The sequence below is a fragment of the Nelumbo lutea genome, chromosome 7 (genome assembly GCF_056320005.1).
Source record: "Nelumbo lutea isolate HS-2025 chromosome 7, American lotus-T2T, whole genome shotgun sequence".
In the NCBI taxonomy this organism is placed as follows: Eukaryota; Viridiplantae; Streptophyta; class Magnoliopsida; order Proteales; family Nelumbonaceae; genus Nelumbo; species Nelumbo lutea.
In genome coordinates, this window is record NC_142690.1 from 2,737,939 (window position 1) to 2,874,504 (window position 136,566).

At 38.2% G+C, this 136,566-nt stretch overlaps 8 protein-coding genes, 2 long non-coding RNA genes, 1 other non-coding gene and 2 pseudogenes across 22 annotated transcripts in view; 7 read left to right on the forward strand and 6 right to left on the reverse strand.

The window, feature by feature from the left end:
• Positions 1-3,450, reverse strand: part of LOC148844627 (E3 ubiquitin-protein ligase SINAT2-like) — a 6,908-nt gene extending 3,458 nt beyond the window's left edge. The window contains exons 1-2 of one of the 2 annotated variants that reach the window (XM_088956129.1): positions 3,134-3,450; positions 2,718-2,991 (exon numbers count right to left, since the gene is read on the reverse strand). The gene's annotated coding sequence lies outside the window, so the exon portion shown is untranslated. Of the gene's footprint in view, positions 1-1,192; positions 2,209-2,717; positions 2,992-3,133 lie in introns of those variants that run through there. The other variant, XM_088956127.1, reaches the window with a different exon arrangement.
• Positions 3,451-16,020: 12,570 nt separating this feature from the next.
• Positions 16,021-17,289, reverse strand: LOC148844628 (WD repeat-containing protein LWD1 pseudogene; annotated as a pseudogene).
• Positions 17,290-17,718: 429 nt separating this feature from the next.
• SPC98 (spindle pole body component 98) lies at positions 17,719-21,315 on the forward strand. Its single transcript, XM_088953276.1, has 3 exons — positions 17,719-20,134; positions 20,252-20,708; positions 20,961-21,315. Exons 1-2 carry the CDS (start codon positions 17,853-17,855, stop codon positions 20,544-20,546), a joined length of 2,577 nt encoding a protein of 858 aa, XP_088809402.1. The 5' UTR covers positions 17,719-17,852; the 3' UTR covers positions 20,547-20,708; positions 20,961-21,315.
• Positions 21,316-45,222: 23,907 nt separating this feature from the next.
• LOC148844630 (uncharacterized) lies at positions 45,223-47,612 on the forward strand. 2 transcript variants are annotated; one of them, XM_088955199.1, is made up of 3 exons: positions 45,223-47,020; positions 47,111-47,190; positions 47,284-47,612. In XM_088955199.1, exons 1-3 carry the CDS (start codon positions 46,142-46,144, stop codon positions 47,405-47,407), a joined length of 1,083 nt encoding a protein of 360 aa, XP_088811325.1. In that variant the 5' UTR covers positions 45,223-46,141; the 3' UTR covers positions 47,408-47,612. The 2 variants fall into 2 exon arrangements, with proteins under 2 accessions (XP_088811325.1, XP_088811326.1); XM_088955200.1 differs by having other exon boundaries at positions 47,295-47,612.
• A 1,921-nt stretch (positions 47,613-49,533) lies between these two features.
• On the reverse strand, positions 49,534-50,782 carry LOC148844631 (uncharacterized). Its single transcript, XR_016102311.1, has 2 exons — positions 50,640-50,782; positions 49,534-50,512 (listed from the first exon to the last, which is right to left on the reverse strand). It is a non-coding gene; the product is annotated as an uncharacterized LOC148844631 (long non-coding RNA).
• Positions 50,783-52,750: 1,968 nt separating this feature from the next.
• TRNAN-GUU (transfer RNA asparagine (anticodon GUU)) lies at positions 52,751-52,854 on the reverse strand. Its single transcript has 2 exons — positions 52,818-52,854; positions 52,751-52,795 (listed from the first exon to the last, which is right to left on the reverse strand). It is a non-coding gene; the product is annotated as a tRNA-Asn (tRNA).
• A 129-nt stretch (positions 52,855-52,983) lies between these two features.
• LOC148844633 (E3 ubiquitin-protein ligase RING1-like) lies at positions 52,984-58,482 on the forward strand. Of its 4 annotated transcripts, none has more exons than XM_088955201.1 (2): positions 52,984-54,270; positions 57,784-58,017. In XM_088955201.1, exon 1 carries the CDS (start codon positions 53,194-53,196, stop codon positions 54,229-54,231), a length of 1,038 nt encoding a protein of 345 aa, XP_088811327.1. In that variant the 5' UTR covers positions 52,984-53,193; the 3' UTR covers positions 54,232-54,270; positions 57,784-58,017. The 4 variants fall into 4 exon arrangements, with proteins under 4 accessions (XP_088811327.1, XP_088811329.1, XP_088811328.1 ...); XM_088955203.1 differs by lacking the exon at positions 57,784-58,017 and adding an exon at positions 56,336-56,770 and having other exon boundaries at positions 52,987-54,270; XM_088955202.1 differs by lacking the exon at positions 57,784-58,017 and adding an exon at positions 58,159-58,482 and having other exon boundaries at positions 53,030-54,270.
• A 924-nt stretch (positions 58,483-59,406) lies between these two features.
• On the forward strand, positions 59,407-62,002 carry LOC148844634 (RING-H2 finger protein ATL57-like; annotated as a pseudogene). Its single transcript, XR_016102313.1, has one exon. The product of XR_016102313.1 is annotated as an RING-H2 finger protein ATL57-like (transcript).
• A 5,611-nt stretch (positions 62,003-67,613) lies between these two features.
• WCRKC1 (WCRKC thioredoxin 1) lies at positions 67,614-69,737 on the reverse strand. 5 transcript variants are annotated; one of them, XM_088955207.1, is made up of 6 exons: positions 69,523-69,737; positions 68,858-69,115; positions 68,694-68,768; positions 68,131-68,197; positions 67,973-67,999; positions 67,614-67,865 (listed from the first exon to the last, which is right to left on the reverse strand). In XM_088955207.1, exons 1-6 carry the CDS (start codon positions 69,639-69,641, stop codon positions 67,767-67,769), a joined length of 645 nt encoding a protein of 214 aa, XP_088811333.1. In that variant the 5' UTR covers positions 69,642-69,737; the 3' UTR covers positions 67,614-67,766. The 5 variants fall into 5 exon arrangements, with proteins under 5 accessions (XP_088811333.1, XP_088811334.1, XP_088811337.1 ...); XM_088955208.1 differs by having other exon boundaries at positions 67,982-67,999; positions 69,523-69,729; XM_088955211.1 differs by having other exon boundaries at positions 69,570-69,723.
• Positions 69,738-69,998: 261 nt separating this feature from the next.
• LOC148844636 (formate--tetrahydrofolate ligase-like) lies at positions 69,999-78,184 on the forward strand. Of its 2 annotated transcripts, none has more exons than XM_088955205.1 (6): positions 69,999-70,433; positions 70,537-70,751; positions 70,872-71,021; positions 73,990-75,165; positions 77,462-77,608; positions 77,700-78,184. In XM_088955205.1, exons 2-6 carry the CDS (start codon positions 70,590-70,592, stop codon positions 77,973-77,975), a joined length of 1,911 nt encoding a protein of 636 aa, XP_088811331.1. In that variant the 5' UTR covers positions 69,999-70,433; positions 70,537-70,589; the 3' UTR covers positions 77,976-78,184. The 2 variants fall into 2 exon arrangements, with proteins under 2 accessions (XP_088811331.1, XP_088811332.1); XM_088955206.1 differs by having other exon boundaries at positions 70,106-70,433; positions 70,587-70,751.
• Positions 78,185-83,011: 4,827 nt separating this feature from the next.
• Positions 83,012-85,720, reverse strand: LOC148844637 (uncharacterized). The gene is made up of 4 exons (XM_088953300.1): positions 85,103-85,720; positions 84,752-84,822; positions 84,101-84,180; positions 83,012-83,956 (listed from the first exon to the last, which is right to left on the reverse strand). The coding sequence occupies exons 1-4, from the start codon at positions 85,481-85,483 to the stop codon at positions 83,196-83,198; spliced, it is 1,293 nt and encodes a 430-aa protein (XP_088809426.1). The 5' UTR covers positions 85,484-85,720; the 3' UTR covers positions 83,012-83,195.
• Positions 85,721-101,158: 15,438 nt separating this feature from the next.
• LOC148844638 (uncharacterized) lies at positions 101,159-108,555 on the forward strand. The gene is made up of 5 exons (XR_016102600.1): positions 101,159-102,123; positions 103,271-103,316; positions 105,903-106,010; positions 107,570-107,649; positions 107,981-108,555. It is a non-coding gene; the product is annotated as an uncharacterized LOC148844638 (long non-coding RNA).
• Positions 108,556-121,853: 13,298 nt separating this feature from the next.
• LOC148844639 (protein trichome birefringence-like) lies at positions 121,854-124,898 on the forward strand. Its single transcript, XM_088956294.1, has 5 exons — positions 121,854-123,105; positions 123,210-123,402; positions 123,540-123,733; positions 123,856-124,014; positions 124,191-124,898. Exons 1-5 carry the CDS (start codon positions 122,201-122,203, stop codon positions 124,534-124,536), a joined length of 1,797 nt encoding a protein of 598 aa, XP_088812420.1. The 5' UTR covers positions 121,854-122,200; the 3' UTR covers positions 124,537-124,898.
• The last annotated feature ends 11,668 nt before the right edge of the window (positions 124,899-136,566 follow it).

The window sequence follows — 136,566 nt, forward strand, 5'->3', positions numbered from 1 at the left end:
TCACCTATTGGAGCCATTCATAAGTTCCTATGAATGACTTCATTTCTAATCATATTCTTTCTAGCTTTTCCACCCACCATTTCAACATATGCATTTCTGCCACACTTCAGCTTCTTTTCTTTACTACGTGTATGGATGAATTTACCAAGGTAAAAAAAATATATATAAGAATTTTAAGTAAACAAGCAGCCATAATTACAACAATCTAAAAACAGGTGTATGAACTCCTTGCCCCGTTCACTCATTCAGGTTTGAATGTAAGCATTTTTGGGGTACCAAAGGTGAGTGTGGAATGACAAGATTGTGAGAGGAAACAAAGATTCGTGTCTAGCAAACAAAGTAAATTAAAACAACAACAAAGGGAAAGAGTACATGGAACAAGAGGGAGATACTTGCCAAGGAAATCATACACGAATATGGCTTTCCTACACTGACAAGTTGCTTAAGGCCTTACCAGATATCATACAAAAAGAGGAAAATTGAACTCTCTTGGCACCACAACCCCACCATTCCTAAGAAAGAAAGGTAGATTTCTTTGTGATAACCAACATGAGTTACTCTGAGCATAGCTATAATGACTCAAAAATAAGCAAAACAACAGATGAATACTTCCAGAAACTAGCTGCAGAACATTGGTAGAGAACAAAATCTACTGAAACGAACATATGGAAAGAATAATCCAAACCGTAAACTTCTTAATCAGAAATTGGAAGTTCTTGCTCGAATAAGTTTGAATCTTCCAACTTCCACGGTGAGCCAAACAAGACGAACATGACAATCACAATTCGTGCATCATAATAACTAATTAAGATAGAAAATAATAAAAAATAAGTAATTAATCCGAAAACCAAATCACATAAGGTAACAAGTTCCAGACAAATGTGGCATTCTTAACTTTCTTTGGTTTTGCCATCTTCCTCTATTTTGGCCCATCTGTCATTTTTCTTGTTTTGACACTTCACCAAACCATAATTGAAAATTGGAGATGGACCCAGATCAAAATTCAACATAAATTCCCGGAAAATTAGAAAAGAAAGAAAAGGGAAAGTTCGTTCCCATATAATATGCTCATAAACCATCAACAAACCAAAATATAATCAGTAATATCGACCCACCTAAGAAATGAAGAACGAACAGATCAAAAACAAAAAATATGAAAAGTACCCAATTGCGATCTCATAAACCAGCTTACCTTTGCTGCAATGCATTTAATAAAACACAACTGGATTTCGCCCGAAAAGAGAGACGACGACAACAATAATATAAGAGGTGAGAACTGGACCGGAGTGAAGACTAAAGACTATAAAGAGTGAAAACCGAAGAAGAGAAGAAGAAACTCGTGCATCGAGTTCCGGAATTTGCGCGTTTCATCCGGAATTCGGAAAATGAGCAAAAGTCAGAATAAATTAGAGACCCTGACCCTGTCTCCGTCTGCAACTGATCTTGTCTTTACTTCTCTTCTTTGTTTTTCATGATCGTCTCTGCGTCGTCTTTAATACCGAGTTACCGACATGTGTTACCGACGATTTCTCATGCGCTTTTTCACTTTTCTCTTTCTTTGTGAGATAATGGACTCCCCCCTCGGTAAACGGTTCGTTCGGGTGCCGGTTCCCGCACGCAACGTTTTAAAAAAATTGAATGTCTCGAGTTGACGTTTTATTTTTTTCACTTCCCATTTCACCCCTGTGCCCGGTCCATTTCCGAATTCCGTCGGTCCATGTCCGTCCTCGGATTCTCCTCGTTAGACATGAATATTACTCTTCCCCAGTTTTCTGAATTGTTTTTGTTGCTGTGTCAATTGTCTTCCATCTGTACTGTAAAGTGGGGTCACTTAAATCAGTTGATATGGACCATTGCATTGACTAAAGTCGCACTGCACCAGTTCTTTAATAAAGCGGGTGGGTAGGCGGGCCGGGTGATATAATTGCCCGGACGGGTGAAATAATTGTCCGATTGTAACGGACGACCAAAGAAAACCACTGCACCCGACTAACGGCTCTGCGACGTTTGACAAGGGAGACTCTCACTTCGCTTCTAGAAATGACCCGGTCTGCCCACCAAGCCCCGGACGAAGATGATCCGGTTTTCGTTGTTATACTTCCTAGTGAACCAGGAATCAGGTAATAGGACGAAGATGATCCGGATTTGATGACACGTTGGCTAAATTAGTTTTGGTTGTCACTTGTCAGCTCCTTTTGGCAATGAGAACTGAACCAAACCAACCAGGATTTTATTCTTTTAAGTTCAAGCCTAATGGTCAAATTTTATTGGATAATGCTTAGAATATAACAAAAAATAGTAGACAAAAAGGGTTTGACTATGATGCTAGAAAGACATGATACCTACAAATTTTGAAACCAATCAAGGGATATTATAAAATTGGTATCTAAGCAGATGATATTTATCAAAATTCATGAGAGCGTTTTGATTGATTAAAGTCTTTTCGGTATCATGTTTTTCAACAGTATATTATCAATAAAATGAACTGCTAATTAAGAACTTCAAAATTCATGTATATCATAAATAAAATGACTTAATAACTTCACTTGTATCAAAGTTGAACCAATGCATCCAAATCAACATGAGATTTCATTTTATTGTTATTGTGTTCAACCAATATGTAAATGTAAGCATCTATATTCAGACCAGTTATAAAACAGTTCAAACTTGGATGGAGCTCTAATTCCAAATCAAAGAAATGAACATACGAAGCTAACCTTGTTTATGTTGTAGTGTCAAGCTGAAGCTGGTATGGGTGAGATAAGAATTCATTGCATTCTGCGCTGTTGCACAGGTTGGCCATATGTGCTCGCACCTCTCCTCCCTCTCTCAGACAGGTTGGGTCACATGCGCCTGCAAGATGACTGATGGGATGCCACGGAAATGGCCGGTGAGCCTATCATAAGTCACAATTCACAGCTCAGAAGTCGTGACTCCTTGAGCAAATCAACACAGAATTTAATTTTTCCTTCCACACATGTCAAAATCCATCTGGAATGGGAAACCACAAGGAAACAGAGTACGTTTTGATTTGGTGATAGGTAAATAGATAAATAAACAAGGGAAAATGCAGGGAAAAAGGGTATCAAATGTGGAAAAACAAAATGAGAGAGAGAGAGAAAGAAAATCAAACCTTTTCTTTTCTTCCCTGATGCTAACGAAAATGCAGTCACACCATCCCCTAGAAAGTTTGTTCTCACATAAGGGATGAGACCATATATAGACTCTGGAGTTTTTTACTTTTACGACCAAGCCCTCTTGACTGGAGAGGATTTTTCAATTTCTCAAATGGGGTGGCAATGTCAATAAATGAAGCTCAGAAGAGAGTGAAACCCCATTAATGGAGAAGAGGATACTGAAGGGTGGTAAGAGTCAATAAATTCCCAGGTGAAATTCAATTAGCAGGAATTATTGGTTTAGTTCAGTCGTCTTCGTATACCATGAATTCCCCCCGAACAAGTTTAAGTGTGGGTGTGGATGTGGTTTATTGAATTTTTTGGTCCACAACCATTTCTCCTCTTTATTTAGCCAACGTTTATTGAGTCAAAGTTTTCGCCTAAAGCTGGTTTCATATGCCCGTAAATACTTGCTCTATCCCACTTAATTGGATTATTTATGAATAAAAGATGAGCTCAACAGTCAACACCGAGCCTCGCAACCTTCAAGGGTTGTGAATTTGTTATCATAGTTTGTGACGGGGGCGAATTTGGCCCTCCAATTATATTTTGACACATGGCCCAGGCACGACCTGGCGGCCTGGCACAGGTGCGAGCTGGTAACTTGGCACAGGTGCGGCCTGGCGGCCTGGCCCTAGTGTGAACTAGCGGCCTGACATAGGCACTAACCTGGCGACCTACGAGACATGCTCGTCGACAAATTTGGCATGCATATCCAAACACTGCCACAATCCTTTGAAGTTGCCCCACGTGCCGAACGATCCAGAGGGTGGTCAACGTGCATGGCGGTTACCCTAGGGAATTTTGAACCACTTAGGCGACCTCTCGGAAATCTCGGATATGGTGTGTGAAGCCCACGCCAAACAATGTCTATATAAAGGCACCAACCCCAATGACATAAGGGGGGCAAATAAGCATATTCTACCTTCTCATACTTTGTGATTTTTAACTCGGAGTCTGCTATGAGAGTATTGACTTAAGCATCGGAGCAACCTCACCGAATTAGCCACCCCGGGTCCTCTGACATTGATTCCTTGCAGGTCTCTAAAGAACTATAAAGCTCAATAATCAGTCCGGCTCGCCACCAGGCAGCTAGTCCCTCTGGCCAGCTCGGCAACTAATAGGCAGCTCGGCACTCTGGTCAGCTCAGCACCTAATAGGCAGCTCGACACTCTGGTCAACTCGTCGCCTAACCTGCCTAGCTCGGCCCAGTCAGCCCGTCACCCAATCTGCCCCCAGTTCAGACCAGATGACGAGGTACTTAGCACAAAAAATTGATACATAAAAAAAAAAAAAAAAAAACGATAGTATCAATGTCTATTGCCCAATCATTTGTAAAAAAAATAAATGAAAAAATACGGGCAAACCCGATGCAGATTTCTTAATTTCAATGCAGATCTATAAACATTTAAAATATCAAAAAACCCCCTCTTTACCATAAATTCACACCTTGGTGATATTATGACCCAAGGCTTAACCGTCATTCTAAAATAAATATATATTTTGATTAGTTGCTTGTCACCCTATAAAAGAAAATAATTTTTTTATTATTGAGTATCACCACGGTGCTTGAAACTTTAAATATCCTTTGTGTGCAACTTGTAGCGTTTTTTAAGGCCCGTTTGGAACAGTTGAGCTGAAAGTTCAGATAAGCCAGTTCAACTGTTCTGGAGCACTCTAGATAAACCATTCAATGAGGTTGAAACACACAGTCCTTCAAATGTCTGACAGCCAATTTGGGCAATCGGGATTTTTCATTTAGAATAACTTACTAGGTGGAAAAACTTTGGCTATTGGGGGCAATAGTCTCTGTTGTTGAGATCATTTTTGCGAACCACACGTTACCAATAGGATGGGTTATATAATAATTTCTCCCTATTTCCTTTTAACTAGACATGGGTGTGAATTAGTGAATGTGTCGAGCCTAAAACCGCTCTCAACAGCATATGATGTTGGCCCCAACAGCCAAAGTTAATTACTTGTAGGCTATTCCTTCGGGACCACCTTAGAAAGCTAGAAGGCCTGTACTTCAGTTTTTTTTTAAATTAGATTATCTTGAGATTAACTGAATATTCAGTTCATCCCTTCCAAACAGGCCCTTATTCTCTTTTATAACTTAAAAATAAATAATCATTATGGATGTTTGTGGTTCGATTAATCATTAGGGGTATTCACAATTCGATTAACCAAACTATGGGGTAATTTTTTAGACCGAATCAATATGTTCAGTTTTTACATTTAATCAAACTGAAACCAAATCGATGCAACCAATTAACCATAGTTTGGTTTTTCAAATTTTTATGCCCTTAAAATAAAATAAAAAAAAGGAAAAACACAGTCAAAGAGAACTGGGATCGCCACTTCTCTAATGTCACCGAGATGCAGTAGAGCCTCTAACCCGTAGTTGAGCCTCCGGTGTCACCAAAGCAGGAGGGATCACCAATGTCGAAGGCCATCGGTGGATTAATCGGAGGGTAGAGCGCCGAAAGCCAGAACCCAGAACTGGGAGAGTGGGAGTCAGAGAGAGAGAGAGGGATCCATGCGCGGCAGGTGTCAAACGACTCAGATTGTCAGGCAGGCTGTTCGCTAGTCTACCTAAAAGTCCCAGACTCTCAGTTCGGTAGTCTAAACATTCAGACTATCGAACATTTTTATTAGATTTAAAAAAATAGAATATAATATATATAACATTATATAAAAATATATTACTGTATATATATATATATCAATCGATTCGGTTAACCGCCAGTTTTTTTAAATGGTTAACCGGTTCAACTAATTGATTTTTTGGTTTGGTTTCAGTCGGTTCAATTTTTCTGGTTTTTTTGCTCACCCCTAATAATCATGCATGCTCAGTATATTAAGAAGGGAAATTTCCAAATTAGTACCATGTACTTAAAGCCTTATGCCACTTTACTCCCCAAACTTTAAAACACAACAATTCAATAATCAATACCTAGACTTTCAAAATGTGCCAATCCCAATGCCTATCATTAACCAGCCCATTAATCAGTTGTTTAAGTGGTGTTTGAAAAGACACAAATGTCCTTAAAGTGTCATCTAATTCTCTTTATCAACCATCCAAACGTTGATAGAAAAATGAACAGTCCCAAATCTTTGCGTATTTCATTCAAGAAAGTTGGCGTCACGTCTCAATAGGTATTCCATATATTCAAAAGAATCATTTTGATGAACACTTTTCAGCATCCCACATTTTAGTCTTTTCTCGTTTGGTTGAGAAAATATTTAGTCGCCAAAAGCCACAGCCCCAAAAAGGCGCAGGAGGCTCGTTTTGGGCTATTTTTAGGAAGCTCCAAGTGGAGCTTTTCACTTTTTTTTTCCAACTAGTCTTCACACAGAAAGACGCGTCAAAAAACACACCTTAACTAAACAGTATTCTAGCTGCTAAGATCTTAATACAAAAACTAACATCATCCTTTGGTTGTCAAATCTGCCAAAAGATGTTATAAAAAAGACTTGCCAAATGGCACCTACATATCATAATCGTTTTAGCTTAATTTGAATTCAAATTTGTTAGGAAGCTTCATTTGAGTCAGGTGACAAATTTTACTTTTTTTTTTGTAATTTTACTATATTGGAAAACTTGAATTGCACCGCATAGAATATAATAAACCATTGTACGAGAACAATTGTGGTGAATTAAATGCAATTTCTTTATTTTTAAGAAGGCAGTGGTATTCTTCTTTCACGCTCACACCCCAGTTGTAACGTTGGAATCTCTAGGCTCACCGAGTGTGAAGGTAGTTTTCCTTTTTTAACCTAACAAGTTTCCCCTACTGGTTTACAACATCTACCGTTTAGTTTAAAATTCTACATTTTACGCTCTATTATGCATAACAGCACAGCATAATGAGCAAGCCCGTAAGCTAATGGGTTACACGAACGAGATGAGTGCAGTGAGAAAAAAAAGTAAGAGGACTAGAGGCTGCGGCAATCAACAATAGTAGTGTGAATTTGCCAAAAGGGATTTATATACGAAGAAATAATCTCAATGACTACTTTGGCGTCACTTTCTATCTGGATGGCATCCAAGCTTTAGTCCTTCGAGCACGGCAAGAGCTTCGGATTCCTCTGCTGTAGAGCAACCGAGCAGGCAATCAGGATAGCACCGGCGCACCGCAAGCATTTCGGTGATCGTTGGTGGGTTATAAGTTGCTAAGGCTGCATTTGGCATTTCTTGTTTTAGAAATTTATCTCCGTTTTTTATCATTAAAAGCTCAGTGTTTATAAAGATGTTTTTAACTGTAAATCGGAAATAAATTCTTAAAATAAGAGTTTTTAATGATAAACAGAGATAAGTTCTTAAAATAAGGAATGCCAAATACAGACTAAATTTTGTTGGGCCCAATATCATAGTGATCATTGCTGTAAGCTCTCTTTATATTTTCAATTAGCAGGGACCCGTGCAATGTACGAGATTTATTAAGCGAAAGTTAAATAATAGAAAATGTCATTTATTAAAATACCCCTTATAATTTCATTGATTTATTAAAATTTACCCTGTGGTTAAAATTTTACAAAAATATCACTTATAATTTGCAATGGATTTAATCAATATTCCATTAGATGATAGTGGAAAATGACAATGTTGACCCTAATGTTAATTTAAATAAATTTAATCAAAACAAAATAAAAATAGAAATACCATTTTTGCCTTTTATAAGACATGTGCAACCACTATATTGGCTATATTTGGTTAATTTTATTTTTTATACAAAAAAAGTGTTAAGGGGATTTTTGGAATAAAAAATCATGGGCCTAATTGCAAAACAAACACTCATTAATGAAAAATTGATTAAGTAAATAAGTTGTAAAATATATGGGATGTTTTAATAAAATGAAACTATAAGGTATGTTTAAGTAAATATGTAAAACTATAAGATGTGTTCTAGTAATTAATAACTATCCATATTTTATATACTACTTTTAATAATTATTTTATAATGCAAAAATAACAATAATTAATTTCATTTGGGTTTATTCATCAAACTGATGAAATCAACCAACTCGACCCGAATTGGCCATTTTTCTAGTATTTTAGGTTGGCTTGGGTTCAAAAATGTTCCAATTCGACCAAATTTGATCAATTTCACTTTGGCCATTTGTAAACTAACCAAAATCGAATGACCTAACCATGGATATATATTAATATTTTATATTTTAAATATAACTTTAAATATAGAAAAGTGAAAAATTTTTCATATTTCTTAGTCTAAAATATTTTATATCATAAATCTAATTTTTTAATAATTGCACTATAATTTTTAAAAATAAATTTAATTTTTAAGCTTAAATCTTTTGAACCAACTAACCAAACAAAAAAATCGACCCAAATCGATACAACTTGAGTGGGTCGATTTTCACAAAAGGTCAGTCAGTTCCAACTGACCAACTCCCCAACTTGACCAGGTCAATTTGGTTGGCCAAATAGCCTACGATCGAACCAAACTAACTCATGAGTACTCATAGTTTAAGTTAAAATTAATAGTATCATCTATGATAAATAACATTAATTTAATCTCTAATAATTATTAAAAAATTATAACAAAAATGTACAATTATTGAAAATATATTGATAATGAAAAAATACGATAATTACAAAAATACAATAAGTACTAAAAATATATTAACTTATTCAATAAATAGTATAATCTCAAATAATAATTTAATCTCTAATAAATATTAATCGATAAGTTACAAATTATAACAAAAATACAATAAATATAATAAGTGCAATAAATTAAATTTAAAATTTTCACTAATAGTAGTTTAATCTCCAATAATTATTGAAAGTTTTCTATTAAATAACAAAGCAAAATAAATTTATACATAATCATTGAAAACACATTTATCACAAAAACAATAAATAATTACTGAAATACAATAAATATTAGTTTTAGTAAATATAATCATATAATAAATACAAATTAAGAGTTTAAAATTATTATTAATAAATATTAATTTTTTGAAAGTTATTTTCTCGAACTATTAAAATTTTATTATTTTCAATATTATGTTATAATATTTTTTCTACTTTTCAAAATTTTTTTAATTTATTATATAATTTATTTAGTTTAACTATTTAAATATTTTGTTATTTGAAATACCCAATTATTTAAATACTTAAATAATATGTAAAATATTTGAATTTTAAAATACTAATTATTTGTGGAATTTAATTATCCATAAAATCATAATTTATACTATTATTACATAATTTCATTATTAATTTTGTAGTATATTAAAATTATTATTAATTTCAATATTATGTTATAATTATTTTTATACTTTAAATAATTTTTTTTAATTTATTACATAATTTCGTTACTTTAACTATTTAAAATCTAGTTATGATAAATATTTAGTTATTTAAATATTTAAATAATCTATAAAATTTTTAAAAATTTTTTATCTGAATTTTATTTATTTAAAGCTATTACATAATATTGAATGTTTGAAAAACATTTAAATTGATGGTATGGGAAAAAATAATTTAAATTGTTTGTACATAATTTTGTGATATATTTTGTAAAAATATATATTATTTTTTGTGTTTTTAATAAATATTTAAAGTTATTATATAATTTTGTTATAATATTTAAATAATTCTTAAATTTTTTAATCAAAGCTTTCTTTAGATAGATATAGGTAAAAAGTAGGGAGAGGATAAATAGGAATTAGAGATAATTCCAGAGAAAGTGGGGGAGGTAGTTTAGGATAAATTTTAGGATATGAGATTATTTACGTTATTGGTTGCTTCAAAAATGACGTGGAATAAAAAACAAAAAATGATAAAATTTCTTGACCACTTTGTTTTAATATATATATATATATATATATATATATATATATATATTAGAGAGAGAGAGAGAGAGAGAGAGAGAGAGGAGCTTTGGTTGAAGTAACTACACTCATAGAGTCATAGGGGAAATCTAACCCTGTCAAAGATTACCCGGTTCCTCATCTTTCAAATATACCACATTATAACAGCTAAACCTGTTCACAAGTTGGATCAAGCTGGGTTTAGGTTGGGCTTTTCCTCTTTATAAACAGAAATGACCAAACCCAAGCTTGAGTCTAGCCCGATCGTCGGGCCTAGACCTTGATCCCGAGTCTAATTTAGACAAATATTTTATATTATATTGTTATATATTATATACTTTTTAATATTCTATATATTATAATATATAATACCTTTTTCATTACTAATTTTATTTTTATATAATATATATGATGTATTATTATATATTATCGTGTTGGACTCGGGCTTGAAACAGGCTTATTTGAGAAAGCCTGAACCCAACCCAAAAAATAGTTGGACCTGATATTTAAAGCCCGAGCCTAAGCCCATGGGCTTAACATCTAGAGTACTTTTATATTTTTTTAACATCTTTTCTTTTTGATCTCTTAGGATTTTGTTTCGATAAAATATGTATTGCATTGCTTTTTTTTTCAAATATTTCCAAGATTTTAAACATTAAATGTAAAGAACCCCTAGCTCTCACTCTCTCTAACCCCACGTTAGAGACCCTATTTTCTCTCATAGGCCCCTCTACATGTTTTTTTTTTTTATTTATTTTTACTTTATTTTGTTCAATAACAACTAACAACACCACCCCCTCTCCATCTCTCTTTCTTTTTCAATCCCATTTATTTTTTCCCTATTTTTCTAATAAGTAACAACACGAAAGCCCTTCACGGGCATCTCCCATTCATGCATGCTATTTAATTAACATAAATAAAAGGGTAAAATACAAAAACTTCCCCTAAACTGGTTTTTTCCCAGATCGAAAACGTTAGATTAATGCACTGGTTTTTCCAAATATCCATTATACCATTTTATAAATTATTTTGCATACAAAATTAGTGAAATTATTCCATTTTAACTCAACAAAAAAACATATTTCAGTAAATTTGTATGTAAAATAATCCATAAAAGGGTAGAATGGGCATTTGAAAAAAAAACTGGCGCATCAATCTAACATTTTCCGTCTGGGACAGTGATGGAAGGGAGGTTTTTGTTGAGTTTCTCAAAAGTTTAGGGGAGGTATTTGTTAAAATGAAACTATAGGGGAGGTTTTTATGGTTGTCAAAAACTTATGGGGAGGTTTTTGTATTTTACCCATAGAGAAGTGATTAAAATGATTAAATAAATAACAAGATAATTAAATTAGTAAACTGATAAGATAATATAAAATCAATAATAATTACTAAATAGGCCAAAGGAATGTAAATTGGTTAAACAATTTAAAAACATAATTACTAAAATGACTATTTAATTAACCTAATTAACTAAAAAGTTTAACTTAGCTTAATAATAGTATTTGGTTATTAGCTTCAATATCAAACCCTTAAAACCTAAGATTGTTGACATTGACGGTACTATGAGAAATAAGAACGATAAAGATGTCGTAGAGAAGTGTTATCATGGGGTTGTTGAAGGTATTGTGGTTCTTATGGCCATAAGAAATGATGAAAGAATTACAGTTTGTGTAGATCTTGTTGGTGATCAGGAGATCACCATTGCTTGAGTTAATAGTAATGGTATTTTAATATTAATATTAAGTAACTTAATATTAATTAAGTTATAATTAATTTAGGATAAGTTGTATTATCAAGAATCTATATTAGTGCCTAATTAACTTATAACTTGGGAGATTGAAGTTGGAATTACTTAGTCTAGTATATACCAAGTTAAAGTAAATAAAATAGAAAAAATAATTATATCAGTATTAATTCAAGCTTTAGTATTTACACTGAAACTTTAAATTTAGTTAGAGCAAAATTCATTATTAATTCAAATGGTGTGGGATTCCTACATTACTTCTTAAAATGTTTTCTCTCTCTCAAAACCTGGTTTAATTTATTAAATTGTATAAACCCAAATCAGATTTACCATATATAGGCATTAGTGAATCTCAAACCAAATAATATATGGTGTGGGATTCTTTTCTTTAGATAAAATAGTTTTTTTTAATATCCCTAAGTTTAAATTTTATTAGCCTTTATCAAAATGGAGTTAAAACAGAATAGCGTAGGGCGTAACCTATGTTGCCCTGGAACGCAACATACCAAAATAGTCTTCTTTAAGCAACAATATTGCCTCCCTTGTAAGTTGGAAGTTTCCTTCATTCATGCCCTTACCGGCAAATATAAAATGGGTTGTTTATTAATTGCAAATAAAACCTAGTTTAGTATATTAAATAAAAACTTACTATAAATTTACACTAGATAATATGTCAAAGTAGGTCAAATTAATGGCCCTATATCAACTACTAAATACATATCTTTAAAAAAAGGGAAATTGTCTAAAATTCACCATGAGTTTTCAGCATTTCTCTTAAACTCACCACAACTTTTCAAAATGTCTAAAACTCACCCTGTCACTAATTTGACGTTAAACAGACTAACGGGCATTAATATATTACCATTCTAACCTTCATAGAAAAGTATAAAATATATACAAAATAAATTAATGATTGTTAATATATTACCATTTTAATATTTAGATATGAAAAATGGAAAAAGTTCAAAAAAATATTTTCAAATATAAAATACATAAAAACATATAAATTACAAAAAATATACAAATTATAGAAATTGCAAACAAAACAAAAAATTATTTTCAAATTATAGAAACTATAGAAAATGATAAACAAATTCATAAAATAAAAATTGTAGAGAAAAACAACAAAAAATTATAGATTGTAGAAAATAGAAAATGTAAAAAAAAAACATAAATTATAAAAAAATCGGAAATTATAACAAAACATTAACAATGCAAAAAAAACAATAAATTGAAAACTGAAAAATACCATTTTCCTCTAACTCACCATTCAAGGGTAATTTGGTCACGAAAGTTGTTTATTATGCTGACATGAACACCTCTGCTAAGAAGCACTAACGGTGCACTAACGAAAGGTGAATTTAGGAAAATAAAAGCTTATTAACATGGTGAGTTTTAAATATTTTGAAAAGTTGTGATGAGTTTAAGAGAAATGTTGAAAAACTCATGGTAAGTTTTAGACAATTTCCCTTAAAAAAAAAAAAGTACTAAATACATGGGTCACTCTCTACTACTATATTGTATATAATTACAAAAAGTTTATAATTAATAACAATAAAACAATTTCGGATCAAATTCAAATGATTTGCAACCCGTATGTACCTAGGTCTGATTTGAATCCAACACAATTACAACCACGGTGGCATCATTTTGCATTCACAAATCTCTCTCTCTCCCTCTATTTATCTATCTATATATCTAATTGTATAGGTTTCCCTACCTTTCGTTCAAACCAAATACAAGTGATGTATGCATGGGTACACATGGATTGGGTCTAATTTTGGAGTGCCCTATCTCTCTCTCTCCACCAACTCACTCAAATTGTATAGGTTTACCTACCTTTTCTCTTAAGCCAAACACAACACAAATGATGTATGTAGGGGTATACATGGGCCGCATTGTAATTTGATGCACTCATGTTGGGCTTGGGCCCAAGTTAGGTAAAGTTGGTTAATGAACCCACTCTAGAATTACACATGTATATATGCATTTGTGCAAATAGGTATGCATATGTGTCTATATATGTAAACGTGTGGGGGGTGGAAATGAGCCGAGCTTTTTTCATAATATATTTGAGCTCGGCTCATGAAAAGCTCGATTTTGCTCAGTTTAAATCAAGTTTTGAGTCGAGCTCGAACCTGATATATAGGCCCGTTTGTTAATTAAGCCGAGTTTGAGCCTAATGAGCTAGTCTCATTAGGCTTGCGAGCCAATTCAAGCCGAATGCATACATACATGCATACATACATACACACGCACACATGCATTATATATAATGACTTTTTATTATATAATATTTTGTTTTTATATGCATGATAATAAATAACATTTATATGTATACTTTTAATTTTTTATATGAAGTTTGGCTTGTGGTAAGCTCAAGTGGAGTCGAACTTGAACTTGTGAGCTTTTGTGCTGAGTCGAATTTGAGCTCGAGCCTAAAACTATTTTGGTGAATCCACTCCTATAAACATGTATGTATATATGCATGAATGTGTATAGTTAGTTCAAGCTCAAGCTAGGACAAAGTTGGGTTGGATTCGAACTACCTAAGGGCTAGACTTCGACCTACCTCCCCCCCCCCCCAAAAAAAAAAAGAAAAGAAAAAAAAAAACACAAGGTCATGGGCCCAAGACCAACCTAAGGAGTGAAAATCCAAGCCTAACCTTTGTAAAATTTTGGAATGGGATAGTTAAAACTTAGTTTGGATCTGCCCAAGTTGCACACTTGCTATCTAGATTGGTTGGGAATTGAGGGCATATTGTATCGGTATTGATGCACATAGATATTGATATGGGCCCATATTGATGCATATCCTCATTGTATTGGGTTGATAAGCATTGATACTATTAAATTCTCAACTACTAAGTCACATAGTTTTTTCGTGATAATACATGAAATGTGATAAATTTTATTAACTTTTGTGTTCACATGCAATTCAAACAAATAACATGTGTTTATGTTGAACAACTATAAATTAAAAAGAACAATATTCAAAATTGACATTTTACAAATCAATGGAATAAATAATTGATATATTCACATTTATATAAAAATTAATAATTATTTTACTACTTAAATTTTATAAAATTGCACATGATAAATTTATAAATTTTATTTATTTTTTATAAATTATATATTATTATTTTAATTTACATAAAATAAAAACATATTTATTATTTATATAAAAATAAAATATTTTAGAATATAATATTAAGTCAAATCCATCAAAATCCACTAATTTACATTTATATCAAAAAATTTATTTTTAGTTTAGAAAAACATAAAAATAAAAATATTAACACTAGAGTAATTATTTTAGTAATTAAAAATTAAGATTTTGCATATGACATGTATTTTATAATTTTCAACAAATTTGATAACATATTTATTGTTACAAAAACACAAATATTATTCACCAAACATGTGAAGATTTGATATTTAATTGAATGTTTTTGCCAATGTTAAATTTTAAAATAATAAAATAAAAATTTGATATAATAATTATAATATAATGGTTGTATATATTTTGTGCTTTGAACTTAAATAGAAAATAACAAAATAATAGATTTATACATGTATTTATTTATAGAAAGCTATAATATATATTTTGAACTATTAATTGATGCATCATCAATAAAATTGTATTACATTTATACATCTTATTATATTAATTATAATATAATTCTTTATACGTCATTAAAATATATATATTTTCTATTACAGTTGTGATGGGTCGGGTTCAAAATACCCGATACCAATACAATACTTCTATCCTTTGTAGTAAAAAAAGGGGAAAAATCCTGATACGTACCCTGTACTTTAGGTCGAGTGCCAATTTAGTACCCAAAATTTAAAATGCGATAATCTAGTACCCGAACTTTCATTTTGCAACAATAATCTAGTACTTACCGTTAATGGACCATCAGTTATGTATATCACTTGACCTCATCTGCATCTAAGACATTTAAAAAATATCAAAATTACCCTTGGACACTGTTCGTCATCTTATTTCTCAAGAAAATGAAACAAAGCCCAAACACATTGTTCATCATCTTCTTTCTCAAGAAAATTAAGATCAGGTTCCGGGAACCCAAAATCAGAGATAGTGATAACCCATCACTAAGGTAAAAAAAGACACATCGTATCTGTGAAAAATGATAACAATAAGCAATACAAGGAAAAGAACCAAACCCCATAATCTTCAATAACAAATCTCCAATTTTTCAATATATAATTTAGACTCCATCTGAGCTTTCAAACCTTGAGTATTTGCAGCTTAGTCGAGAAAGCAATAGCAACCTAATCCGGCTGAGTTGACGACCACTATAGATGTTCAATTGCCACCTCGACCATATAAGCCATAATTGGATTCAATCCACCCTCCACCAGCTGACCCATTGACAAAAGATCCCATATCAATGCCTGAGAGTGATCTCTAGTCGTACATATATGACAACTATTATGTGGCGCCCAAGCTATTGTGTTAACACTATCCTGGTGCCTCTGCAATTATACCACTGGCAGCATCGGAAACCGGATGTCCAAAACCACTACCTTAGCATTGTCCATAATTATGGTTGCCATGTACCTTGTGTCCTGCTTGTTCCACCCCAACCGCACAAGTGGCGTGTCGGGCTCGGAGCTTTCATAGATGATAGTCGAGTGCCCATTGTCGTGTAAATCAAAAACCCTAACGGATCTATTTGCGAAAACTCAAACGCCTCACCAGGCAATATTGTAGACCTCCTTATCGTGCACGATTAACTGGGTATCTAGGGTTTCCTTCTCGATATCCCAAATAGTGCAAGTGGTGTTGATGCTTGAAGTCCTGATTCGCTTCGACTCGGCTTCATTCCTGTCGAAGGAGGTGAGGGGGCCGCACAAGTCGTTGTTTTTGTTGCTGTTGAGGAGGCTCTTGAGCTCGACCCGATTATCAGAAATTATCAGAAATGTGCCATACACGGAGAAAGTCACTAGAGGTGGCGAGCAGGTTGGGTTTCTGGTACTCATTGTCAGGGATGAAAATGGTCTTGGTGGGTGGGTAAGGGTGTTCGAAGGAGAGATTTGGGTCTGAGCAATTTTCAATAGTGGAATGGTCGAGTTGGACGATTTCAACCAGCAAGTGGCAACCTAACCATTTTCGCTATGTGTGGATGTGGCAACCGTCTTTCATCTCCGTTGTGGATAAGAAGAGGGAGGAGAGCGGGTGATATTTTTCTGATGTTCTTCGTTGGTATAATTTCAAAAGCAACCCAATACAAAAGTATACAATCTTTTCAGTTTTCACTTATCCTCTCATCCTCTTATTATGATATTTTTCTGGTGTTCTTCATTGATATGTTTCTGGTTTATTTGACTTTTTTTGGTGTTCTTCGTCTTCTCTGGCAACACCACCGGCGTGAAGCGGTGAGGGAATTGGTTTTAAGAATCTCAGTAACTGCAAGTGTGAACAGTGGTTTCCACTTGTATTGGTTGAAATAGCTGATGGGTCAGATTCATAATTTCAATTGGAAATTCATGCATTACTCGAAATAGTTGAGGGGTATTTAGGTCATATTGTCTTCTAATTGACGATGAATTAATGCTGGGTATTAAATTATCACAAAATAAAGGGAAAATCTATGATACGGGAAAGATATGATATGAAAAGAGTTTTAACCAATCAAAACCCACCCATGAATTTTGATAAATAAAACCTGATTCACTATCACGTTTATGATTCCAATTTATTGATGAATTGTTTTTCCGATATCATATATTTTCCATATAAAAGTTCGGACGTTCGAGTACTAAATTGACACTCGACCAAAATTACATGTTACCTATCGTCTATTTTCCCTAAAAAAACACTCCTCACGTGAGTTGAAACATCGAATATCCATCAATTTTCCCTCTTTTTTTTAAATGCTCTAGTTTCCGCGCTCACAACACAATATCGAAAAAATCCTCACATCCATTAAACCCCCAAATTCGGAAAAACACAAGACAAAAAAATGAAACTTCACCTCCTCTCTCCCTCACACTCACTCCCTTGCACTCGCTACTGGACCAACTTATAAGATCTCAGAATCCGATCGTAATCCTCCATGGAAGAAGACCAGAAGATATTGGATCTAGTTAAAGAGCTCGTTCTTCGCTTACTTTCACCAAATGGAGCCGATTCAGGCCCATCGGACCACTCGATCGACCACGAGAAGGCGCTCAAATACGCCATGCGCATACTTGGCAGCCGGATGACGCCTTCAATCTCAGTCGACGAAGCCGCCATGGCCGAGTCTATCAAGCGCAATCTCGTTAACGAAGGTAAGTCTTCTGATGCCCTAACCTTCGCCGATCTGTATGCCAAGTTCTCTTCCAAGTCTGGTCCTGGTAGTATACATAACAAATGGGGCGTCCTTTACCTTCTCAAAGTGATATCCGAGGATCGAAGAAAAGAGAAGAAATCTGATTCTAGGGTTTTGTCTGGTTTCTTTGCTTCGACGGTATCTGGTGGTCTGCCGCTCTTGTTTGACGGTGAGTCCGATAATTGTAGGGTTCCTAGGAATCAGAAGACCTTAGACAAAGGTTGGAATGGTGGTGTTTTGCTGGTTTCAAAAGATCCAGAGAATATCAGGGACATTGCCTTTCGGGAGTTTGCAGATTTGTTGAAGGAAGAGAGCGATGTTATGGAGGCGGTTTTGGTTAGGGATGTATTGTATGCTTGTCAAGGAATTAATGGGAAGTATGTGAAATTCGATAAGAGCATTGATTCTTATGTGTTGCCGGAATCCATTAAGGTACCCAGAGCAACGAGAATTTTGGTTCGGAAGCTTTGCGAATTGGGCTGGTTGTTTAGGAAGGTCAAAGGTTATATCACCCAGAGTAGGGAGAGGTTTCCCGCCGAAGATGTTGGAACAGTTGTGCAGGCCTTTTGTGCTGCATTGCAGGACGAACTGTCTGAATATTACAAGTTGTTGGCTGTGCTTGAAGCTCAGTGTACGAATCCCATTCCAATGTTTTCTGAAACGGAAAAAACGGGTAACTATCTCTCGCTGAGGCGATTATCAGTTTGGTTTGCTGAGCCATTGGTGAAAATGAGGTTGATGGCGGTTCTGGTTGATAGTTGCAGGGTTTTGAGGGGTGGTGCAATGGCCGGGGCAATTCATATGCATGCCCGGCATGGAGGCCCATTGATTCAAGACTTCATGAGGTGCCTTCTTCGTCGGGTCTGCTCTCCGCTTTTTGAAATGGTGAGGAGTTGGGTTTTGGAGGGAGAGCTAGATGATATTTTTGCAGAGTTCTTTGTTTTGGGTCAGCCTGTGAAGGCTGAGTCCCTCTGGCAAGAAGGGTACAGACTCCATGCAGGGATGCTTCCATCTTTCATCTCACAGTCTCTTGCTCAGCGGATATTGAGGACTGGGAAATCAATCAACTTCCTTCGTGTTTGTTGTGAGGACCAGGGTTGGGCAGATGCTGCTACTGAAGCAGCAGCTGCCGTTGGGACTACAATTCGGAGAGGAGGGCTTGGATATGGTGAGACTGATGCCCTCGAATCACTGGTTACCAAAGCTGCAAAAAGGATAGACAAGCATCTAATGGATGTCATGTACAAGAGATACAAATTCAAGGAACATTGTCTTGCAATTAAGCGCTATTTACTTCTTGGCCAAGGTGATTTTGTTCAGTACCTAATGGATATTGTAGGACCAGAGCTTTCAGAGCCTGCAAACACCATCAGCTCATTCAAACTGGCTGGATTGCTGGAAAGTGCAATACGTTCATCTAATGCACAGTATGATGATCCAGATATATTGGAGAGGTTAAGGGTCAAAATGATGCCACATAGTACTGGGGATAGGGGTTGGGATGTATTCTCATTGGAATATGATGCAAGAGTGCCACTAAATACCGTATTTACAGAATCAGTCATGGCTAGGTATCTTAAAATTTTCAATTTCCTTTGGAAACTTAGACGCGTTGAGCATGCCCTTATAGGAGCCTGGAAGACAATGAAGCCAAATTGTATGACGTCTCACTTTTTCACAAAGCAGGAAGGTGCTATTAAGCTGCAGTGTATTTTGACATTGCGGCGGTGCCAGGTCCTTTGGGATGAGATGAATCATTTTGTCACTAATCTGCAATATTACATCATGTTTGAAGTTTTGGAAGTATCATGGTCCAATTTTTTAGATGAAATGGAAGTGGCAAAAGACCTTGATGATTTGCTTGCAGCACATGAGAAATACTTGCATTCGATTGTGGAAAAGTCTCTTCTTGGAGAGCGATCTCAATCACTTTCTAAGACACTCTTTGTCTTACTTGACCTTATATTGAGATTCCGTAGTTGTGCAGATAGGTTATATGAAAGTATTCATGAACAACAAGCAAGGTAAGCCTCATTTTTTTGTCATTCTGAAGTATAAATTACTTTCTAGGAAAGTTATTAAGCATACTTTAGCCATGTATTTCTACTTGTTGAACCACATTTGGTTGCCCTGTTTTGCAGAGCAATGGAGTCCTCCCGAGGCAGGAACAAGTCAAGGTCAAGATTAACTGACGAATCTTTAGAATGTGGGTCATGGACTGGTGGTGGCAGGAAGGCCCTAACACAACTAGCTGGAGAATTGTTTCGAAATATGAGAGCAGATTTGGATACAGTTGCAAATGAGTATTCATTGTTACTTGAGGGATTCATCACTCAATTGCCTGTTCAGCAGCATGTTGATCTGAAGTTCCTTCTGTTCCGGCTAGATTTCACTGAATTCTATAGCCGGTTGCGCCCTAGTACGTATGTTAACTAGCTTGGTGAAGAAACCGGTTTTCTGGAATGCCTTCACTACTTGAACAGTGAACAATTAGCGTGCTTCCATTTGCCCTTTGCCACCTTCTGCAAGTCAACAATCATGATGTGGCTGGCTTATCAGGACCAAGCGGTTCATTTTTCACCGTGTCTTTACATACTGGTAAGGTTTTTTTGGAGGTTTATTACCTTGTAGCAATAGGGAAAAATCTCAGGTTGTCAAGTGTGAGAACATGGGTTTGAGTCTGAGAGAGACCACTTTGTGCAAAAAATTACCATAGGACCATATCCAGTCCACCCCTACCAAGACCCCAGATAGCTGGGACCAACATTGGGTAATGGCCTTTTTTAACCTTGTAGTGATATGTATCTGCTCTTGCTGTATAACACCATTCTTTCTTTTTCTTCTTTGCAGACATTCTTTACTTCTTTCTGATGGCTAGTGTGGAAATTTTCTCTTGTTGAATGCTGAGGTATATTGTTTTTATTGACTCAGGTCTTAGGGTTAAAGTTACAATGTACACGCTTTGTATATGACTGCTGCAATTATTTGTGAGTGTTGTTTGGCTGTGCAATATGTTCATCCTGAGTTTGTATATCTGTACAATATTCCTCTCTTGTTAAATCACAAGCATTGTGTGCAGTGATTTTCAAGACATTGTGGCTTTTGAATCTACTGTTTCCATTTGTTGTCTCTTTGCAAATTTTCACCCTGAGCTTTCAATTGCAATAAATTGAGAATGAATCGAATATAACTTGTCTTGTGCTTCCCTGCTTCTTTTCTTATTGTGTGGTGCAAATTTCACCTGTGCCTTATTTGTACTGATTAAGGTGCTAATGAAATAGTGGGAGGAGATTTGGAGAAAGATATCTTACTGTACTTACAAATTCTATGGCATGGTATTGTTTGGGAAAGACCGACCAAGCCTGGATTTTAGAGGGTATGTATTAGTTCGGTAGGTGAACTGGCGGAGTAGCTGATAACATCAGATTATTTAGCATTATGTTAGGTTGTTCTTTGGGTTTCCTTTTGATCAAATACCTGGTCTTATGATACATCTCTTTAGCAAAAAGGTTTTGGGGCTAGAGGTGGAACACCGGTTATATCAAATGTAGCCACCATTCTCTTGTTTTCTAATTATTTACTCTATGTATCAAATGGTTAACAACAGGGTTTTCTGATTCTTTTAATGTATTCCAGCACTTTTGGCTTATCAAGAGTGTTTATATATATATATATATATATATATATATATATATATTTGGTTGTTAGTTTGAGCATTAGCAGTCATGAATCTAGCCACTGTTTAGTTATTTGTCAAGTTATTGGGTTAGAAGTTTGTAGTTGTAATATTTTTTTTTTCTCTTAGTTTTGGGTGCAGTGGCATTTTCTTTTGTAAAATATTAAACAGTTTACTGTGGTTCTGCCACACACTGAACTATGAATTCTTCTCTTATCTTCTATTTGAAACTGATAAATGAAATTTTGATTTTTTTATTAATTACAAAGCTAATCAGTTTATCTTTTCTCCTTTGGCAAGAAACTCTAGTGAAACTATCTCTAGAGTTTGCTTCTGTTAGATCTTAAGTCAGATCAGCAAAGAAACCCTAGTTGGCCCAATCAGCCGCTTCTTTAACCTATTTCCCTCACTTTTTTCCTGCCACTTTTTTTTTTTTTTTTGTGAAATTTAACCTAATATCTCTTAATTTTCTACCTATATTATAGAATTCAGACTTTTGGAGGCCTTGATTCACTTGTTTAGCCTGTAAAACTATGATAATTTGCCACCCGAGCCCATATCTGATATGTCTACTTGAACTTACCAATTATTTCTCCTAGTTCTAACTTTTCTGTTTATGTTTATCTTTGCTATAATCCTGGATTATTTGGTATTTGGCACCCATTTGACAGAATTCCCCAGCCCTCTTACATCATATTGTCATAAAAATCTGCTAGTTAACATCCCTACTCTATTACATGTCCAGCGTTGGTATTTTGCATTGTGATTCTATAAGAGGTTAGATAATTGAAGGGGGAGGTACTGTGGAACTGAAAGAGCAAAAGATATCATTTAATTGAAAAAAGTTTGTTTGCCAAAATTGTGATCTTTTGGCTATTTGAAACCTCATCCTTTTTTTAATGGTTTTCATGAGAAAACAACTTTGGACTGGAGAGGAGATTAAAGATACGAGTATTTTGATGAGTGTGCCTTAGGATAAGATAGCTCAAGATAATTATTTTGGTCTTTCCACCTCAATGCTGTTTGAGCTCAAGCTGTTGACGTGGGTGACATTTGGTAATTCCAAGAGCTGATCTTTGGATAGCAAAAAAATCTTTGGAAAAGCTCTGGTTTAGCAACAGACTGGAGGAATGAGTCCAAATATGATGACTGAAGTGGTTTGGAGGAAGACACATGTGATTAAGTCCAAGAAATTCGTGCTTCAGGAAGGCAGGAGTCATGATCAGCATTGGTTAAAGATAAGGGAATAGGAAAGGTAACAGTTTATTTGGACCTGAACTTAGTGGGATGGTTGAGGGGATTTGTCAACGGTGCAATCTATTGTTGATTGGAGAGCATACTGGAATAATACAATTAAAATCTGTAGAAAAAGATTTGAAGTGGAGAGGAAGAAAAATGCTAAAGAAACTGTTATGAGTGACTTTTGAGCCAAACTTAAAAATCCTTTTTTTGGTTCAACCTGAGGTGGGTGGGCTTGACCAACGGGTGATTGATCCTTCTAGGGTGCCTCCATCATATGGTTTTGTTCAATGTTGGACTTCATGGTAATAATGCAATGATAAACCATTGTTGTGTTCTATCGTCATCTTCTCTTCAGACGCATAGGTGCGGGGATGGATGATAATGAAAGTGAAGTAACAAAGGTTTAGATTTGTTCACCACAAGACGAGGATGTATTTGCATGGTGCACAACTTCATACATTTACAAGAATAAAGAGAAGGCTAGAAATAAGGGTAATTTGAAAATGAAAGTTGGAGGCTCTAGATTGTGTACTTAGCATTGTAGATTGGGAAAAGGGAAACAAAATGATTTTCCAATCGTACGGGTCCCAAAGTAGCAAGTTAATGAAGTAAAGGATTCTTCCTTGGATGTGCAGAATGTCTCAATGATTCATATTGATCCTTAGATTGGGAAACCATTTGTCAAAGATGGAAAAGAGGCAGGTATGATTCCGTAGGGTGAGATGGTTTTTGAAGTTGGAATACAAGACAGAGTGATGCATGAAATAATTTTTGATGTAAATATGGGGGAAAGAGATGAAATAATGGAGGACAAGAGAGAAAATAATTTAAGAGACCAAGTGATTGAAGAGGGAAGGGAGGTTGGGACAGGTTGTGCTGTGGCCGAGTCGTTGGATTTAGAAGTGTACAAGGGAAACAAGAAGTACAAAACATTTTTTTTTTTGGGACATAGGGGGTAGGATTGAAACCAAAGGTTGAACCTTCAGAAGAGGAAGATGAAATTGTTTGGATGAAACTCACGAAATTGGAAAGGAAATGGACTTGGACATAGTGGTTAAAAAAAGTGGAAGTAAGTAAAATTTTGGGTTATATTTTTTCTTGGAGGGGAGGAATTTGCAAGGAAGATGTTTAGAGAGTTGGAAGCAGTATCTTGTAGGAAATCGCAAAGTAGGGAAGAAGCTAATTCATGACCAAATCAGGGGGGTTTCACACGTAATTTGATGGAAAAGGAAGAAGAATCGAGGATTTTTGATGTTGAAGTTGATGCATATGAAGATGTTAGAGAGTGGGAGGCAACTCTTTTTTTTTTTTTTTTGAAAAATGCAAATTTCAAATTAGAAAGACTTAATGATTGTACTGAGAGGATTGGAGTGAGTGAGCATATACCACAAGTTCACTTGGTCCAATCTCCAAGCTAATCCAATATGCTCCAAGTTGGTTAGATTTTGTTTACTTTGGACAGGGAAGAGTACTTGGGAGGTATGGCTTCAAGAGCTTTACCTAGGGTGACTTCAAACCATTGGCCTATTTCCATTGCCAAGGAAGATTTTAGAGGGAGTGACCCTACACTGTTCAGATTTGAAAACATGTGGCTCAATAAGGGTCTTTTGGAGAGAGTCAAGGAATGGTGGGAAGGAAGTCAGCCGAGGTTTAAATGGAAGGGCATGCTATTCCATAGGAAGTTGAAGGATCTGAGAGCCAAAATAAAAGAATGGAATATCCGCCAATTTGGGAGACTTGAAGAAAGAAAACAAGAGTTAATTAGCCAAATTGGGGAGCTGGATTTTAAAGAAGAAAATGGAACCTTTGGAGTGGAAGATAAAGATTTGAGATGGTCCCTTAGGAAGAAGTTTGAGAATGTGTTATTTAAGGAGGAGATCAGTTGGAGACAAAAATCTAGGCAAGTGGTTTAATGAAGGAGATAGTAATACTAATTTTTTTTAATGCTTTGCAAATGGTTAGAAAAGAAATAATTTTCTTTCTTAATTGGAGGTGAATGGGGCATCATTATGAACAAAGTGAGATTGAAAAGGCATTTGTGGGTCATTTTAAATCTATTTTAGGAGTCCCCTAAGGGGTAAGGTGTGACTGGATGGGTTTGAGTGGCCAAGGTTATCAGATGATCTTAAGAATTGGGTGGGGAGGGGTTTTGATTTGGAAGAGATCAGAGAAGCAATTTTTTCTTTGGATGGATCAAAAGCCCTTGGGCTGGATGGTTTCACAATGGCATTTTATTAGGGTTGTTGGGAGATCGTAAAAAATGATATCCAAGGAGTTTACAATGAATTTTTTAGGAGAGTTGTGATTAATCCTGATTAAACTCCATCTTCATTGCCTTAATTCCAAAGAATGATGATGTTGTACACCCCAAGGATTTTAGATCCATTAGCTTGGTGAATAGCCTCTACAAAATTATTGCAAATGTGCTTTCTCGTAGAATAAGGCATGTTCTCCCTTCCATTGTTTCCCCAAATCAAGGGGGCTTTTGTGAAAGACAGACAAATTATTGATCAGATTCTTATAGCTAATGAAAGTGTTGGAGAAATGAAAAAGGTGGGAAAAAAAGGCTTTGTTTTTAAACTTGATCTGTAGGAAGCCTATGATTTGGTGGATTGGGATTGCCTTTTAGAGGTTTTGAGGAGTTTTGGGTTTAGAGACAGATGGTGTAAATGGATAAAGGGGTGTATCAGGACTTGTCACTACTCTGTTTTGGTGAATGAGAAAGTTGTTGATCATTTCCAAGCTCTTGGGGGAATTAGACAAGGGGACCCTTTCTTTCCCTTCCCTTTCACTTTGATTGTTGATGTTCTTAGAAAACTAGTCTCTTGGGCGGATTTTAGAAATTTGGTGAAGGGATGGAGTGAGGGTAGAGAGAGTGTGCCAATCACCCATTTACATTTTGCATGAGATACTATCTTGTTCTGTGAAGGGGGAGATGGGAGGTGGTGGACACAGAATTTGAACTTGGTGGTTCAATTATTTGAGAAAATGTTTAACTTAAAGATGAATCTTGATAAAAGTTGCATTGCAGGTATCAACATGGATCAGAGGGAGATATCTGATAATGCCGAAATCTTAGGTTGTGGGGTGGCTCAGTGGCCTTTGATTTATTTGAGGCTTCCTTTGGGTGATAATCCAAGATGTGCTAGTTTCTGGAACCTAGTGATGGAAAGATTTATCAAAAGGCTTGCATCTTGGAAGAAAAGCTATTTGTCTTTGGGGGGAAGAATTACATTGGTTAGGTCTACTTTGGCTAACTTGCCTATCAGTTTTTAAAATTCCAGAAGGGGTGAGTGGAAAATTGGAAAAACTAATTCGGGACTTTTTGTGGGAGCCTGGTGGGGAGAAGAAGGAACAAAGGGTTAAGTGGGAGGAGATGAGTAGGAGTAAGAAATCTTGAGGTCTTGGTGTTGGAAACATCTAGAGGAGGAACATGGTTCTTTTAGGGAAATGGTTATGGAGATTGCTGGTTGAAAAGGATAAATTGTGGACAAAGGTGATTATTAGCATTCATGGGCTTGTAGCTAATGGATGGGATGCTGGAATCTGGAACAGGGCAACAAGAGCTTCACCATGGAAATCAGTCCATGATATTTTTCTAGTTTTCCTTCTCTTCATCAGATACAACCTATGCTCGGGTAACCTTGTCAAATTCTGGGAACAATTTCCCTCCCTTTTTAGACTTTCTATCTTCAAGGTTGAGTTGGTGTCTTCCTTTTTCTTACCTGTCATTTAGAAGGATTCTTAGGGAGGCTGAATTGAGTAGTGTTTTAGTCTTACTTCATTATTTCGTTGGGGTATTCTTGAACCCCTTAGAGTCGGATTGTTGGATTTGGTGTATTGATTATTTTGGTTCCTTTTCTTGTGCTTTCTTCTTTTCAGCTTTGACCCAACCTTCTGATAATTCAGTGTTGTCCTTTCTGGTAAAGGAGGTTTGGAACAAGCCTACTCCTCCTAGGGTAAGTGGTTTTTGGAACAATCCTCTCCCCAAATCAGCATCCTTTGCAAGGCTGATGGTGAGACTAGCTACCACTTATTAATTTCCTGCCCTTTTGCTCTTTCTATTTGGGAATGGTTTTTCTCTTTGTTTTGGTGCATGTCGAACCCCCTGCCAAATGTTCAAGGATTGTTTGATTATTCTGTCTTTAATTGGAGAAAGAGGAGGGGGAGAACCCTTTGGAGATGTACAACAGCGGCAGTATGCTGGACAGTATGGGAAGAAAGGAATCAAAGAATTTTTTCAGACAAGGAAAGGAGCAGAGAGGCAATCATTGAAGCCATTACTATTAGAGTGATTCATTGGATTAAATCCTTGAGAAGTTTTGATGACATTCCAACAAATGACTTGCTTAGAAAGTGGAAGGATGTGACTGATTCTTCTCTTCCAAGAGCTGTTATAAGGCCTGTTTGAGTCCCACCTCCTAGAAGGTTTATTAAGCTGATTTTTGATGGTAGTAGTGAGGAGAATCTGGGCCCTTCAGTTATTGGGGGTGTTTTTCAGAATGAGGTGGGAGGAGTTATTGCCTTTCACTCAAGGCCAATAGATGTGGGAGATTCCTTGAGGGCGGAAATCTTGGCTGTGATGGAAAGGATCCAAAAAGCCATGGAGCTGAATATAAGAAGGTTGATCATAGAAGGGGCTTCAAAGCTGGTAGTTAGCTGGCTGCAAAAAGATGAGACTGGCTGGTGGAAATTTATCAATGAGAGGAGGAACTTTAAGTTTTTAACACAAGTAATAGAGATCAAGCTGCAGCGGGTTAAAAGGAGTGCAAATGCCTTTGCCGATGTTTTGGCAAGCAAGGGGCGGGAAGGGATCAACTGTTTTGGGCTGTTCTGTAATTGCTGTATGTTTTTGTCATATTGGAGAGAGTTCAGAGAATTTTTCTCTCTCTGGGATGCTCACTTGTATCTTCTTCATTAATTAATGAGAATTTCTGGCTGTTGATTAAAAAAGTTCAGTCTTAAGAGTTTTCGGCGGATTGAAGATGAGACTTATAAGGGGTGGTTCTATCAAGAAAATTAAGAAATCTAGGAAGCAGAAAATGTAGTGTTTCGATCAAGAAGGGTTTTGGGAGTTTCTTTTGCTGTGTTAATATATAGAGCTGTCTTGCCCAAATTTTACAATCAAAGCGAAACTCAACCTAAAAAAGATGCTTTAATGCCCAGCAAACAGCCCCCTAAATTCCCCAAGTCAAGAACGACCCTAACAATTTCACCAATCAAACCTCCCCTCTTTAACTTTCTTCATTTAATGGATATCGAATCAAATTTCTCACATCTTCACCTCCTAAAAATGATATACCTAAAACCATACTTGAACCTCAGTTTCTACTATTTTTTCCAAGTTCATATTTCACCTATTTTCCTTATTTGATCTAAAACCACCTCTTCATCTTCCTTCTCTCCTGCCTGTGTCTATTCTTCTGATTCCTCAACCCCCTGATGCTCCTCAATAGATAATGCATCTTCTTTTTGAGCATCTGAATTTGCCCCCACTTTGTTCTTTCCCACCCCTTTTTCAATAGTTCCAAATCTAGGTTGTCTCTTGTACTGTTCTGGGATATCGTTCTATCCTTGCCCTTTTTCTTTTGTTATACCTCTTATACTTATTACAGGGACCAACCCCAAAGAGTCCTTTCCTTCAAGCAATAAAAGGTCTTTGTAACATGAACTAATTGACCAACATTTGACCCTCTAGATTTTTTTTTTCTGATTTACTTACGAATTATCCCCATTCCTGCCCACGTCCATCCCCAGTTTTCTAATAACTGCATTAGAGAACAAGTATCTGCCTTCTCAAAGTCACTAGGATTTTCTGGCCTCTCTGGGCTCTCTAAGAGTTCACTACCTTCTTTTTCCCTGAGTTGTGATCTCCTCCCTCTTCCCCCAATAGGGGATAATAGTTCCCACTGAGAAGAATTAATTTCTCTTTCTCTTACTGAGTCACCCCAACTGCTTATCTTCCTAATTCTGAATTGCAGATTTCCATAGGCAAATTCTGTCAATCATACTAATTGAGCAGACTTTACTTTTGATTGACAAGTATTGAGCAGATGCGCTATCTCTTCTATTGCCCCTGCAGAAGCCTACTGAGCTTCTTTCATTACTGAACACTGATCAGTTTCCTGTGTAATTTGCACAGAAGTTCCTGGTACATTCTTCTCCAGAATCTGGGAAACATCTGCACAATTCTTACCCTTTGAGGAATCAAGCTTTAAATTGCAACTGGGTGTGTCCGATCTTTTGTCTTGAGAAAATCTGATTGTCATCCACTTCCACACTTCTGATTTCTTCTTACCTGCACCTTTGTTCTTTTTAAAACTTGCAATATTTTTTCCTTTAACCACTATTGATAACCATATTCTCTTCTTCTTTCCTCCTTTCTGTGAAATGGCATGCCACAGCCTACTTGCCTTGGAAGATATCTTGTTGATAGATCCAAAGAAAGATTCCTTGCACGATCATTCCCCTCTCTCATGAACGCAAATCAGTTGTCATGTGATCCACTGAAGGTCTGCATAACACTAGGTCCACCATGTCGTGGCCCAGTATGATTTAAAACTGATCTGTCAGCCCTTTCTGTCATGTGCATTATAACACCAACCACTACCAGTGTGGCAACTTTCATGAGTGGATATGACTCTTGAATAAGTTGAATGGTGAAACAGGATTAATGTTGTAACTTAAAGGCTCTATGTTTGCAAACTTTGGATAAAGCTAGGATGAGTTGATTGTGTAGTTTGAGTATCCTCTTTTGGATTAGATCCACCTAGGAGTGATGTGACAAGATGAAGGTTTACAGATACTTTTTATAGCAACAGTAGGTTGGCCATTGGCACAATACTGCCAATCTTTAGTGGTGGAATTATTCTCAATTAATAAATTGAAGTGAGGTTTATAGGAAATTTACAGCTTATCCCATCCATTTTGGGGCAGGCCTTACCTAGCCATATTTTAGAACCCAAAAGTTCACCTTGCAGCGTCCCCTTGGCTTTTGGGTTTCTATAGAGGCAATTTGTAGCAGGTGGTTATTGTTTTTTTGATGGATAGTGGTTCTTGTCCTCTTGGCCTTAAATCAACATGCCTCTCTGTGCTCAATTTCCTTTCTTGTTCATCTTGTTATTCTACCACGTCATTGTTGATGCAAAATTCAAAATTTTTCTTATGCATGGACTTATGTTTAGGTGAGTGAAGAGAATTGCTGATTAAAAAAAAGCATGTGGACTGAAAGAATTGTTCTTCTTTCAAAAGTCTAAAGTTCAAAAGACTTGGGATGCTGAATAGATCTGATTCAATTAAGGTACGGAAAGGAGCTGGGTTTGGGTGGCTTACAAATTTGACAGATTGAGAAGGAAGAAGATTGTTTTGTTAGATGGAGAGGAGTTTGCTGATCTTAGGAAGATTCATAGCGACACCCCTTTTGGTTGCTCTCCAGGTTCTTGCGTTTGAGAAGATGCTGAGAATTTTGAGGTTACTGCTGCATCTGGTCTTTAGGAGGTTGAAGCTTGGATGACTAAAGAAAGTTTTCTGCTATGGTAACAGATCCCTTAACTGACGTAGAGGAGGAAGTTGGAGTGGAGCCTGGATTTGGGGGAGGGGTGACGGAAGTCAGAAAGGTGGAAGATAAGGGTGAGCATTTTGAAGTTTTTAGAGGTGCTGTAGAAAGGGATATAGTTGAAGATGCAGGTGCTAGGGGTGAGTTCCAGGGTGTGATCCCCGCTGGTGACCATTTTTTAGTTGAGGAAGTTGTGGTTGGTATGAGTCCAAATTATACATTTTGCTTTTCGTATTTTCCCATTTCCCTTTTTATTTTTCTACTTTTTAAACTTGAAAGGCAGAAGAGGCAAACATAATGTCTTCCACTGGGATTTTTGCACGAGTAAGGATCATATTTGTGGAGGGGAAACTGTCGTGTTATGTTGATGTTGTGTATTTTATGGCCAAACAAGCTCTCATATGATTGAGAATGGATTAGTTCTAAAGAAGAGAGGAGAATGGATCTGAGTGTTTAACATCTTCCTGTTCTTGACCTGTGATTAACAAGGTGCAAACCAGGGAGGCTAAGAGGATGATTGAGAAAAGGATAATGGAGAGGTTTGTGGAAGCATCAAGGTGGAAGAGAAGTTTGAATGTTGGAGCTAAAGACTTTTTATTTGAACAAATGAGCATTAGAGGATTTCCAAGTCTAAAAATCAGGGAGGCAAAAAGAGTATGGTCCTATTGGAAGGAGTTGGAGTGGTGGAATTGCTGAAGGATTTTGTAAAGGAAGGAAGCTCTAAAGCTGTGTTTGGTTTAAAGGAAAAAAGTAGGAAAAAGGAAGCGAAACCTATACAAGGTTTGTAAAGGTTTCCCTACATTTCCCTTCCTTTCCCTACTTTTTCCTTAAAACCAAACATAGCCTAAGGGTAAGCAAGCAGACCAAAAGGTGTTTGATTTAGAAGGAAGGAGAAGGTATGTGGTAGAATGCAAAAGGAATGCCAAGAGTGCCTTTATTCTAGGAATTCCTTTGATAAAGGAAGGAAGAAGTTAGTTTGCTTCCCTGAAGGAAATAAGAGTCAAGGCTGTAAGGAAGTTGCTAGGCTGCTAAGTGAAATCCTATCTTAGATGCTAACAACTCAGGAAGAGCCATTAACAGGGGTGGAAGAAACAGATAGAGTGGGGGAGGGAAGTTTAGCTGACTATGACATTTAAAGGAAAAAGGGAAGTGTAAACTACTAACAAATGGTGGAAAGGAAGAGTGGGGGAGGAAATTTGTAGTTGAGACCTCAGTCCAACCAAGAGACTGGAGGAAAATTGCTGAAGTAATCTTTAGAGCTTAATCTGAAGAACTCCATTGTTATTATCCTGTTTGACAGATGCAAAGCCTTTGATTTGGGTGTACTTGATGCTAAACTTATGGTAGTGAACTTTAGGTTGGAGGCAGGAGCATTCAAGGTCTCGAGGTGGTGCCCTTTATCAAACACTAAAAACTTTGGCATTGAGGATAATGTCATTGTTAGAGTACTTGGTTTGACATTTCATCTTTGAAAGCAAGAGTTATTACAATCCAAAGCTGCAATTTGTGATGCAAGGTTAGATAGAATTTTTGATTTTGATCTCTACTTGTAGGGGTGCAAATGGATTGGATCGGATTCGAATAAGGGTATATTTGAATCCGGTCTAACATTCCTCATGTTGGATCCGGTCTGAAGAGGATAGGATCTGATAGGCCTTGATTTGAATTCGAATCCTATCGGTAAGTTGAATTTTCGGATCTGATCCGATTCGACTTGTTTTCTTTAAAAATTAATGAATTATTAAAAGAAAAATAAAATATACCAATTTAAATAAAGAAAAAACAAAAAAAAGTATTGTTTAATTATTTTCATCATATATATACATGTTTTTATAAAAAAAAATAGTATAACAAATTTATAGAAATACAATATAAATAAATAAATAAATAATAGATACACATGTATTATATATTTATATTTATAAATATATAACGTATATCGAAACGGATGGGGGGATCCGAATCCGAGCTGATTTCTGTCGGATCTTATTATCTGATTCGAAGATCCAAACAGAGGTGATCCTATTATCCGATCCATTTGCACCCCTACTAGTCGGTAGCCTTGAAGCTAAGTGGAGTAAGATCTGATGACATTCCAAGAAGATTAGAGATAATTGCATAAGGACTAATCTTCCTCGTTTGGTTGGCGACCACCATTGAAGCGTAGTTGTGGAAGGATGGCTGCATGCTGGAAGATGAGGAAATCGAGGCAGCCTGGTTGAGTGGGATGCAGAAAAAGAAACTTAATATGTTTATGGTAAAGAAAATTCTAGAGGCTTAGAAAGGTAAGGGACTTGTTTAGGCGGCGACAAGTGGTTTAAATGTTGGCCACAATTTGTAGGGAGTTCAAATTTTGAAAAAGAAACCATTAGGGCAGAATGAAATCAAACATTTGGGCCAATCTACTGAGTCGGGTTGGGCTGATGTAGACCGGATGGCTGATCCTTAAAGCGACCATGTGTTAGGGGTGTTAGAACTTAAAGAAAAAGGCCCAACATGTGACCCTGTTAATGAACACGTGGGGCTACCAAAGAAAACAAAAGATCGGGTCCAACTAATGTTAATGTGCCTTTAAAAACCAATGTGATGGGTGTGGGACTTAAACAGTCAAATGCCAACTTAATTAAGCACATGATTGAGAGTGTAGGGGTGAAGATAGGCGTTAGAACTAGACTATCATCGTCTCCAATTCCCACATGATGCAGCTCACCTCCAGCTATCCGAACCAAGGCGATAAGTTCCACCTTGTCTTGGGTTCCAAGCAAAGGAAAGCTGGCCTGCTCGCTAGAACTTTTGAAGATCTAGAGACATCAAGCAATGAAGAAAGTGATGCAAAGTCCTTTGAGCCTTCCAACATAGGCAGTGTAGATGAGATCTGTACGTTGAATCTGTTCGAAGAAGATAGCTTTCATACTGAGCTGCTATTCTTAGAAGAAAGTGGTACTAACAAGGATACACAAGCTGTCCAAGAATTGGATGCTACTTTGAACGGACCAATTCCTTTAGAGAAGGTGATGACAGTTGGTGCTGAGGTTAATCATTTTGCCTCTCCCAACCAGAAAAACTCCAAGCCTGAGATGAAGTACAATCAGGAGCTAAGTAAGAGATCGTTAACTGCAACTAATCAGAAAAACATAGAACCCATAGGGAGAGAGGAGAACAAGGTCCCTCTAACTACATAAGCTGATAAGCATTATAGACCCTCGAACTACTGACCAACTCCCCTCAGGGGAAAAGGTTACTACACCTGAACCTATCATACAATCTCCCAGTCCTGGTGACCCTGGCTCCTCTGTTACTAGGTATTCTAGTCAATTTGGTTTGTGCTACTAATTGTGATCTTGTGCCTGTTACAAATGCATCTGCGCCACTGCCATTCTCCCAACCAATTGACGGTGTAGATTCCTATGGGTTTAAGAAGAAAGGTGTGGAAGTAGTGAGAGAAGTGGAAGAGAGGGTAGGGGCTAGAGAGGAGGCTGATTGGATTTGGAAAGGTGTAAAGTTTCATAAGGAGTTGAAGAGGTTGAGGGGAAAAATCAAGGAGTGGAGTAGGGATCCATTTGGAAGACTAGAGGAGAAAAATCTCAATCTTATGTCCATCATAGAGGAGTTAGATAAGTAGGAAGCACAAGGGATAATTGTTGTTGAGGAAAGAGCCATGAAGTTCAAGTTAAAGAGAGAGTTGGAAGAAACCTTACAAAGGGAAGAAAGTGGGACGTTAATATGAAATATTTTCATGCTTTGGCAAATGGGAGAAAGAGGAAGAACGATGTGGGATAAATTGAGATCCTAGGATATTTGTAGACCACTTTAAATCCGTCTATAGAAGACCTTTGATTGATAGAGTGGATATGGAGGACCTTGATTGGACTTGCTTGGAATATGAAGAAGCTTGCTGGATGGAAAGGAACGTTGAAGAAGAGATAAGTAAAGTAGTTTTCTCCATGAACCAATCTAAAGCCCCTGGCCAGACGACTTCGCTATGGCCTTCGATCAGGATTGGTTGGAAATTGTGAAACATGATTTAGTTAAGTGTTAGACAGTTTTGTATGCCCTTAGCTTCAATCAAAATGATGTGCTTTATGAGTTTATTGTAAATGAATAAAAGTGCATATTTGATTCATGTTCCCTTGGTATGTTTCTGTGTAATACCCTTAAACTGAACACTTAATGAGGCTCGTGTTAGTTTAGAATGTTCACAGCCAGTGGGTCGGTCTGGGGAGACCTATCCTGATAAGGCTGACACTATGGCAACCACCAAGTCGGTTGGGGTGGCTTGTCTCAGCCACCGGGGTGAGACCCTAGGCACATACAGTGTAGGATTAATTGAATCTTTGAACTGGACCAGATTTCCAGTATTGCCTTGGACCTTGGAGATTGATGGGCAAAACTGGAAAGTTACACCCGACCCCTAGACTCGATTATGATACTGCACTAGGTGTCGGATTAGGCTTTCTTTGATATACCAATCAGTGAGATCCTTAGCGGGGGTCAAAACCTGGGTATGTTGGGACAGTCTGAGAATTCATCTGCGTGGGTGATCATAGTGATAGGATCAGCCCCTTTGTCGGACAAAGGTAATGATCGGGGATGCACTCTCATTGATGGAAACCAAAACTGCTGGCAGTCGATTTCAATCGTTGAGATTTGTTTTGCAAAATATATTTTATATGAGATATAAAAGTATATACATTATGGTTTTGAAATGATTTGCAAAAGGTTTTAATTCCCGGGATCCATATAAGAGAGAGTGCAACACTGTTCCTTGCAGCTGAGGGAGAGGTCCTCTCTTGTCGGGCAGTGTATGATCATTATGGGCTGAGAGGTTAAGTGTAAGACCGTTGAGGATAATACCTGATGGGCTATTGTTGCATCTGCCCACAGTCCCTGGTGTTACAAGGTGGCTTGGCCCAGGGACCACTTAGGGTAAGTGTTGGGCCCATAGAGTCCATCTGATGGGTTTCAGGGGGTGCACTGTCCATAACAGTGTATTCAGCCAGGCCTTGTAACAAAGGCTGGGCTGAACCCATGTGGTTGATGTGTAGATCAATGTTTGGGTTCCACGCCATACAAGGAAGCCCAACGGGGCAGCAATTTAGATGGCTAAATGAATACATAACCTTAAATGGCCCTTAAGCCCATTTCAAACTGGGCTAATCTGATTAGTCACTTAAGGGGCGAATTCTGAGATGGATCAGCTGATAGGATTGGGCCTACACCATATCCACTTAGAGAGTCCCAAGATCTAAATAAGATTTAGATCTGGAAACTTTCTAATTAGATTAGGAGATGGCTGATCTAATCTGTAGATAAATAAGGGTTATCCCTTGTCTTAAAGGGACTTCTAATCTAGATATGATTTGGGTTAGCAACTCCTAATGGGATTAGGAGCTGATCCCTTTAAGTCTATAAAAGGAAGAGGGGGCAACAGCTTTTAGACACATCAATCTCATCACAAGCAAGCAACAGACGACATTGTCTTCAGAGCTGAAATCACAGAAGAGAGAATCTGCACCCTACAAATACTTTTTTGCCGCCTCCTTCCTGCAGTCGCCGCCTATAGCAGTTTGATCTCCAGTTCTTGGGAGAAATCAGGATTGGATCTTGATTCCAATCTTTTGGAGAAAAGATTGGTGGGAGTTGTATTCACAAGCCGTACATGTGATTCTTGAGAAGGATCAAGTTCTTTTGGAAGAACAATGTTGATTCTGCTCCACTTTGCACTGCGCCGTCTTCAGTGGGGGCAGATTTTGGATCATTTCTTGGGCGTGAACACCTCCATTGAGAGATATTATTTCTCTGTATCAAGTATTATCTCTCCCTACTCCTTTTGGTTCAGATCTAGTTCAGTTTATGGTTCAAGAATGATCATTGAAAATATGATTTTCTAAATAGGGAATTCGATTCCCAGTTGAAGGGAGAGAAAAATTTTTGAAATTCGCCCCTTTATTCCGCAGTCATTTGGCGTCCATGTGATGGATTTCCTATCCCTTCATTAAGGTGTTCATTGAATTTGGCAAATGGGAGAAAGAGGAAGAACGATGTGGATAAATTGAGATCCTAGGATATTTGTAGACCACTTTAAATCCGTCTATAGAAGACCTTTGATTGATAGAGTGGATATGGAGGACCTTGATTGGACTTGCTTGGATTATGAAGAAGCTTGCTGGATGGAAAGGAACGTTGAAGAAGAGATAAGTAAAGTAGTTTTCTCAATGAACCGATCTAAAGCCCTTGGACAGACGACTTCGCTATGGCCTTCTATCAGGATTGGTTGGAAATTGTGAAACATGATCTAGTTAAGGTGTTCATTGAATTTGTAGAAAAGGGTTTCATTAGTCTTGGGATGAATGTAACATTTTTAGCTCTTGTCTCAAAAAAGCCTTATGCTTGCCATCCAAAGGACTTTAGACTGATCAACTTAATAACCAGCTTGTACAAGATTATTACTAAGGTCCTTTCCACAAGGCTAAAAACCGTTCTTTCTACTTTAATTAGTTAGCAACAAGTGGCTTTTGTAAAATTGAGACAAGTAGCTAACCAAATCTTCATTGCAAATGAATGTGTGGAAGAAATGAAAAGATCTAGGAGAAGATGACTTTGTATGTAAGCAGCACCTTGAGAAAGCCTATGATCTGGTGGATTGGGCGTTCTTAATTAAGGTAATGAAATCTTGTGGACTTGGGGAGAGATGGTGTAATTGGATCTTTGGATGTGTTAAGATTTGTCATTACTCGATTTTGGTCAATGGGATTGTGAGAGACTTCTTTCCAACTCGTAGAGGTTTGAGGTAGGGAGACCCCCTTTCACGTTTCTTCTTCACTCTAGTTACGGATGTCTTGAGTAGAATGATTCATAAGGCTGAAAGGGAGAATAGAATTAATGGTTTGAAGGTTGGAAGGGATAGGTTATTGATTACTCACTTACAGTTTGTAGATGGTATTATAATCTTTTGTGAAGGGGGAGATAAACTTTTGGCGAGGAACTGGGCAGTGTAGGAAGAAAGAAATGCACAAATTTTTAGAGAAAAGGAGAGGACAAAAGAATCCTTGATTGAATCAATATTGATCAGAGTGGCTCACTAGATGAAATCCTTAGAAAGCTTCTCACATACATCCATTGATGACATCATTAGAAATTGGAAGGAGGTGGCAGACTCAATTGTCAATAAGCAACCTATTATTCTTATCTGGTCCCCTCTTGAAAGAGGATTTATAAAGCTGAACTTTGATGGAAGTAGCATGGGAAACCCAGGTATGTCAGGAATTGGAGGTGTATTCAGGGATGAGGAGGGTAAAGTGTGTGCAATATTCCTAGGCTTAGCAGGTGAGGGAGACTCACTAAGAGTGGAAGTAATGGTAGTTATGGAAGTGGTGCAAAGAGCTAGAACCATGAATGTTAGAAAGCTAGTCATTGAAGGGGATTCCAAACTGGTAGTGGCTTGGCTATTGGATGAGGAAGGTAGGATGTGGAAATACAACAATGAGAAGAAAAAATTTAGATGGATCACAAAGGACATGGAACTGAGAATACAGTAGGTGAAAAGAACAACTAATTCGATGGTTGATGCACTAGCCAAGCAAGGGGTTGGGAGAAATCTAACATTCTGTGCGCATATGTAATTTTTTAATTAAAATTAAAGGGGAGAGATAAGAGGGCTTGTCTCTCTCCCAATTTCTCTTGTACACTTTCTTTTAAATTCAATGAAGTTAACGGTTATTCATAATAATAAAAAAAACTTTTGGCAAGGAATCAGAAGGACTTGGTGAGGAATTTCAAATTTATCTCCAATCTTAAAATTAATCTTGAGGACCTGTATCGTGGGACTTAATATGGAAGACCTTACAATTGTTGCAAATGCCCTAGGATGCTTTATCTCAAGTTGGTCTCTGAAGTCTGACCTACTTAGGGCTTCCCCTACGTTTAAACCCTAGAGAGTAGTTTTTGGAGTCCAAACTTTGAGATGTGTGCCAAGAGACTAGCAACCTGGAAATGGAATTACATCTCACTTGGAGGTAGGATTACTTTGATCAAGTCCACTATTGCTAATTTGGCAATCTACTTCTTGTTAGTAGACCTGTTCATGGGCTGGGTTGGGTCGGGCTTTATATATGTACAACAGAATACACTTTCGAGTTCGTGCCCAAGCCCGGCCCGACCATCGGGCCTAAGTCTTGAGCCCGAGCCCGACCCTCATATAAAGCCCGGGTCCGGGTTTGAGCCCAAGCCTAGCCAAAAATTTGAAAACATATTTTTTTCTTTTTTATTCAATAAAAAGTGTTTTATTTATATTAAAAACCTTCAAGACTCAAAAATAATAAACATTTCATTATTACTTGGAAAAAAGAGAAGAAGAACAGAGAAAAAATATTGTATATATATAATTTTATTAAATATAATATATTTTATTACTTAATATATAATATCAAGTCGGGCTCAGGCTCAGGCCAGGCTTTTTTGAGAAAGCCCGAGCTCGACCCGATAAAAAGTTGGCCCGATGCTTTAGGCTCGAGCCTGAGCCCGCGGGCCTAAAATTATGACAAAGCTCGACTTACTAATGGGCCAGGCTGGGCCAACTTGTCGGGCTACCCGACTCATGAACATGTCTACTTGTTGGTCTTTAGGATCCCTTAAAAGGAAATAAATAAGATAGAGAAACTGATGAGGGGCTTTTTGTGGGAACCAGGAGAACGTAAAAAAGACCACTTGGTTAATTGGGAGACTGAGTAGAAGCCTCGAACCAAGAGGACTGGGAATTGGGAATGTGGATAAAAAGTGGCATTGCTAGGAAAATGGTTATGACCATGGGCACGAGTTAGACTTTGGCATAAGTTGGTAGCCAATATTCATGGTAGGTTGGGGAATGGTTGGGATGTAGGTGTTTTGAACCCGTTTACATTACCATCTCTTTTGAAGGCAATTCATGGTATTTTTCCCACTCTTGTCCAGTTTGTCAGGTGTGATGCTTCATCAGGGGATACTATTAAATTTTGGGAGGATATATGGATTGAGTCTTATACTCTAAAGGATCTCTTCCCATTCCTATACTCAATTTTCTTGTATAAAAACACATGTATTTCTAAATTCATTGTTCCCCTTGTTCACCGAGTGGATCATAATTGGGATTTTGGTTTCCATAGAGGGTTAAGGGATGATGAAATGAGGGCTTGTTTGGATTTGCTTCAAATACTTCAAAGTTTGTGTTTTGATCCTAACAAGTCAGACAAGCATGTCTGGGCCCCTTACCCTAAGGGTCTGTTTTCTTGTGCTTCCTTCTTCAGGTCTCTTTCTAATTCTTTTCCCTCTCCTTTGTTTTCCTTTGAAAGAGTTCTGGTGCAAACCCATTCCCTCGAAAACAAGAGCTTTTTGTTGGGAAGCAATTCATGGTAAAATTACTACTTTGGAAATGTTACAGAAGAGGAGACCAATTTATGTCTCTCTCCGAACTGGTGTGTTTTGTGCAGATCTGATAACGAGAGTTGCTCTCACTTTCTGATTTCTTGCTCTTTTGCTGCAAACATATGGAATTGGTTTTTTTTCTTTGTTTGGGTGCAGGTGGTCCTTACCAATTGAGGCGAACTTGTTGTTTGACCCTTCTACGTTTACTTCGCCAAAAAAGAGGGGAAGAATGATGTGGAGGTATGTTAGAGCAGCCTTGGTTTTGGACCATTTGGGAAGAGAGGAATGCGAGAATTTTCTCTGAGAAGGAAGGAAACAAGGAAGAAATAAGGGAGTGTGTGGTGTTTAGAGTGATCCATTGGACCAAATCTTTTGACCTGTTTTCTCAAATTTCTCCTGATGACTTATGGAGAAACTGGGAAGGTGTTTAGAGTGATCCATTGCATGGCTACGCCCACCTCAAGCCTATGTGAAAATGAATTTTAATGGGAGTAGCAGGGGGAATCCAGGATCTGCTGGTATAGGAGGGGTTGTGAGAGACATAGAAGGCAAGTTAATAGCCTTGTTTTCTGGTCCACTGGGGTTTGGGGACTCTCTCAAGGCAGAATTGCTTGCAACCTTACAAGGAACACAATTTTCTAATGAGCTGAACATAACCAATTTGGTGATTGAAGGGGACTTAAAATTGGTGGTGGGTTGGTTAAAGGATTCAGAATCTGTGATATGGTGCTACAGGGATGAGTTAAAAAAGTTTTTATATATCACCAAGAATATGAATTTGAGGATACATTGGGTGAGGAGACCGACAAACGGGTTAGCTGATACTCTAGCCAAGCAAGGGGTGAGTAGACAATCTTTGTTTTGGGATCACGTGTAATTTTTCTGTTTTGTTTATAGAGAGGTAGCATTTCGTGCCTCTCTAAGGTATGCTTGTAGTGATTATATTTTCAGAATTAATGAAATCTAACTACATTTATAAAAAAATAAGTTGTGGGTTGTAGGATAGGGGGTGGAGGTGGGACGTAGGAGGAAGGTTGAAGAGAAAAGATGAGCTTGCTATTGAGGAGATGGTTCCTAAGAAACCTTGTGGTTCAAGTATTATATTTGGTTCATGTGACAGCTCTTTTTGATGTAGAAACTTGGTGTAGTCGGGGCAGGTCCTACAAAAAGATAAAAGAAGGTTTTCAAGAGAAAAAGGAGTGAAGAATAAAGTGTTGACATCTGAGGATTTTGCGGGGAGGAGATTCAATCACCACTCAGGTCAGAAACTCAATGGGTTGACCTAATAAAATTGATGGGAATGAATTTGCTTTGAGCAGAAAAGGTGGAAAGGTGTGGAGGCATGGACCTTGAGGGGAATTGTTGAAAGAGATGTTGAGGTGGGTAAAAGCCTTGGCTTGTGCTTTTGAGGTGGCAAGACTTTCGCTATAAAGGTTTTTGAGGACTTTAAGAGTAGAATGGATGAAGATAGATGTAGTAGGGGAAGGAGGAGAGATTTGGAATGAAAATGATGATGGGCATGATGAAGTGTTTGAGGGGGAGGATTAGTGGTGGTTTTTGAAAATTGTTGTTTTTTGTTTTTTTGCCCTTTTTTTTTTGTTTCGAAGGGGTGAAGATCTGTGGTTGTTTTTGGGTTTGGGGGTCTAGGGGGGTGGTGTTGTGGTTTCAAGAAGAGTCTGGTTTTTTATTTGGTTAAGTTTTTGTTTGTATGACCTATTGAAATTGTGGTTTCAAGAAGTCTGGTTTTTTATTTGGTTAAGTTTTTGTTTGTATGACCTATTGAAATTGTGGTTTAGGTGGTCTTCTTTCTCTCGGCTGATATCTTGTTACCTTTTTTTTATGTACTCTTTTTTTTAATGAATTTCGCTTTACCTTTCGAAAAAATGCCCCCTTTTATTGATTTGGTCAATGGACCAGTTCATATTGCCTTCAGTGAGGTGTAAGATTGGCTCAGCATGACATAGATGATGTTGATAGCTTCAGTAATGGAACACATGTAGATAGGATTAGATTGATGTGATCTCTTTGATGCATTGAACATGTAGTGCATGCTAGTAGACAACAATTGATGCCAAGTTGTATATCTTGTGTTCACTTGGGAGAATATATATATGATACCTTTCGCCTTTTAGCTAGTGGTGATGTCGATAATTGGTTGACAATGAGTATGAAGGGCTGGCTCATTGCCAGTATTGGATTGTTGATAGAATTTTGGTTTTGGCCTTTTGGGGTTGAGCTACACCATTTCTTGAGATTTTTGTTGTAAGATGGTAATTACGACTATTTTGGTACATAAAGTTTTGTTGAAAATGCAAGAGCAAAAGACATTAATCAATAAAACAGAATTGAACAGGAAAGCATGGAAGTCTAGCATGTTATGCTGTTATCACATATAAGTCATGACAACATTGAAAGAGGGGGTAAACTTATTTCTGTCAACAAATAATATGCAGCCAATAAGATAAGGATTGGTTGTGTCAGCGTGATTCAACATTACAATTTCCCACAACACAATTTCCCTAGGATATTTGTTCTGTCTTTTAGAATTTTCAAGACTTTCTATGTATCTTTGAACTAATTTGAGCTTGAGAAGGGGTTCCAAGAATGGTCGACCCCCACCTCAAAGAGTCTCTTTTATATTAAAGAGATAAAAAGCATGTACAGTTACACGAATGCCCTTACAGGGCTGAAAGATAAAAAGAACAAATAAAATAATAAGAACTACGATACTGTACTACAAGGACTACTCTAATAATGTACATCAAGATAAGCTCCAATAAATTTCAAAATTAAGCATAGGAAAGAATCGTGTCGTAAAGGATTATGCCCAATGTTCCTATATTTTCCCCAAAAAAAGATTTCAATTTAGGCATGATTTGATTGGTCCAAATTAATCATGAGACATGTGGATGTACTTATTTCTTGAAGGTTGAAATTAAGAACTTTCAGCAACTTTAGCAGGCTATGAAAGTGCGCGCAATTGTTTAACATTGTTCTAATCAATTTACGTAGCAATACAATATCATATACCATTTATAAAAAATCTTATTGCTCTTGCTGATGTGGCAGTTCTCTTTGTTTTGAAAGAAAAATTGTAAGTGTTGACAAATATCTCTTTTGTTTACTTTATGGTTTTAGTTTTTACCTTTGAAGCTAAGCCATATGGATAGGTAGTTATATCATGCAATTAGTGGAATTAGCATGTGTGGTGCCTTTTTTTCTGTGGACAACCGGTTTGTTTACTATGGAGGTGTGAGGCTCTTATTCTAGAGCCCGGATCTCTTGTAAGCAAAAACTCTGCAGACATGGTATGCGGCCACTCATGGGGAATATCTCCCGTACATGTATGTTAAATTCACATGGAGGCGTTCCCAATGTGTCGGATGTGCGTTGCTTTCAGTGTGTGCAGAGTTTTTTGCTTGGAGATAGTCACCTTATTCTCTATATTTGTAAAATGAAAAATTCTCTCTTCTCTCTCTCTCTCTCACACACACACACACAAGTTCTTCAAGTTCAATTGAAATGGACATAGAACTACTACTCTATTCTATCGGATATGTAAGAGCCAACCTAATGCTTTGAGATGGTTGTTACGTTTTCCTTTTTGTATTTAACTTTCATCATTAAAAGAAATCATTTTTGAATACTTTTAAATGACTTGTATCCTCAGCCTCAGACTCAGACAAATACATTTTGATCACAAAGAAAAACATTAGGATGTTTATTGTCATAGGCAGAATATTGTTTTGTATTTGCATTATAATTCTTCTTTCTGTTTCATGCTCCGACTATAAACCAAACTGTCCAAGCAATGACTGGTAGATTACCGTATACTGCCTAAGACAATAGGCGTATAAAAAAACTACACTTTTGAAGTGCATTATGCCTAATTCGTCGACACATGATTCTGGTTCAAGTAATCTATCTTCACAGCGTATGCAGTCGACCATGTAAAATCACTCGTTTCATGCTCTTAGGCCTCGTTCATTTAGCGGTATCACACACGTACCCAGGTAAGTGTTTCCTGAATATAATTTACTTGGGAAAGTTTATTTACTCATTTTTTAGTTGAAACTTATCCATGTAAATTTCACATTCCAACTTACCCATGTTCTTTCTGGGTAAGAGGCCAATTTGTTATATTATTGCCAAAATTACCCTTTTTGAAGGTTTTCTTGATGCCACTAATAATCTGAATTAAAAACAAATTAGAGGTTATCCTGTCAAATCAATAAGTAGAACTTGCTATGTTAAAACAAAAAAAGTAGAAAAATAGATGATATGTTTTTGTTTTTTATTCATTAACATGTTTTTTGATAATCAAATTACAGAAAAAAGAAAAAAAAAACTATTGTTTTATTGAGTTACTAATCAGAGAGGACGCCGACTTTTGCTAGGAATGCGAATGTCCTAAGCTTGTTGACAACACAGATATTTTTGACTGATAAAAACACCCCCACGATGGGGAATTAGACCTACCCTCCTCAATTTACCCGGGGGAAAATTTTAATTTCCGTGGGTCCTCTACGTTATTGCAAAAGTACATGGGAGATTTGGTCAATTTTCTCACTCACGAACTTTCCCACCTCAATTTACCTGTAAACGAATGGGGCCTTAATGTACGCTACAGTATGTTACAGTTCAAGGATGGTACTTGGTGCATTTAATATACGGATCAGGTGTAGAATTTGGAACTACAAATGCTAGCTGGTGAACGGAAGAATTAAACTTCACTACATATGCAATTAACCTTCCTTTCCTGGCGATGCATTTGCATGTTTACAAATGTAACTTGCTCAAAAGTACTTGGGCAATGTGTAATTTGATGGAAAACATCAAAAGAAAATATAACCAACCGTTACTATAGTGAACAAGGTCAATGTGGGTGTAAACCCTTATAACCAACCGTTACTATTGTATAGTCATCTTAACGAATTGGTTTGGTCACCGAACGAGGTCAATGTGGGTGTAAACCCTTGTAACAAGAATTGTACGGTGAGTGCTGCCCAATATCATATTTATGTGATCGTGGTACGAGGTGCCACATGGGTCAGGTGACTCAGGTCTGTTTTGAATAAAGATGGTGACGTTTTGGATTGGTGTATTGACTATTGAAGGTGCCCTTTGGATCAAACAGCCCAGAGAGCCCGCTTAGAAAGCCAATGTCACTTCCGAACCTCCTCCCTGGCACAGAATATTTTTTTTTGCACCATGAGAGCATTGTAATATGACTCTTTATTGAAAATAAAGTTTCCTTATAAAAATAAAAAAAATCTCTAAAGACATGTTCAATGCCAACAGTACGTCCAACTAGCATCACCCATCTGGGGTAATTGGGAATGCTCTTTGCGGACGCCACGGTGGATGATAGAACTACTGGCTTCTCTGAGACTCTGAAACATGGATGACCAAGCCCATTGATGAGAATTGCTGAAACTTCATCTGATATAAAAAAGCAATAGACCATCCTGTTGATATTCCCGTTGCTTGACTTGTTAATTAGTTAGAGGCTCTGCCGATGTGAAAAATTGAGAGCCTGTGCCATATAGATATCAACTGGTAGAGTAAATAAAAAAAAAAAAAAACAAACAAAAAAAGAAAAGCTCTGGAGTCTGCTTGACCGATCGACCTAACCTTCAATGGGGTTTGGGGCCGGGCTGTCCCTGTAGGCACGTTGTCCATTTTGAAGAGAAATACAAAAGAACCAAAGAAGAGAAAAGTAAATAAAAAAAGTGTTGTTGGGTCTTCTTCCAAACGAGATGGAATCTGCTCCACACACCTTGCGCCTTAAAGAAATACGCGATGTTCCCGATGCTAGGTTGGGGCGCATCACAGACGCATCCACCGTGCATTGAAAACATCTCCCGTGAATAATAATTTATAAGCACGAGAGATGCACCTAATCCATGGTAGATCCGGTCTCGTCTTGCAGTGACTCAAGCCGATCTCGTCTTCTTCACTCTCCCACTTCCTCGCTCCTTCTAGAGCCTTCCAAATTGGAACCCTCCAGAATCCCCACTTTCTTCCCAAGTTCCCGTTCCTATTTTATCCTCTCCGCCTCGCGTTTCGGCAGGCCTCCTATTTTTATCATTTTCTCGTGCACTAGATCCCTCTATCTCTGTCTGGATCATCTTATTCTTCCCATCTGTAACTCAGCTCATGGCGAAATACGGAGAAGGCGATAAGCGCTGGATTGTTGAAGAGAGAGCAGACGGGACCAACGTCCATAACTGGCACTGGGCCGAAACCAACTGTCTCGAGTGGTCCCGAAACCTCCTCTCCAAGCTCCTCTCTGACCTCACCATCCTCGACGGCGAGGGCAACCTCTTCATTAAGACCAAGAATGTCGAAAAGGTCGACGGAGAAGCCTACGTCAACATCCGCAAGGGCAAGATCATTCCCGGTTACGAGATCAGCGTTTCTCTTTCCTGGGAAGGCGAAGCCAAGGATGCCGACGGTAAGTCCCTCCTCAAGGTCGATGGAATCGTTGAGATTCCTTACATTGCCGACGAGAACGCCGATGAAGATCCCGAAGTCAGGATCACTGTTAAAGACGATGATCCTATCGGGAAGAGGTTAAGAGATGCCTTTTTATCCAAAGGGAAGCCGATTATTTTGGAGAAAGTTAGGGTTTATGTTCAGAGTATAGCTAAAGGAGGGCCCGCCAAGGATGACTTAGAGTTGAAGAAGGCGGCAACAAAATCTCCGTCCCCTGCTCCGGTATCTGCACCGGCTGCCGCTGCTGCCGTCGCCGCTCCAGCGAAGAAGGATAAAAACAAGGAAGGGAAGAAGGGGTTCAAGTCGATTTCTTGGACCGAGAGGTTTAATTGTCGGGCGAAGGTTATGTATGAGATCTTGTTGGATGAGAATAGGTGGAAAGGTTTTACGCAGAGTAATGCAAAGATAAGTAAAGAGGTCGGAGGGCAGTTCAGTCTTTTCGATGGCTCAATTACCGGGACTAATCAAGAGTTGCAGGAAGGAAAGCTGATTGTTCAGAAATGGAGGTTCGGGAGCTGGGCGGACGGGATTTTTTCGACGGTAATCGGCTGTCCTTGTTTACTTTTTCCTCATAACTTCTTGGATTGGGGAATTGGAATTGAGAGGATATACATTTGTTCAACGTTGCAGGTGCGGCTTGCTTTTGACGAGCCTGAAACCGGTGTTACCATTGTTAAGCTAACCCAGACGGACATACCGGAGGAGGACAGGTTGGGTTTCTGCGGTTCTTTCTGTTATTTATATTCTTTTGGTTTTGGGGCTTTTTTAATCGTTTTTCTTTTCTGATTATTACTGTTTGGAAGTTGCGATGCAGATATGGCAATGCTACAGTTATTGAGAACACCGAGAGAGGCTGGCGGGAGCTCATTTTCTACAAGATACGAGCAGTTTTTGGTTTCGGACTTTGAAATTTTATCACATAAATAGCCTGTTTCAGTACAAAATTTCACAATCATTTATCGTTGTTTCAAGCCTTTCCGTGATTTTAACATAAAGGCTAATTGGGTAGTGGATATTCGTTGATTTGGTGGTTCATGTTGGTTGAAAGCTTCAACGCTTCATCCTCTAATTTTTCTGTAATCCAATTTACAGTAGAAACAAAAATATATGCAAGTGGAGTTCGCATAGTTAAGTGATTGCACTGCTTTGTTTTCCCATTGAAATTGATGATCTTTTACATCCAAGTGTAAAATCTTCCTGCATCGAGCGTTGAGACAAATTGAAGAGTTTAATCTCCCCTTCATTATCCAGTGGCAAGGTAGAAGTTGAAGGTCTAGCCGAATATAGGAATTAGAACTCCAAATCACGTGTTTAAGACAGTACAGCTTTGTCAAGGCTTGGTTTCAATCAACATCCTTGTCCATCTTTTTGATGTCAGAAGATAAATGCAGATGTGCAATGCCCCACGCCCTCCATGGTGGGTTGGTCTTCATGTTCATGGTGTGAAGAAAGTTGAAGTGGTCTGTCCTAGCAAAAGGTAGGAATAAATGGTCTATGATCATATTTAAATCCATTTTAAGATGGTGGTGTTCAATACAAAAATAGTTTTCCCTAATGCAACATGCAAATGCCGTCATGTTAGTATTTAGCTTTAGAAGTATCAGTTGGCCAACCTAGGATTTGTTTATACACCAATGAAGTTAAAACAGGAACTGAAGGGATAGTCGGATGCATGGCCATTTGCCTAGATCCAATTGTATGATGCATCAAAGGTCAAAATTGGTGAGAGCAAACAACTTGAAGCGTCATTAGATTCACTGTAGTGATGATTAAACCTGCGTTTGAAATTTTGATGCCTGATTAATACCAAAAGGATGGCGTTGTGCCTATTTTATAGCCACGTAATGCAATTATTGTCTCTTGAATTAGCTTGTGTGTACGAGATTCCATGATATTCAATAGAGAAGGAACTGCAGCTCAATGGAATTACTGCAACAACCAAAAAATTTTCGCAGACTCAAAAGAAAAACCTGGGTAATAGATTTCGTGATAGTCCAATTTTGGTTCATTTTTTAGTAGAGATAGCAGCAGAGCTGCAAGATGAGGTATTGAGTTAAACTAGTTGGAGGGTGACAGGTGTCATGTATCCAACTCAACTGGGCTTTGCACTAGTTCGATTTAATGGGTTTGACCTTTGAGAGATGGGGACTGCATGGGCATGTGATAAGCCTATAGGCTATAGCAACTCATGTGAGGGTCCCAAATAATCTCTCTTATTATTTCCCAATAGTAGTAGTAGACTAGTAGTAGGGTGTCAATTGGGCTGGATTTGGTCCAATCCGATCCAGTCCAATATGAGTCTATTATAAATGGACCAGGTCCAATCTAATGTAATGAATCTTTTTGGATTAATTTGGATAAGTCCAATTCACTGTTTGGATCATCCAATTTGTTTAAATTCATTTTGATATAGATTGATTTCAACTCAAACTTGGTCTATTGATACATATATTCTTATCTTATACCAATAGACTAGATATTGACTTAGTTCAATCTTTTCTAATATAAATTTATTACAAATAAACCAGGTTCAATCCAATTTAATAAATATTTTGGACCCAATTGATCCAATCCAATATCTTGTTAATCGATCGAATCCGTCCAAATTGATTTTAGACTGGATGAAAATAGATTGGACGGAAGCAGCAGCAGCAAGGAAAAAAAAAAAGACGGGGCGCTGCTTTTTTCAACTTGCTGCTTGAGCACATGACAAAGTTCCGTTGATGCATCCAACGACTTTGAAACCGAGATAATGCTGGCCTCGGCAATATCTCGTATAGGATATTGCAGTGAACTGGAATTAAATACATTGTTGATGACCAGAAGGAATTAGTACTTAAGCAAAGCAGTTAATTGTTTTATTGCGTTATTTAGAGTTGTTGAAGCCGGCGGCGTAGACCGCCATCGCATAACTAGGACTCAGTTTTGCTTGGCACATTGGATAGAGCTGAGACGAGCCGTTGGTTGCCTTGTGACCCACACCCACTTTTGTCGTCTCTGTGCACTTTTTTCATCTTCTTCTTATTATTATATATTTTATCGATGATCGTGGGTTGCAAAGAATCAATTCCAATTCCAATTCCAAACATCTCAACTCATTACTGTATTCACAGTCGCAGCGTCATTCTTGCACTTGCACAATTGCACTATATATCCCGCCGCCCTTCCTCCCTTTCTTGGGAGGACTACGGGGAAAGATAACTACTGATAAGAAAAGATGCCCACTGACCCGGTGCAGGTGGTATGACAGTGACTGATTCATCAGCTTTCTTTCTTTGGAGTCCCCATGGGTGCACTAGCACCAGTGAGAAGCGAACACATCATTTCATCAGTCTTAACCACGAATTAACGGAGACTTTCTCCGTTATCAGTGGTTTGGCTGGTTGAACTGGCTGCAAAACACGATTTGGCCTTCCCTCTCATGTTAGAATTCGACTCAAACCCTCTCTGTCTTCCGAACCTAGCACTGTTATCAAATCATCGGCAACCAATACCAACCGACGCCGGCGGGAAAGGATCAACCGGTGATCAACGGTGAGCTGCTGCTCTTCCTCCTCCTTCTCCTTCCCTACAAACTCATTGAAGAAGAGTGACTTATGAGACAACATAGCAACATATGAAATTTTTTTGCTTCCATGAAATGTTGAAATTTCTCCTACAATATTGCCCTAACCTAAGTTGGTAAAGTTATCATTTTTTATTAGAGAGGTTTGATGAAAATTTATCACTTAAATCAAACCTACAATATTGCCCTAAATTTATCACCTACAATATTGCCCTAATCAACCCTTTCTCAAATCAGAAGTTTATCACCTAAGTCAGAGCATTTCTTTGATTCTAAGATATATTCAGAGAGTTCAAATAGCATTAAGAAAACGACTTCAGATCGGAGCTGTTCCATCGATGGTTGTCCAGGTGAGTGGCTGCTGCTCTCGTTGGTGGTTGTCCAAGTTAGTGGATGCTATGGTCGCCGGTCCTCCTTCCAGGCGAGTTGTTTTTGTTGAAAACAGAATAGAATAAACACTCGTTTTTCTTGAAAACAAAAGAAGAAGAAGAATAAGAAGAAGAAAAAGAAGAATGGAAGAAGAAGCGTACGACCATAACTACTTGTAAGAAGAAGAAGAAGAAGAGGAGGAGTAGGAGGTGATAAAAAACCAACCGTCGGAGCTCTCTTTATCGCTGCCAATGGCCGCCGGAGCTCTCCTTGTCGCCGTTGATGGAGGAAGGGTTAAAGGAGTCCGCGTTCTCTGCACCCGTGGGTGCACTGGGCATTTGAACCCACCAATCAGATTCGACCATGTCAACCATCCAAACATTAACGGTCAAACACGCGTTAACTTGGATTCGACGGTTCAATCGGACATGAACCAGAGCCAACACGACCCACTGGTTGCATCAAAGGCCTGTAAACCTCATATTGCGAGATTTTTGAGTGATTTTCCCTTGGAGCTTTCCTCCTTCCATCGAACCCTTCCTCCATCGATGGCGACAAGGAAAGCTCTGGCGATCGATGCCATCGATGGTGACAAGGAGAGCTCCAACAGTTTGTCTGGCATCCTCTTATCTAACAAGTAGCTCCGGTGGTAGGTTTCCTCTTCCATTCTTCTTTTCTTCTTCTTACAAGTGTTTATTTTGTTCTATTTTCAACAAAAACAACCCATCTAAAAGGAGGACCGGCGACCACAACATCCACCAACTTGGACAACCATTGGCAGGAACAACTCTGATATGAAGTTTTCTTCATGCTATTTGAATGCTCTGATATATATATATCAGTGAAATACTCTGATTTAGGGGATAAACTTTTGATTTGAGAAAGGGTTGATTAGGGCAATATTGTAGGTGATAAATTTAGGGCAATATTGTATGTTTGATTTAAGTGATAAATTTTCATCAAACATCTGTAATAAAAAATGACAACTTTACTAACTTAGCTTAGGGCAATATTGTAGGAAAAATTTCAACATTTCATGGAAGCAAAAAAATTTCATATGTTGCATCATAAGTCACTCTTCTTCAATGAGTTTGTAGGGAAGGAGGAGGAACAGCAACAACTTACCGTTGATAACCGGTTGATCCTTTGCCATAGACATTAGTTGGTGTTGGTTGCTGATAAGGCTACAACTTGGGTTGGGTTAGCCCAAACCCAACCCTACCCAACCCAAAAAAGTTGGGTTGATGCTCAAGTTAGGGTTAATGTTGGAATTTATGAACCTCACTCTACTTTGGGTTGGGTTAGGGTTGACCCCTTGGGCAACCTGACTTAACTCAAACCCGACTCTATAGTACATATGATATATAAATATATGTTATATATGATTATATCATATATTGATTTATTTAGATGCATGATAGTTGTATAGGCACCATCACATACTATCATTTATTTTATTTAAGATAATGACTTCACTTAATCCGAATTGGAAATACTAAAACCTTTATAACATATTTTATGTTTTCTAAATAATTTATTCTTTATATTATCTCTGTTGTTTGCCATCCATAGATTGCTGCGTAACAAAAGATCTATTATAAGTCATCATAATAAACTATAGTAATTTCAAACACTTTTTTTTTCCTTAATTTTGTACTTAAAGAACCAATAAAAACACAAATAAACAAATACTAATAAAACATATGATCCATATATGTAATGAAAGTTGAGTTAAGATCTAAGATTAAGAAGTTTTACGAGATTTTAAGGGATGAGAAGAAGGTTGATTTGGACCCAACTTGAACGAATCTAATCCAAAGTTGACTGTATTAGATTAGGGTTAAAAGAATTTAGTTAGGATTAAGGTTAGAATTGAGTAAGTTAAATTGAAGGTTAAATTGAATTAAGATTATAGTTAGGGATTTAGAACTTAGGATTGCCCTCAACCCAACCTAACCTAGCCCGACTTACTTTCCTAGTTGCCGATGATCTAATAACACGGCTAGGTTCGAAAGACAGAGGAAGTTTGAACCAAGTTCTAACACGAGAACATGAGAAGAAAAGCCAAATCGTATTTTATGGTCAGTTCAACCTACCCAACCACTAATAATGGAAAAAGTCTCCATCAATTCGCAATTAAGATTGATGAAATGACGTGTTCGCCTCTCATTGGTGAATGCACATAACACGGACTCGGAGCGGGAGTGCAATCGGAATGCTGACAATCTCACGTTACTCTGCAAAATATAATTCCAGATGGTGAGATGGTCGGCAAAGTCTAAAAATAAATAATTGTAGACGTCAGTGCGGTGGAAAAGATTAAAACGATTTTTTGTCGTCGCCTGAGAGATTCGAACTCTCGCGGGGAAACCCCATGTACTTAGCAGGCAAACCCCATGTACTTAACAGGCACACGCCTTAACCACTCGGCCAAAGCAACACTCTTTGTATTGTGTCTAGTCTTTCTTCAATTTCTAAGGGTAAATAACTCTTTGAACCGGTTGATTCAAGCGATGGGTCAATTAGATTCTAATCCGATGATAAAATATGTTTTCCTTATGAGAGAATTCTCAGATTCTCACTATATTAAATATCCCCCCAAAAAAGGCGACAACCGAAGCCAAAAAGCGATAGCTCATCTGTGTTTCTCAGAAGAGAAGCAAAGCCAATCCGAGAGAGAGAGAGAGAGAGTTCAGCAGACCCAACCCAAGGCGAAGCCAAGGGGAGGAGGGTGCAGGCAGGCACCTCAGAGGTTGGAGAGCCATTGCGACTGAGAATAATGTCCTCCATTAACGTAGCCACCACCACCTCCACCAGCAGTAGCAACGGAAGACAGGCCTACTGGTGTCACGAATGCGACGTGAGTGTCTCTCTCCTCCCTAGTTCTCCTCCTCTCCTCTGCCCACTCTGTCAGGGCGACTTCCTTGAAGAAATGGAATCCTCTTTCTTCCTTTTCCCCTTCTCCTCCTCTAACTCTAACCCTAATAACCCTACTGACGATTCCACTCATCCCTACTCTCCTCCTCCCTTCGATCCTTTCCCCATTCTCTCTCCTCCTCATATCCTATCCCCCACTTCTGACGAAGACCTCGATACCGACGACGACAACCTCAGTATTCCCGCCGCCGCCTTCCGTGTTGCCCCCTCCTCCGATCACTACCTCCTCGACAGCCAGTATCTCGATCGTCTCATTCAGCATCTCGCCCATTCCGACGACGATACCGACAGCTATCGCAGCCCTGGCTCCACACCCGCCTCTAAGTCCTCCGTCGAATCCATCCCCACCATCAAGATTACTAGCTCCTTCCTGTCTTCTGATACCATTCTCTGTGCCGTTTGCAAAGACGAGTTCGTGGTCGACGTTGAGGCCAAGCAACTGCCTTGTAAGCATATTTACCACTCCAACTGTATCCTGCCTTGGTTGTCGCAGCACAATTCTTGTCCCGTTTGTCGGTTTCGTCTCCCCACCGATGAGGTCGAGCCGAAACCCTGCCAAAGCACCAGCGTAGCCGTGAGGTTGGCGAATATGCTGGAGGACGATGATCTGTTTGGAATTGGGGGTACGTTGAGGCATATTGCCAGGAGACACAGACTTGTATTTCCTGCAAGATCTACTGCGTCTGCGGTGGAATCCATTCAGATGGCACAAGCTGAAACGAGCTCGACGGGGCCTGCCAACGGTGGGGAGGCTGTGTCTAGTCGGCCGGTTGAAGGAGGGAGTCGTATGGGTGCTGCTGGTGGTGGTGGTGGAAGTGTCAGGGTGAATGAGGATGGTGATACCGTAGTATCCGAGTTTAGGGAGTTCTTGTTCGATTAAGCATAGGCTGTTGTTGGATTCTCTTTTTCCAAACTTAAGGTATGCTTTGGATTATCTTCCATTATGCATTATATATTTATTTATTTTCTCCTTCATCTGGTGGTTCGTATTGGCTTAAATGATCTGTATCTCATCTACACTTTGAAGTTAACTTTAAGTAGTGGAGTTTAGAGCCGTTAAACATAGGGAATCCTTAATAGGTTTTATTTGGAATTAAATTTATATAATCCAGAGGTAGTAAAATGATGGATGTCATGGAAGGTGGCAACTGAGACGTGAAACCTATTAGACTTGTGTTTATTTTCAAAAAAAAAAAAAAAAAAAAGAAAAGAAAAGAAAAAAAGACGTGTGTTCAAATGTTTTTCGTATTGCCGACCTGGTTCTACCTCCATGCCTTCAATAAATACTAGTGCTTGTATCACAGCAACAATTAAATTAACATAATCCAGAGGTAGTAAAATAATGGATGTCATGGAAGGTGGCAACTGAGACCTATTAGGCTTACTTGTGCTCATATGTTTTTCGAATTGTCGACCTGGTTCTACCTCCATGCCTTCAATAAATACTTGTGCTCGTACCACAGCAACTTGTTGAATGCCAGTTTGAAGGTTCCAACTACTCGAGTAGTTTGTGATAATGAATTATCTTTTCTTTCTTGGATTCTTTTCAAGCCTTCATATTTAATCAGTGTAATATTTTTTTCTGATGAGGAGAAAGTTTGGAATTTGTGCCTGTGAAGTAAAGTACTTGTGGGATTGATAAAAAAAAGTAAAGTACTTGTGGGTGGAAGAATTGAGAATAAGTTCTACCACTCGCTAGGGAGTGAGGATGGTACATCTTGGAATATATCACAAAGTCACAAGACATGCATTTTTGATATTAAACATCCAATAAGGAAACCAATAAAGGCGAATTTTCTATTTGACCCATTTTACTTTCTTCCTATAGAGGTAGAGAAAGCAGAGTAAAACAGTGGCAATTAGTTAATCAGAAGAAGCAACGTTTCCTTTCATTTAAATTTGCATTATCAATGAATCACTCTTTTCTCTATCTTGTTAATATTCCCAAAACCTACACTAGTAACCACTAAACCCAGTTTTTGTTAGAATCTCAGCTTCCAGATTAGTCCCTACCCAACAATTTATAGCAATTAGGACTGAATATTTGATTAATCTATCAGTTTGGTTATACAAAAGAATAGAAGGTTACAGGAGAATGGTTTGGTAGTCTGGTAGAATATAGCAATATCTGAAACCAACTTCAAGCCCCAATTTGAAATGATATAGACAAGTGAAAACAATCTCTTAAACACAAGGTGCCAACCAGTATTGGTAAGGTCTTCTGCTGGTCATAGCGGTTAGCGGAGACTTGGGATTGAATCCCACCTGCACCTGGGTTGGGGGATGGGCTACTCCCCGTTGTGTAGCCCTTCAGAATATATAAAAAAAAATCTCTTAAACCATCATTAGCCTTATACAAGATTCTCTTCCATTTGGCTTGCTTAAACTTACAGCCCTGTTGTTGTGGTGCTTTGGATTTGAATGCAGTGCTTTTAGATAAATTTCTTTCCAAATCAAATTTGAATGCCTTGAACATATATTGGGAATGTTTGTTTTCTGGTGTCAGGGTAGAAAATTACTTCACCTGAAACTTCTTGCCTTTTTCCAGTGTTCAAAACTTCCAATTCAATTGTGATCCTTCTGTGCTACCTATTCATATTTGGCCACTCAGTGTCTTTGTTTTCTCCTAGTTAAGTATCGCATATTCTTAGCATTTCTGCTATATTAACATCTCCATTTTTTATTAGTAATTTTGCATCTATTGATCTACTTGGTGTGATTGAAAATACCAAATGAATTGAATGATATGATCATTATTTAATGGGTGAATCTCAACTTAACTCAATAAATCCGTATGCCCATGCTCTTGCGGTCTTGCCCAAGCCATGCAAGCAACACGTGACATTCATATCCTTATAGGTGTGGCTAAAATGGTTTTTGAACCATCTTCCAACTTGGTACAACCCTTTTATATCCACGATTTTATAGTAGCTTGAGATCGTGAGTGGTTAACACAGTGTTTCTATCCTGAACTTCTCATTCAGGTCGAGTGCCAGAGCTGTGACAACCTAGCAGACAGATTTACCAGCAAGACTTGGGGTTTCAAGAGAATGACTATGTTGGGGGTCACCAGGGCCAGGGGCTAATTGTAATCACAGTGATAAGGGGGTGGTTCAGCATTGCTGATTTCTTCCTTATGCTGTTATTTTTTAACAGTGGTTTCTTTTTGCATCTGAACGAGTTAGGCACCATATATGAATAACGCTATTGCATTGTCAACTAATCATTGACAGTTAGTTCTGGGTCAGACCAACTTTATGACCAACTAATTGGACAATTATGTGGATGCCTAGAATGGACAGTAAATTGATGACTAGTCAACTACAAAGTTATTTTAAAGCTTTAATGCTTGTATCTCGAATCATTTGAAAAAAAAATTAGAACATGTTGGTATGTTACTAAATTTGCGTTATTGCAAATATTTTTTATGGAACATGATTGGATGAATATAGAATAGAAAAAATCAGTAGAGGAGTTCTTTTAAGCTTTCCCTTTAGTTCCAATCAGTAGTGTCCTGGTATGGAGTTGCCACAAGCAATGGGCACATTGGATGGTCAAAGGTGCACTTTTTCTTTAGAAACCGAAGGCTGTTCAATACCATTCTTTTATTGCGTAGTTATAGTATTTAGGAGTAATTTGAGTTCAGTCCACCTCAGAATTCATAATGCGATTGTGCAGTTTAGGTCAGTGTCAGGGGGGGGGGGATTCCCAATTTCAGGGGGATGCGGTTTATAGGGGGTCTGGGGATAGATACATTTTGGGGAATTAATTTATGAATTCTGAGGTGGAGTGGACTATAAAAAGGCCTAGTATTTATTGACTTTGACTTTTTTATTAGATTGCATTAATATCTTCAATTCGGGGCATCTCTCTCTCTCTCTCTCTCTATTGACTTAGTGCCTACCTAGTTAGAATTTAGAAATCGACGAGAGGCCAAAATTCCTAGTCATTGCCTCACTGAAAGGAAAACTTAAATATATATCAGCATGCGATCTAAATTCTGAAAAAAAAAATAAAATCTTGTTAGCTCAATTGGTTAGTTGTAGCCTTCTGGTTTAGCCCTACATAATTAGTTACCTAGTACCATTTCCATGTTAATGCATCGTGAGCTTGGGGCATCTCTTTCACTCTTATCTCATGTGAAGTGAACTGCCATGCCGAATCTCTGGGGTTGCTACCTAATATATACTCTCGTTGGATTTCAACTTAGATTGCTTGCATCTCCCCCAGCTAGATGTGATATGTTAGAGATGCAGACATGGTACAGTTTTTGGATGTTAATGATAAAATAGGTCATTAAAATTTAGAATTTGACATTGGGGGAGAGGACGAGTACATTTGTGAGGGCTGATCTTGTTTTGTTATCTTTTTTTTTTTTTTTTTCTTCTTTGAAAAGCCTTCTTTCTGATTTGGTTATGTTGTATTGTTGCAGCTGTGTACATATCCCCCTTCATGCATCTCTCAAATGGGTGTAGTGGATCTATGGAATTTTTCTTATTAATGATACTATTTTGATCATTGCCACTGATGAAGAAGTGGTTTATTTGTTAAGACAATTCAGATACTTATTTTTTCAGCAGTATTTCCATATTTTGGAGGAATTGTGGAATAATTCAAACCTTCTATTTCGTTAATGGAATATATTAGTTTTGGAAGTTTTATAAAATAAGCAGCGATCATGGAGTTACTTATGTAAAATCGATTGACTGATCCATTAATCCTATTTTCTGTGGGGAGGAAAAGATATATTCTAGTGTGCTCAGACTTGCAATCGGTCTTCTTTATTTGATTTGGCACTGTTTTGCAGTTCGTGTACAGAGAGATGGCAAAAGAAGATCTGGTTTATGCTGGTAAAAATATGTTTAAATGAAATGCAAAAATAAATGCATTCGAGGATCTGGTTTATGCTGTATACTTAACTTTGTTTTTGTTTTGTTTTGTTTTGTTTATCTTTCTTATTCTGTCATTTACTGTTGACGGTTTTTTGTTATTTGTGTTTCTATTTGTATTAGGGGCAGACGCTAAATTCATTCTCTGAGACAAGATGTTATTCTATCCCCTGTACATTAAAACTTTTGGTGTCAATTTGAATAATGAATAGAGGACGGTTGTTTCTTTTTCATTGGTTAAATCAAATTTGCAGGAATTGGGGGGTTGTGAATAGTAAATACTGTCATACTGAATAAAGGTGGCCCTCATCAACTCAATGGTCAGCCATGACCTTTGTACTAGCTGGGTCATGTGGTAGTGGTTCAATTGTTTGGCCAGGTAAGGTCGGTTATCTTATCCTCTTGTTGTATTTGTGATAGGGGAGGGTGGACCCTTTAGGGTAGGGGTGAGGATTCTTGGATTTGCACTCAATTCATTACCCCACACCAAATGTAGATGTGGCTATGTAATCTGTCGTCTTAACTTTGTGATCAATCAAGATGACATCTTAGCGTTAGCGACAATAAAGTGAATAGAGACATTGGTCCTTGGCCGTGGTCCCCCCCCCCAAAAAAAAAGAAAAGTTGAAAGTTCATGTTATGGCCATCCCCTGTCGGTGCTCATCGAATCTTTGATTGGCCCCACCCCCCATCCTCCTACTTACCTCTCAACGTAGATAATTATCTGTTTCTTTTGATGGAACTTTGAGTTCTGAGTACGGATGAATTGATGATGGGGCTAGTGGTTCCCATTAATGCTTAAGAATGCGTAGTAGGCAATTGCCAACCTTGCCATGGCTGCGACTTGTAAGCAGGAAATGCCCATCACTCTTTTAGAAATCAGAACCGAACTTATCTATTTCTCTTTCATATTTTAAAGTTTATTTTAAGAACTGAACATAAATGAAAAATTTTAGGAATAGAAAACTGTTATAGCCTCAGAGTTGAAGAAAATTAAAATATGGATTTATGAATAGATTCTTCTGTAACTGTTATAGCATTATTTATTTCTCTTTCTTTTTCTTTTATTAGGATTAGAGATAATTGATGGTCTCTTTTGTCAATTGCCATAAAAATTTAAAGAGCATAAAGAGTCTGCGAGTGAGTGGTAGAGCAGGAATTGCTGGAGCTGGAGCTGAAAGCCATATTAGGGCCGAAATTGATGATTTATTTTATTGGAATAAATGCATCAACCGGAGTCCGTGTTCTGTGCACCCATGACAGTGCATCCGCCAATCACAATCACCAATGTCGGCGTGTTTAAAATTTATTAACTTTAACAGACGTTTAGCTGTTAGTTAAAAAATCCTGTTGAACCGGATACAAGAAGATAAAAAAGTTAAAAACACGCCCTCTCATACTTTCTTCCGCCAACCCCTAGCCCACAAGCATCCACCTGTGACCGGCGATCTCACTGAACACAGAAGCCACCGGCAGCGGATGTGGATGGGTCTGAGATCTCATCCTTTTTGCCTAAGTGAAGCGCTGAACCAGCCACAGTTCCAGTTCCAGTTCTTCCAGTTTCAGATCTACAATGACGCCTCTCTAGTTCCATCAGGTGCACTGTAAATTGCAAACTGAAGCAGCTTCGTCGCTCCCTCTCAAATTTTTGTTTACACAGACAGCATATGCCCCTCAATCATGTCCCTGTCTCTCTCTGTTTTGTAAGCCATTCTCCCCTAAATCCCATCTAGATACACTCCAAATCAAAGCTTCATCTTCAATTTGTCCGTCTGTCTCCTCTCTCTTTTATCCAATCTCCATCCACAACAGTCGCAGCTCTCTCTGTCTCTTAAAGCCAAGAACTGAAGATCCTCTGTTCACGTTGTCTCTCGTTCCCTCAATTTTTCTCACTCCCTCTATCTCTGCAAGCCGCGCTTTCCAATCTCTCCAACAATCCACTCATCCATCCATGAAGCCCCACATTCATAAGTTGCTCAACAACGATGCGCCTCCGGGAACCAGCCACTCACCTTCTCTGCCTCAAGATGGTTACTCAGTCCAATTCTAACCCCTGCAAATAACTCCTCTATTACCACTACTGGAAGGCCCCTGCAACCCATCTCCACCTTCGATTCCTCAATGGCCTTAACCGTCGTGGTGCTCCTCACCGCTCTTTTCTTCATGGGTTTCTTCTTCATCTACATCCGCCGCTTCGCCTAAGAGAATGCCCTCGACCTCTCATGCATCCGAAGCTAGTAGCGCAGAGCGGGGTCGGCCTCGTCGGTGTCCTGCCCCGTGGTCTTGACCCAAATACCGTTAAGTCCCTGCTGGTGTTCGCCTACGATGGAAGTGCCAAGGAGCCCGTCGACTGCGTCGAGTGTCTGAGTGAATTCGACGAGGGGGAGGCCGTGGAGGGGTGATCCCATACTATGGGCACGTGTTTCATTTAACAGTGCATAGACATTTGGTTGTCGTCTAATGGGTTGTGTCCCCTTTGCCGCTCCACGCAGCTGTTCCCCAAGAACAGTGACGTCTCTATGGATATAGCGGAGGCGGAAGAGCAGGCGGCGAATGACAGAAGCGATAACCAGTGCACTTGCTGCGATCGTCAACAAGAGGAGAGATCATCAACGACGGAGAGTAGAAGGACGCCTGTAGAAAGGGAGGAGGTTGTACCGGTATGACTGGGCATGAGAAGGATGAGTAGCTAAAGTTGGAGCTCAGGGGAGACGACGTTGCTTCTGAGTTAAAAATGGGAAGAAGAGTAAAAAATGGCTGGTTCAACCAGCCGAACGATTAGTAACGGAAAATATTTCCGTTAATTCATGGTTAACACGAATGAGATGACGTGTTTGCATCTCATTCGAGGGTGCACTCGTCCAGTGCACCCATGGGTGCACAGAACGCGGCCTCCATCAACTGGGCCCATAAATAGAAGAATAAAAGATTAATTATTTAAAATATGGATTGTAGTGTGATTAAACAATCACAAGACATTTTTAATTTTAAGTAGTTTTAGACTTTTAGAAACCACGGGTAATATTATAAATGGAAGCATAATGTGGACAAAGATGGTGAGGAAGAAGTGAGTATAAAGAGTGATGTCAGATATCTTCGCCTTCTCCTCTGTCATTGTATTTTGTCATTAGATCCCAATCTAACGCAACAAAAGTGTCATTACGTGAATAAATGAACTAAAAAAATACAAGAACCCTTGTTACCAAAGTATGATGGAGGAGAAGCATGGTCCACCTCCTTCAGCTGTTCAGTGTCTCAACTCTACTCTATGCTCATGGTGAATGTTTAATAAACATCTATCACCATGACTGAATCCTATCTTGATATAAGAAGGTGATGGTTTCATGCACATCAAAGAGGCTCATGATGAAATCTGATTTGTTTCTCACAGGAAAGGGTGGAATTTGGCATGCAATGCATTGCAAGAAAGAAAGTCTAGCTGACATAAATTACAATCCTACATCATTTTCTGTCTAGAATGTGTTATGATGATGATGATAAAACCCGCTCCATTACCACTTACTGAGTATGCCGGTAGGGGCGTGTCAGCATGTATTGAGGCTCATTTCTCTTTTTTGTTTTAGTTTTTTTTTTTTTTTAATTTGGTTCAGAGGGATCAGTTTAAGGTTTGCCTACCCCTGAATTAAATTAAACCCTAAAAACACCTTTTTTTTATAATTATAGGGGTGTATCAGAAATCCCTTGATATGATATGTATGGGCTGATATGCCAGTAGGGGGTGTCAGCTTTTGTTGAGGCTCATTTCTCTTTTTTTTTTTTTTTTTTTTTTACTTTTTTTAATCTGATTCAGAGGGGGCCTATCTACCCCTTAATCGGACTAAACCTTTAAACACCCTCTGTAAGGGCGTATCGAAAATCCCTAAATACGTATCGAAATTTGGAACCTTCCATAAATGACAGCAGCAGTAATGGTCTCAAGAAAAAAAAACGGTTTACGAAAAAACAATATACAAAATAGCACTATCAACAAAAGACATTTGACTCGAAATCCCAATAGTACTCTAGTATCAGTGTATCACATCCCTGGTTGACCCATTTAGATCCAGCCACAACATTTAACGGCGCATTGCATGGTACCTCGTCTCTTCTTTAAACCTTTGCACCACATGATGTTATTGAGAGTGAGGAATAGTCAAGATTTGGACCTTTTCTGTACGGGAGCATCTTGAACCGTGTAATTCCATACCACCGCGTAATTATTAAATGATCTGTATTATCTTTTTTTTTTATTATTATTTTGGTCCAATTCGATCTAGTCAAATACGAATTCATTATAAATGGATCAGGTTCAATCCAATCCAATAAATATTTTGAACCATTTTAGACTGGTCTAATTCAATGTCTAAACTGCCGAATTTGTTTAAATTCGTTTTGATTTAAATTGGTTTCAATCCAAATTTGGTCCATTGACACTTATATTCTTATCTTGTATCAATATACTCCATATTGACTTAATCCAACCCAATCCAATATAAATTTATTACGGACGGACCAGGTCCAATCCAATCTAATAAACATTTTGGACGAGATTGATCCAATCCATCCAAATTGATTTTGGACTGGATGGGGTCCAATCTAAAACCGGTCCAATGACAGCCTTATCTCCCATGAACTTTATAATACAGTTGTAAGTAAACTCCTCTTGGTAGAATATTCTAAAAAATGCATAAAATGTCTAAAATACCCATATAGTTGCTATTGAAGCTGGTTCCTAAGATTGCGTTTGATTGTAGAGTAATTTTATTTGTACTAGTACAAATGTATGGAAGTGCAAATGAAAAGTTTGGTTTAATCTTGTTTTGGGTTTTACTTTATTTTGCTTTATGTCTTATTTTACTTCATTTGTACCTCAATCAAACAAAGTGAAGTAAAATTTGAAACAAAAATAAATCAAAATTTACACCCAAAATATTTGCACTGCCATAGTTTTGCATCAGTGCAAATAAAACACTACAAAACAATACAAACTTATGAACAAAAACGAAGAGAGTTTAAAGTTGTAGTTTCACTTTTGAGTGGCTGATATGAAGGGAAAATTTGGAAAGAATCAATTTTAGAAAAGAGATTGAAAGGGTTTGTGACGGTAATTTTTATGAAGAGAAAATTTTGAAAATAAACATTTTCAAAAGTAATTGTATGTGTATTTTAGACATTTTCATACCTCATTTAAGAAAATTTTGTTAGAGGGGATCAATTTGCAATTATGACAAAAAGGGGAGATGATTGCTATTACCAAACTTTAGAGAAAATTACAACAACAGTCACAAACTTTAGATGAGGTTTCAGCAATTTACCTTTTTGTTTTTGCTTGGATGCAAGGTTCAAAATATCGATACAATACGAGTTTCGACTGTATCGTATCAATACTTAGAAACAAATATATATATTAGTTTTTTTTCAAAGTTTGGTTTTTTAGGAAGCTTAAAACGTGTTTTTTATTATTAAAAAAATTGAGGGTCCGAAGCACATGGAAACAGGCATTTCAGACCGTATCGTTTTCAAAAGATACGATATGATACGTCCCGTATCAAGTGTATTGTATCGATACTTTGAACCATGCTTGGCTGCTTGAATCCTTCCTGCTTAGGGGTGATCATGGGTCGGGCCTGGGTTAGACTTTGCACTTATGATAAGGGCTATAGATTAGGTCTGGGCCTGACCTGGCTCGGGGTTTTGGGCTTGAAACATAAGCCCTAGCCTAGGTCTATACAAGCCCGAGCCTGATTCTGGGCCAATGTCACTCATATATAAAACATTACACATCTATAATATTTTATGTTAAATGACATAACATGCATATAAACTTATTTTATAAATTATATAATATAAAATATTACATATAATATAAATTGTAGATGTCATGTTATAATATTTATATATAAAATATATAACATAATGTAAAATAACATGTATACATATGTATACATTATACACAAAATGTGTTAAGTTTAAATATATGCGGATCGAGCTTGAAGTTTTAAGTCCAAGCTCGACTCTAAAATTTGTGGGCCTGATCACAAAACCCAGGCCCAAGCCCGGCCTGGGCTCGGGCCAGCCCGCATATATTTAAACTTACACATTTTGTATATATTATATAATATAAAATATTACACATAATATAAATTATACATGTCATGTTATAATATTTATATATAAAATATATAACATAATGTAAAATAACATGTATACATATGTATACATTATACACAAAATGTGTTAAGTTTAAATATATGCGGGTCGAGCTTGAAGTATTAAGTCCAAGCCCGACTCTAAAATTTGCAGGCCTAATGTGGGCCCAAGCTGGGCCTGATCACAAAACCCAGGCCCAAGCCCAGCCTGGGCCCAGGCCAGCCCGCATATATTTAAACTTACACATTTTGTATATATATATATTATATAATATAAAATATTACATATAATATAAATTGTACATGTCATATTATAATATTTATATATAAAATATATAACATAATGTAAGATAACATGTATACATATGTATACATTATACATAAAATGTATTAAGTTTAAATATATGCGGATCAAGCTTGAAGTATTAAATCCACTCTAAAATTTGTAGGTCTGATGTGGGCCTGGGCTGGGCCTGATCACAAAACCCAGGCCCAAGCCCGGGCCAGCCCGCATATATTTAAACTTACACATTTTGTGTATAATATATACATATGCATACATGTTATTTTATGTTATATTATATATTTTATATATAAATATTATAACATGATATGTATAATTTATATTGTATGTAATAATTTATATTATATAATGTATAAAATAAGTTTATATGCATATTATGTTATTTAATATATAAATATGTAATATTTTATTTATAAGTGACATTGGCCCAAATCCGGCCCGACCCAGCCTGAACCCATTGGGTTAAAACTTATATTTCAGGCCCAGAATCCTGAATCAAACCGGGCCTGGGCGTAAGCTATAGCCCTTATCCTGCTTCCTTCCGGTAAAGTTCGCCATTCACCAATGTCGACTCGTCATTCGTCAAACAGCTGTAGTGGCTGAACTGAATGCCTTATTATTTGTGATTTAAATAATAAGTCAAATGGGCTTAGCGGCGGGCCAGCGGCTCATGAGTCGGTCATTAACTTATTATGACAAGAAGATTGACGAGGACAAGATATTGTTCGAGTGAATGGGATGTGCTCTTCACACAGTGGCGCTTTACAGGTACATCCACCGTGCATTGAAAACATCTAATAAGTTATAAGTAAGTGCGGGAGATTTTCCCAATGTATGGTAGGATGTCCGCCACTGCCAGCGCCACCCACCTATAGAAATTATAGAAGAGCCCCCGGCTTTCCTGATACATCGTCATCGTCATCCCTTCATTCCAACATTTTCACTCTGCAATCTGCATCTTCTCCCGACCTTGAAACTCTCTGCTGCGATTTTCGGCAAAATGGTTTTCAGCTTCAACTTCGAGGGTGCAGGCCTAGGAGATATGCTGCTCAAGGTAGCCATCTTTCTGCTTGTGCAAGCTCTGGTCTACTTCATCCTCTCCAACTCCTCCAACATCTTCTCCAACAACGTGCGCAGGTCTGGTCTTAGAACTGTTCGTTCCGTCAGTATTCGTCGGATCTTGGCTGCACTCTCAGACTTACCAGGTGAACCATCGCCGCTGGGGTCAATGGCTTCTTCGCCGTCTCCAAAATCCCAGCAAACACATGAAGCCGATCACTAGAATACAATCTAATACCCATAATCCACTTGGGATCGATTTAGTTTATTGCTTCAAGTGATATAATACATATGTCAATGTGTCTTCCCAAGGTTTTCTTTTGTTCTTTGATCGTATAGATATAAGTTTACGTAGTGGCTATGTAAATTATTGTATAGTTCCGAGTTTGATTGTAATATTTTCCATTTTTGGATAATATAACAAGCTAGCTTAGTTTGAATCCCCACCCAGATAGTTCTAACACTAATGCTCGGTTGGGTGCTTTGCACAACATAGAACACCCACTTAATTCATCCTGGATTAATGCTTTTTTTTTTTTTTTTTGAGAATAGAATTTGTTGAGAACCTAAAACCTACCAACAAGAAAACAAGATGACAAGTAGAAAAACTAAAAGAGAAGGGAAAGTGTAAAACAGTGCAATACAAAGCATAAATATAAATTTATAGATTTATATGGTTCAGATTTTAGTTTATGTCCACGCCCACAGAAGGAGAAGAAATCCATTATCCAAATGTTCATAGCTTTTAAAGCCTTAGCTCCCAATATACCTAAAGTTTCCCTTCCTCGTATCTTACACGCTTTGTCGCTCTCTTTTCTTGGTTCACAAGATACTAGATAAATTTCTGTGTAAGGTACAGAAACCTCAAACCAGGTTGGCCCCATAAATTGCCAAGTATCAGATTTTCAGATTTTGTGAGTCCTGCAAAATTGAATCATGGGGCAAATTCACGACTGGTATTAGCAAATGATCCTAGGAAAATTCAAAATTCCACCTTGTGACGACATTAAAGTCGAGGGCCATCTTAGAGTTGGACCGTTTCAACGATAAGGTTGCTTGCGCCTGTCTGCTTGGTATAACAGACGTCCATGAATAGAGCTTGGGGTTGGACTCTACTCCTGTTACGCAAACACCCGCCCATGGACTGAGATGGTGGTATGACCTATGAAAGCTCTACGACCATTAAAAAAACCAAGAATTTGATGGGTGTAGGCCTGTATCTGCTTCTGATCCAAACAATACATCAGTTGCTTACGCTTCTAACTTGCGGCCAACACTCTTCTGAAAGCAAGAATTAGGAAAGTTGAACCTTCTAACTGATAAAATTATCGTTTAAGACTCTATCAAACACGCAATAGATGATATGATAACGAATTATAAATTTTCTCTAGGTCAGGATTTCTCCTCCTAGAAGGTAAACAGCTTATCGGATAGCTTTCTGCGCCATATAGCTAACTTCAAAGGCTCAGCCGATTAAAGTTCTAGTAACTGGGTTTTGGTTTTGGCCTGTGCTTTACCGTAAGTAGGCCAAGGCGATGCCTAGTTGCAGACATGCATTTTGCATATTCGAAGAACGAGATCGAACCACCACAGCTGGATTCTTTTTAAGCCATCATTCCACTACAAGGCTTCTCCACTGTCCATATGGCCAGTTTGAATCATCGGATATGGTGGGTCTGATCCTTTTGACGATGTTGAACTCCTTTATGGTCCTCAGGCTCCGGGGCCAAGCTTTTGGCATTTGGGAAAATTGGTTGAATCACACTATTTACTTGGATAGATGCTCGAGAGTCAAGAGACTCCATTAATTTCAACATGCTTGCAGAAGACCCAAATGCGTCAATAAACAGAGTAACCCAGATTATATGTAAATATTTTATTAGTCTAAACTATACAAACACAAGTTTATAAAGAACTGGCAACAATTAATGACATTAATAAGGCAAGAGAGATACATATTAACAGAAAAAATACACATTTTTGAGAAAGAAAAAAAAGCAATAATAACCATTCCTTAAATGTACTTTTGGATCATTTGTTTGACTTCTTCAATCACCAACCACGCTTTGTGCCCCCCAATAACCTCCTCCTTCATCTCTCCATCTTTCCACACCTGCAGTATCGAATTGCACTCACCTTTATGTTATTTTCCCTGTTCTTTCCTCTCAAGAGGAAGACTCTAAAATATAAATGAAAAGCTTAGAGCAAATTGAATATTACCCAACTGACCTGAATTGTAGGCATTTTCTGATGCAGAAAGAGAAACCCAGAACAGAATGTTCATCAGATTATATACAAAGGAAATCAAAGGCAGATAATTAGTAATAAGCATAAAAGGGACTAATGGAGTGAAAGTATCAAGGATTAGTGGCACATACCGAGATTTTTCCACGCTTCACCAAAGTTTGAGGGACCGTGTTAACATCCACGCTGTAAAATTTTGCTCTGCAATAAAAGAAATTATCAGAAACGAATGAAGTCAATGAACAATGCAGGCTCTTAAATACAGAGTTGCCGACTCTTTTATCTTTTAATAACCAACAAAATATGTTCTTCAGACTTTCTTTTTCCCTGTTTTATTTGCATGATGAATTCATTCATTTCCCTTTTTTCCCTTCATCATTAGTTTTTTATATAGGGCTTTTCCAGACAAAATCTGAAAGAAATTATCAGTTAAAGAATCCAAAGTACAGAATTTCTTTTAATACCAGTAGCATTACGCACCATGTCTATGGATCACACTGAAGAAAGAAAACCACTTTTCTGTACTATTCTATATTCTGATTGCAATGAAATTGTTTAATAAAAAAATTACAACACTTGAAAGTTTAAATACAAATTCCGCAGATGTCTTTACTAAGTATTTTTATGGCAGATTGATGATTTACCAAATGAAGATTTTGGACTCATTAACACCAATAACAAATGCTTAATTACTTACTTGGTATCATATTCCACTGCCAATTTCTCCAATTTGGGCTTCAAATAGATACATTTTCGGCACCAAGTAGCCACCCTGAAAATTAAAAAAAAAACGAAGTATAGGTTTAGAAGAAAAAACAGAAAAGGAAATCTATTCGAGTGTGGGGGGTGAGAGAGAGAGACCAGTCGATGACGATAGGCTGGGAGAGCTGCTGGGCTTGGAGAAGAACCTGGTCGAAGTGATCACAGTCGGAGATGGGTTCCATTTGGAGGACATTTGGCCTGGAAAAAGCTTCAGCTCTAAAATAAATCCTGGATATCCTTCTGCCCTCTCTCATTCTACTATCGCTTCTTCCAAAACCAAAAGTGGAAGACGAGAATCCTGTTCCGCTCAGTGACACCGAACAGCTTCCCCCAGTCGATGACTGTTGTTGTTGATCTCTGTAACAAAAAGGGTCCCTGTATATTATATGTGAATTTGCAACTAAAACTGCCATTCTACCTTCACTATGTCTGTGTGTGTGTCTCAAATAATCAGCAATTCAGCACAGCAAAGGAATTCTGAACAAAGGATCACAGAACTATAAGACAAGCATTTGGGAATTGTGAATATGATTGCTCAGAAGCCGATTTGGTTTCTTCCTTTTTTTTTCCCTTTATTTTGATATTAAATGGCGAGAAATAAGAGAGAGAGAGAGAGAGAGAGAGAGAGAGAGAGAGAGAGAGAAATGGGTGAAAGAAGAAGAAAAGCTTATCCAAACTGGAAAATCTAGGATCAAGATATTTATGTAGTATACACTTTACACCTACGAGTTTACTCGGGCCTGGATTTTTGGCGATACGTTTACATTGGATTATTGATTGCCGTAGCGTCAAGCCTGAAGATTGTGCTCACCCGCCAGTCTTCACCTGTGGGCTGCTCACCCAAGTCATTTGCTTCGAGTGGCTGCGCTAGTGCTGGGGACATAGCTCAGATGGTAGATCGCTCGCTTAGCATGCGAGAGGTACGGGGATCGATACCCCGCATCTCCATCCAACTATTTTGTCGGCTTGCTATCGTTCCATTGCTTTCTCCTCTCTTATCTCGGTGGAGAACTCAAAAACAAGCATAAACTTCTAAGAAATACTCATTCTCTGTTTTTTTTTTGTTTTGTTTATTGGTTTCCTTTGGCACCACCCTAACCGAACTCAGGGGTTAGGATTGGGGGTTCAGCCGCTCGAGTTTGGTTATGTTGAATTTCAACCCGGACTAACCCGGTCCGACTCGCATTCCTAATCCTACTGATCAGAATATGGGACGGTAATGGAAGTAGAATGCGGAAACAGTGTCATGGATTGAACAAGTACATCAGGCGGCTATGGTTACCTAATCCCATCAACCTAACCTATATTTTGGTCATGCCATGGATCACTTCTTTACTGGTGGGAGTGGGACTACTGAAATACTGAAACTGGAAACACACTACACACCCTCTCCCTGCACGTGCAATATGTTATATGTATGCTTATTGGTTCGGTCGGTCGGTCCGATGACAATTGACACAGCCCGACTGGCCGAGGCCAGGCACGATCATTGATCACTGATGACTGATTAGTGTCCAAATTCCAATGTCCACCACCCGGGCGTCGGGCGCCTCAAAATTTCTCGTGATTTTATTGGATGGATGAGCTCCTCAACTCCCCTTCCCGCAGCTGAATATTGCTCCTCACCAATTTTGACCATCGCTCGCTCACCTTTGCACGATATAACAACTAACAGGTGAATCCGTGAATTTCTCATTTCTGTCTCTTTTCTTTCCTCTCTCTCTCTCTCTCTCTCTCTCAAAAGCTCGATTTTGATTTTAAGAAAATTCTTGTTGCAGATTGAAGGAAATCTAAAACCCAGAGAATATACTCTTCCTTTTCTTTACAGGAAATGAGTTCATCCAAAACATTAAGGAAATTGCAGGTCGTTTCACCCGTTCCTGCGGATATCGATATAGCTAATTCAGTTGAACCCTTTCACATCTCAGAGATTGCGAAAGAGCTAAATCTCAGTAGCAACCACTACGATCTCTACGGAAAATACAAGGCCAAGGTGATTTACGTGAACCCCACTTATTGTTTTATCTCATTTTCCCATTCCCCGGGTTTCTTTGAAGCTTAAGGAATTCATCTTTTGGAAGTCTTACTGAACTGGGTATTCGTTTTTATTGAGGTCCTTTTATCTGTTCTTGATGAGCTTCAAGGATCTGGGGATGGGTACTATGTTGTGGTTGGAGGGATCACTCCTACCCCTCTCGGAGAAGGCAAGTCTACTACTACAGTTGGTCTATGCCAAGCATTGGGAGCTTTTCTCGATAAAAAGGTATTCCTTTTCAATCTGTTCATAAGCACCAATCTAATATTTTTTCCTCGTCTTCTCTTTATATTAGAATCAGACTTATTAGGTAGCTTATGTATTTAGATATTTGTCTGATAAGTCTATGCTTCTGATGTCTCTTTAGAGAGGGATGGGTGCAAAATTTTGACCTTCAGTCCAATCTAATGGTGATTTGCCCTCGCCTAATTACCAAATGTAGGGTGGAAAGGTGATACGAATCTTACACCAAAAGCAGAAAGTCTCCGGGGGTTGGATGATTTTTTTATCATGCCTCTTGAGATGATGATAATTTTTTGCGTGCTCATGCAGATTCTTTGCCTCCCCACCCCTATCACACATACACACAAATACTTTTGGCTTCTTGGCTTTTGACTGGGTGTACAGAGCTTTTTCTTGAACAAACATCACTTTGATTAAATGCTTGCCTATGAAACAGGGAATTCTTAAGTAACGTAGTTCATAGTATCCAACTCCAAGATAAGTCAGTGTGATACTTTACCGCATTTTGTTCAGATACCATTAAATTCACATTCTGTACTGGCTTCAGTCATCCCGAGTCCGACTTCTAATCTCACTTGACTTGGTTCCAGACTCACAAGAATTACAGGCACCAGAGTTGGGTCCTGCAAGTGGGATTTGGTCTTTGCTAAATTTTTGTACTTTGAGTATAGCTACAGAAAGAAAGACCTTTGAAAGTCTATAAAATGTTGTAGTATCTATTATTGGAAATATTGGCATGAATATATACTCCCTTTGAGGCAAAGCGTGATTTTCATTATCAGATCCTTATGCTTTCAGTAATCAGTTCTTACTTCATTCTCCTAAACCTTTCCATCGAGTAAGATGAAAGTATAAAACTCTCTAATAATTCTTGTATTCATTTCTTTATGGGACAGGAAGGGGGGTCTTGTTATTAAAGAACACAAGTAAAGAATAGATGAAATTACTTTCATGGACAAAATAACTTGAAGTTCCTTGATCTTGAGCTTGAACAAAATAACTTGCAGGTGAAAGTGCATTGCACAAGTTGAAAAATCATATAAAAAATTGCTTAGTGAAATTCCCTACAAAGTTTCATAATGGCCAAAAAGACCAATGCAGAAAAAATTAGTGTTGTAAATGCAATTTCATGAAGATTATAGCTTAAAGTTTTCAGTGAGCTTTGCTGTGACCAGGCTCTCGGGCCCAATGTGTTGTTCTTTACTAGAAAATGTTGAGGCAGGTTATTGGATTTGATCTTATGAAGATTATGGGGGATTTTATTGGAAGAAAATATTATGGAGGAGGAGCTTCATGAGAAAAAAGTTATGATTTTTTTTTTTTAGATTCTTGTTTTCTTAGGTTAAATTTAGAGAGAACACTCGTTTGATGGAAGAATGTATCTTCATCTTAAATTGGTAAAAGCACTTGAATTCTCGCAATGCTTTTTACTAGTAACCGATCCAAAAAGAAAATAAAAAAAGAACTCTTTGAAATTACTTCCTTTTCTCTTTACATTACTGGTTTCAAGGTTTCTATTGGTGAGAATAGAAATGTTCCTAACCCTACTTTGTTTGCTATTGTTTTTCCTCCTAAGTCTTGATTATTCAAAGGATAAACAAATTCATGAAATAGGGCCTGGAAGGAGCTTTCTGATTCCAATTATATATTTTTTTCTAATACCATGGGAGTCATGATCACTCTGATATGTCTATTAGGTGTAATTTGGGATTCCCTGTTCCTTTATGAGTAACTTTCCTTCTTTGGGATGATTTGTTAGATAAAAACCTCTGTAGTTATCATGTGAGAAATACGGACAAGATTCTTGTCATGTATGTCAGAAGAATTTCTGTGAGTCTCATTCTTTTTTGCCTTATTTCTCCACTCGCAGCAGCTGGTGGTGCATGTTCATTGATTTTGGCATTAATGAGTCATCCAACAATTCTGTTCTGATAAAACTATAGTTGGCAGCATAGTATTCTTTTCACCTAAAAGAATTGTCAATAGATGTTACCTTATGTTGCATTGCTACTCGGTGGAAATATTGGGAATGAGAAAAAATGAGAATTCTAGGAGATAACTTTTTCCATGGTGTTGTTAAAATGCCTTGATGAACATGGGAAATGACCTTGCTTGGTTACTAGGTGCCTTGCCCATCCTGGTTGTCATACATGATTATAGAATTGGAAATTCAGTTCTTGCTGTGCAGCCAAAAGATGACGCAGAAATGTTTCACTTGCCAAAGCCTTCATTTGTTGGAGAGAAGTACACGAGGAAAACCTTTGTAATGTATTAATTTGAGTAAATAAAAAGATACAAAGGAACTTCAAAACCAAAGGTAAAGTTAAATTTCATATTTTTCTATAAACGTGTACACACTGTAGGCCTTTTATGGACCTTCTCCGCTAATATGAAAGACTCTTAAAGGCCCTAATATGATAACCATATATTAGGAAAATAAAAAGTGCATTAAAGTTAAATAAAAGCAATTTAAGAAGATATTTCAACTTATTAATTTTTACATGAATTTCTAAAATAAAATCATTTCAAAAGCTAATATAATAACTTTATAAGTTCCTAATATCATAAGATGATGATATCATGTCCAAATCATGGAAACATAGGATCTCTGCATAGGTACCCTAATGAACTTCCTGGTGAGACTGAAATCAATATATATGTGAAAACTTTATCACCTAGTAAAGCCATATAGGCACTAATGAATTGAAGGAAATGATACTCATTGAAAAATATAGACTGAGCATGGCTTGGCGCTTACTCTTCTATTCTGTACAGCTTCCAAGAATTATTAGGTATACATGGGAATAATTGAAAATTAAATTGCTATGTTTAGCGTAACATTTTTTGGTTAGTCTTGATGAATGAATGTAAATAAATTTCCAATTATGATGATGACCATGTTTTGTTAATATCTTCCAATTGTATTCATATTATTCTCTGCTTGTGCTATTAGGTTGTGACCTGCCTTCGTCAACCATCTCAAGGACCAACATTTGGGATCAAAGGGGGTGCCGCAGGTGGTGGTTACAGTCAAGTGATCCCAATGGATGAGTTCAATCTGCACTTAACAGGAGATATCCATGCAATTACTGCAGCAAATAACCTTCTGGCGGCTGCCATTGATACTCGGATTTTCCATGAGGCAACTCAATCAGATAAGGGCCTTTTAAACAGGTTATGCCCACCTAATAAAGAAGGAAAAAGGAGCTTTGCAAATATAATGTTTAGGCGCCTCAAGATGCTTGGTATCTCAAAGAATAACCCTGATGATCTTACTCCTGAGGAAGTGAAGAAATTTGTGAGACTTGATATCAATCCTGACTCCATTACCTGGAGAAGAGTTATGGATGTAAATGACCGTTTCCTTAGAAAGATTACCATTGGGCAAGGTCCTGAAGAAAAAGGAATGGTGAGAGAGACAGGCTTTGATATCACAGTTGCTAGTGAGATCATGGCAGTGCTGGCCCTCACAACATCCTTGTCTGATATGAGAGAGAGACTAGGAAAGATGGTGATAGGGAACAGCAAGGCTGGTGACCCAATAACAGCAGATGATCTTGGTGTTGGAGGTGCCTTGACCGTGTTAATGAAAGATGCCATCGACCCTACTCTAATGCAGACCCTTGAGGGGACTCCAGTTCTTGTACATGCAGGACCTTTTGCCAATATTGCTCATGGGAATTCTTCCATCGTAGCTGATAAGATTGCACTAAAACTGGTAGGACCTGGTGGATTTGTAGTCACAGAGGCAGGTTTTGGTGCAGATATTGGCACGGAAAAGTTTATGAACATAAAATGCCGATACAGCGGTTTAACACCTCAGTGTGCTGTTATCGTTGCAACAATAAGGGCCCTGAAAATGCATGGTGGAGGACCTGAAGTGGTCGCTGGGAAGCCTCTAGACCATGCATATTTATCCGAGAATGTGACTCTTGTCGAAGCTGGCTGTGTGAATCTGGCCAGGCATATCTCCAACACAAAGGCTTATGGGGTCAATGTTGTGGTTGCTGTGAACATGTTCTCAACTGATACCGAGGCAGAACTGAATGCGGTGAGAAATGCAGCATTAACTGCTGGTGCATTTGATGCTGTTGTTTGCACTCATCATGCCCATGGTGGAAAGGGAGCGGTTAGTGAATTCTTGCCCTAAAAACTTAAATTTCTATCTGTTTGTATGTATAATATCTTATGCTCTCTTGGTAATATTGTAGCACCGATACATGGTATAATATTTTACTAAATATATATCTATATAAATGTAGTATGTATGACATGCATATATGGTGTTATATATTATTATATACACAATAACATTTTAAATATGTTTTTTTTTTTATGTAATTATACACATAAAGTTAAATTAAAATTTTAACTTTAATTCATATGGGCCAGCCCAGATGTTCAGCCTGGCCCAGGTCCAGGCATGTAATATCAGGCCTGGGGTGCGGGCCAGGCCGGGCTCGGGCAGGGCTTAATACTGTTGATACCCTATAAAAACCTGGCCTGGGCCCGGCCCAGCCCATGATCATCCCTAAGATAGAGTGGTTACCATGACGATATTAGGCCTGAAATCTATAGGATCATAGGTAGGGTTATCAATGTGTTGGATCATGATCTGGATCTGATCACCTTACACCCACACAGAGTTGGATAAGAAGAGTTTGCAAATAGAATTATTTAAAGAAGGGATGTTAACAACTTTGGGATCTTCATCGTAGCAGTATGGTTGGGAAATACTAAAAAATCGAGCACAAACAAGCCTGTGCAGAATTTCTCATTCATCTGGAGATCTTCTCTAAATGATTTAACTAGCAAAAACATGCCCTTTGAAAAAAAGAATGAAGCTTTGCATGGATAATACCACTTGGGAAAGCTTAGTGACCTCTTTAGAATACATACATTTGTAAAGTTGGTTTTGTTTTTCTTTGCCAACAATAAGATTATCAGTTACATGTTTTAGAAAAGTCAAATTTAGTTCCTTTTATTGAGGAATTATAACATCCAGTTCCAATCTCGAATTGCATTAGTGAGGTACAGTTCTGATCCTGATGTCCTAAATTCCTAATTATGCAGTTGTATTGAATTCATATCTAGGTATATCAGATCGAAAGCTAGCCTCTTTACAACGACAACATAGACAGGATATGTCTGGGGTTCCATCACATCACAGTGTTGTCATCACTCACTCACCACATAGTACATGTTTAAAGGATCTAAGACATGTTTACCTGAGAGGTTACCTACACCACCAACGAGTGATGATCAATGAGATGACTTAACTACCAAATCTTTTTGTTGGTTTCTCTTCCATCACATAGGTGCTTTAACAGAATGTTATTCAGTATCTAAATTACTTAAAATAAAAGGACAGTTTGCATGACTCATTCAAGATTATTTTTATTCAGTTACTCTGTAGAGTCCTATTCTGATCCAAAGGGAACAAAAAAGGACAGTCATGATTGCTGTCCTTGATGGGCGTGACCCCAGACCCAAGATATTCCAATGAGTATATTCCCAAGGGATTATCATTATACAAGTGGCACATATGCCCGTACATCCAGATCAGCCAGCCATTGACCCCATGGTGGCCCAGGAAAGTGGTTATACTGATGTCAGTGATCAGGTTAACCATCCACTTTTAAGAAAGACTATATTAATGTTAAATGCTTGAATGGAAATTTCCTTGGTGGGATGTATTGGTTGATTTTTATCTCTACCTGCATGTTTCTGTTACTGACGTGAGAAAAAATGTTCCAAAAATTTCTCAAAAAGTGTACCAATTTTCAATGAGCATTCATTAAATAGTGAGGGTGGATTATTAATGAAAGTTACCTAATATTATTGAGATATTAAAGCATGAAAAATGCATAGAGTAAGGCAAAAAAGCACAGACGATTGAACTAAAAATCATGAATTTTGTCCTAGAAATTATGTGTATCATTATGCTACCATGGGCCTGATACTGTACAACATCAGTCATTAAAGGTTAGATTTCTAAACAAGTTAGAAAGGACTGAAAAGAAATCTCTCATCTACCTGAGGATGGACATTTCTTGACAGAAATGTAGTTTCCTCTCAACAATGTCGATAGGAGATTATGTAGTCTAGGTAAGCAACACATAAGATGATCCCATTGGTTCCATCATCTGAGTTACCAAATGTAAATGGTTACCAAAATTATTTTGGTGCGACCAGATTGGTCTCTGGTCTTAGAGATCTTCAAGTGGTTGTTATTTTGTCCTGTACTACCTGTTGCTGAACCATTAATATGATGTGGGTTGAATATTTACAAGGTTGACATATATTTATATGTTGCCTATGCATGAAAGATATTGATTGACATGTATCTGTGTTGCTTATGCATGAAAGATAGTGATTCACAGGTTAATTTAATTGTTGAACTTTTACCTAAATGTTATCCTCAGGTTGACCTTGGCATTGCTGTTCAAAGAGCATGTGAGAATGTGACACAACCATTGAGTTTTCTATACCCATTGGATATAAGCATCAAAGATAAAATAGACGCAATAGCAAGGTCTTATGGTGCCAGTGGTGTCGAATACTCTGAGCAGGTATAACCCCTTTGCCTTCTGTTTCCTTCTCTAATGACATCATTTGCCTTTTCTGTTTTCTCTAAATGTTAGCTGTTACATTTTTATTCAGGCCGAGAAACAAATAGAGATGTACACCAGGCAAGGTTTTTCTTCTCTTCCTATTTGCATGGCAAAAACCCAGTATTCCTTCTCACATATACCATCTGAGAAGGGAGCCCCTGTTGGGTTTGTGTTACCAATCAGGGATGTCAGGGCCAGCATTGGAGCCGGATTTATCTATCCCCTAGTTGGGACCACGAGTACGATGCCCGGGCTTCCCACTCGGCCTTGCTTTTTTGAGATTGATGTGGACACTACAACTGGAAGAGTTCTTGGTCTTTCATAAAGAGAGAGAGAGAGAGAGAGAGAGAGAGAGAGAGGTTCTTTTCTCATACTGTGCATTTGTAGTCTGATCTGGCCCGAAATGGAGATATTCTTGTCAAATGGCACTTGTATTACCTTCAATTACTTTCACTTTGTCAAACGAATGGTATGGCAAGGCTAGATAGAAATTCTCTTCTGTCATTTTCTTCAAATTCAAATGTTTATTAGCAAGCAGGCCCAATGTGATTTGTGGTTTGAATGACAACTAAATATAAATTAAGATTAAATAATTGAACATATATTGTTTTTTCCGAGATAGGAAGTCCAAGCTCATGGTTATCAACCATGTATCTCACATACATGACAAAATTTTCCTTGGTTGATTTCTTGACATGCGAATCCGTGTATCACATACAAAAGAACATACACAAACAGACATGAGCTGGAAGATGAAATGGACCTTTTCTTCCCTTTTCAAGGTCCAAATCTCTATTCATTCAATGTTGATCTTTGTCCATACTCTCTCAGCTGATCTTGTTTTCTTTGTAGCTACTATATGTATACACCATCTGCACCTTGTCCTATCCCCTCTAGAACAGTTGTATCTATTTTTTAGCAAGTAGTTTACAACAAGGTTCAAAATTTTGACGCGAATATGCCACACATGGTGGGTGTCCGATGCTCCAACTTTGGCCTTTTGACCCATTTCAGAGGTTAGGCAAGCCTAAGACTTACTACCCCGACCTTTTTTGAGAAAAAAAAAAAAAGAAGAAGAAGAAAACTGGAATTTGGTAGAAAGTAGGCTACATCCTTTCGAGCGCAATACTTAATTTGAACCTTGATTTACAAGCTACAAAAGGGTAGGATCTCCTCATCCAAAACAGACCTCATTTTGGTAAGAGAGCATCATCCGATAATTTAAGGCACCTCAAGTCCCAACCCCTTCATTTACTTGATAGAGATTTTCCCTATGATCCACATCCAGATCGTCCAATCATGGTTAAAACCAATAATCTGATTGGAGTAGTCATGAAAGCCGCCTGCCATACGTTGAAGGAATTATGGAATGGTCACAGCTCACAAGCCATAGCCAGAAGCCAACTACTTAGTTGGTAACCATGATACAACTTTGGTGATGATAATAATTTAATTTTCAACTTTAAACAAAGCTTGCTTTGGTAGTGATTCTGATTTCTGTGAGAATCAATCACGCCACTCTGGATTAGGTCCACTTTCCGTTGTAGTAGTTACAGATTAAAATAAATAAATAATCCGGTCACTCACAGTCACGGATCTCTCAGATTCATGACATCCCAATCCCATTCCTCCATCCCCATCAGATTCAGCAGAGAATCGATTTCAATCGAACGCCATAATTAATCCATTTTATCGTCTGAGCAGTGAGCATCCCTCCTCGATCCTCCCTCCATAAGAATTAGAATTAGGAGCCACCCCCGAATTACGCTCTCTTGGTGCGGATTATTCGTTTCGTTACTTAAAGAAGGAAGGAATGATGACGATGGTGGTGTATGTTACAGAAAAAAAGGGCAGTGATTGGCCATGAAACTGGCATATGTTTGGAAGGAGGTAGATCATTGATGGGACACCACATGATTCCATCCCAATTTTGATAAAATCTGCCTAATTGGCTAACAGGTTTATGATACAAGTGGATTGGTCATAAATTTTTTCGGATGTCATGTCTTTCCCCTATCATAGTCAAACCATATATTATATTATACTATAAGAAAAAATGCATATTAATATCCTGTATTTTGGGTCTAATTTCATTTTAGTCATAAACTTTTAAAATGTGACAGTCTAGTATCCACATTAGCCAGTTGTCACTTATGTATATCACATGCATATCATATCATGTATAACTTAAAGCTTTTGAAAATGTCAAAAATACCATTCACCATCTTGAGCTCAAAAAGACGAATAAAGGTGTATGTTCTGAGAATGGAGTTTTGCAAGGGAATGGTAATACTTGCAGCCATGCATAAAACCTGGGCATGGGAGCAAACATGCATGACAACAATAACAACGGACCCATTTCCAGTAACGCATCCGCTCACGATTCAATAGGTTGCTCCACCAAGGCCTCCAACGCCCTTCAACTCCGCCAGCACTAAGCATAATACCCACCCACTTACGACCTACAACACCAATTAAACATGCCGAGCCCAAGTATGGCTGGCTTACTTATTCTTACTCCACCTGTCTCCCTAGCTCAACGTGCTTCTGCTGCTTCAGCTCGATGCATGGTTTGCCAATTGTCCTACTACACCTAGAACACCAAAGAAGGCCTCACTAGGGCCCAATCCATCATCCAATGCCTCCTTGCCGTGTCTGCCGTCAATGGTGGCCACACCTTTTACGCTAGCTACCTCCATTATGAAGTCTATGCATGCTTCAATTCTCTCTGGTTATCTCCCCTTGTGTTAAGAATTAAAGGCATAGAGCGTCGTCGTTACTCGCTAGATGTCTTGCCGCGTCCGGTGATGATGGTCCCGTTGAGGCTCTACAACTATTTAATTCTGTAATCTGGCGCGTCCATTGTGTTGCCGATCTTGCCATATATAGCCACTGATGCCTGTCCCGATATGATTGCTCACAATACTATGCTTAATGCCTGTGCCAATCTTGGCAATATTGGGAAATAGGGAGAGCTGCCATCTTTGGCGGTGGTGGAGATGGATATAACAGAAGAAGGGATGGATTTTTTAGCTTGTACGGCCTGGCGCCTGGATTCAACGTTAATTGAGAAGCAGAAATCATAAAAAGAGAAGAGAGAAGAAGAGAGATGGTTTAGACTTTTTAGGAGAAGGGCATTGACTGATCCATAAAAAAAATTAGATAATATCCAAAGGGTGTTTGTGTTTTTTTTAGTATATGATGCTGCAGATGCGGTGCTACTGCTGATGTGTGGGTTGAAAACATTGTTTTCTGAGAAAATAGTGTTTTTTTGTTTTGTTTTGTTTTGAACCGTTGCCGTCAGGTAGGATATTTTCCGGCGCAACAACACTTCTCCTGTTTGGTATTAATGCTCCAAGAAGTGTTTTCAGCACTGATACCCATCATCCAGGAAACGTCAAATTCGGCGTTGCTCCAAGCCATACCTTCCCAATTTCCAAAATGTAATTTGGAGCACAATTTTTTATGAAAATATGGTTGCAAATAAACGCCAGCGGTTTTATCGTTTTCTAGAGCAAATGCCAAACAATTACTTAATGATTGGTTAACGATTAGGTATTAAAGTTGACACGTGATGCGACGCAATCTGGCTGCTCCTAACTAGAGGTGACTTGGCTCCCAGTAAATGACGGACATGGAGAATCTATACAGAAGGAATCAAAGAATCCAGGGGGTGCTTATCCGACGAGGTCGCTCCGATGCTTAAGTCAGAATGTGCGAGCTGAAAGTGATTAGAAAGCAAGAGAGATAGTAAGCAGTAATTGAAGTCCTCGTGGGCTTCGTAGAGTAGTTCAAAGATCATTGCTATAATAGAATCTGTTTCCACGTTAACTGGAGATAACATTATCAATTGATGAGGTTAATCACTTCCGCCCGAATTGGACGGGGAGATAATGCTTAGTTGTTACGAGGCGTGATCCCGAAAAATTTGGGAATCGTTGGGAGTGACTTTTGGGGTTATATTGAGGGCAGATTGGTATACCCGAATTGGTTTCTACCTCAAATTGATGTTCTCGAGTTAAGGCTTGTACACTTTGAATTGAATTATGTATTGGTGTCGCGACTTGGTATCGAGGTGCCCTTGGCTCGGGATGATTTCAGCTTGAACCTTTAGTTCGGGGTAGTAGAGTATCACTTTGTAACGAACTGGCTATGCCGAGTTGGCACCTATGTTGAGTCATGTCCACGTGTCGCCTTATTATGAGGTCGAGCTAAATCACACTCCATCAACACTAGACACTATATTGACACGTTTTAAAATTAGGAGATCAAAATGAGGATAAACCCAAAGTAGACGATACTAATCTATAATTTTCCCTATGTTATATTAGTAAAGGAAGGAATAAATGTTGTTTTTAACATGGTTGTCCAAACTCCAAAGTGAAACCATATAATCCTTAGTGACTGGTAATTCTCATTACCGATACATGATACATACATCTTTCTTTACTACAATGACAGATCCTTTCCACTAGCACGTCACCATATGTTAATCTAATCGCCTGAGATCAACTGCATATGATATTTTTGACCCCATGCCTTTTTCTCTTTCTTCTTTACTCCTTCATCGGAGGACAACTAATTAAGGTTCTCTTTCTATTGTAATTTCTATGGCTTATAAACTGTTTTCATTGAAACTTTTTGAAGTCGGACCCATTTTGAGTTCTGCCGAGATCTGATCCTTGCTTTGGAGCTCCTCTATTACACCCTAATAATTCACGGGATGACTTGATGAGAAGTCCCGATCCAGTGGGTTTTACCTTTAACTGAAGGAGGACTACTGCTCGTTTTTATCCTCCCGAGGATGCTCTTTTTAATTCTGTTTTCCTTGTTCTTTACCCTTTTTGTTCCTCTAATATTCTGCCACGTGTCTATACTCTGACCACTATTGCTCCAGGACGACGGCCGTCTGTCCATGTACTTAAAATTTGGTAAGTCCAGAATCCAGCGTCCAGACGATATCTCCTGGTCCTGGTCCTGGTCATGGTTATGGACAAACCCACCTCAAAAACCGTAACTCAGGAGGAATTCAAAAGAAACATTTAACACTGCATCCCTCAAGCTGAATTTTCTTCTTCTTTTCTATCGTTAGGGCTCACACTAATTTACGATCAGGACCACTAGATCAGGGAGGGGAGTTTCTCACTTGCCCCGAAAAAGTGGGCTGCCGCAGTGCAGTAGCAAAGATTGTTCAATTAGATAGATGCAATTCTCTTCTGTTCTATGTTCAGTATTGCGTGTGTGAAACCCAGATGCGAGATCGATGCCCATAAATCTCCAAATAAATTATTCAATAGAAAGAATAACAACATCAACAAAAGGATTAAAGAAGCGAAGAGAGGAGGAAGAATGGGAGATCACTTCGACAATCAAAAGTTGATAAATTTATATCCTCTAGTCCTTGCATGCTTGGTGTAATCAACCAACCAAAATAATAGAATTGAACAAGAAAATGACAAAGTAGCAACAGAAATACATCGCTCAAGCGCTCTATATCTATCCGACCAAAGATTTTTCGATAACATTGAGAGATGAAAATAAAGTTTCATACTATTACGTTGTTACTAATAGTATCAGTAGTAGTAATACTAGTAGATGGTTGTAGATTTACCGGTGGTGCTGGTGCATGGTATGTTTGGCCAAGCAAACTGCTTATAGATCGAGCCTTCACCATACCAATCTTCTTTCTCTTCTTTGTGATCGTTAATGGCTTATCCTCCTCCTCCTCGTCTTCTTCTTCTCCGTACTCTTCCTTCAGCTCCTCCTTAAACTTAAATCCCTTCAGATGTAGCTGCGATGTCGAGGATGACGACGACGACGATAACAGACCTCGTTCTTTTTCCTTCTTGGGTCTAGCCACTGCAGAAGCGCGACAACGAACGCTGCTCATGCTCCTCAGCCTTCCCTTGCCCAAGTGGTGCTCGCAAAGAGAATAACCAACCAATGTCTGTTGGCAACACCTCCATCCCCTACCATTAACACGACTGCACCTCGAGCCTTCCATCAGCACACCACTGTTTCCTCTCTTCTTCATCAAGCTCGTACCGTTCAGTTTAATACGATCGTACTTTCGCTCTTCGTCGTCGTCCTCTACTTCTTCTTTTTCGTCGTCGTTCTCTTCTTCCCCTTCTTGTTCATCCTCGTTTTCAACTTGCTGATGAACCCATTTCTTGTTTGTTTTCGTTTTCACTCTACTCTTCATTTTCTTCTCTTTCTCTGTCATCGTATCGCCATTTACCTTCCGCTCGAAATCCCCCCTTCTCTTCTTCAACGGAAATACCTTCTCTCCGTCACACCATCTCCCACCTGTGCACCGACAACACGATAATAATAATAATAATAATACTAATATCAATATCAACAACAAGAAAAGAAAACGCAGAAACTCGACTCAGATTGTAAGGAGAAGTGTTCAATGTTCAGGCAGAAAGCTAATGCATACATATATACCTGGACGAGACCAAGACGATGACGACACTGATGAGTTGCCAACTCCAGCAGATGTCGCTGCACCTGGGTAGCTCTCATTTCTGGCCACAAGTAAACACACATACAAAACGCACAAGGCGCATTAAAGCCCGGAGAAGCACAGTGATGCTAAGATGCACCTCTTGACAGTTACGAGGTACTCGACCAGTAAAAGAAAGAATCCACGACACCCCACCACCACCGCCACCTCCTACAACCACCACCTCAAACCCTAGTCATATTTACTTCATGGGTATAAAATATTTTAATTTCATTTACTATTTTTTAATAATTAATAAAAAATATAAATATGGGTAGGCAGATAAGAGGAAGAAAGAAAGAGATGGATGATGGGACGGGATGGATGATGTGAGGATGGGGGCATGGATGGATGGCACATCCGCACATGATGATGGATAAAGGGAACCGGAACACCATCATACATGCAACTATGCATCTACTCGTACAACCAAAATAGCATTCTAGTTGTTTACCATTATCATTATCATTATTATTATTATTATTATTATTATTATTATTATTATTATTATTATTATTATTATTATTATTATTATTATTATTTTCTTTTTACTCCGGCGAGGAAAAAGAAAAACAGGAAAATGACGAGTTTACCTCCGATTAGTCACAGTAGGGAATCTTCTGTCGTCGGCAGCTTCTTCCTCTACCTCGCCGGATTGAGAGTCCTACAATATTAGCCGACAAAGTGAGACCCGAGTGCATAATAAATCGTTGCACCAGGTCGAAGGATGAGAAAGAATAGAATGAACAGGAGGGGGGTGGGGGGATTAGCTAATGTGCGCGGGTGAGTGCCGGTTATTAGTGGGAACTGGGAAGACGAGCAAAAGGGGTGGCGGTTTTGGATCACCGGCCATATCGGAAGGCCAGTGCAGTTCTAAAATAGAATTTGAAAGAAAAAAAAAAAGGACAGAGAAAAAATGGGGAAATAATTTGACTAATCCTTACCTGTGTAAGACCGGGGTGCATGGAATCGACCTTGTTCTTCTTCGTGGGTTGCCCGGATTCATCTCTCTCGCTGCTGCTGGAGCAAATCCAGCCGTTAGCTCCTTTAACCATGGTGAGCTGCAGATCCGAGGGATGTCGATCCTCCAGTTTGGGGCGGGTGAGGGATGGATTGGGAGGTGAATCGCATGGGAGACGGAGGTGGTGGTTGTTGGTTTCAACGAAGCGATCGGGGTGGAGGTGCAACGACCCTGGAAATGGTCCGAGGGGTGACGAAAGAGGTGGTTGGGGTGTGGAAGAGGGGGGATCTGGTGCTAATGGTGTAAGTTGAGGAATGGACGATGGTGGTGCTGGTTGGGAAGGCCATCGCTTTCGGATCCTCATCGATGGAGGCTGGAGATACAGAGACCAGGAGAGAGTAGAGGTTGCACAGAGGGGGAAAGAGATAGAGAGAGAGAGAGAGAGAGAGAGAGGAAAGGAAGACGAGAGATGGGTATTGCAGGGTGGGATTGTGGGAATTGGGCTTTTGGGGAAGATCACTGAGAGTGCAAAACCCCCCTAAAAGGGAATAAGAGACGGCTCTCTCTCTCTCCTCCCTAAGTCCCTCCGGTCTTTTTGGGCGTGGTTTCTCTTCATTTTTTTTATTTTTTGTTGCACCACACAAAAAAAACACATACACTATACGCAACGCGCGGAGATCAGACATGCTCCTCACCGACGGCGCCTCACACCGACCTTACAACAGGTTTCAGCCGTATATTTGTAACATCTCTCCATGAATTCAAAATCTACAAGTATAAATTATAAAATGTTACAGGCAAACAGCTGAAACGTGATATAAGATCGATGTGAGGCGCGGTCTGTTAGGAGCAGATTCGAATTCGAGAGTGTTAGTTTTTGGCTGCACGGTCACACACGTGTGAACAGTACGGTTGGAGCAGGTAATGGCACTCGGTTACCGGATGGGCCGGTCTGGGAGTACGGTAGAAGGAGGTTACGGATCAGGGTGGAAGATTTTTTCTCTTCTTTTTTTTTTTTGATAAGAAAATAAGTGGGGACTGGGGAGGAGGTGAGTGTTGTTTAGATTGGTATCTTTTATGGGTTGGGCTGGGTGGGTGGGTCCAGGATCAGGAGGCCGACATGCACGTCGGAGGTCCTAACTCCTAAGGGCACTATCGCTGGTCCCTCATCCAATTCCGCCAACCCAATCTCACGACCGGTCTGTAGTAAATTTTTGCTCTTTTGGTTCTCTCTCTCTCTCTCTCCGAATCAATGGTTTATGTTTAACTTTTAACTGCACAATTTGTTACCAGAGGTTAAAAGGAGGGAAGGAGCGATACTAGTTTGTGGTAATCCAATATAGATGGTACTATCACTGTGTTTTTTATCTATGCTTTTTCAGTACAGTGGAACTCAGGTTCAGGAGCCAATGAGATGAAATAATTGTGGCGAGTCGGTAATAACTGAGAAAATGAGGAATTGATCCTACTGACTTGGGTGTAGAAGGTGGCAGCCATGTTACTGGGTAAAACCTACGAGTATTGATGTCATGAACATGGTTGGAAGTTGGGACAGACTTGGGAAAAACGAAAACACATGACGAATGCAGATCATGCTCTGGCGAGTTGCACTGGAGATGTATTCCTATGGCTGCTTTCACTCTCACTCTCACATTCACAGCTGTCCTTGTAGGATGTTGATGTAATTAAAATTACCGCAACACCATCATTTAAAAAGACACAGGCACCCTTGACATATTAACGTAAGAAAAAAAAATTAGGAACCGAAAGTTAAGACCATAGTTTATATAACAAGTCAGTCCCCTGCCCAGCTTCAATCTTTTGGCATCACATAGAGCCGGTAGGGATAAGGACACATTTCAAAGGACGTAGATGAAAGTAATAAGAAATGATCATCCCCTACAGTTGCGACAAGGATTAGATGATAATATTGATGATCACTTGTGGTTTGTATAGATATAAACAAGTTTGAACTGTTTTTAATATTCAAGTCCTGTTAAGTTACTTTACAGTGAGTTATTCGGGAAACATTTCTAGAACTCTAGAACAGCAGTTACAGCACTGCTGGCTAGAAATTACTTTTTCTCAGTACTGTGCAAATGCACTCGATTCTTTTAAAGTTGTTTGATGGATCTAATAGCCTGTAAAGTTCAGGAATGCTGGACATGGTTGCGCTTCGTCTGCCTGATAAAATTGGTGGAAAATCATTTTCAATCTCAACTATATAATAGACCCCATACTGTAGTTGAGATGGTCACTAGGCATCACTTCGATTACAGGGTACGTTGTGGGATCAAACCTGCGTTGTTGTATGTTCTTTATGGTAAGATCGTGGTTCTATCCCTATTCCTCATTTTCAGATATGTAGTTTATAATTAGCGGGGATTGCACGCTGGGACCCGTGCAATGTATAGGATTTATTAAGTTAAAGATAAATAATCGAAATATGTAAGAATATATAATTATTTTATATAATAATTAATAGTTATTTATATTTTATATATTATTTTTAATATTTTTTTATAATATAAAAAAACAATAATTATTTATATTTTATATATTATTTTTAATATTTTTTTATAATATAAAAAAACAATAATTAATTTTAGATAGAGTTGTTTATCAAACTTAGGGATGACAATTTTCCCCATTTCCCCAATACCCGTGGGGATCCACTTGAATGGGGTAGGGATGGGGATGATTTTCCCCTTGCGGGGATAGAGATGGGGAAATTTTCATTCCTGTTGGTGAGAACGGCACAGAGATGAGGAGAGCACTCCTTGCCCCCTATTCCATGGGATTCCCGCTAATATATGTATATATACGCATATGTTTATGTATGTATATATATGTATACATACGTCTATCCCTTCTCCTTATTTCCCATAATATAATTTATAATACTAGAAAAAAGGATAAATTTCTTAAACTACTGGTTTCAATAATTGACTAATTCACCATTGTTGTTTACATATTGTCTTAAAGTACTCCGATTGTTTCGAACAATTATCTAAAACCTCCCTTACTATTAATTTTTCACATGTGACATCTCGTGACTGATACATTTTTGAATATTCCTAAAATACCCTTTGCAATGGTTTCGCCGTTTCTGTCTCATCCCTCACCCCGTTGTGATCATCTTCGATTTCTTTTTGGGGCGGACTCACCATCTAACATGTTATATTGTTAGCTCGGCATCCCTATTGCATCGTCTTCTCTACTTCCGGAGCTGTCAACTTATTAGTGACCAAATTGCCTATGGTGTGACGTACCCAAGAGAGATGACCCCAACGGTCCCAACTTCCTCGCTTCATTCCCCAAAGTTCCAAACTCCCCGACAACCCCTGGTGGCGGCTTTTCCCCATCTATCATACCTATGTTCAAGGCTACCCGGGTTCAAAATTCATAAGAGATGGCTTTCTAGCCAATTTGGCCAACTAGGAAATCATTTTCAATTTGATCAGCGAGTTAGAGAGCATCTAATCACATCAGAGAAGAGTTAGGCCACCATCGGATTTGGGTCCTGATGTAGTAGGCACATTAGGTAAGCACAATGAGTGAGCACCTAATAACTGTGTGACACCTGTCCCAGTTAATGTGTTTTTCATCTAAACGTTTTTTTTTTTCATTAGAATTAATAAGTAATAAATGAAAAAGGGGAAATCGTAGAGGAGAAGAGACGTATTTGAATCAAAATTTTGGCCTGAGCAACGATGTTGCAAGAGACTTTTAATCTGATCTGATATGAGATTGTTAGCACTCGACTGGTGATGACTTTCTTGGATTTCGGTTAGGATAGCCACTAGTTCGAACACCAGAGTTCACAAAGTAGGAGCTTGATTGATGATTAGAATGACAGAGCAACGACAATGGGGTGATAAGAAGGAAAACTAGGGAAGTAAATGGGACCTGGAGAGGTTGGGTTTTTGTTAAAATCGAATGGGGAATCTAAGAAGGATTGCATCACTGTAAGTCATCTATTCTTGTCGATGGGGAACAGTGAACATGGAGAACTACGACCGTAGCTCGTGGGAGGAGGAGGAAAATGAAAGAAAAAAAATAGAAAAGATAAGGGAAGAAAAGAATGAGGGAAAGAGATGGAGAGGATGAGAGAAGAGGGATCATCAGGGAGAAGCTAAAGGTAGCCACTGTTAGTTCGCCTTTGGAGGGAGAAGACAATGAACAGTAGAAGAAAAAATAATAAAATAATAGATAATTCTTGTTTAACGGAACAAAAACGTTTAGATGAAAAACACATTAGTTGGGATAGATGTCACATATTTATTAGGTGCTCACTTATTGTGCTTACCTAACGTGCCTACTACATCCGGATCCATCGGATTTGGGCAATGGGGCCACTCCCTCCTAATGACACTTCATCGACTGGAATTGGTGGATCCAAATCCAACTCCGTTGTAATAGGGACATGGTGACTTGGCTGGATAGATGTGAGGACCATACTATGGTTTGCATGTGCTTTGGGAGTCTATTTGTGTTGAGTAATGAGCATAGGTGTGGCAATTTTCCCCTTCCCTGACGGGTACCCGGGCTCCCCAACCCAACGGGGATGGGGATGGGGGGTACTTTGGCGGGGTCAAGGTCGGGGATGGGGAATGCAATCCCCGTCCCGACTCACCCTTGATTAATAAATATATAATATAATATTATTTATTATTCATTTATTTTTAAAGATTAAAACTTAAAAAACACAAACACTCATAGTCGAAAGACAAAGAACTTTGAAGTCTGAAGTGAACTGTGAACCCTAGTCTTCTTCCTTCATCTTCGTCGCTGATTCACTGACCACCATCGCTGTCGCCACTGTAGTTCTTCTTTTGGGTACGACAACATGGAGTTGAAGAAGGAGAAGCTTGTGAGGTAATTAGGGTTTCTACTTTATTCTCTTTCTAAATTTCATTTTCGATTTAATCTTGGCAACTTTTTGGTATTTTGTATAATGGGTATCAAACTTTTTAGGTTTTATCCCGATGGAAAACAACTCCCTGAATTCGTATGGAAAAAGGCGACTCCCAGTGCCTTGAAAAGCCATCTCCAATTTACAAGGTTTTCAGCTCTTTTGCTGAGAAGCCATAAGCTTTTTCGAGGATGCGGGTCTCCGACGAGGAATTCATCCCCATCGGGGTTGGGGATGGAGGGGGATTTCTTTCTCTGATGGGGATTGTGGACGGGGATGGGCGGTGATTTGGGAGTCGGTGTTGGAGATAGGAAATGTAATCCCCGCCTCAAACCCGCCCCATTGCCATTCCTAAATGAGCAGATGGAGGCAATGGCCGCTAAGTGGCTATTAGTTTGCGTGTTGCGTCAGAGAGGCCACCGGCGACACCATATGCCATCTATGGGGCACGTTTTGGTGTGGATGAGGCGAGATCTAGTGCTACTGGTGTAAGTCGAGGAGTCGAACATGACATTACGATGATCCATCACCTTCTCATAGACTTCCTTCTGCAAGTGTTTGGGAAAAAAATAATATGGAGCATTGCCATTCCAAATTTGACAAGAAAATAGCAAAAGATAACAGAAAGCCCTAAAAATGTAAAAATCAAAATAAAAAAAATGAACACTTGAGAAGAATCGAAAGAAAAGGCATGGCGCGTTGAAATCATGATAGATCTCAGTTTTCAGGCACTTCAAATCATATAGGGACAGCGGCGGAGAAAGTGACATGGAATGTGAGTCATTTACAACCAAGCACATCCCTTCCTTCTTGTTCATATCATAGCAGTTTTGAGCTTCCATCTTGTTTCAGTGCTTCCAATCATTCTGATCAGAACGTTGTTTTAAGATAAGTTGCTTGACCCGTGTATCTCTTCCGGTGAAGGTTTTGACAAGAAGGTCACCTTACCTTTGACTTTGGGTTTTCCAAACGGTTTCCTGAATCTATAGTTAATGTATGGGACAGATTTCCCCTCTGTCGAGGAGCTCCGGCTATTCTTCAAGTTTTTGATCAATTGGGTTTTATTTTGAAAATTTGAGAAATAGTAAAGGATAATTTTGATATTTCATTTTTTTTCATTAGTCAATAATATCAACTATTAGAAACGGTAAAGGTACTTTAAGATAATATATAAACAATAACATAGAGTTAGTCAATTAAATAAACCATAAGAATAATTTAAAAAATTTGCCCCAAAAAATCTTTGTTTTCAGCGGTTAAAAAAAAAATAATTCTCATATTACGTTAGGGTATCAATTGGATTAATATTTGGTGTCAAAATTATTTAAAAGTGGATAAAAAGCCACAAATTTAATGTAATAACATGGTTGATTTTATTTTAGAAAACAAAAATAATTACCACATCAGTATAAAAAGACAAATCTGTCTTTGAAATTCATAACATTACAAGCAAATCAAACATGTCAAAACATCCATGCATCTTCCCAAGTTGATTCCCAGGATGGAAATAGCTATATTCCCCAAGACAATACATGTCATATGAAACACTACAATATGTATCGAATCTTGATCCTCCACTAATACAAGGTGCATGCATGCATGTCAAATATATAATATATGTTTCCATCTGACCAAAAAGTTTGGGAAAAAAAATCCTTCAACAGGAACTGTGTGACCAAAAATTTGTCTTTGTACGTATTTCCTAATTCGAATAAGAAAAAAGGTCTTGTAATTAGTACCTGTTTGGAAGGGTCAGTTTCTCTCGTTCTGAATTAGACCCCACATGAAATTTATAAAAGTTGTGTTTGGTAAAAATGGAGAAAATCAATATTAACGTTTAAAAAATCCTTCCACACGGTCCCTTAATCAAATCATTAGGGCTGCTTTTCTAGACAATTTAGCCTATTTTCAGTCACATACAAATATGAGAGATGTTTCGGATGCTATAAGGTTGGTGTGAAAAAGAGAAATGCTCTTAGGGCCATTCCATTGAGCGAGCGTTGGCCGATGGAAAACAAACGACCACCATCCCCATTCATTTTGTCATCAAATTTGAGTTGTTTTAATTTCAAAGTTGAAACACGGGCAGATAGCGTGCCCGACTGCCCGCGGCTTTGATTGTGATCTACCGACTAGACTGCCATCTCAAGGCTGAAGGCTGATGGCCGAAGGAAGCCAGCCAATTAAGCTTTAATTCTCCTCCCATTAAAGTAGCTATTAGACGCTTGTTTTAAACTTATTGGGTATTTGGCAGATGATGTTAATAACGGTTGAATGATGCCTGCTGCTTACTTTAATAAAAAATAAATTTTCAATTTATAATGTCTGAAAGTAAAGGGACATGGGCTGCATCCTGCTGCAGGGATGACGCAAGTTCGCCCGCCCATGAATGAATCGTGGAGATGCAACTTGAATTGGGAGTTGGGAGAAAGAAATCAAGACTATCATTATTAGCATAATAAACCCGGGTCAGGCCCCGTTTGGAATTTGGAGCCCGCCTCAATTTCTCCTGAACATTTTGACCCCGACCCATACCATGGTTTTTAAAACTGGGAATCAGTCACTTGACTGGTTTTGTTTTTTCTCAAAACCACTTTTTTTCTCTAAAACCATTGATTTTGTTCAGCAAATCGCTGAATCGGCCTGAACGGTTTTGATTGTTTTTTCAAAATTTTTTAATTTTTTTTTATCAAAATGGGCTAATCATTCAAATCAAACGGTTGAACTGTTTAAACCGATAACCAGACCCCTAACCAATCATTACAAGACTATCGCCAGCTATGGACTATGGTCCGATTTTAGATTTCTTTGAAATGGAAAAAATCACCCTCAACACATTTCATTTAACGGTGCATGGAATTAGACTTTGGTGAATGCTGAATACCGCATTGGCCAGCTTTAGATGCATGTACTGGAGCTATAATCTCTTCTCTTTACAGATAGACTGCCACAACTGGTCTAATTCTAATGGTGGGCCTGTCATTTTCACGTCCCTCTCGTTTGTTCCTTTTTTTTTTTTTCTCTTTATCCTGTCTTGACACAGAAAATAAGAGAGAAACAAAAAAGTTGGAGGAAATTCTTAAGAAACTTCATAAAATTTGTTTCAATTTTACTACAGTGCAGCTGCAATAATGGGCTGTATGGTAAGGCCAAATCTATTTCCAACAACCATGTTTGTATTAATAAAACCTTAAAAGTAGATAATTTATCAAATCCACATGGAGTGTTTGGTTATATATGGTTTTGGCTTTACCATATTGGCACCTTATAGAGAACCTTCTACAGGCATCCCACTTTCACTTCTCAGTGTGTAATGGGGTCATTTTCTATACTTGTCATGCGGAGATGTTCCCAATACATGATTGGGATGCATTGTGGAGCGTGCATGGAATACATTTTCTAAGAGTATTCATGCAAATTCTTACAATACAACTCTTTTTTTTTTTTTTGATATCTTAAAAAATAAGTCAAATATAACAAATGGTAAAATGGTAATCTATTAACATTCATTAGTATGTTTAACGTTCAAATTACTGACATGGGATTCCTTGAACTGTTTAAACCATTTATTGATCATACATATATATATATATATATATATATATATATATATGTGTGTGTGTATGCATGCATAAATTCAAAACTAAACAACTGATAGTCAATAATATATTGTAGGTATAGTAATACAAAAACATGCCATTTCGCTTTCATTGAAAGACATATCAACAAATCATTCAATTAAGCAGCATCTTCAAACTGCTTCTATATATACTTAGCACTATAGTGTAGAAAACAAAAACAAAAAATTCATAGTTAAGACAAAAAAAAAAACATAGAATATACAACGAAGCTGACACATGAACATGAAATAAGGGATGCCATCAACCCCTTGTGAGCTATGATAACGAGTTCATGAGTTTGGTCTTACTTTAAAGTTGTTTTCAATAACTAAGAGGACTTCCAACATTGAAAACTTAAGGATTCATTCTAAAATTAGCCCCCTTATGTTTATACAACCATCATCCTATACTTAAGGTTGTTTTTCTTTGGGGTGTACAACTTCATCGATATAAAAGTCCATGGAGTTCAATACTGATGGTTTAAAATCTCTTAATCATTGTGCTTTGAAAAATGTGATTATCGATGTAAAATTTTACTGTAAGTGATTTACGATATAAGTGGAGTTTTATATAATTACATTGATTTACAATATGAAATTCCACTCCATCTAAATGTTAATAATATAAGACCGAGAGTGGAGTTTAAATGCCGACAAATCTAAATCATGAATGAAGTTTAAATATCGATAAATCTAACAAAAATAAACCGATGGTGGACTTTTACATTAATACCGATTTACACAGCAAATAAATGCAGCCTAAAGGTAGTGACACTTAACCTTGAGCTTTGTTTTACCACAAAAGACCCGATGATCTTCTACATTTCAGCATTTTGACTGTCATTATCATTTCATCAATTAATTTTATGAAATATTCTTTTAAACATATCTAAAACCCCATGCTATATATCTTAATTTTATGAAATATTCCTTTAAGCATTTCTAAAACCACAAGTTATGCTTATGTTGTTTTATTAAATCACTTTTTCTTTACTTTTTCCAAAATTTTAACTCTCATATGTATCTATCAACTATTTCTAACATTTTAAGAATGACGAGTTTTATATGAGAAAAAAACCACTGTGCCCCCATCAGGCTTCTTGGAGTGTTTTTCCTGTTAAAGGATTCATTATCTTATGATTAAACTTGTTCATGAATAGGGTTGGGCTTTGTATATGTATCAACAGAATACACTCAGGCCTGAGCCCAAGCTTAGCCTGACCATCAGGCCTAGGTCTTAAGCCCAAGCCCGACCCTCATATAAATCCTGAAACTCGGGCCCGAGCTCAAGGTGGGCCAAATATTTGAAAATAGATTTTTTTTCTTTTTTTATTCAATAAAAAAATATTTTATTTATATAAAAAACCTTCAAAACTAAAAAATAATAAACATCTTACTATTACTTGGAAAAAATAGAAGAAGAACAAAGAAAAAACAATGTATATATTTTTTATTAAATAAAATATATTTTTATTATTTAATATATAGTATCAAGTCGGATTTGGGCTTGAGTCAGGTTTTTTTTGAAAAATCCCGAACCCAGTGTGAAAAAAATCGAACTTAATGCTTTAGGCCCAGGCTCAAACCTGAACCCACAGGCCTAAAATTATGACCAAGCCTGACTTATAATGAGTCCGATCCTTTAACAGGTCCACATATGACTGCTAAAAACTAATGATGTATCTGGGGCAGATTTTTCATAGTTGAGATCTCCCGCCAACAAAACATGTTTCAACACTCTCTTTCAACATGATATGACATTGTACATCCCACCATGAGATTGGAACCCATCATGAATCTGGGACTCGCAATTTATGAGATGTGTGGTATCAAATCACATTGGAAGGATACTCATATTGAAGATCTGAACGGGATAGAAAGTAGTGATATATATTGCATTGTATTAAAGGGCTTTTACAGTTTCGGGTGTTAATGACCCTCCTAATGTATCATTTTTTTTTTCTGATGATCACTACAATGTAAAATAATTTGAAGGGTTTGACTACAATGCCGGAAAGACATGATACTCGAAGAAATTACAATCAATCGGCGGATATCATTAAAGTAGCTAGCAACCAACCAAATGGGTTTGTAATTGGTAAAAGCTTTTCAGGTATCGTAGTTTTTCCCAAATATGAAATATCAAACTGAAAATATAAAAAAAGGGGGAAAATAGTCATTAGAAAATGGAAACTCACGATGCACATTTATTGATATTTTAAACTTGCACGGAGCTTGTTGAAGCACATTTAAGAGTTAAAAACCAATTGGAATCAATAACGTGCATTGTGATTATTGTTTTCCTGTACGTTGAATGTGATTTCGGGGCTGATCATTTTCAGGCGGCTCCGCATAGTCCAAAATTTTGGGTTTACGCCTATATTTTGTGAGTCCGGATTTTTTATCCAGAGCAATTCTGTACATACCTACCCACATAACATTGTATACACATGGTAACTGATGGAGTGTGATCCGACCGGTCTTAGTTGTCCGCGGCCTTGCTTTCGAACGGGGTAGCAGGGAATCTAAAAACGGAGAAGATGGGGAAGTTTCGGGGGGAACCCGGTGTAGAGGCTCCGAAACTCAAGTTAGAATCCTTCAAAAGCAAGGTAATACCAAATAGCGCAAAGTTTTTCCATACCTCCATTGTCGGGGGGCAGGGGGCTCTTATAATCGCTTCGTGCACTCGTCCCGAGGCCCTTGTCAGGTCAGGTATGATTACCCTTGTGCTTGTCAATTCGGCCGTCGTCCTTTCTGCTGAGACAAAACCGTCATTGCCTAACTGTCATCTAACTGGAGATGGCGGTGTCAGTGGCGGTGGCAGGTGGCTGTTCAGGGTGCTGCCATAAACGTCAGATCCCAAGTCAGTCAGGTGCGGCGCCCTTGGGCACGAACTTCCTTAGTGTCAGGCGTGGTACGACTTGTTTGATTTTGGTGCCAAGTGATGCGAAGTGCTGAGTGAGGCGGTCTTGAGCTCGGAGGTATCTATAGGGCAGGTCAGTTTGGCGAAGTGTATCCCGAGCTGTTACAAGGTCAGTTCGGCGAAGTGTATCTCGAGCTGTTACAAGGTCAGTTCGGCGAAGTGTATCCCGAGCTGTTACAAGGGGTGAGTTCGGGCCCCCGGTAGGGAGTTCAGTCCGCTCGTGTCCCCTTGTTCCCGCTTAGGCTTGGCCCCTTTTGCCGAGCTGTTGTTTCTGCCACATGTCACGTAATAGAGAGGTCGGGCCAAATCTTCCTTCATCAATTGCCCCCCACTCCTTGCGCTGGGGGTCTTGCCATGGTGCGGGGAGTTTCGCGAGGTAGCAGGTGGATTTGTCCCGTCCTTCGAACCTTCACTCCGCGAGATGCTTTTGCTAGGGTTCTTTCGGTTTTCGAGAAGGCTGGAAACGTGCTTACTCAAGAACGCTGGTGGTTGTGACAGCGCGCGTTTTAAATTTCAAACCAATTCGCGCCGCTGGGACGTGACAGCGGGTCATTTCAAAAAGGCGCGCCACTGCTGTACGTGCGTGGGCGATTGTCAGGGAGACGTGTGGCGCGTCAGTTTCGAAAAAGCCACGTGTCGAAGCGACGTTGGTTTCAAAAAAACGTGCGCTGACATTTCCCTTTTTTCGGAAAGACGTGCGCCAATCACGTCTCGACCTTAAGGGTTGTGCGGTCGGTAAGAACGTGGGCCGTCAGATTGTCTTCGGTCTGCACGGTCGATTCTTGGTTACTGTAGCTATAAATAGTGGGGGACCCCGGTTGGTTTGTCACTTCTGTGGTTTGTCTACTGAGTTCGCGTCCAACCTTTCAGCTCGCGTCCAAGTCTTTTCCAGCTCGCGTCAAGGCTGGTTATACAGTCTTCACGGTTCTTTGGCTTGTTCTTCAAACTTTCCGGTGAGTACTTTCTTGAATCCATCTTTTCCCCAATGTCTAGCTTTGATAACTCAGATGATTCTTCGAGTAGGGCCGACGTAGGTTCCACCAACCGAGCCGTGTCCCCAGACTACCTCAGTGATCTTGAGGTGGAGCTTGAGGACTATGAACCAGTAGGCCGAGTCGCTTCGGGCAGTTTGGCGTCTACCTCCCGCCGAGGTCGGATGCTAGACAGGTTTGGTCCTTCGACCATGACGCATGAGGGGCTTCAATCCATACTTCTGTCTTACAATCTTCCTGGGGGGTACACATATTTTATTCCTTCGGGCAGCTTTCCTTGGGAACACGGTCCTGACGAGATCGTGATTTTTCGAGAGCAGCTCGCTGCGGGGTTGCGACTTCCTTTCCATCCCCTTCTCGTCGAAGTCATAAACCACTTCGGTGTCACCATTGGTCAGCTTCATCCGAACTCTATTAGGAACCTGGTGGGGACAGTTTCCCTTTTTTGCGAGCAAAACTTCCCCTTGGACTTAGAGATATTCTCCTCTATCTTGATGCTCAAGAGACAGGCGGGTTCTCTTCCTGGGGGGAGACGGGCGTATTACCTTTTTCCTTGCCAAGGTTTTAAGCTTCTGCACGATCTTCCTAATAAGGTCCCGGCTTGGAAGTGGGACTACTTCGGCGTGCGAAGTGCACAAGGATGGCCCTTTCAGACCGGGTGGGGTGAGGCTGCTCCCGATTTAGGCGTAACTCTCAATAAAGAGACGGTGAAGGGCCTCCGACAATGGGCACGGCAAGGTTTAAAGTGCCACCACTACTTAACGGAGGCCAAGCTTATTGCAGCCGGCCTGAGTTCGGGTAGGTTTCTAGCTATGCGGTTCTTACTTGCTCTGTTCTTTTCATTTTTTTTTCAATGTACTGTTTCTTGCAATGGAATGTCTTTTTCCTCTTGCTCATCTTCCCTGAACTGTTTCTTTGTCTGCCACTGTCTGGGTTATTAAATTTCCGCGGTCTTTTATGCCGCGAACTGGTTTTTTGCCGAGCTGATAATATGCTCTTCTTTGTTTGTCTACGCCGAAGTTCCTCTTGGCTTGCCTCGTGGCACCTAGGACCTGATTTCGTCCACTTCGCTTGGTGGTTTATAGGTAGTATCGCCTTAAGTTCACAACGTTCCATGCTCGAGGTACTCGTTTGCCTTCTAAGGTTTCGAGTTCGTATGCGCCCCCGAGCGCTCTTTTTACTTTATAGGGCCCTTCCCAATTAGGTCCAAGCTTGCCCATGCCGGGTTCGGGCACCATAATCTTACGAAGGACCAGGTCGCCGACTCGGAAGCTTCGTTGCTTTACTCTGCTATTGTAGTAGCGAGCTACCTGCTGCTGGTATGCCGCTGTTCGGATGTGCGCGAGGTCCCTTACCTCGTCCAGTAGGTCAAGGTTGGTACGTAACTCGTCTCCATTCGTCCGATCGTCGTATGTTTCTAATCGCAATGTTGGTATTTTGATTTCCGCCGGGATCACTGCTTCAGTGTCGTAGGTGAGGTTGAAGGGGGTTTCTCCTGTGGCTGCTTTTTCGGTAGTTCGGTGAGCCCATAAGACACTTGGTAGCTCTTCGGCCCACAATCCCTTAGCTTGATCCAGACGTGCTTTCAGTCCGCGCAAGATGGCTCTGTTCATTACTTCCGTCTGACCGTTTGCCTGCGGATGCGCGACTGACGTGAAATTTTGCCGAATCCCCATGTTCTAGAACCATTCTTGGAACTTGGTATCCTCGAACTATTTGTCGTTGTCGGAGATTAGTACCCGAGGTAACCCGAACCGACATACTATGTTCTTCCAAAAGAAGTTCTGTATGTTTTGAGCCGTAACAGTTGCCAGAGGTTCGGCTTCTATCCACTTCGTAAAGTAATCTACTGCAACAACTAAGAATTTTCTTCCGCCTGTTGCTGGTGGGAATGGCCCTAGGAGGTCGATGCCCCATTGTGCAAAGGGCCATGGGTTGGCGAGGTATTTGAGGTCGGAGGTAGGTTGATGGTGGATATTAGCGTGCTTCTGACACTTGTCGCATTTTCTGACGAGCTCGACAGCTTCTGCCTTCATCGTTGGCCAGTAGTATCCTTGTCGAAGTGCCTTTTGGGCGAGTGCTCTGCCCCACAAGTGTCCGCCGCACAGGCCTTCATGAGTGTCACGGAGTACGAACTCGGCTTCGGCAGGTCGTAGGCAACGAAAATAGGGGAGCGTGTACGACCGTCGGTACAACCGTTCGTCTATTATGACGTATTTGGCCGCCTGGTGCTGCACCCTCTTGGCCGCATTGCGTTCTGTAGGGAGGGTTCCGTCTATCAAGAAGCTCGCGAGTGGATCGATCCAGCTCGGCTCTGCCTCCAAGACGGGAGCGACCTCCTCTGTCCCCCCGAGAATACTAGGCCGAGGTAAGTCCTCTATGTACACAGTTCTCATATTGTTGTGACTTGTACTGGCTAACCGGGACAAGGCGTCGGCCTCAGTGTTTTCTGACCTCGGGATTTGCCTGATGATGTGTGACTGGAAGTTGAGCAGGGCTTCTTTTACTTTGGCCAAATATGCGATCATGGAGAGATTGCGTGCTTCGTACTCGCCGATAACTTGGTTCACCACAAGCTGAGAATCGCTGCAAATGACCAAGTGTTTTGCCTTTACCTTTCGCGCTAGGTCCAGCCCGACGATCAGTGCTTCGTACTCTGCCTCGTTGTTGGATGCCGCGAACTCAAAGCGTAGTGCGTATTCTAATTTTGTGTCGGCCGGTCTTAGCTGTCTGCGGCCTTGCTTCCGAACGGGGTAGCAGGGAACCTGAAACGGAGGAGATGGGGAAGCTCTAGGGGGAAACCGGTGTAGAGGCTCCGAAGCTCAAGTTAGAATCCTTCAAAAGCAAGGTAATACCAGATAGCGCAAAGTTTTTCCATACCTCCGTTGTCGGGGGGCAGGGGGCTCTTATAATCACTTCGTGCACTCGTCCCGGGGCCCTTGTCAGGTCAGGTATGATTACCCTTGTGCTTGTCAATTCGGCCGTCGTCCTTTCTGCTGAGACATAACCGTCATTGCCTAACCATCATCTAACTGGAGATGGCGGTGTCAGTGGCGGTGGCAGGTGGCCGTTCAGGGTGCTGCCATAAATGTCAGATCCCAAGTCAGTCAGGCGCGGCGCCCTTTGGCACGAACTTCCTTAGTGTCAGGCGTGGTACGACTTGTTTGGTTTTGGTGCCAAGTGATGCAAAGTGCTGAGCGAGGCGGTCTTGAGCTCGGAGGTATCTATAGGGCATGTCAGTTCGGCGAAGTGTATCCCGAACTGTTACAAGGTGGGTCAATTCGGCGAAGTGTATCCCGAGCTGTTACAAGGTGGGTCAGTTCGGCGAAGTGTATCTAGAGCTGTTACAAGGTCAGTTCGGCGAAGTGTATCCCGAACTGTCACGTAATAGAGAGGTCGGGCCAAATCTTCCTTCATATGTTGCCAATGCAGTAGGTAATGCTTTGTGGGTAGACATGGGTAAGGGTTTTTGTGGGCGGGAGATCGGGAGTCATATTCTGTATTTAGGCCTATCCAGTCCCGAGGCCACAAATGATGGCTGGACATGGCCGCGCCAATACAATACTGTAGACCCGTCTCGGGCCCGGCCTGGCACACACACAGCCCATGTTCATCCATGGGGGGTGATTTATATGCCCGAAGCCCTGAACTGAATTGCCACATCAACCGAAAGAAATATGTTTGGGTGAAGTGCGTTTTTGCAAGAAAGATGGGCGTACTAAAATCAGGATACTCATTCTTCCTGATGTGATTTGACGTGGGTCTTCCGGTCTGGACTAGAATCCAGATATGCATGTCCCGAATCCTATCCGATCCCACACGCTCCGACGGTTTTGTTATTCTTGTTTCACTCTAAAATCTATAACTATCAGTAATGTCTCGATAACTGGTACTCTGGTAGAGCCCTTCCGTGGAGGCTAGAGAGGGGTAATGGGGTGTCCAGCTACTCGGATTCAGATAGCGTCTGGGTCAATTTCCAACCCACCTCTAGTGGCGACGGCCTAGCAAAATCGCATTCGCAATTTACAACCCAACCCGCTCCAGTGGCAAGAGTATGGTTGAAGGCGAGCCGGGGCCCGGAAGGCAGAAGAAAAAACGGAAATTTTGATGAAATTAGAATCTGCCATGACCATGTTCTCATAATCCTCCTCTATTGAACCACGGCGTAAACTCCTCAAGAGATTAGACGCCATTAGCCTCACATCCCCCTACCTCTCCATCTCCGGTGTACACTGCTCCCGGTCGTCGCCGGAACAACTCCAAATCTCCCACCGACATTGGCCAGGATTTTAGACCCATCGGCCCCTCCTCCCCAGTGAATCTTCCACCCAGTTGCCGCCTCGGGTCGAGGTTTCATTCCGAATACCTTCCGGCCCATGTCGGTCGACCAATTGGTCACTGTTGCGAATCCGGGTGTGTTTCCCTTCAATTGATTGTGGAGTTATCCTACCAACTCATGAGGCCGCCTCATCTCGAATCACGATATACGGGGGGCCCAGTTTCGGGTTCTAGGTTCCTACCTAGCAAGAGCATTCCCGTCGTCGTCCACCCCAAGGTTCAACTTCTCAAGGGTTTCTTTGTTATTTCATTTTTTACTTTCGAAAAATCTAGGCTGCTGGTTTTGGCAACATGTTGTTTTCTTTGATATTTAGGTCAATATACATGCCTGTATGCTTTTGTTATTCTATTTTTGGGTTTCAGTAGTTCAATATATGTTTTAAAAAATTAAAATGGGTAAATTTGACTATTTGAGGAAAGAAAGCTAGTCATCTTGATCTGCACAGGCCTTAAGTTAATTAGTATTAAGTGCATAAAATAGAAGAAAAATTTGTAGCTTTCTTATCCCATGAGGAAGTGAAGAATTTGTAAGTGACATTATTCAGTCTCACAACCTCCAGAAGTCATGAAACTCTGTCATGGTTTTTCTTTTTCCTTTTACATTTCCATTGGGCTGCAGTGAAGATTTGCACACAATAAATATTAATCGAACTTTATAGTCTCAGAGTCAGAGGGAGGCAATCTGACACCATATACGGGGCTAGAATATCAGCTGTGATCAAATACCTTAGGCCTACTGGATCCTAATGCACCAAGATGGTCTTCCCTATCATACTTGTGAAATCTTTCTTTCTCAAAACAGTCTCAGCATCCTCTAGAGTCTTTGGGAGAACAAAGCATTCATCAATCCCTCTTTTGGTCTTTTGAAGAAACAACATCCTTGGGGCACCATATTAGACACTCATGCATCTTGAAGCATTGATTAGTCCGACAATCTCTGGACATGCATAACCTGTATAATGCTAATACATTGTTGTACAACTTAGGTAATTTACCTACCCCACACCACCCTTCATGACAAAACTAACACGACTTCCATAATCCCATTGCCTATTTGAAACTCTCAACATGAAACAGAATCAGCATACCCTTCATAATGCCTTTCACCTGGGGACTATCTGTTTTCCATCCCTAATGTTATTTCTCGGTCATGATCATATTTCTGATGCCACAGTTAGTACCTTGCCTTTAGATTTCATTCACTGATCTTTCATCTTACCTTGTTTTAGGCTGCACACTTCCTGTCTTCAAAATCTGATTTTGATCCCTATAAGTATTTATGGTATTTATTTTTAAATTTCTCATTAATGTCTTTGGCTCTATGCTTTGTGAATAGTAATAGTTCTTCTTTACATCTTTTTCAGGAACAAAAGCAGAGATGATGCATTTGTGACAAGTAATAATTGAAAAGTAAGTACAGAGTTTCTTGTTTCTTCTGATTGTTGACTATATACATGTGTTATACATGTAGGTATGATTCACATGCTATCTTAACTATTACCTATTATTCTCAAAACTGCCCATCTGTTTACTGTACTGTCTTCCCTTGGTACCAATCAACTGCAAACCTAGGGCGTTCTTAATATTGTAAGAACTTTTCAAGTGATTTTTAACCAATAATTAAAAAGGTGAGGTGCATTTCAAGGTGTGCACCTCGCCTAGGCCTAGGTGTAGCCCCTTTGAAAAGGCATATGCCTGTTGCACTTTCCTGCATCAGATGAGGTTGTAATGCAGGAGCTGAAGAATCAACTATGGAATTTTCTTAAATTTTCTGTATTTTTTGTATATTTGGACAGTATGGGTATTTTCGTCATTTTAACTATTCCTGTGTGGGGCTTGGGCTATAACATATTGTTCATTGAATTCAGTAGGGCTTGTCTTTCAATTTTCAGTTTATTTGCACTAGTAGATAGAAAGTTATTGTGTTTCATGGTGCACAAGATAAGGAATGGCATTTTTGTAATTATGATGAACAGTATTCCGGGCCACACATGCCACTCTATAAATAGATATATTCTCTTCCTTTTGAAGCTAATAAATGAATGAAGAATTTTTTAGAGCAAGTTTTCTATATGGAGTGATTCCTACAAACCCTGGAGTGATTCTAGGACCCCTTGGAGTGATTCATTGGGGTTTCTCTCTCATTTCTCTTTCTCCACCCCTTCTCCTCCCTCCCCCCCTCTCTCTCCCCCCCCCCCTCTCTCTCTCTCTCTCATTTCTGTCTGGTGATAGTTTGTTCTAGCCCTACTACATCGGTTTTTGTATTAGAGCTAATGGTTAGTCACCATGTTCTCACAAAGTGACCGATTCTATGGGCCTAGGGTATTATTTAAACAATCTTATGTGCCTAGAATCAATGGTCATAGGCTTTTGAACCATATGAAGGGTCTATGGTTGATTTACTTGAGAAATTGGTGGAAGAAAGTAGATCTAGTAATGTTGGCTATAGGAGTAAGGTTTTCAAGAATGTTAGAAGAGAAGAGGGGAAGTGCTTAATTTCAAGGGAGATGAAGACAGGCAAGCATTCTTTAATTGGATTGCTATACTAGAAGAACATTTCGATTGGCATGACATGTCTAAAAAACAAAGATTTAGAGTTGCACACATGAAGCTCGTGGGTATTGCTAAAGTTTGGTGGAGAACTCTTGAGCAACGACTAGAAAATAGAGATAAATATCCTATTACCACATGGGCAAAGATGAAGAGGTATTGGCAAGAAAAGTACATTCCACAATACTTCCATGATGATCTATATGTGGAGTTGACTAATCTTAAGCAAAGTATGCTATCTGTAGTTCAATATATGCATAAATTTGATGAATTATATATTAGATGTGACATTATAGAAAGTGAAAGGCACAAATCAGTTTGTTTCATGAATGGACTAAGGGGTTATATCAAGAATGATTGTCTACAATTCAGATTTATGACTTAGATCATGCCTTTGAATTGGCTCTCAAAATAGAGAAGAAGCAGTTGATTATTACAAAGTATTTGAAGCCCATGAGAAGAAAGTACAAAGTTGAAGATAAAGAAGATGATTTTTCTTGCATGTTGATGCCCATCCTAGAGATAAAGTTGTGAATGAAGAATTTCAACCTATTTGTAAACATTGAAGATCAAAAGAGTGCAGGCCAAGAGAATGTTAGAATGGTCGAAGAAGGAACTTCCAACACCTATGGCCAACTTGAGGTTAATGATCAAGAAGAGATAGAAGTAGGGCAAGATGCAAATGTGTTGGTTGTAGTAGATGTTAGTAAGGAAGTAAGTCATGACTTTACCTTACAAGTTCAACTGGATCCAATTCAAGAATTACAAGTTGACATAGTACAAGTTCCACCAACATCAATAATGGTAGAAGTTCAAGATTTTGTTGAAGAACCAAGGGGAGCTAGACACATAGAGATGGACATTTCTCAACTAGAGATTGAAGGAAAAGTTCCAAATGTTGCAATTGAGATTTTGGATATGGAAGTTCATAGTGATAAGCAATGGGTGTCAACGGTATTCAAAAATCCAATTCGAATTCGAATAATTTGAATATCTAATCGGTCGAATTCGGATATAACCTGATTCGATTCGATAAATGTCCGACTTCGACCGAATACTTAATTCTTAAAAAAATTAAATATTTTATATAATTTATATATAATAATTAAATTATATAAGTAATTTATATATTTATATACTTTATATAAATAAAATATTTATTTTATATATTTATTTAGTGGATCTTTCTAAATTCCTTCACTTTATTGGCAAAAATGTGTTTTAGTAGATCTGATTCTTTAAACTTGGCCTGTATTTGTTTTCAAAACTGGAAGTTTAAGCATAAATACCACTTTTCTGAGGCACTATTGTGCTCATGAGGTTTCAGTAATAGTGTATACTTTACAACGTCGAAACTTCTAACTTGTATATGTGTCTTTGTGAAGCACTTTTGTATAATCTGTTGAGGGAATTGCTTGATTTAACATTTGAGTTTTTTATTGGCAGCCACGATTTGGAATGGCGGTAAAATTTCTCCCAAGACCTTTGCCTGCATCCGTGGCAAACATTTGTTTGCCTAAGAAAACTAAAGGTGATGAAGAGGAAGAAAAAAAGGTTGGTTCTTTTAATAATTTATTATATGGCACAACTGCATTCAAATTATTTTTGTTTCTTTATATTTGTTTGGTGTAATCACTTGTATGTTTAGGCATTGACCAATGCATGCAGTAGATTTGTTAAGTGAAAATCTTGCTGAGGAAGGTTCTTGTGTGGTAGCCAGTTATGATGTTCATGCTATGATGTGTATTATCCCTTTAATTGGAATCCGCTGTTAGAGAAATCCTCTACATTTAAGTTAGTTTTAAGCAGTATTTTAATTATTTGGATTGGTGACTGTGCATGCCACATTTAAGACATCTTGTTTGCATGAATGAAGACCAAGGAAGCATAATTTGGCAACATTTATTGATTTTGAGTATGGAAATTTCAAAATAAGCTGAACTTAGATTGAATACATGAAGCAATCTTTTTTTTTTCCTAAAAAAGAATGGCAAGTGGGGAATGAGTTAAACAATGGAAGCAGGAGTTTCCTGAAATCACTTTTCCCCCTGTTCATATGAAAGGGAATTAGCTGGATAGAGTGCACAGGTTCTTTGGAAGCATTGTGTGACTGATGAACACAGATAAAAGTAGATGGGTAACCATACTTGACTTGAGGAACAGGAGCAGATTGTTGTGCAATCAAGAAATGATACATATAAAAATGACTGTAGAGGAAATAAGGTTGTTGAGATCATCGGTACTACAAATAGGGATGAGCTTGGAAATAAGTATATTCTAAGAACCTAATTTGCAAAAATTGGTAACAAGTGAAAGTGGATCAAGAATGTTCTGCCATCTGAATCAAGGACACTACAATAAGGAACAGAATGTTATTCAATCATGAAATGACAACTAAAGAATGGCTCTAGTGGAGATAAGTTTGTTGAGATTAGTGATAATACAAATAGGGATGAACTTGGAAATAAGTACAGTTAAGGAATTTATGTTGCAAGAACTGGCAAAAAGATAACTTATGGACTGATATTTCATCCATCTGACATTAGGACAGTGCATCCCTCCATTTTCTAAAATCCTAGAAAAGGATACGGGTATGAGTATCCTATATAATATGCCTTTATGAATAAATTAATTTTAAAGCCATAGGCCCAGAAGTCCTGCTTATGATCACTCCTAATAAGAACAATGCATAACTGCACGATGTAGGTAGTGTGGTTTATGATACATTCCTGACTTACAATTACAACTATATTCTGTGTTGTAGCTTGTAGTTTTTTGTGGTTGAGTAGAAGGAAGATCAATTTTCTTCATTTGTGGCATTGAGATCTATTGGGATACACATGTGAGTTATGAGGAGTGAAAGAGTCCCACACTGGAAAAACGCAAGAAGTGCAAGGGACTTATATGTTATATACAGGAGGTGGCCCAGTAACTCAATAGCTTAGGATTTTGGGTTGCAAGTCATTTGTTTGTGCCTTATATATACAATTGGATGTTTTGTTACATTTGTCCATCATATGTTACTAGAAAAGACAGTTTGCAGTTTAGTTGTCCAATTTTTATTGATCTCCTTAGAGACCTCATACTATTTCCTTTCTTTTATTTGTTTCCAGGATGAAGGTTCTGTTGAAGATCTGTCTCCCCAAGAATTGTTATGGAGACATGTAAGACGTGCCAAAAGAGTTTGGGCTAGGTAGGCATAACTATTGATTTGAGTCAATTAAATTGCAAAGCGTCTCTTTATCTGTTTGCTTTTGTATTACAGTCACTGATTACATTTGAAGCAAATCAAACATGCACTGTTTTTGGTATGGTCGATGCTATTTCAATGTTATAAAGGTTTTTGTATGGGTGTAAACAGCAAGAGTTTGTGATAAGAAAAATTGCGAACTTGCCTTCTCGGAATTGTGCCTTGTGAAACTAATCATACAAGGAATTAGGTGTGTAGGCTTAAAGTAATTTTGTTAGGGCTTTAATATATGCTGCATATCTTTACATAACGGTTGTTGAGTTTATATGTGCAGATTAAGAGAACAATGGCTTCAGCGAATTGCATGGTACAGACGGAGACTTGCCCTTTTAATTCTTCCATCAGTTGAGTAGTGCAGAACAATATAACTGGTGGAAGTTGACTTGCTCTTCCAAATTTTGGTTCCAATTGGTCATTGCTTATACCTTGGGTAATGCCTTTGGCTGAGGTTCTATATCCAGCCTTGCAGACAGGAGGGAGGAATGGCGAGATAAATTTAACCTGCATAAATTTATGGGGTTGGTGGATCCAATTGCAGTGGGGCCAAAGGAGAAACTGATGGGTGGTTTTGCATGCGGAGATATATTTCTCACTTCTAATTGTTGATTTGTCCATTCGAATACGAATGGTTTTCTTGGTCCTGCATCTCGGCAACTAAGGTGTAGGAATTCCAGTTGCATCTTGCACTGTATTAGTAAAATGCCACGATTGCAGCTGTAAAATGGAATGATTATTATAAACTAGAAAAAATTCGTATTTGACATCATTTTGGTGAAGGGTTTTATACATGTTGTATTTCTGATTCCTTTTGCATGAATTGAACAATTTTATGAATGTCCTTTTTGCACATACGTATTCCGAGTGCTCTAGCAAGATTTCTTGTTTCTTATTTGCCTTTATAATGGATATTCTTTTTCAAAATTTGTTGTTTTAAGGTTATTGGTAAAAGCTAAAGCAAAGATTATAGGATAGTCATTTGGAATTTTCTCCTTGGCAAAATACAAAGATAAATTTGGATGTAGAGGGGGGAGAAGTGATCAGTAGAGAAAAGCTTTGCTTTTAGGTTTTAGGTGTAGTCTTTTGGAGTTTTTGTTTTGGACCTTTGGCCACCCAAGTTTGCTTTCAGCGCTTAGGGATCTACTTCGTGTTAGAGGACTTTCCGGTGACGAAAAACAAAACCGAAATTTCCTCGCCTTATTAGTGAATTAATTACTGTGGGTAACAATTACGGGATTCAACATTCAAGCATTCACGGGTTGAAAGATCAGCAGAATAATTGTCACAGTATAGGTTTTGTTATCATTTCAAAGGCAAAATCGAACATTTCTATTTGGTACATCAAAAGGTCTACCAACAGTTGACTCGCACTAACCTTTATCAATTGTCTGTTATGAAGCTTTCTAACATACGGAAAGGAAATAAATAAATAAATGTAGGGAAAAAAAATACCTGGATCAATTGCATGTAGCAGACTCCCTTCAATTCTAATAGGGTTGCAACACTAAATGAGAAAGGCTTTTGTGTTTTTTGGCCTCTATGTTTATGTTTATCAGAGAATGATTCTTGTACTAATTTCATGGTGACAAAGAAGCATCTATTAGACATGGATTTGTTTCTCACAGAGCATGCCTCACATCAATGTCACAGCACATTGTAGCCGTGCATCGGAAATACCAACCTGTGGCCACATGTTGATGTACCTAATCACAATGACAGAGAGATTCAAGAAATCGTGAAACAGAAATTTCAAGAAAGTTTTGGAGAAAATTTCAAATAAAACCCTCTTGTTGGTATAGCAAATCACAGTGACATGGTGACTCAGTAACGATTAGTTTTGACTCTCTCTCTCTCCATCTTTTTTATCCAGCTCCTGTCTCTCTTCGTGTCAATGCCATCACCGCTGCAACTTCAAGCAGCAGTGGCATTATTTTTGTTTGCTCCTCCAATCTCTCTCTCTCTACTCTCTCTCTCCCCCCTTTTCGCCCTTTCACTCATTCTCTGCAATTGCATCTTCATGAACAAGCTCCCCTTTGTCCTTTCACTCAGTTTGCAGTGGCACCTTCACGGACAAGCTCCCCCTTACACCATCGACGAAGGACAGAAAGCCATAGATCTGATTCTCAAATGCAAATCGGAGGGTAAAGACAACAAAAGAACTCTCTCTCTCTTCTACCACACCTCCCCTGTTTTTCCTCCCTTACCATTGCCACTCAACTCTTAGCAGTGGCGATTTGGATAGAACCTGACAACATGCATCTGAAATCTAAACAAGACGATCATTTCTAATATGGGTTTCAAATCAGAAACAAGTAATTTTTTCTCTTAGATCTCTGCTATCGTCAATCTCCCTAGTGTCTCTCATCAGGGTTATCTCAGATCTAGGTTCAGAACAGAAACAATACAAGATGATCATTTTTTCTCTCAGGTCTCCGCTGCCGTCCATCTCTCTAGTGGCTCCATCCGGTCGAGTTTAAGGGTAAAATAGTCATTTTACATTTTTCTATCCATATTTAACGACCCTAATAATATTTAGACAATTATTAGAAACAGTAAGAGTAGCATCAATCAATTTTCATACGATAAAAGTACACTTAGTCAATTAACTAAACCATAAGGGTAGTTTAAGAAACTTACCCTTATTATTATTATTATCATTATTAATTCTAATGATAATAATAAAAATAAATAGTAGAAATAGGACTAAAAAAGAAAGAAGAATAAGATGTTTGTTGTGTAAAATGCAAATCTCTAACACATAGAGAAGGGAGTACAAGGGGGACTACGACTACAAAAGCATTAGAAGCACTAGAGCTGGATGTGGGTTTTTAACATTATCAAGATTACAGTTACTTGACAAAGCTCCATCATCTATGTGTTGCTTCTTTTTTGTACTGATCCAAGCAATTAATAGGAGTTGCTTTCATCAACCAAACACCAAACTGTTGTAATGTTGTTTTGTGCTAGTTAAATTAAATACGCATCAAAGGCCGTTGGAGCAAAATAAGCAGCCCAATGCAATGCTGGGTAATTAAGCTGCCTTTCACCCTCTTTCTCAAAGGTGGATGCATGGGATAAGTCCTCTCTCTTCAATTCAAGCCAGTGGTCTTAAATATATAAATGCTTCTTCAATTTGATGGTGACCTTATAACACCTATTAACTTCTATACTAGACAAAGAGAGATGCTCATCTTTGCACCATAATAATAATAATAATAATAATAATAATAATAATAATAATAATAATAATAATAATATTGAATGCCTTGAATTTTGTGAAAATATTATTTTTGACATTTCTTAGAATGGAATTGGAAACAATGTTTTTCCATCACCCTTTTGCTGTCTAATGGTCATTACCTGGTGTGCGTTAGCATGGGCGCATGGCCTAGAGTGGGCCTTGATGGTAGAGTGGCCATATGCCCTCGTTTAATCCTCAACATATTGGAATATCCAATGTCCATGTGACAAGCCACATGTTGATGGAAGATGATTTTATGGTTATCCCCATGCAACACTCTCACATATAATCATTCATTTTAAATTATTATTTAGTTATTTATTTTCTATAAAAAATAAATTTATTTGATTGTTTATTTGAAAATATTTTTATGCATGGAATATCAATATTGTTGGATTATTCTAGATCCAAACTCTAGCTCTTATTGGGTCAACGGATATCCATTTGACCCAATCTATGCTGAATGACCATGTGGATAGCTCCTTGGTCAAAACGAGACATTTGTCTCAATCTAGAGAGGCCTTGACTTGGTCTTCCCTCCGAACGTTCAAGTCGGTTACACTCCCTCCTCAAAACAAGGAAGGGAACGTTGGGGAAAGACCTATATATATGGCTATCACAAAGATAGCAATGTGTGCAAAATCAAAGATAACTTGGAAGGTCAAGCAACCTCCAAATTTCAGCTCCATCCAGATTTGACAATTCTCTTTTACATTTTGTTTGAGGGATAGGTGTCTCGGATCCTGTATTGTGCAGCTACTCTTATTCTCTCTTTATATGCAGGTTTGGTACACCAAGATCTCAGTCATTCACCTCTGCATCTACTTGGTCCTTCACTGGTATCAGAGCCAAACATCAACTGACACAGTTTTCTAAGTGTAGCCGCACCACACCGGATAGCACCCCATCTTTTAAGCTTCAAAAAAGGGAGAGGAGAGAGAACACAACCAGTTTGAGAGTTTCCTCATTTCTCCACCGAAGCACTGTTCGAGGGTTTCGTCAACTCTCCCATTTGCCTCCAACTATAGTTATTCACTGTGAAGAGGAAGAACCAGATCAAAGTTTTCTCATCATCCTCCACCGGTACCCTATTTCGGATCTTCTTTCTTCTTTGTCGAGATATCAAACAAACTCCAACAGCTGCTCATTATTATTATTATTCTTGCTCCGGCGACTCCAAACCTAGTTCCAGTTTCCTTATTTTTTTTGTTTGAAAGAGACGCCTATTCGAGTTTTCTCGAAAAGATATATGGATCTGCTGCTTGAAGAACTGCAAAATTTTATCTCAGATCTGAAGTTTGAAGCAAGAAACCCTAAATAAATTTAGGGCTTTTACTGTTTTCATTCACTACAAAACAAATCTGGTTAGATAAGGCAGATTTGACTAGTGAGCTGAACCCAAGCATCTCAAATCGGGTATTAGAGTTTTATTTATTTGCTTATTTCTCCCATTTCAAATTTTGTTCGATTATGCAATCGTTGATTTCTACATTTTATTAATTATTTACTATCATCTTTTTGAGGCTCCAAAAAGATTAGTATTTTTGCGTAGACAGGTAAGTACTTTATTTATTTATTTTTGGCCTCCGAACTTGAGTGACAGTCTCATAAAATAAAGCCAGCTAATACCTGTATTTGCTTTATTTATTTTCGAATATTCTTGCTATTTTGAGCAATGTCTTCTACTGCCTTATCCCAAGAACTCAATAAAATTGAGAAACTGAATGGCACCAATTATGCTCTCTAGAAACGTAGGATTAGGAGGATACTTGATGAAGAAAATGCTGATTATGTTTTAGAAAAATTTATTCCTGCTAAACCTACTAATTCATTGATTGTAATTCGTGAATTTCAAAAATGGGAAAAAGATAATAGGAAGGCAAGAAATTGTTTGTTAACTTTTATGGAGCCTGACATAGAGGTTGTATTTAAAGAATATAATAATGCTAAAGATATGTTTGAAGCCATTAAAGAAACATATGGAAAAATAACTGAAACCTATGTTCAATCGTTAATTGAAAAATATTATGGCTATGAAATGAGAGAAGAGGATTCTAGAGTAGATCATGTTAGTAAAATGAATGTGATTGCCAAAGAGTTGGCAGCCACTGGGAACCATATTCCTGAGAAAATTCAGGTTTCCACCATCTTAATAGCCTCCCATCTTCTTGGAATTCTGTAGTAACGACTTTAAACCTATTCGGAAGAGAAGTTAGCATAAAAAACATACCTACCTTGTTAGGATTAGAGGCTGAAAGGAAGAGGAAGAAATCCCAACCTTCATCCTTAATGGTTACTCCCAAACCAACTGAAACTTCCTAAATGGCTGAAAAGCCTAAGGGCAAGTTTTTCAAAAAATAATAATGAGAGGCAATTTAATAAGAAATTTAAATTCTCAAAAGGATTCAAGAAGACTAAGGGTAAACATTGCTTTAATAGTGGAAAACAAGGCTATACAAAATATAATTGCCCTGAATGCAAGAAAAATAAATCAAATAATGAAAAGGGAAAAACTGAAAAAAAAAAAAGACATAGTCTGTGTAGTCTCTAAATCCTACTTTGTTGATTTTGTTTTTTTTTTTTTGATTGGTGCATAGATTCTGGATCCTCTAAGCATAATTGCAAAACTAAAGTGATGTTCCTAGAACTAAAGGAAATGAAGACAGGAGAATACAAAATTTTTATGGGAAACAACACCTAACTGATGTACTTGGAACCGAAAAAGTGAAGATCTCCATAAATGAGAACACAAATTTAATCCTTAATGATGTATTGTATGCACCTAATTTTAGGAGAAATTTATTGTCTATACCTCTGTTAGATGAGAAGGGTTTTGATGTATGTTTTAGGGGAGAAAAAATAACCATAGGAAAGCATGGTAGAGTTTTAATATTTGGGAATAAGTCTGATGGATTATATCGTTTAACTATTAATAAAGTTGATGCTCTTTCTAGTTATGATTATACTTATCGTGTGAATGAAAATGCATACATATGGCACATGAGACTTTGTTACATAAACAAAGATAAAATGATGAGAATGAGCTCCAATGGCTTAATTCCCAAAATAAAAATGAATTTCAATTATTATAAACCGTGCCTTAGTGGAAAAATGACTAGGCTCCCTTTTAAGAAAGGAAAGAAATAAGTGGAATTATTGGCTATAATACACTCTGATGTTTGTGACCATTTGAATGTAAAAGCACATAAGGGTATAGAATATTTTGTAACTTTGATAGATGATTCCTCTATATTTGGCTGTGTATTTGATTAAAAAAAATCAAAAGTGTTAGAGAAATTTAAAGAATATAAAACACTTGTAGAAAACCAATTTGGTAGAAAAATAAAAACTCTTAGGAGTGATAGAGGTGGAGAATATATCTCTAACCTATTTAGTGACTTTTATACACAAAATAGAATCATACACCAATTAACCATGTCCTTCACACCACAACAGAATGTAGTGGTTGAATGAAGAAATATGACTTTGTTGGATATGGTGAGATCAATGTTATCTCACTCAAGTCTAGGAACACACTTTTGGGGAAAAGCCTTAGGTATTGTTGTATATATTCTAAATAAGGTTCCAACTAAAGTTAATAGCTTAACACCTCATGAAATGTGGACTGATAGAAACCAGACCTGACTGACATCAAAATTTGGGGGGCTAGTGCTTATGTAAGAATGCCGAATTAGCAAAGAAGCAAGTTAAATAACAAGAGTCTAAGGTGTACCTTTATAGGGTATAGTGATAATAGCAAAGGGTATATATTTGTTAATCATAAATCTGGTAGAACAATTGAATTAATAGAAAGCATGGATGTTGTTTTTCTTGAAGATCAAGTTGAGGATAATAAACAATTACTCAGCTTATTTGAAATAAATAAAGAAATTATAGAAGTTGAGACTGCACCTGATAGACAGGTTTCATCTAATAATGACACCTTAGGTAGAATTCAAAAAGAAAGATTCCCTTCATCAAGATTAAAAGATTATTATACCTACTTGAATGAAGAGTCTCTTGATGATCCAATTGACTTTAAAGATGCTATGAATGCACCTGATAAAGAAAAGTGGTGTGAAGCCATAGAAGAAGAGTTAGATTCAATAAATAAATATCAGGTTTGGGAATTAGTTGATTTACCCAAGAATAGGAAACCTATATGATGTAAATGGATATTAAAGAGAAAACTCAATGTTGATGGGTCTATAGAAAAATATAAGGCAAGATTAGTAGCAAAAGGGTATACCTAAGTAGAAGAGATTGATTATGAGGAGACTTACTCTCCAGTTGCCAAGTTTACCTCTATTACAATCCTAATGTCCTTAGTTGCCTTTTTGCACTTATAGTTGTGCCAATTAGATTAGATGTTAAAACTACTTTTCTCAATGGAAAGTTGAATGAAGAAATATACATGACTCAACCCAAAGGTTATGTAATAGAGGGACAAGAAAATAAAGTGTATAAATTAAAGAAATCATTGTATGGTTTAAAACAGTTCTCTAGGATGTGGTACCATATCTTCTATGAAACAATCTCTAAACTTGGATTTATACCTAATCCGTTTGATCATTGTGTTTACTCTTTGAATAGTGAGAGTAGTTTTGCTGTTTTTTCATTATATGTAGATGATAGTTTTATTGTTGGAAGTCTATGATTAATGAAACTAAAGGTTGGTTAAAAACCAACTTTGAAATGAAAGACATGGGTGATGCTAATTATGTACTTGAAATTAAAATAGAAAGAGATATGAATATGAAAAACTTAACTCTTTCACAAGAGTATTACTTGGAGAAAATCCTAAGGAAATTTAATATGAAAGATTGTAATGGAGTTGAAACTCTAATTTGTAAAGGAACCAAATTAAGTAGGGATATGACTCCCACTAATGATGAAGAAATAGAGAAAATGAAGTATAGACCCTATGCTCAAGCTATTGGTAGCTTGATGTATGCCATGCTTTGTACAAGACCAAATATCTCATATGCTGTAGGTCTTGTTAGTAGATACCAAAGTAATCCAGGTAAAACACGCTGGAAGACTGTTAAAAGAATATTTATATATTTGCAGTTAACAAAATACTTCAAATTAACCTATCATGCAAATGATTTAGAGTTATTGGGTTATTGTGATGCTGATTTTGCAAGTGACCCGGATGATAAAAAATCCACAACCGGGTACTTATTCCTCTTAGGAGGTAGTGCTGTCTCATGGACAAGCAAGAAACAAAGCTGTGTAGCTAAATTCACCATGGAAGCTGAGTTTATCTCTTGTAGCTCTATGGCATCTGAAGCAGTTTGGATTAGGAGATTCTTGGAAGAACTATGAATTCCTGATGTGCCAATAGGAGCTGTGAAGATCTTCAATGACAACCAAACTGTTATTAAGACAATTAAAAATGGTGAGCCGGCCCTAAAGGGAAACAGATAGATCTCCATTACCGGTATTTATATGATGTCTACCAACGGACTGAGATCCTGATAGAATATGTCCATACAAAAGATATGATTACCGACCCTTTAACTAAACCCATTGCAATTACAAATTATGTAAGGCACATTAAAGCAATGGGGTTGGTTGGCACTTATTCATCTTGGGCCTAACTGGATGGTAGAGTGGCCATAGGCCCTCGTTTAATCCTCAACATGTTGGAATATCCAATGGCCCTGTGACAAGCCACATGTTGACGGAAGATGATTTTATGGTTATCTCCATGCAACACTCTCACACACAATCATTCATTTTAAATTATTACTTATTTATTTATTTTCTATAAAAAAATAAATTTATTTGATTATTTATTTGAAAATGTTTTTATGCATAGAGATACCAATATTGTTGTATTATTCTGGATTCAAATTCTAGCTCTTATTGGGTCAATGGATATCCATTTGACCCAATCTAGACTAGATGACCATGTCGATAGATCCTTGGTCAGTATGAGACATTTGTCGGCCTTGACTTGGTCTTCCCTCCAAACGTTTAAGTCGGTTACGCTCCCTCCTCAAAACAAGGAAGGGAACGTTGGGGAAAGACCTATATATATGGCTATCACAAAGAAAGCAGTGTGTGCAAAATCAAAGATAACTTGGAAGGTCAAGCAACCTCCAAATTTCGGCTCCATCCAAATTTGACAGTTCTCTCTTGCATTTTGTTTGAGAGATAGGTGTCTCAAATCCTGTATTGTGCAGCTACTCTTATTCTGTCTTTGTATACATATTTGGTACACCAAGATCTCAGCCATTCACCTATGCATCTACTCTGTCATTCAGGCCTTTGTGTTTGCAAAATGTCCAAAGAGGATTGTAATGGCTTGAGTCCGATTCTCGATCCATAACAATCAGCTTTTAACCTGATTGGGTTCTATTTGCATCTGGATCGTCTAGTACTAGCAAATGACAAGTACTCCCACCTACAAACCAAATTGGTCTCTTCGACCTAAGTATATATATAAACTTTGGTGGATGAGTGGATTGAGGAATGTGTGCTGCCCCGTCTACATTAGCTCTAGGTTCCTTGCTATTCATAACAAATACAGCCATGGAAGGCAAAAGACAAACTACTATAGGTGGATGAATGCAGTGGACTTACTGAAGGAGGCAAGAGAGTAGGTCGCTCTCTCTCCCTCTCTCTCTCTCTCTCTAGTACAATAGACGTTGAAAAGATGAAGTGGGGCTGCTAGGAAGATGATGAATTCAACGTGTGTTTTGTTTCTATTTGGGTCCGAATGTTAAATGCATGCATGGAGAATGGAGACCGGAGAGTGGAATTTGGCTTTGCTTTGTTAGCTTGGAGCTTTAATTTGTGCGTGCCCTCTGTGGGCGGAGAGAGAAAATCACAATGAGAGAGATTGAGTTGGAGGATGGGTCCGACCAAATATCATGTGTATTGATTCACTGTCTCCAATCTCCATTATTATGTTAAAGTAAATTCTCTTCTTTCTTTTTTCTAAATGATTCCTGTAAGACATCTGGACCATTTTTTTCTTCATTCTTCCATTAATTCCCTCTACCTTCCTAAATATCCATTGGCATGTTTTCTCATTCAACTACAATTCTCTCTCTCTCTTACCAACGAGTGAAACCCACTTATACCAACTTAAGCGACTGTTCACACAATAAAATTAATGAATGGGCATATTCAGAAAGAAGGGGGATTTTGCTGATTCTAAAACCATGGACGATGCACCATACATGGCTGGTCGTAGTACCACAAATCAACGCACAAAAGCCACAACCGTACCCTTTTCATTTGATACAATGGGTCAGTTCTATTCTGGGGACAAATGGAAATTTTTTGCAAGATAGATTTGAAAAGCCAGTTTCATCTTTGAAAAACATCTCAACAAAATTTGAGGGGGGAGTGGGGCCAGCTCAAAGAGGTGATTTGGGCCATTTCGCCAATGCTTGGGCAGAGCCTGATTTGTACCCATAGGAATGTGGGAGAAAAACATTAGACCAAAAGATTGGGCCAAAATATAAAATATACCGATGACAGATGGGCCATATGATTGGGTTTGGTGGGTTACAGGTGGATTGGGTTGAATGGTTGAGGTGGGTTGGGTCAAAACTCAGGACTTGCCACCCCTTAATTTTTGGCACGTAGCTGGGTATTACCAAAAAAAAAAAAAAAACGCTGGGTGGCTCTTTTTCTTTGAAAAAATTAAAAAGAAGAAATTGAAGCCTCAACAACAACACAATACACACAGTAGAATAGAAAGAAGTTAAAGTATAGTCCACTAAGATTAGTGTTGTAATGGAAAAACAGCAAAGCCAAGTGGATATAGATATCTTAGTTACCCATACCTAACATCACATAATCCACAAACGATTACTGTAACTTACCTAATATCACGTAATCCACAAACGATGACTCAAATGGGATTAATCCAATCCCGGGTCTCACTCACAACGACGATTCAAATCAATTCTTTCTATTTTTCTTTTTTTTTTTAAGAGGAACGAAAGAGAAACCACCGGACCGACAGAATGGACAACCGCGGCCACGATTCTTTCGACAAATAACAAGCATTACATACAACACATAGATAATTGAATTACAACACAAAAGAGAAACCACCGGCATATAATTGAAGAGGATGTTGGGGACGGGGGCTGTACGGAAAATATTTTATTGTTATGTGGTCGCTACTTGACTTTGACCTTAGCTTGTGGAATGGATTAGAGCAGAGCATATAAGATACAGACCCCACTCTCACCCAATGACCATGACCCACGCCAGGCCCAGGACATAACATGCAATATATGAACCCAACAAGGACATGGGATACACCTACTGCGGTTGAAGCAGCGTGGGTAACTTTTGAACCCCCCCCCAAAAAAAAAAAAATTGACTTCTCTTTCTGCTTAATTGTGGGGCTTACTTTGTTCAATGGGACATGGGAACATCGATCATCCATCTGTTCCTGCTGGGGCCAAAAATTTATTGTTTTACCATCGCTGATTTCCAGTACCATCGTTGGACGTCTGACATTGTCATCCATCTGCCGCCATGGTTGCCCACTCATTAAAGAAGAGGGAAGGTTGGAAGGGGGAGTGCACTTTTTGCCGTCGTGAGAAAGAAGATGAACAGTATTCGAGACAGGGCTGTTTTAGTAAAAACAGATATACATTAATTCTTAAAATGGTAAAATACGTATTTTTAAAAAATAGAGAAAATTTTTACTAAAGTAAAATTATAAAGGAGGTTTTTATGACCAGAAACTTCAGGGGAGGTTTTTGTACTTTGCCATTTAAATTTAAAGCTTTTATTTTAAAATTTACACGATGAGTAGGTAATGAGTAAAGTTATAGTAGGGGTGATCATGGGCCGAGCCTGGGCTGGACTTTGCACTTATCGTAAGGGCTAAAAATAGGTATTTGTTGAATTTCTAAAAAATAGAGAACAATTTTGCTAAAGTAAAATTATAAAGGAGGTTAACTTCAGGGGAGGTTTTTATACTTTACCCTTTAAATTTAAAGCCTTTATTTTAAAATTTACACGGTGAGTAGGTAATGAGTAAAGTTATAGTAGGGGTGATCATGGGCCGAGCCTGGGCTGGGCTTTGCACTTATGGTAAGGGCTATAGCTTAGGCCCCGAGGTTTCAGGCTTAAAACATAAGCCCTAACCCATGTCTATACGTGCCCGGGTCAGGCTAGGCTTGATTCTAGGCCAATGTCACTCATATATAAAACATTACATATAATATAAATTATACATGTCATGTTATAATATTTATATATAAAATAACATGTATGCATTATACACAAAATGTGTAATTTTAAATATATGTGGGTCGGGTCAGGCTTGAAGTATTAAGCCCAAGCCTGACCCTAAAATTTGCGGGCCTAATGTGAGCCTGGGCCCAGGTCAAGCTTGAACACAAAACCCAGGCCCAAGCCCGGAATTTTCAGGGGGGGCTTGTGCGGGCCGTGAATGTGAGGGAGGTCTTAGTAATTTACTCAAAGGTTTGGGGAGATATTAGTAACTTGACATGATAATAATAAGGGAAAAATACAAAAACCTCCCCTAAAAAGTTTGACAATCATAAAAACTTTCCCTATAGTTTCACTTTAGCAAAAACCTCTCCTCTATTTTTGAAAAAATCAACAAATACCTCCCTTCCATCAATGACCAAGGGAGAAAACATGTATAATTACATTTTTACCCTTAGGCATTATCTTATCAATTTGCAAAATTTTGCATTTTCCCTTAATCGAGAAACTTCTAGAATTCCTATTCTTTTTTTTTACAGAACACTCTAACGCAAACCCTAGCAGTTGCATAGCAATATACAACCATACTTCATCGAAGACAATCATTTTCCAGCATTCTTCATCGTTCTTCATCAAAGACTACTATTTTGTCCATTCTCTAAGAAACCAGACAATTTTTTACTCTCTGAGAATTTAGAACGTTCTTCATTGTAGACTATCGCCATTCTTTACCGGAGACTATTTTGCCATTCATTCTCTAAGAATCCAGACCATTTTTCACTGAAGACTGTTGTTCTTTCTCTGTTCTTCACTGGAGACTATTTTGCTTTCATTCTTAAGAATCTAAACCATTCTTCACCAGAGACTAATGTTGTTCTTCATTGTTCTTCACTAGAGACCATTTTTGTTGTTTATTCTATGAGAATCTATCATCGTTCTTTCTCTAAGAATCGAAGTATTGATCAACATATCTATGTTCATTCTCTGAGAATCCAAGGAGTTCGATTTCTGTTATGTGTGTTCATTTTTTGTATTTCTTTGCTTCGTTTTCCGTAGTGTATATGTTTATTCATTTTCGATTTCTTTACTAAGTTGGATTCATATTTCTTTGCTATGTTTTCTAGTAGGAGTTGATTTGTTCATTTTTTTTTGCTATGATTTCTTATTTTTTGTCTTCTTAGGACCATTGTGTGTTAAATTGAAAATAAAGAACCCACCTGACCGAAATCCGTGGTTCGTTCTCCTTTTTTTTTTTTTTAAATTCTTGAGTTCGTTCTCCTGGGTTCATTCCTTTTGAGTTTCTCTTTTTCGACATAAAAGGTTGAATTTGGAATAATAAAAGGGGTAATGAGTATAAAATGTAGATAGGGGTATTTTAATAAAAACAGATACGCATTAAATCATAAAAGGGTAAAAGCAATGAGTATAAAATGTAGATAGAATATTTTAATAAAAATATATACACATTAATTCGTAAAAGGATAAAATAGATATTTTGAAAAAATGGTCATTGGTTTAATATTTTCCATCTTTGGTCATCGACGGAAGAGAGGTATCTATCGATTTTTTTTGCAAAAATAGAGGGAGTTTTTACAAAAGTGATACTATAAGGGATGTTTTAATGATTGTCAGAAACTACAAGGGAGGTTTTTGCACAGTAATAATAAGGGATCTCCTCTTTAGTTCTTTTTTCGGTTCTTATCCTCCTAGGCTCTTACGGTCCTACTTCTACCCTCCGGAGTTCGGATTCGTTGCAATTTCTTTCTTCAAATTCAGAGAATGAGAAAAGAGTGGGCAACTGGTAGTGGCGTTTACGATATTAACTCAAAAACCCAAGGGTATAATAATTTGTATGTAAGTGAAAGACTGGAGAGTGAGAAGCCGTCCCCGTCTCCTTTCCCAATCTGGTATCGTCGTGAGGTCGTCGTCCGCTCCGGAGAAGACATTCAGTCCCCAGGTTAAAGTAAAGTTTAAACACCCCTCTCTTTCTCTCTCTCTCTCTCTCTGGTGTTTTGAAAGGCGGGTAATGCAAAATCCGCCATGGCGGAAGCGACAAAGGAACTCTCCGGAACCGGAAGCCTAGTCTCCGACCTGAAGGGCCTGTTTTCTGTCCTCAGAACCAGAAGAATAATGATGTTCGCTTACGGATTCATGTTCACTTTCGTTGCTTGTACTGCGTTCCTCGCTTTCAACCCTTCCACGAGTTCTTCCCCATGGTTTACTAACATCTTTGGTGCTTCTTCCAGTTCCGGTTCTTCTTACAGATCTCAGTTTTCTTCCATTTTCTCCTACTTTTTCCCCAATTCCTCCCAACCCATTTATGGTTATCATGCTCCTCCTTCGTTGCAATGCAGTTTTAGTAACTCCACATCTCCTAACATTACGACGACGACGCCCTTTGTACTTCCTGGAAGAAAAGAAGGTTCAAGTGGAAAAAACCAGTCGCAGATTACACCATCCCCCTCTCTGAAATTACAACCTGTAGATACGAAACAAGTACTGGTGAGCCCAGTCAAGGCTAACACTATCGCTTCTACTTCTAATACTACGAGTACTATTAGTACTACTGCACCTCGGCCTTCAACAGGGAATGATACAGTGAGTGTGCCGAAGGTGTCTCCTGTAAGCGTGGGTCTGGTTAACAATGCGTCGGATAAGGTGGTTGCAGAACCAGGGACTATGACGAACCTAACGGTTTTGCTGACGAAGGGGAATAGTGGATCTTCTGAGGGTTCATCAGTGAAGCAATCAAAAGAGAACTCGATGGATTCTCTGATGCATTGTAACATTTTTTATGGGAGATGGGTGAGGGATGATTCGTATCCGCTCTATCCACCTGGTTCTTGTCCTCACATCGACGAGTCTTTTAATTGTTTCCTGAACAGTAGGCCTGATGGAAATTATCAGAAACTCAGATGGCAACCCAAGGGTTGCAATATCCCAAGGTATGTGGTTATATTAGAATATAGAAGGGGAAGAAAATAACATTTGAATCTTTCTTTGCGAATTCGGTTCTACTGAGAGTAATTCAATTGGTCCTGTTATGCAGATTGAATGGGAGAGATATGCTAGAATTGTTAAGAGGAAAACGTCTGGTTTTTGTCGGTGATTCTCTTAATAGGAATATGTGGGAATCTCTGGTTTGCATTCTTAGACACTCGGTGAAAGACAAAAGCAGAGTCTTTGAAGCTTCTGGTAGACGAGAATTTCGAACAGAAGGTTCTTACTCTTTCATATTCGAAGTGGGTTGTTCTTCTTCATGTTAAATTTGATGATTTTCTTTGTCTAGTTTCTTTATCATGATTTCTTTGATCTCTGTTTATTGAGTAAAAATACATCCTTTTTTCTGTTTTGGTTGGGAATTGGGATGAATCCACAGGATTATAACTGCTCCGTGGAGTTCTTTCGATCTCCCTTCCTGGTTCAAGAATGGGAGATGCCCGACACGAATGGATCGAAGAAGGAAACCCTTCGTCTGGACGTAATCGAGAGGAAGTTTGACAAGTACAAGACAGCAGACATCATCGTCTTCAACACAGGACACTGGTGGACTCACAAGAAGACTTCTAAAGGGTATTCCCATAATAGTTTCTCTTTTCCTTGTGATAGTATCTGGCCCTTCGTGGTTGGGTCCAGACTCCGGAGATCAAATTGTTACGTAAGAAAAATTAAAACCCAGTGATTACAACTTGCAGGAAGGATTATTATCAAGAAGGTAGCCATATTTACGGTGAGTTGAACGTCGTTGAGGCGTTTCGGAAAGCCTTGACGACGTGGGCTAGATGGGTCGATGCGAATATAGATCCCAGTAACACCATGGCTTTCTTCAGGGGTTATTCTGCCTCTCATTTCAGGTAAGTTTGAAATTATGACCAGTTTCAAGTGAAACTTACATTTAACTCATACCTTTTTCTCTGTTTCATAAGCTTTGTTTTCTTTTTTTCTTTTTTTTTTTATCAGATTGAAATTCAAAAATTAAAAAATGAAACAGAAGGTAACTGTGTGTTTTGTTCTGTTCCGGCTGTTACAGTGGTGGGCAGTGGAACTCTGGTGGGCAATGTGACCACGAGACTGAGCCCATAAAGAACGAGACTTATCTCAACCCATATCCACCTAAGATGAAAGTGCTGGAGTCGGTAATGAAAGGGATGAAAACACACGTTTCCTACTTGAACATCACAAGAATGACAGATTACAGGAAGGACGCCCACCCATCAATCTACCGGAAGCAGAGTTTGACAGAGGAAGAACGGCGGTCACCTTTAAGGTACCAGGATTGCAGCCATTGGTGCCTTCCTGGAGTGCCCGATTCATGGAACGAGCTCCTCTATGCTGAGCTCCTCATTAGACACAATCAGAAACAGCAACAGAAATAAATACATACAAGGCAGAGAAGACACAGATATTACAAGGTAATATAATGTTCATTATTTATTAAATTAATGGGCATCTGTATTATTGCAATCTTCCCTTTGCAAACATAGAATAAAATAGGAGAGGATCCAAGAAAGAGTCCCCTTTTCTCCATAACCATTAGAGAGACGGGAGAGGGCTGGAGGAGGAAGACAACAGGAGTTAGTTTTCTCCTCTGAGCTGTAATAATCCAAAAGCTGAGGTTGTAAATATCCCTTCTTATTTTATTTTATTTTATTTTTGAGATTGTTTATTATTTAAAAAAAATAAGACAGTGTTATATGAGGGTGTAATTATCCATTGTATTATAATTTTGTTTTTCTAATCAGTGCTTGATGATTAGTTTGGTAAGACGTAATCAAATCAAATAAATTAAAGACAAAATCTGATGGGGCATTTGCTGGATGGATTTGGTGGCATGGAAGAACGCTAGTCAGTTAGTTAGGGTTGGTGTCTTGTCCCAAATCACGCTTATCTGGTTTAAAATAAAAAATAGAAATTGATAAGTTAGAGGAAAAGAAGTATATGCTACTTTTGATGAAAAGAACATTTCTCAAGGACCATTAATCTTTGCTCTCATGCATGGGCCATAGAACATGAAATATAAATTTAGCTTTATCTGTCTGTAACGGGCTAAATAAGTAGGAGCTCAATTATGGGGGTGACCCGTGACCTAACCTAACCTAGGCTGGCAAGAGCACTCTGTTTGTTTTGATTGATAAACATTATAATAGGTGTTAAGAAAAGAGGTGGCAATTAATTGTTAATCTGCTAAATAATAGTTGAAAAATGGTCTGATCAGTGCTAGTGGGGTGTGGTGCCGGATTGCTGTAGTTTGTATGGTTGTTGGTAGACCTAAATACGCAAAAAGACAATTAGCTCAACGTGGAGTTTTTTGAAGATATCAGACACCTAGGGTTTAGCCATTTAGGACTGATTAGCTTGTCTTCTCTGATTATTAGAGCTATCTAATGCTAATGCTAGTATTGTTCAAAATTAATATATATGCGATACACGGGATGGGGCACTCAAAATTAGTATTCTAGATCGTCTAGAATTTTTGTTGTGTATCAATTTTCCATTATCTCCATTTACCATTAATAAAAATGGAAATGGTAATAGTCTCATTCCTCAAAATTCCATGATTTTAAATTTCAAAGTTATCCTTCACCATTATTTTTATTTGTTTTACCGTTGTTTAAAAGTCTATTAGTTCTTGTCTTGGAAATTCTGATTTTTATTTTTAAAATTTTTCTCATTTTTTATTATATCATTTATATGCTTTACTCCTATAACTATATTTATTAATTTATTTTATTAAAAATCAATAATAAGGGGTGACCGTAGAGTAGGGGTGCAAGTTGGACAGGTTGGGTAGGTTGGGCTGGGTTTATGGTCAACCTAGGCCTGACCCTAATATTTGGGCTTAAGGCTTGAGCCTGAGGTCAAGCCCGATTTTTCCAACTCGAGCCCAACCCACACTATAATTTGATGCACTCGGGTTGGGCTCGGGTTGGTCAATAAATCCACTCTAAAATTATACATATATAAATGTATTTATGCAAATATATATACACATATTTATGTATGTATGCAAATATATATATACATATTTATGTAAATATGTATGCAACATTCACACACACACACACACATATATATATATAATTGGGTTGGGCTCAGGCTGGGTTCTCTAAAAAATAAAAAAGCCCGACTTCTTGGGCCCAAGCCCAGCCATGTAAAATTTCGGGTTGAGCCGGTTCAGGCTCGGGTTGGGCCCGCCCAAGTTGCATTCTCACTATAGAGGTGTAAATCAGGTCGGCTTAGCACGACATGATCAAGTGGGCCATGCTGCCTGCAGCTCGCATGTTGGCATGGCCCAGCTTGGAATACGGCCCAACACACACACACACACACACACACACACACACACATATATATATATATATATATATATATATATATATATATATATATATATATATAATTATTATATAATATGTTAATATATATAATTTTATTTTCAATTATATTATATTATATTATTTTATTATTGTATATATAAACAATTGTATACATCAAATTCATATAAAAATAAAAATTTAAGATTTTTTTAATTTTTTGTATATATTTTTAATTTACGTTAAAATTTTCATTATTTTTTCAAAAATTTTAAAAAACATGACTTGGCCCGATTTGCATGTGGGCTCAAGACGTGAGTTGTGCTGGACCGACCCTCCAAAATATCTTAGGGGAGGGAAGCATGGCCCACAGGCCGACAGAGCACGGCTTGCACTTTGCATGGGCCACATGTGGGTCGTGCCGTGTTGGCCCAACATGGCCCGATTTACACCTCTAGGTGATTGATTGGAAAATATGTGAACATAAATAATGTAGGTTTTTAAACACTTGGAACTAATGGAGCTCCAAGTGTTTTTGCTCTTCATTTTCGATCATATTTAGCCTTTTGCCTTTCACCTCAAGAAGTTTCAACAACAATATATGCCAAAATCGTATTCAATATCATATTTATCACAACTACAAAGTTCTATTATCTCTTTCACTCTTTTAAGTTATGAAAATGCAATAGGAACTTTGGTTTTACGTCATGCTTTAGTTTAAAATTGAGTTTCTTTGATAATTATTTATGTTTAATTAATTTTAAGCAATTAGGGTTTTGGTTTAATAAGTTTTGATTTATAAGTTTCAAGCACTTTTCATCTTTGGGTTTAATTCAATGTTTAATCTTGTGTCTTTAGCAGGCTTATATTTGCCCAAATCAAGTTTGTATTAGTAATTTCTAAGCATTTTTCTGGTGTTTTGTAATTTGTAAGTTCTCTCACTCGCACACACACACACACACACACATAATTCTCTTAACCATCAATGAAAGACACCATAAAATTATCAAAACTTAGTACTTGTTCTACATGAAGATCTAAGTTGTTTGTTTTCAACATCTTGCACTTGTAAGGTAAGAGCAAAAGCCCCGTGCTAGTTTGCTTTTGGCATCCTCTAGGTTTGTCTTCAACATCCTGCATTGGAAAGTTGAGAGAAAACCCCCTACTACTAGGCTCTTTAATTGAATTGAATCTATGCCACATCGTTCCAACTAAGATCGGTATTTGGATTTTAATTTATGACTGGCACGAAGCATTATGGTTGGTTCCATAGCCCTCTAAGCCATTGTGCTAATGTTGCAATATGGATCTTTTTACATACTTATATACACACGCATTACATTATATGTCAAATGAAATCCTTGATCATGTTTTACGTCGGTTTTATTTTCTTTAACATTACCATTCACACTCATAGGATAAAGTAATTGAAGTATGATTTTATTTTAGGACAATCAAATAGATCGGCACTAACACAAGTGAAGAATCAAACAAGTGCCTACACCCAACTTGGTTAAGATCTATATCTTGTTGTGATTTCATTCATTACTTCAAATATCCCGTGCATCGCACGAGCCATTCTACTCGTTTTATCTAAGGATTAAAATTTCGCACAACTTATAAGGGGAGTATTGGTTGATGTATATCATATCCGTGACTCTATGATGCAATCCTACACTTGAGTGTTTTGGTGCCTGACCTGTTTCATGGGATAGATGGGAGACAGGATCTGCTCCTCACTCATAGTGCCTCACACCAACCTCACAGGTACATCTGATCGTGCATTGGGAACATCTCCCATACTTATGTATTATTATTTACGGAAGATGTTTCTAATGCATGGTGGGATGGGCCTGTGAGATCATTGAGGCACCCTGTGTGAGGATCAGATCCCAATTCATAGATGGGCCTTAATAGCCCCCTGAATGGGTTTGAAAAGATTAAAAAAAGAAAAAGTAAAAAGCAGGCAAAGAATGACATCATTAGTGACCATTAAGACTATAATTGGTTTGAAGGAAAAAATAGGAAAACCTTTACAAACCTTGTATAGATTTTCCTGCCATTCCCTTCCTTTTCCTACTTTTTCCTTCAAACCGAATACAGGCTAAAAGAAGTCTAGATAGGCCATCAATTACTTTTTAATGATTAAATTAATCTCAATCTTCTATTAAATAATTATTTAAAAAAAGAAAACAAATAAAAAAAGGAAGCCCGGGTAGGCCATTAATTACTTTTTAATGATTAAATTAATCTTGGTCTTCTATTAAATAATTGTTTTTAAAAAAGAAAACATCCAAGAAAACAAAAAAAAAAAAAACTTCTTTTATCTTCCTCTAAAGTCTAACCCAAAGATCCAAGTCCATTTGGATGGTGGCCGTGGCAATGGCCTTGTGATAGAGATCGAGTTGCAGTAGAATGTTATGAAACCCTAGAATCCTTCAGCTCTTCTCTTCTACATCTCCAGATTCCGATAGCAAAGATGGCAAAATGGGCTTTCCCGTCTCCCCCTTTCAACTCCTTATTTCATTGACACTAAGGTGAGCCTTATCAAACCTCCACTCCTCTGAGGTTTCTTTAAGTCTCCACCAAAAGAAATTATTTTGTTGGCACCTTGATGGCCAAGTGGGGACCAAGGAATGAGTGGCCATATCACATATGTATGTCCTCATGATTTACGGTATAGCGTACAAATCATTTGGCCAATGTATTGCCTCCATTATTGAATTGGTTTCTCTAGGTGGACAGACACACACTGACACGGAGAAACAACAGAGTTGGATCTAGACTTTGCCAGGTCTAGAGAGGATAATTTAGCTCTTGTGCAAGTGAGAGTTCGAATTACGCCAATCCTGGCTGTATTTTCTTGAGTTTCAATTGCTCCAATGGACACTTCCAAACCCTCTCTTCTTACACTACATTTCATGTGTAACACAACTAGGTAATGAACCTATACTATGTCAACTGGGCTAACAGGTTGGTCCGGGGTTGGAGACTCAAACGTCAAACCATCTGAAAAGAAGTGACCAACTGGGCTAACAGGTTGGTCCCGGATTGCGTTGATGCATATTTTAGAAAGAGGGAAAAGTGAAGCAAAGTGCAAAAAATCCACTTTTGCACATTCAAATTAAATAAATTTTTTTTAAAAGGCCTAAAAAATATTATGGAACGTGAAGTGATACATAATCTATCGAGCATACACAGGAGCTGGTTGTTGAACCCCAATAGCAAGGATAAAATAACGGCACCCCATTAAGCATGCAAAGCCACAGCTTACTGGTGCCTGTGGGTCAGGACTCAGGATAGTGCAGTTGTGTTCAGACAAACGGGATTTCCTACACTTTCTACCCGCTGTGAATTGCAGTCACATATCTCTATTATGAATTGAGAGATGTGTGACTGTAATTCACGGCGGGTAGAGAGTGGATAGGAAAAGTGAGTAAAAAATCTGGATTCGTGTTCAAAACGTTTAAACGCTAGGCCCAACCCAAGCATAGCAGTACCTCTAATATGAGGTCAGACTATCATCTATTGCTAAATATTGCAAATGAGCTTTAAAATTTAAAAAGTTATTTAACCCTTAATGGCTTAACCTCCTTGGCAGAGTTGGGATAGATAAGCTGTCTAGAGTGAGTGCAGGCTAACAACAGAACTTTGGGCTGGATACCTCATTATATAATAGATTTCAAATAAGTGGGTTTTGTCCTGCTGAGCCCATACAATTGTCTGGGAAACCCATAATTTGACATGCATAATGCGGTAGCTATTACTCAGTGAATGCAGGAAGCGAGAAGAAAACGTAGAAAATCCGGGGTTGTTAAAAGCACATAAAGCTACTTTCTGCACTCGTATAAAAAATCCAAGTGATAGAAAGATACTTGGACTAGTAGATCACTGTGATTTCAACAAATGGACAGAACTGCCGTTTTGACCTCATAATATTGATGTCTATCTTTCCACTGTGTAGGGCCATGGGGGAGGCAATTTGTGAGGTCCAGACTAGGCCAAGAACTACAAAGGGAGAAGGACTTGGCTTACCTTTGGAGCGCATTTTGGGATGTGCTGGAGAACTGGTTCTGACTGGCCTATCCAACCAAGTGCACAATTTCAAAATACTTCTCAAGTTGTGGCTAGACCAAAATATTGTTTAAGCAGTAAATTGTTAGCCATGCCTTTTAGGGGTGAGCAAGAAAAAAAATATCGAACCGAATACAAAAACCAACCGAAAATTCGGTTAATCGAATTCACCATTATACATATATTTTATATTTATTTATGTATATATATTTTATATTTTTATATATTATACATTAATAAATATGTATTATATATAAATATATATTTTTAGCTTTTATTATATATTTATATTTTTTATAATATATATTATAAAAATAAAAAAACCGATGAATCAAGCTACCAATTAACTGACTGGCTTCAGTTTAGTTTTGGTTACCGATTTTTTACAAACTGGTAGAACTAGTTTGGTTTCAAAAATAGGCCCATGGTTCAGTTAACCAAACCATGAGCACCCCTAATGCCTATGGAGTTATTTAAAGAAGCTGCCAAAACAGCTCAGAAATCCTTCCTATAGGTCATCCATGTTTCAGGTAGGGGTGTTAATTGTACCCGATTTCGTCCAATCCTACTCACTGCAATATGAGTCCATTACAAATGGACCAGTTCTAGTCTAATCCATTGAATACTTTGGACCATTTTGGATCGGTCCAATTCAATGTCTGGACCATCCAATTTGTTCAAGTTAGTTTTAATTTAATTTAGATTGATTTCAACCCAAACCTAGGTAGTCCATTGACACTTATAATCTTAATAGATCAGATATTGGTGTAATCTGACCCAATCCAATATAAATCTATTATGGAAGGACCAGGTCCAATCCTATCCAATAAATATATTGGACCATTAAGTGAGTCTGGACTGGTCCAATTCAATATGTCTTATTGCCTTATTGGTCCATAAACGGATTAAATTGGAATCGGATCAGGCAATATTCAAATTTGAATCTGATTAAAAATTTTGATATCTGAATTTGATTCGATATCCAACGGATATTGAAAATTAATATTGGAATTCGAATTTGATTAAATATTTGAATATTCGATTCGAATTCAATTAATTAATTATCTTAAGTAATCAATAAATATCTTATTTATATAAAGTATATAAATATATAAATTATATAAAACATTTAAAAATTTTATATGTTATATATAAGAATTAAATAATCGGTCGAATTCAGATATTTATCGAATTGAATCAGGTCATATCCGAATTCGAATCCAATTAGCTATTCGGTATGAATAGGATATTCAAATCCGACCAATTAGATATTCGAATTATCTGAATTCGATTCGATTATGTCGAATCTTGAGTTTAAAATCAGATTTTTGGATACCGTTGACACCCCTATATAGAAGTCCAAATTGATTGACACCCCAACCCAAAACCGATCAATTGACAGCACTAGTTTCAGGCCTTTTTTTGAGATAAAATTAATTTATATTTATTTTTTTTATTTTTTTATGAAAACAAACGGTACTACACAACACTGGGGGGTAGCACGCCCCCAAACATCACTCAAAAAAAATGAAGGCAAGGTCCTCAGGGAGATTACAGAGATTAAACTAAACAAGACCATCTCGAAGAAAAGAGCTCGGTTTGCAATCCATTTCGTCGCTTGGTTCTCCACCCTGTACACATGCCTATAGCTAACTCCACCATCCAGCCTCTCCTTCATCTGCAAGCAATCAGAAATCAGAAATGATATTCCTTAGGTTCCGAGGAGGAGAGGTTAGACCTTTGAGACAACGAATAACCGGATTCAAATCTCCTTAAATTATGATTGAATGGTTGCAAAAGTTGGCCACCATATTTCTATTTTCCTAATTCTTGATGTTAGACGATTTTTCTGAGAGCTCCCCACACTCAGAGAAAGCCCTCAAAGCTCTATCAAAATATATTGAGGTGGGTCTTCTTTGTTATTGAAAATCTTTTGATTTCTATTCTTCTATATATGCCAGAGGACGAAGGCACATTTTTCCTTCACATGATTCTTGTCTAACAAATCTTTCTTATGGATTTCAGTCCAACAATCTAATATTTTGATGTTATCCCCATTTGAATTCTCAAGATCCAAATTTGTTTTGATGAAATGCATTCCAAAAAAATATGTTTGGCCAGTGCTCCACCTACTACAACCACCATAAATATCAAAATCCCTCCTTCTTAGGAGGGCTTTCGATTGTAGCTTATTATTCAAAAGAAGATATATGAAAACTTTTATCTTTGGTGGTTTAAGGCTCCACATTTTAGTTTATATGCTGATTTCATAATGGAAGAACCCTTAGGGTTCATACCCCAAATTAATTTATCTTCTCTAGGACCGGTAGGTATAAAAATTGATTTATTTTTATTCCAAATATTCACAGGGACTATATTTTGAATTTGACTATCCTTCCACACTCCTTTATCTTTATCTATGTAATCACACACGAACTCATTTTCATGAGAGCACTGCAAAGGTGCCAAGCACACTACAAGGGAGTCTCCACCTACCCAATTATCAGTCCGGGTTTGATAGACTTCTCATAAGCATTAGCATTAGCATTAGCATTGTTCCAAAGGTTCTAATGAGTCCATTAGATGAATGAGCTTTTGACCATTAGCATTGTTCCAAACAAAATTTCTCAGAGCTTTGTCAATCTCCTCAACTATGCTGTAGGGAAATTTAAAATACCTCATAATAAATTGCGGCATTATGAGGTAATTGAGTTTAAAAAATGTTTTAAAATTTAAAACTTCGAATAGCTAAACATTATTATCTGAGAATTGAGAAAACCGCCGATACAAGGTGGGGCATGAGGCTGATGAGGATTAAAGGATTAAGTAATTGCCAGAATCGAAAGGGTGGTCCTCTGCTCAGTGGACAGTTTGGTTGGCCACAAAACCCATCCATGTGCCAGAAATTAGATAGGTTATAGAGGGGAACTCCCTGCTCGACCCATTTAGAATACCTTTTTCCTATAAACACAATCTACATGTATATTTTGTGCATAAGTTTTATAAGATAAAACCAAGATTAGTCCTGGCCAGGCCAGAACCAGGCATAACCTATACTGCTGTTTCTGAGGCTGGGATTGAAGGAGCGATTTTTTATTTTATTTTTTCTCATGATCCACTGGGAAAAAGATGCAGCAGCATTTGGGCTCTCAAAGCAAAGGCATAACTCGCCCATTGATGAGTGGAATGTAATATGTAGTCACCTGTGGCAAAAAATAAAAATACTAATAATATCAAAGGTGGGTTGTCAACATGTACATCTACAACCTTGCATCAAACATGGTATTAAAGCCATTATGAATATAGCAATATCAACATGCAAAGATTATGAGGCCGAAATAGGGATAGCAATGGGGTGGATTTGGGGATTGGATTTCTGATGAACCAGGTTCAGGTGGGCATAGTCTGTCTCATCGTCCACTTAGGGATAGCAATGGGATGGATTTGGGGAGGGTTTTGTAAAGTTTAAACTTTATCATTTTCCTTAAATCTCCCAACCCGTATTTATCCCAAAACTCATAATGGTTTGGATTTTGAGAATCCAAACCCTATCTGCACATGAAAATACAAAACCCTCCCCGCATTCAAGGGTAAGGACAGGTTGAATTTAGAACCTGTATTTAATTTTCTATTATTTCTTGTCAGATATACAAAATAAATAAGTAAAAATAACACAAATAGACAATAAAATTTTCAATTATTTGATTAAGATATGTAGAAAACACATAAACTATCAATTATCTTTTACATAAAATTCAAAATATTATTATATTCAGCACTTGGTACATAAAATTTATATGCTTTTCAATAATATGCGAATTTGGGTTAAGCCTAATACCGTACCCCACTTTACCCGTACGAGTTATAGAATCCTAAAACCCATCGTTCAAGTGAAAAAAAAAAAAAAAAAAAACACCCTATTCTGTAGGATAGGGGTGGGTATCCACCAGATAGGGTAGAAGAATTGTGATCCCTACGCTCACCACTTCCAGAAATCCTCGTTTAAGATTCAACCTAGTTGCCTCCCTTCCTCCCTTTGGCTATTCATGGTTGGTCACTTGGCGCATGCTATATTTTGCAAGGTTGTATAATGTTGAGGGGGCGTCAACAAATGCAACTGGAGTCGACTATTCACCAACAGCGAACCCATGAAGCTTTAGGTCCTGTTTGGATAGATTTTTATAAAGTACTTTCATACTTTTGAAAGTACAAAAGTAAAAAAAAGTATAATATAGTGCTTGTATTGTATACTTTGTGTTATTACTTTTATACTTTTTAAAAGTACAAAAACTCTCAAAAGTATGAAGTCGAATTTTTATATTTTGTGCTTTTGGTGAAATAGTACTTTTGACCAACTCTCGGCCCTACCTCTGGCCGAGAGGCTGAGAGTACTTTTGGCGAAATAGTATTTACGTGTGACCACCTTCCGATACAACTCTCGGCCCTACCTCTGTTTGCCGCTACAGGAATTACACCGCCGTCGCCGGTCTCGGCCACCAAACCATCGGAAACTATCACTAGAAGTAGGAAGAATGTGCTTTTAACAAACATGAAATAGTCCTTTTTATTCTGAAAAGCACACTTTACAAAATTTTTTACTCAAACGGTTTTCGAGGCAAAAACACGAAAGTAAAAATAGCGTCATATACACCAATCACATTTGGGACCGGGTTTAGTAAGAACAACAAAGTAAATACCTCAAATGAGTACTTGATAAATATTTTAACAATTATGAAAAGTAATTGTTGGGGGTATTTTAAGGAACAGGGGTAAAAAAAAATATATAAGTGCTCATTTAACATACTTACAATGTCATGCCTATCTAATTCGAGCTAATCACGTTTAAGGCAAATGAACAGTTACATGTGCAGGTTGCTTTTCACTGAAAACCAGCCACATGGGCAAGGGGGAAGCAAATCCTGATCGGGTTTTCTTATGCATGTACCGTCACCATCATCCTTGATTTTTTTTGGGATCAAATCCCCAGGCTGCCCTGTTGGGCAGGGTAGCAACTCCTTCGACATTTCTTTGGCACAAAATGGCTGCTCTGAGACTTAATCGGTTAACCCAGGTTCTCATACATGCCAGCATGAGATTTTACCATACCATTTAATTTTGATTTGTCCAATTGGCCATAATTCACTTTTTGGTTAGAGACATTGTTATCAAACTGATAACTTTATAGTGCAGTTGTTGGAATTGGGTTTAGTGATGAGGATGATGATGAATTGTTTAGTACTGGAAAGCAGTTGGACTTGGATGGCTTGACCGATGATGCATGCTTAATAGAATGGACGTCTATTTTAGTTAGCAAAAGAAAAAAAAGTAGCAATAGATCAAATTAATTTGTCCAATCTCAAAAAGGGACTTTAGTTAAAGGACCAAGGTAGAGCTTAATGGTAGCTCAGGTACCTCCCTCGATCTCCTTCAGCATATTCATATTTCACAAAAAATAACAATCAATATTTTTGGTTTGGTGTTGTTGTATGGGTAATGGCCATTATATTGGCCACAACACAACAAGTGCTGTCAGTGTGTTTCCATGTGAAGGCCAAGCTTTTGAAGAGCTGTGTCGGCCGTGTCTTGTGCTTGCTGCTAGCTTATGTAATATAATTGGACTGGGAGTACATTGGCTAAATTGTTGTAACTTGAAAGAATCAAAGACGCCTTTGTCCACTTTTTGAGTTACCCAGTCTTCTTTTTTTGTTATTTTCTCTTCTCAGACAACGACTTGATCTGTTGAGTGTATTCGGACCCAACACATCCCGTCTGCGGCAGCCGTGCTATCTCATCAACAGCGGCCCGTAACCCACCACTACCACTGTCACTGGGGTCGTCTGCTCTTGAAAGCTTTGCTTAAACCAAACCATGCAATTATTTCCCGCGCATGATTAGATGATTTTCTCTCTCTCTCTCTTCCACCAATCACCATATATATTCTCTCGTCCCCATGTTGATCTAAGCTGAATTTATCTGGGCAAAAGTTACCCAAGTAACTTCAGTGTCAGTGTTTATGAT

Coding starts and splice junctions, on each gene's coding strand:
- SPC98 (XM_088953276.1), top strand. CDS start 17,853: ATGGAAGAAGACCAGAAGATATTGGATCTAGTTAAAGAGCTCGTTCTT. Junction 20,135..20,251: donor ATTCATGAACAACAAGCAAG/GTAAGCCTCATT, acceptor CCTGTTTTGCAG/AGCAATGGAGTCCTCCCGAG.
- LOC148844630 (XM_088955199.1), top strand. CDS start 46,142: ATGGCGAAATACGGAGAAGGCGATAAGCGCTGGATTGTTGAAGAGAGA. Junction 47,021..47,110: donor CGGACGGGATTTTTTCGACG/GTAATCGGCTGT, acceptor TCAACGTTGCAG/GTGCGGCTTGCTTTTGACGA. Junction 47,191..47,283: donor GACATACCGGAGGAGGACAG/GTTGGGTTTCTG, acceptor ACTGTTTGGAAG/TTGCGATGCAGATATGGCAA.
- LOC148844633 (XM_088955201.1), top strand. CDS start 53,194: ATGTCCTCCATTAACGTAGCCACCACCACCTCCACCAGCAGTAGCAAC.
- WCRKC1 (XM_088955207.1), bottom strand. CDS start 69,641: ATGTCCCCAGCACTAGCGCAGCCACTCGAAGCAAATGACTTGGGTGAG. Junction 68,198..68,693: donor GCAGTGGAATATGATACCAA/GTAAGTAATTAA, acceptor CTTTTATTGCAG/AGCAAAATTTTACAGCGTGG. Junction 67,866..67,972: donor CTACAATTCAGGTCAGTTGG/GTAATATTCAAT, acceptor TCGATACTGCAG/GTGTGGAAAGATGGAGAGAT.
- LOC148844636 (XM_088955205.1), top strand. CDS start 70,590: ATGAGTTCATCCAAAACATTAAGGAAATTGCAGGTCGTTTCACCCGTT. Junction 70,752..70,871: donor ACGGAAAATACAAGGCCAAG/GTGATTTACGTG, acceptor GTTTTTATTGAG/GTCCTTTTATCTGTTCTTGA. Junction 75,166..77,461: donor CCCATGGTGGAAAGGGAGCG/GTTAGTGAATTC, acceptor TGTTATCCTCAG/GTTGACCTTGGCATTGCTGT.
- LOC148844637 (XM_088953300.1), bottom strand. CDS start 85,483: ATGAGGATCCGAAAGCGATGGCCTTCCCAACCAGCACCACCATCGTCC. Junction 84,823..85,102: donor TGCACCCCGGTCTTACACAG/GTAAGGATTAGT, acceptor CTAATATTGTAG/GACTCTCAATCCGGCGAGGT. Junction 84,181..84,751: donor CCTACTGTGACTAATCGGAG/GTAAACTCGTCA, acceptor ACTTGTGGCCAG/AAATGAGAGCTACCCAGGTG.
- LOC148844639 (XM_088956294.1), top strand. CDS start 122,201: ATGGCGGAAGCGACAAAGGAACTCTCCGGAACCGGAAGCCTAGTCTCC. Junction 123,403..123,539: donor CTTACTCTTTCATATTCGAA/GTGGGTTGTTCT, acceptor ATGAATCCACAG/GATTATAACTGCTCCGTGGA. Junction 123,734..123,855: donor CACAAGAAGACTTCTAAAGG/GTATTCCCATAA, acceptor TACAACTTGCAG/GAAGGATTATTATCAAGAAG.